Here is a 144,179-nt window from a genome sequence, read left to right as displayed (position 1 = left end):
CTCTCCCAAATAAAACATCTATTTTGTATTTCCTGCATGCGGCACCCTTAATATTAGGTCTGAAAACAATTTGCAATCAGTTGTACTAATTAATCTAATTGAATTTAATTTCCCTTTCTTGGTGTTAGGGGTGAGCGAACTCCATATGCTGACTTATGTAAAGCAATATGCAAATTTGTATCTTGAGCCCAGAGCCCTGCAAATGTTTTTGATTACAAAAAAGGCTGTGCCGAGGCCCCAGGGAAATGAACCACTGCAGTTTCTGGCCCAACCCCCTTGCATTCCAGCTGCCTGAGCGCAGTATCCCCTCGCTATGCCACCTGTGGCTTGGTCACCCTTGTTCCTGCCCCAGACTACACTGTTGGGTCCCTCCGAGGGGTCCTTAGAAACCCAGATACCATATTTTCTACTTTAACTCTTCACAGTCTGGGTTCCTTCCCTTTATTGTGCTGCTACTTCTTCTCCCTCGGCCTCCCATTAAGCTCAAGGATGGATTCTAACTTTGGCTGGAAAGTCTGATGAGCACCCTGTTGATGAGACCTTGGTTTGGGGAGGTGGTGGGTAGTGCTTTGCCAGCTGCCCCAGATGCCTCCAGCAGAGGGCAGGTGTGGGGCTTGGGTGGGGAACCTGGCCACAGTGCGGAGACACCAGCCATGTGGCCCCCACTACCCTTCAGCTCCCACGGGGAGGGAGTGGTATCACCCATAGATGACAGTAGAGAGAGGGTCATGAGCTATGATTAGCCACAGCCCAGCCCCAGAGTCCCTTGCAGAGCCCTCCCCGCAAGAGCCAGCCCACAGATAGGTGCTGAGGACAAACGGGCACTGAGGCTGTCAATCACCAAAGGGTCTGCGTCCCTGATGTTTTGCTCTGTGAAAACCCAATGTCTTCAGTTTTGTTTGCTTCAAAATAACCCAGAGTGGGGAGAGGGGGATTGCACAGGGTAGAGAAGAAACAAGAGAAGCTATGAGTTAAAAATCGTTGAAGCTACGTGATGGCTCGTTGGGGTTTATTATACTTTTCTATTTCCATACGTGTCTGAAATTTTCAGATCTAGTTCTCACGCTGGTTCTAAGAGCTGGCTTTCTGCTTCCACTCAAGTGGGAGCTTACAGTGGGAATTAGCAAAATAAAGGAAGCTTTACTGTCAGCTCCTGCCATGCCATTAGCAGTGCGGACTGAGGCTACATCCTCCTTGCACCTCCCCAGGAAGGGTAAAGGAGCTTCAGTCTGAGTTGCACAAGGGTGCGGGGGCAGCACTGTCCCAGCCACCTGCTGGTTCCATGGCCGCACGGGTCCATTCATTTGGCCAGGGAAGGACAGCGATCCTAGCAGCAGGTTTTAAATGGTAAAACAGCAATGAAATGGCCCAGGCTGTGGAGGACAGATTGGAAATGTAGGAGGCTTAGGGGAGGAAGACTCATTTGGGGGATTTGCAAAGTTTTTGCAAGAGAAAAAAGAGAGCAGAGCTGATGGATATGGAAAGGAGGAAGACGGATTAGAAATATTCTCAAGAACAAGCCATAGCCCATCTGGAAGAGAAGAGCAGGCAAGAAGCATCAGAGACTGCTCCCGGATGCCTAAATTGGTGGCAAAATCATCAACTGAGACAAAAAAATCTAGGTTGGGAGAAGGTTAGAAGGTGGAGAGGAAAAACAATTTTTTTTCTCAGTCAAATTTAATTTTAGGCACAATATGAATCCGCATGGAGTTGTCCAAGGAGGTTGGGAATATGAACCTGGAGCCCCAGGATGAAGCGAGAGCAGAAGGGAAAGGTGTGGAAGTCAGGAGCAGATCAGTGACAGACCAGGGCAGGAAGAAGGTGAGGCCTACCTGGGGGAGGATCCCAGGGAATGCCAGTGTTCCTGGGGCAGGAGGAGGGAACAGAGACAGCAGACCAAGAGAGAAAATCAAAGAACCACTTCAAGTGGAAGAAAGAGAATCAGAGTTCTAATTGTGGAAGCCAGGAGAGGAGAGAATTGCAGAAAAAGAGTGTAAGGATGCCACATCCTGCAGAGAAGACTCCTAAAATGAGGAACGCGCAAGAGTTTGCACAAAATCTGTGTGCTGAATTTCCCACAAAGAGGTCCCCACTGACCATGGCAAGAGTAAGAGGAACACACATCCCTTGCACTCAAAAGTGACATAATACTTCAAAACTATAATAGCAATTTCCAAGTCTAGGTCTGTTGTGCATGAAATCCATATTCTTTTCTAAATCCAACCTTCCCTCCAGTATATTAAATATATGTGAGACATTATTCAAAGTTATTCAAGAACAAAGAAGAATTTCCCAATTTAGCCTCTGATGGGATGAAGGAGTTTATTAGTAAGAAATCCAGTTGAGAAGGTAGAAAGTAGTAGACAAGGATTGATGAGTTAGGGACAATTTAAAGGGGCCCCAGGGTGCATTCAGCCCATCCATCCTTGGTATAGGACTTCACTGCACCATTGCTGGGTTTGTTTTTTCCTATACATCATTCCACATTTCATTTAATCAAAATTGATTAAGGGTATACTATGTACAGGCATATACTGCATGCTGAAAATTTTTTTAAGAGTATTAAGACAAATCCTAGCCATTAAGGAGCCAGTGTCTGGTAGGGAATTAGGAAGCATCTATAGGGATTTTATCACAGAGACGCAGAGGTGTGCAATGGTGTGGCCGAGTAGGTGAGACAGAACTGAGCCCCAGTCCCCTGACCTAGCCGGAGCTCCCCTTCAAGAGGCTCCTCCCTCGCACAGCCTCTCATGCAGAACTTGTATTCACCTGGGCATCTTACATACTTATTGGAAAGTGTGCCAAGGCTTCAGAGGAGGCCAGGCGTAGACATCAAAATCCATGCCTGCCTACCATGCTACCTTGCTGGGACTAGAGCTTACCAAAGGCCCTTTATTAAAATGTCTCACTCTTCTCTGCCCTTCTCCAGACTCTGTTGGTTCCCTTATCTCTTCCAGGCAGAAAGCAAAACCTCCCTCTAAGACTGCTCTGCCCTGTGTGGGGCAAGGGGCTTTTCAGCCAGATCTTTGGGGCCACAGAGGGGGCCTCTGCTGCCAGGCATCTGAGAATCTGGATTCTCACTCTGTCTACTCTGAAGCTTTCCTTGGTTGCTGGTTTCCCCGGATGACTGTGGTCATCGGTCTCCTCTGTACCCAACAGAGATCAGATGATGGAGAAGAGCCATGTCTTTGTGTGCACATGGTGACATACTGAGAAAAGTGCCCAGGGTGGGAGAGGGGCGTTGAAATTCTTGGCAGGAAAAGAAAAGCTGAGGCATCTCCAACTCCCTCTACCCTTTGAGCCACATCTCAGTATTGAAGGAAGAGGGTAAGGGGTTTGGGGGGCAGTGCTGCAGCTGAGATGGGGAAGGTGAGGTGCGTACCTCAGGTGCAACATTTAAGGGGGGGTGCCAAGAACTCAGTAATTAAGATAAATCATATTTTAATTAATATTAGAGGAATATCACATGCAAAACTTCATGATGAGCAAAAAATGAACATTGTCAATAAAGATGGGATCAGTAGGATCAATCAGATAGTGAGAGTTGCCCCAAACTAGATGGGAAGAGGTAAGGGTGTTCACAGGACATGCACATCTTTCTAACCATAAAACCCAGTTGAGTTTCCTTCTCCCAATTAACCCCCCGCCCTGTTCCCCAAAGCAGCAAGACAGCCCTTTACCATGCAGCTCTGCCTCTGCCCTTGCCCAGCACGCTCTAGCCACAGCAACCTCTTTCTGTTCCCAGGACATGTGATCTCTTCCCCACACCAGGACCTTTGCACTTACCAATTCTTGTATCTAGAGCTTCTACCAGCTTTTTTTGAAAGAGACTTACTATCATCCCTCAACTGTCAGTCCAAATGCCCTCTCCTCAAGCGCTTCCCCACCCACTGGATTTAAAGTAAGCCTCCCCCACGTAGGAACCACCTGCCCTCTTCTTCTAATTCACATTTCACAATCTATAATTATCTTGTTTTTTGTTCACTATCTCTGTGGCTAGACTGGAGGCTCCATGAAAGCAGGAACCTTGCCTGTCATCTCTGTGGTACTGCAGACCCGAACACAATGCCTGACACATGGTAGGCGCTCACCAAATATTTGTGACTCGAATGGTCAAGTGGGGAAATTCCAGTTCGGGCACTGCCTCCACTGCTGAGGCTCCCAGGACATGTGTCCTCACCATCACCATCACAGAAGTCACTGCCTCATTCTCTGTGTCCTCAGAGCACTTGTGGACATTTTTATTATGGCGCTCCAGCTGGCCGCACACCCAGCAGCTTGACTAGTAAACGCTGGTCCCTTGGAGGCCAGGCAAGAGACTTACTCACCCCACATGCTTGAGCCTAGCACAGTGCCTGACAAAAATTGCTCGAATAAACGTGAGGAAATGAATCTATGTCAAACCAGGGCAGCTAGGTTCACAATTGACGTGTTCAGGAAAAAGTTAGATATAATTAACATTTTGTAAATTGAATAATATTTTAATGGCAGTAGGGGAGCTCACTGCTTAAGGGAACCCTATGGAGAGTCTGACTATAGAGAGAGAATCACCCCCTTAGTTATCCTTTCATTTTTAATTTTGGATTTCTGGAAGCTGGATCAGGTTTGTCCTATATGTCTGTGCACATTCTTCGAAGCTTTCAGATGTCAGGTGTCCTCAGCCCTGCTCAGTTGATTGTTAGACCCTGAAGAACTTGGTCATTAACCCATTTGTGTATTTTGGGGGATCCATAAGATGATCTCAGCTCCCTGTATTTTTTTTTCTTGCCTGTGAAAACACAGGCATGCTACCTTGCTGGGACTAGAGGTTACCAAAGGCCCTTTATTAAAATGTCTCACTCTTCTCTGCCCTTCTCCAGACTCTGTTGGTTCCCTTATCTCTTCCAAGCAGAAAGCAAAACCTCCCTCTAAGATTGCTATGCCCTGTGTGGGGCAGGGGGCTTTTCAGCCAGATCTGTGGGGCCACAGAGGGGGCCTCTCTGGTCCCTGGAGAGGCCTGGTTTGATCTTCAGTCAAGAGAAATAGCCAGCATCTTGGAACAAACCAAATGCCTATTTCTGAACTGACTGGCCCAGTGCCTGGAGAACTGCCTGTATCAGGCTGCCATGCTCACCGTGCCCGTGGTTTGCTGTGTTCTTTCTGTTGTTCTTGGCCACCTCTGACCCTCTCCTCTTCATTTCATGGCTCTGACTTTCCCATTGTGTCCCCACTAACTTATATGTTAAAACTCTAACCTCTAAATGACTGTATTTGGAGGTAGGGCCTATAGGAGGTAATGAAGATTAAATGAGATCATAAAGGTGGGGCCTTAATCTGATCAGAGTGTAGCCTTATAAGAAGAGAAAGAAACCCCAGAGTTCTCTCTTACTCTCTCGTTCTCTCTCTGTGCACACAGAGAAGAAAAGCCATGTGAGGACATAGTGAAAAGGTAGCCCTCTGTAAGTGAGGAAGACAAGACTTGCCAGAAACCAACACCGATGGCACCTTGATCTTGGACTTCCAGTCTCCAGAACTGTGAGAAACTAAGTTTCTATTGTTTAAGCCACTGTCTATAGTGTTCTTTTATGACAGCTCAAGCAGACGGAGACACCATCCCATACTGTCCCCAGTACCTTAGAGGTCAGACAGCTGGGAGAGGTAGAGATGAGAGCTGGCTCTAAATCTCCCACCTAAGTGGATTTCGTTTCCAGTACCCAGGTACCGCACACATCCAAGGCAGCACTCAGCTCAGCAGGTGCAGAGGAACATGGTAGCCTTGTGGCTGAGATTGTCCAGAGTCCCCAGGTTCAGTTCTGTGTGGCTCATTGGAAGATACTTGCAAAGCAGGTTGGATTCAGACTCAGATATTAGGATTTATGGAGTGCCTCTTATAAACCAGGTACACTGTCAGGAATATCCATGTGTGTGAAAACGCTTGGCATCGTGGATAAGATAGGCCAGAAATTGAACCCAAGGCTCACCGTACTAGCTGTGTTCAAGTCACCTATATTTGCTTGCTATTCCCACAATAATTCTTCGTGGTAGACCATCTGAAATGTAATGGGTTAGGACAGTAATTATTTGACACCGTTCCAGTGAGCAAGTGCAAACCCCAGTGGTTAGAGATTTCTGGTCCCAATTTCCCCATCCCCTTTGCTCTCTCCTGTACCCGTGCCCGGCTGCTACCTCCGCCCACATGCACATCTTTCCCATGGTATAATCTGCAGCACCCATAGCCAAGAAGCTTCACCTCTGTTGTCCATTTTTGGACAGGTCAGAACTCGAGAAAGAACTCAGTTTCCATTGAGCTCTTCCTGTGCACCACACCTTGAGCTTGCTGGTATTTGCACCTGCCTCCTTCTATCTACAACACAATACTCTTTCATTATGATTGTTTGCAAGGTGGAGAAATTGATTCTTGGAAAGTGACTGTGATGTGATGTGACACAGATGTGACTGTGAGGACCATGACTAACATCCAGGTCTCTTGACTCCATGTTCAGTGATGTTTGTTCTACAGACATTGTAGTGAGTAAAGTCTGTTTGCCTTAAAATCATGTGTAGAACATTACAGTGGGAAAAAATAGCCTAAATGAAATTGTCTGGGGACAGGAAAAGTTGTGTCATGTGTAGCCAGCAGTGAGGGCACTATTAATTCTAAATGCAGAGGATTATATAGCAGTGTGTTGGTAGATACCACCATGAAGTGATTTCTAATTTCGTATTTGTATTTGTTCTTGATCCATTTGTAAATGTTCTCTTAGGCTATCCTTTATGATCTCTTTGAGAAATGTGAAATAGGAGCCATTTTACCAGCCGGTTCAACTAGGTCATGAACAGAGCAGATGCAGAAATGAGCTCAGGAGGAAGAGTTTATAAATTAATAAGAAAAGCTAAACATCTCAATAGCAAAAGGGTGGAAGATGTAAAACAGGCAATTTGTGCCACTGGTATTTGGTTTTGGTAATGGTAGAGTATCTCATCTTAGACTAACCACTCTCCAGGTAGATTTATAAACTCCAGACAAACAAAAAGCCACTGCCCCTCCCCCACTCATGTTCTGTCTCTGTCTCTCTCTCTCTCTCTCTCTCTCTCTGTCACTTTCCCTATCTCTCAAATACATAAACTTAAAAAAAGAAAATATTTCATACTAAATAGTAATGAAAATGCAACATATCAAAACTTGTAATGCATCTAAAGTGGCACTAGAGGGAAATTACCACTGTAGTGTCTTTATTAGAGAAGAAAAAAGGTTTAGGGGCGCCTGGGTGGCTCAGTTTGGTTAAGAATCCTACTTTTGATTTCAGCTCAGGTCATGATCTCACAGTTTATGAGATCAAGCCCTGCATCAGGCTCTGTGCCTGCTTGGAATTCTCTCTCTCCCTCTCTCTCTCTGCCCTTCCCCCACTCTCTCTCAAATAAGTAAACATTAAAGAAAAGAAGAAAGGTTTAAAATTAATGATCTAAGTTTCTACCATAAGAAAAATGAGCAAATTAAACCCTAGGCACATAAAAGAAAGAAACTAATAAATATTTGAGCAGAAAGAAATGAAGTATAAAACAATGAAGAAAACTAACAAAACCAAAAGTTGGCTCTTTGTAAAGATGAATAAAATCGATAAAACCCCTAGCAATACTGATCAAGAAAAAAAGAGAGAAAACACAAGTTACTATATCAGGAAAACACAAATAATCTGTACTGGGGATCTGTTATCACTTCAGATCACACAAACTTTAAAATAGTGATAAGCACATATTATAAACAAGTTTATGCTGATAAATTTGATAATTTAGATGAAATGGAAAAATTCCTTGAAAAACAAAATTTACCAAAATTGACACAACAAAATGGAAAATCTAAATAGCCCTATCAGTTAAAGACCTTGGATTTATCTCCAGTTTTCCCACAAAAAGCCTCTAAGTCCAGATGTTTCCATTGTTGAAGTTTATCAAGATTAAGGAATATGAAATGTCAATCTTTTGCAATTGCTTTCAGAAAGTAAAGGATGAGGAAACATGCCCCACTACATTGTATGAGGTCACCATAAGCCTCCTACAAAAATCTGACAAAGCCTTTACAGAAAAGAGAATTACAGATGAATATCCCTCATGAACATGGATATTAAAATCATAAGCAAACCATAGCAAGTCAAATCCAGAAAAAAGATGATCCATCATGACTGAGTACATTTTGTCCCAAGAATGTAAGGTTGTTTCAACCTTTGAAAAGCAATGTATTTATTTCACCACTTAAACAGAATAAAAGAGAAAAATAATCTGATCATCTCAATAGATACAGAAAAAGAATTTAACAAGCTTCAACACCCATTCTTGATTAAAATACTCAGCAAGTGAGGAAAAGGAAATTCTTCCACTGAATAAAATACATACACAATTTTTTTATGGTTTACCTTATACTTAATGGCAGACATTGGATACTCACTAAGCAAAGAGTCTACTGTTTCTGCAGGGAGATTTCCAGTAGAACCCTAGTGGGCCATGGGGCAGTCATCGATTGATTATTTAGGATTTCAGGAGGAAATGTTCTAAAATCATGTTCTCAAGCTGAAGTGTTTGCCTCTTCTTCAAACTGAAGAGAGAGATACAGTATAGAAATGAGTTTGGACAGAAACATTTTTTTGAGAAACTACTATGGACAATGAGATCACTTAACCAAAACTTAAAATGCTCATGCCCTCAATCTAGAACATCCACTTCTAGGTTTCTAGCCCACAGAAACAGTAATATGTACAAGGATGATTACTGCAGCAGTATCTGCAATGGGGGGAAAACTGGAGAAAAATCATATTCTAGCAATAGAATTTTCCATCATGCTATATACAATACTATATAGCCATTCAAAAGAATGAATTTGATCTGAATGCAATGACATGAAAAAATGTCCATAATATAGTTCTTTAAAAAAATTGATATATGATACTTATAGTACAAGTCCGCTTTTATTAAATAAAGCTCTTTATAATTTATATTTAAAATAAAAGCCTGAAAGGATACATACCAAAATTCTGATTGTACTTAGCTTTGGGTGGTGGTATTGTAGGTGATTTTAATTTTCTTTAGGCTCTTATTTTCAAATTTTTCTGCAAGAAACATTTTTTAAAATGTGAGCCACCAGTTGTGCAAAATGAGTGCAATTATTCCTCTTACTGGGAGCGGGGAGTGGTTCCATTAGAAGCCCAGCTGTGTGACTTTGAGCAAGATATTTAATTTTTCTGAGGCTTTCACCTCATCTCCGATGAAAATTATGATAATAATACATTCTGCAAAGAGTAATTGTTAGCATGTGTAAGTCCCTCTGGGCTGATATACATATTCCTGTGTGGGTCCCAGAAAGTCTTGTGTGTCCATCAGTGGAGCTAGCAGAACTTGGAACCTCGCACACACCACATCCCTTGCAGGCACATCTACTAATGATGCTTGAACACCTGCCAGGAACAGAGTCTTGTGCTGGGTGTTTTCTATGTATCATTTCTAATCCTCCACAAAGCCCTAACAGACAGACATAACTCAACTTGTATTTTATTTAGTACATATTTATTGATCCTCTGTTATGTGCCAGCCACTTTTCTAGGTTCTAGGGATATACCACTGAATAAAAATGACAAAAATCCCTGCCCTTCAGGAGTCAAACATTCTCATGAGGAGAGACAGGCAACAAAAATAACAAATACCTATAGGATAAGTAAGTAGTTAATGTAAGAATCTAGTATGGTCGAAGGTGGTATATGTTAGAGGGGAAAAAAAACAGCGAGATAAAGCAAATTGGGAAGATCAGAGGGAGTTGAGCTTACAATTTTCAAAAGGATGATTTGGGTAGGTTTCCTTAAGAAGGGTTATTGCAGCATTATTTATAATAGCCCAGATAAGGAAGCAACCCAAGTGTCCACTGATAGATCAGTGGATAAAGAAGATACAGTATATATACACAAGGGAATATTACTCAGCCACAAAAAAGAATGAAACCTTGCCATTCACAACAACATAGATGGATCTAGAGGATATAATGCTAAGTGAAATGAGTCAGTCAGAGAAAGACAAATACCATGTGATTTCACTCATATGTGGAACATAAGAAACAAAATAAATGAACAAAGGAAGAGAAAAAGAGACAAACTAAAAACAAACTTAAATACAGAGAACAAAAGAGTGATTGTTGGAGGGGAGGTAGGTGGGGGTGGGTAAATAGATAAAGGGGATTGAGCCTAGACTTACCTTGAACACTGAGAAATGCACAGAATTGTTGAATCATTATATTGTCCATGTGAAACAATTTAACACTGTGTTAATAATACTTGAATAAAAATAAATTAAAAAAAAACACTTGAGGGAGATGAGGGAGTAAATTAGGCAAATATCTGGGCAAAGAGTGTTTCAAGCAGAGGGAGCAGTCAGTGCAAAGGGACTGAGCTGCAGTCCTGAGGGGCCAGGAAGGCTGAGGAAAACAAGCAGAGTAGAGATGAGATCAGAGAAGGAACAAGGATCTGGTCTTGGGGGGCCATTTAGGCCATCATGAAGACAGACTTTCTCTGAGAAATGGAAGCCATTATGTGAAATAAATAAATGAAAGAAAGAAAGAAAGAAAGAAAGAAAGAAAGAAAGAAAGAAAGAAATGGAAATCATTGAAGGGGGTGAAGTATAGGAGTGTCATAATTTTAAGCTTTGATAAAAGGTAACGGGAAAAGCAGGAGGTCAGAAGGATATTACAATAATTCAGGTTTGGACAGAGTCATATTCCCATTTTAAAATCAGGAAATTAAAACTCAGCAGGCTCACATCTGGCTCACAATCATGTCTAATAAATGGCTGCACTGGGATTTGAGTCCAGAACCATCTGATTCCAAATCCAGTGCTCTTTTGACCAGAAGGGAAAACTGGGCTCAGTGTTATAGTGAGAGTTCCTTTACTTCCAGTGTCCTCACAGCTGCGGAGCTTTCAAACTTCCCCCTGCCACCCGGCCCCATTTCATGGCCCCCTCCCACCCCATACTCTCTCCTTCTAACTCTCCTGTTGCCATGCCTCCTTTCCCCTTTCCATGAAAATGGAGCTAATGTGGGCACTTCAACAGTGCTGAAAATGCCATTTGACATCCTAATGTTGGTTTCAAGTGTTTCCCAAGCACTTAAAACAGCCCAGGGTAGCAAGTAACAACCATAGTTTAGGCTAGAGAAACTGAGGCATTGATAAATCAAGTACCCCAAAGTCACACAGCAGGTTGGAGATGGAGACTCCTATCTCCCTCTTCCTTGTCCATTTAGCATCTCCTGCCTCCTGGTCTAGACACTGGGTGTTAAACTGAGGTTGTGCTTTGTCCCCAGTGGCTCAGTTCCCAAAAGGGTGCCCGTGCCCCTTGGCAAGGGTGAACACCACAGCAATCCAACAAAACTATGGTGAATAATTGTTATTTCTTTGCAAAACATCCATCAGGAGATAAGCCCTGGCATTTATCTAGCAGCAAGTGATCGTTATCTGGTGGCAGTGTTCTTCCCACTGACAGTATCTTCTAAATAAGGGTCAGCCATCCAGCGGTCTGTCTGCTGTTGATTTCTTCCTGTGAACTAAACCACATTCCAACCACGGCAGCGGGGGCACAAGGGCAGGGGAGCGGGAAGAGAAAAGGTGCTCAGGGAAGGTGGTCCTTCCACAGTTGAGCCAAAGAAACTGGCCTGAGCTTTGGTTCAGAGAAATATTTGTTGAACACATGTTTGGGAGAAGATGGAAATCAATACTAAGGAGAATTTCTATTTCCATTTTGGCAAACCATCATAGATAACATGTAACAGAGCATCCAGTAAGTCACCTGGATGATGAAGTTCTGGGTGTGAAGAAGGTGAAAAGAAAAGCCTCTTGTGGCTTTTGATCTCTGTTTCTTTTCTTCCTGTCATCAAACCGGATCTAGAATGGGTTTGATTCACAGAGCTTTGATGGACTTGGTATCAGAAGATTTAGGTTCAAGTCCAGACACCACCAGGACCTTGAATTAGGTCCTGGATCCTGGACATAAACTTCTGAGCCTTGATTTGCTCATCCATCTAATGAGAATGGGAATGACCCCTTGCTCACAGGGCTGTTGTGAGAATTGGAAAAGAGAATAATACATCAGAAATGCTGTGTTGACTATAGGATGTTCCACATGTAAGGTACCTTTGTCTTGTCTATGTCTATGGAATTTGTTGATGTTGTTGAAGTGGTTTGCCCTTGTAATGTCACCCTGAGTCCTCCTGATTTAGAGACTAGCCTTCTTTCTCTTGTTCTACCTCTTATGATCTTGACTGAAAACTACAGTCCAAACAATGTGTTCATCAGCTACTATAGAGCCCTATCTAGCCAGGGTGTACTAAGCTACAAGGAGTTGGGAGAAATATATGATTTAGTCTGTGTGCCTTCATGGGATTTATAAGGTTCTATTGGACAAATTGAGCCCAATAAGAAGCCAAGGTACAATTATGAATATCTCTGTAGTTGGATCATATTTATTGAGGGCCTGACATGTGCTAAACTTTGCCAGGTGCTTCCACATCATCATATTATTTAACACTCCATTCTGAGTACAGAGTGCTCTCATTTTACAGATAAGAAAATGGAAATTTGGAGGAGCCAAGTGATCCACCCAAGAACAACGCAATGGCAAGATAGTGATGAAGGCCATATCTGCTTATTCCCAAGCTCAGAATTCTCTCCCCCACCTCAACTAGAGTAAAATCTGGTGCTCTGACTCATTTCTAAGGAGAAATGAAAATCTCTGGCTCACATTCCAGGCAGTTGAGGCTCTGGGAAACTCCTGCTTATGGATTCTGCCCCATCTCTGGAGGCCTTGCTACCATATTGTGGTAGGACAAGTATTTTCCTCTTGAAGGATTTGGATATTAAAACCCCAAAGATAAGTACAAATCAAAATCGCAATGAGATACCACTTCACACCCATTAGCACAGTTATTTTTTTTTAAGTGTAAAATAACAAGTGCAGGTGAGAATGTGAAAAGAAATTAGAACTCTTGTTCATTGCTGGTTAGAATATGAAATGGTGCAGCCACTGTGGAAAACAGTCTAGCAGTTTCTCAAAAAGTTAAACATAGAATTACAACATGATTCAGCAACTCCACTTCTGGATATAACCCAAAACATTAAAAGGGGACTGAGACATACATTTATATACCCATGTTTACAGTAGTATTATTCATAATAGCCAAAAGAAGCAACCCAAGTATCCATCAGTGGATGAATGGATAAACAAAATGTGTATATACTTACAATGGGATATTATTCAGCCTCAAAAAGGAAGGAAATTTGGACACGTGCCATATGTAGATGAACCTTGAGAACATTATGCTAAGTGAAAGCAGCCAGACACAAAAGAATAAATACTGTATGATTCCACTGACTTGAAGTACCTAGAGTCAGTCATCAAATTCATAGAGACAGAAAGTAGAATGGAGGTTCCCCAGAATGAGGGGAGGGGGACATGGGGGTTATTGAACAAGAAGCGAGTTTCTATTTGGGATGGTGAGAAAGTTCTGGAACTGGATGGTGGTGATGGTTACAGAACATTGTGAATATACTTGCCGTTGAACTATACACTTAAATTAGTTAAAATGGTAAATATTATGTTATGTATATTTACTACAATAAAAAAAGCCCTCAGGCAGAAATTCTTCAGTTGAAGAAGAGGTATGTTGTTCACTAGCGAGTCCAGGATGATTATAATGTTTGTTTGGAAATCATTAACTGTTCATCAAGGAAGGGGCAGCCAAAGATACTCAAGTGGTGACAAGAGAAACAGCTCTGCAATGTCACCAGAAGTCAACAGGAAACAAGAATCTGTGAGACTTTCTTCAGAGCCCACCTAGTGTCCAACACAAACAACCTGCATAAGTATTTAAAGGACCTACGAAATAGCCCAGTGGAATTTGACCACAGGTCCCTTTAAGTCATTCAAAGATGAACATTTATGCCACATGTTTCTTGGGCTTTTAAAAGGCAATGTTCTGTGCTGATGGTCCCCCCGGCTATATAGATAATTGTAAAACAAACTCCATATTCCACTGACACCCTTTCTAATTACATCTCACCTTCATTAGGCTATTAAAGTGATAGATGGTGGCAATTACATTGAATCCCACTGAAAACTCTCTATCTGTGACACGCAGTGACGAGAACATGAGTTATTTACCCAGAAGCCAGGAAGAACTCGGCTGCCTTGGCCATTCTGGGGAAAGAGAAACCCCATGCGACCATCAACAGCATATGGATTCCAGGAACAATGTCAGGAGGCTGGGTGGCAGAATACACAGTTGGTATTCACTTTTCTACAGACCTCACCAGATGCTTAGATGGAAAATAGAAACTATTATCAGGTGTTATAGAGTGACTTAAAATAATTTGAGTATACTCAGAAGCGAGCCTGCAAAATACTAAATTATTCCCAGCCAATCTGTATAAGGAATAGTTGAAGCAACCAAAAAAGTGAAACCTGGAGTAAGAAGACACAAGAACAGAGGGTGGCTATCTCTAGACATTCCAACATGAACTAGACTTGTTACATCCACATGGCCCAATTAGTGCAGATAACAGAACATCCTACCCTAATAGGTTTAAATAACTAGAACATATACTAGTTGGCATAACTTGGAGGACGAGAGGTAGATGCGCTTTGGGTCTGATTGATTCAGGGGCTCGGTGATATAATCTAGGTCTCAGATTCTTTTCATTTCTCCACTCTGCTATCCACTGTGTCAGCCTTATCCTTCATTGGTAGCATGCCTGTGATGGCCATTAGTAGCAATAAGGGCTACCTGCTCTCTTGTTCACTTCCAGTAAGAAAGCAAGAACTGGCCTCCTATAACCCTAAGAAAAATGAGGAAAGCTCATAGAAGCTCGCAGCTAACATCCCTGATCACATCTCACTGGCTGGAATTGGGTCACACATTCATTTCTAAATTAATCGTTGTAGTATGGAAAGACGGGATTATTTTGAGTGGTTAGATGATTGTGTCCTAACATGGAGCTGCTGAAGGGAAAAACAAGGACCAATGGTTTTAAGCAGTTGTCTCAGAAGAAAAGTTTCTAGTACTGGGGAGGGGGAGGGGGCAGATACAGCTGCCCATTTCGGTACCAATGACGAACATAGTTCATTAGTCTATCATCTACCACTGAGCCTGGACAGCCCCAGCCTCTGCCTTAACTTGGTCGTCCAGGCAGTCACTCACAGTAAATTAGGGACAGATCTCAAAAACTGTTCTATTGGCTAGGCCAGCCCAAAGATGGCATTGGCAGGCATAGGAGATAGTGAGCTCTTCATCCCTGGTGGTGTTTAAGCACAGGCTATGTGACCTGTGTGCAAAGATGTTGTCATAGGGATTTGATCACAGGTAAAGTTTGGGGCCCGACTGTCCCTGAGATTCGGTGGCTACAGATGGTCAGGGAAGGAAGCTGGGACATTAAAGCAGGCTTCAGATTAGCAACAGAGGAAGGATTTGAGTGCCTTGTCCTAGCTTTTGTATTTTTCTCCATGGTCCTGAAGCTTCGGATTCCTTACATGGGATATTACCCCAGGCATTGGCAGTTTTTCTCTAGAGCATCCTTCCTGGTCATAAAATATGAATATCTTTGCCTGGGGCTTAATCAGTGTGTGCAACTGATTCACACACCTGAGAGGTTGGTTGCCTTGTTCCCAGATCACACAGCTAAGTTGTTGGTAGGGCTGAGATGGGACCTTGGGTCTCCCCTCCTCTAGCCCAGAACACTCCTCTGGAGGCACCAACTGTGGGGCTGAGGGGTCCTCATTTGGTCATACACATGACAAAAGCAGACCCACCCAGATGTGGGCAGGAAGGACCACATGGGGCTCAGCACTTGGAGTGTGGTCTTCATGGCCCATGCTGGCTCCTGCAGGAGGCTGAGTACCAGCAGCCATGAGTGTGGTTGGTCTTCTATTTTGTCTGGGCTTCACGTCCTCCATTCACCTCCTCACCTGTATGTCTTGTAAATAGCAGGTGCTGGTATGGCTAAGAGGCTGTACGGCCAAGATGTGTTGTGGAGGCAATCCCTCCAGCTTCTCCTTCCAGAGCGGATATGCAAGGGGCATCTGAGTAGGGTGGGAGCCCCTTCGGCTGCTTCTTTCCACTGGTTCCTCCAGCCTGTAACCTCACTGCAAGATTAAAATGGCTTAGAGAAGAGACAGAGCAGGGTGTAGAAGTTCTGTGTCTGGACAAAATGTACCTTAATCTCTCTTTTTCCAGACACAGAGCTTCTATATCCCTGCTCTGTCTCTTCTCTAAGCCATTTTCATCTTGCAAAAAATGTGCCAAAGACCAGCATAATGTGAAAGGAAAACCTGAAAGGAGTTCTCTGGAAGGAGCTCTTTGTCCCCAGTGGCTTCTCTCAGCACAGTTAGCATACTGAGCCCCTCCTGAATTTGGTAAAGCCCAGTGGAAGGCACTCAGTGCACATTATCTGGGAGTTTCTTGCCGCCAGGGCTGTGACACGCTGGTGTGTTTCAATCAGCTCTGAGGGATGCTGCCAGAAATTTAGTAGAGCCTGTCTTTAGGTTCATAGTCTGTAGCACAGTACCCAACCTTAGTAGGCATTAGAAAATAATGAGCTGACAGACTGAATGAATGATTAGACCCATTTTATAGATGAGAAAACCAAGACATGTGAGTTGATAGGCCAAGGCAAGGAGTTTGGGCAGAGCTGGGACTGGAACTAGGCCTTCTGCCTCCTGGTCTGGTTGGGGGCAAGACTAGACAATCTCTAACATCCCTCTGTGCTCTCTAATATTTGGGGACTCCACAAATCCTTCTCTAGACCAGTGCTGTGCAGTAGAACTCTTTCTGCAGTGATAGGAACGCTGTAGAGCTGAGCAGATACGGTAGCCACCTGCCACATGTGGCTATGGACACTTGGAATGTGGCTGGTGTCACTGAGGAGCTGTCTAGTGACTACCACGTGGGAGGGCACAGCTCTAACGTTTTCCCTTCCCCAAGGCCCAGCACCACAATCTCTGCCAGACATTGATGCTGTTGGCAGTGGCTCTCAGAGAAACTTCCCCACATCCCTTGGCAAAACACAGCAGCCCCTCCCCGCCAGATGCACCAAGTCATTCTTCAGTAGCTAGGCTTCTATCTACAGAAGGGAGATGAAAACAAAATTGGGAGAGTTGAAGCAGAAAGGCTATTGATTTTTAATCCTTTTTACCATCCAAGAATTTCAAGGTGTATTCTTCATGTCATTCCATTCTTCACCCGGGAGCGGGGAGAAGCTGACCCGGAAGGCCTGGACACCAGTCATGTGAATTAAACACACTTTAAAGGTAACCTCTCTGGGCAACATCGCTCTTCCTCAGGGAAATGTTCGGATCTTTAGTACTATTTTCTGTTGGGTTCTTTCCAGGAGAGGATTTTTTTTTTTCAAGATGGATTAAACCATGAATCCATTAGCCACTGATTTAATTTCTGGACCCTCATTCTTCTAAATTGTTATCTTGTCACATAATAGAACCATGGCACATGTGAGCTGGAGGATAGTTTAGACAATCTCCAGTCTGTAAAATTAATGAGGATGAAACAGTTACTGCTTATCCAAGCTTATGCAACTGTTGGACCATGTTCTCTATACCATAATCGTAGTCGTCCCCATGACTCTCTGGGGTATGTAAAACTCTCCCCCATTTTACAGGTAGGTAAATAGCTGACTTAGAATTTAGATCAAGGTCTGGCTGGCTCTGAAACTGGGACTCTTCCTCTGTGCTCTGAGCTTTCCAATCATTCTATGGATAAGGATACAGAAACCCAGAGAGCTGTAATCACACAGCAGTCAGGGCCTGACCTCATATCTTTTTGCTCTATTCAGTTCTAGCCTTCGACTTCAGATGTATATCCCCACACTCAACTTGCACATGTCACATTTCTCTTTAGCAAACCCCTTTTACCAAAAAAAAAAAAAATGTTGAAATACATTCATTTGCCATTCAAGCCCCTCCACAGTTTGGTACCAACCTCCCCTGCCCCAGCCCCCAGCCCCACTCAGTCAAGGGAGGTGCCTCAGCAAGACTGGTGTTTACATTCCTTCAACACTTTCAGAATTGAGCTTTTTTTCTTGCCACAATAAAATGTGTGTGTGTGTGTGTGTATATATATATATATGAATTACATACCTGTATACTGACAAAGATGTTTTGGCATTAAACCCAAAACCCAAAGATGTTTATTACAGAAATATGCATTACAGTAAAAAGTGCAAAATAAAAACAATGTACATGGTCAACTACAACAGAAATGTTAAGAATAGAGTAATTCTATTCTGTAGATTAATATGAAGCCACTAAAATGGAAGTAGGAGCCCATGACGAGGGAGCATTTGCCTCCCCACAATGGAAACCGCTGAAGGAGAATAGATCATATCTCCCTGAGGCCTCCTGGGCATATATGACATTGAGCAAAACCAGAAATGGCTGAATAACAACAAGAGAGATAATGTGGGTTAATCAAGCTTCGCATTAATTTAGAAGTTCAAGTTTCCAGCCCTTGCCAGCTCCTCCTTGAAGCAGTCCCTGGGGTTAGCTGGGAGAATAAAACTCACAATGGACTTGGAGTCAGAAACCATTAGCTGAAGGCCCAGCAGGGTCACTGAGACTTTAGTGTGACCATCTGTAAAACGGGGAGGATTCTATCCACTGCAGGCAACTGTGTTGAGCACAAACTGGCAGCAGGTGGCACTCCCACTAGTATTTCCCCCTGCTGGTCTTTGGTGAAGAAGAAACAGCATTCCGTGCTTCCTCCAAGCACAGGGAGAGTGAGGGCAGCTTCACCGTGGCACCCCAGCAGAAGATGGAGCCAACCACCACTCCCTTTGGACTTGCTGGCCCATCAGGCTCTTCTAGAACTTGAATCAAATTGATTTGCAGCAGTCTGTACACAGGGTGGTAGAAGTGGAGAGGCAGGAAAACTGTCATGGCTCCCCCTAGATCCCTGCAGCATTTGTGGATTCTGTTGGACCAGAATATTAGAACAGAGCCTAAGAGCAATGATGGCAATAGCCACACATAACCCGGGGGGCTTTGGCAACCATTCATAGGACTGTTCCCAGACCCTGGTCAATGCACAAGGCAATTACTAACTCCATGGAAGATTACTATCACCAAATGCTCTCACAAGTTGTTGGGTTCAACAGGATGTGTTAGTAGAAAATGTTGGGGAATGATTTCATCTCTGTACTGTTGTGCTTAAACACTTAGCCTGGAACCTTCTCCCCCCGGGCCAAGTAGGTTTGGTGCTGGACCCTTATCTGATTTGCCTTTTCAGCCCCTAATTCAGAATCATGTGAGATAGCTAAGAACTGTGGCTTTTAAATTTTTTAAGCAGAACATTTTTTTCCTCAAATGACATCTCATCTGAAACTTATGTGTTTATTGTATAATTTCTAATTAATAATATTTATTTTGACAGTCAACCAGTGACAATAATGAGGTTGTTTTGATTAACAAATAAGATTAGATCATGAACCAGGTTATGACAGTTGCATTTTTTATATTAGTTTCAGCATCTGATTTATATCTATAGTTTTTTTTGCTTGTATCATATTAATATGCATAATAACTAACACTTCAGCACTGCTGAGTGCTTCAAACATTTTAACTCACTTAAGCCTCAGAACTCTAATAGATAATATTCTCATGCTCGTATGAGGAAGTGGAAGCCCAAAGACCTGGAGAAAGTGGCCCCAAATCACACAGCTGGGGTGTGGCCAGAGCTGGGCCAGGTGTGGCCAGGTTGACTTGCTCCATTGTCCATGATTGGATTAACTATTTTCTTGTGGCTCCCAATTAAAAGCCTAATAGAGTTGACCCTTGAACAATGGGGAGGGGGTTTAGGGCACGGCACACTCAAAAATCCACATATAACTTTTGACTCTCCAAGAAGTTAATTGTTATTAGCCTACTGTTGACTGGAAGACTTACCAATGTCAGCTATCGATTAACACATATTTTGTATGTTATATGTATTATATTCTGGATTCTTACAATAAACTAAGCTAGAGAAAAAATATTAAGAAAGTCTGAAGGGGGGCGCCTGGGTGGCTCGGTCGGTTGGGCGTCCGACTTCAGCTCAGGTCGCGATCTCACAGCTCGTGAGTTCGAGCCCCGCGTCGGGCTCTGTGCTGACAGCTTGGAGCCTGGAGCCTGCTTCGGATTCTGTGTCTCCGTCTCTCTCTCTCCCCTCCTCTGCTCATGCTCTGTCTCTCTCTGTCTCAAAACTAAATAAACATTAAAAAAAATTTAAAGAAAGTCTGAAGGAAAATACTTTTATAGTACTGTCTTATATTGAAAAAAAAATCCAGTTATAAGTGGACTCGTGCAGTCCAAACCCATGTTGTTCAAGGGTCAGCTGTACATCTAAATATGTAGTTGCAAATGATAACTTTTAACTGCCTGCCCTTCAAACTCAGGCTATTCTTTCATTAAACTGGGAGGGCAGAAGGGGTTCTATTTGTGCCCTAAACAAATAATAAATCAATAACCTAACCCCAGAAGCACCCCCATTAGGATGCAGGGAACAATTTGAAAATTCCTGACCTAGAGCACCAGGGACATATTGAAGGGACAGTCTGTCAAAACACACATGCAGGGAACCCTCAGGGGGTAGTAGAGACAAAAGGCGTTTGCTGGCATTTCACCAAATGGAAATCTCTAGTCTCTGGCACTACCAGTATTCTCCATTACAAATCTTCCAGCTGGTAAACAGAATGATGCCACTGACATTTAATTGAAATGTCAGCACATTTAGAAAGAGCCCTGATGAAAACTGCCAAGTTAAAGTTATCGCTGATGACTTAAGCTAGATGGAAACAGAAAATCACCACCAATAGCGCACCCCCCCCCCCACACACACACTCTCATATCAGATGGAGAGAAAGAAGAAAGCTTCAGCTGTCCGAGGAAAATTTATAGATCATTTTTAAATGGAGTTTTATTTTAGCTATGAACAACCATGGGGCAATTGGAAAAACTTGTGAAAGTAATCAGGTCTGAGACAGACCAATGCCCATGTAAATCAATTCAACAAGCATACAAGGATTAAATTGCCTTTGGATAGTAATATCACCTTACATTTATTTGCATAGCTTACAGTTTATAGAGGCCATGGTAGATGGCAAAAATAGCCCTAACTCTGCACTTCAGTTCCCTCCACCCTCACTTTATGCCATTGTACCTTTGCAGCTCCCTCCCACCCGGATGCAAGATTTAACCATGTGATCTGCTTTAGCTAATGGGATGTTAGAAGACATGACATAAGCAGAGGTTTGAAAAGCACCTGTGGGTTTCTACTCATCCTTCCCTGTGCTGTCACCACAAGAAGAACATGCCTGTGGAACAGAGCCAAGGATCCCAACTGTCCCAAGGCCATCCTAGATCAGCAATACCTGACTGACTCTCAGTCATATGAAAGAGAGTCCCTCTCAGCAGAGCCAGTTAGGTGACCTGTAGCTAACCACAGTCACATGAGGACACACAGACAGGAGCAGCTAAGCTCAGATCAGCTGGACCCCCCAGACTTGGAGCTAAGTCAGTGCTTGCCATTGTATGCGACTGTGGTTTTGAGGGTTTGGTTAAGCATCACTCTATCTGATGAAGAGACCTGCCTTGTGTGACCTCCTGTGTCCCCTCCTTGGAATGGCACGTGGAACAGGGTTACCTCACCCACTTTATAAATGAGCACCTGTGATTCATACAGGTTAAGTGGATTGACTTTATTTCCACAGCTTCTTCTGATCCCTGGTTCTCTGCTCAGGCTCCAGTCCTGCTTCTCTGAAATCCTTAACCAACAGCATTAACCCAGAGGCTGAATCCATTTTTTCTTTGGATCAAAGCGGCAGTTTTTATAGTTTGAAAGCACAGAGGGAGAGCAGATGTTTCAGAAGTCCTTGGGCCCAAAAGGCAGAAGCTGCAGAAACATTTGGCTCTACAGCCATCCCTGCCCCCAACGCTGGGACATCCCCGTCCTTCCCAGGATTCCACTCGGCTTTGAAGAGATACACGATGCAGGACATTGCCATCTCTCTGTGGCTGATTCCATTCAGAGGCAGAGGCATTCTTCAGATGCTTCACAGAGGTCCCTGCCAGGTAGGGAAGCCACTGGAGAGTTGTGGAGAAATGAGCAAGAATAATCTTTTTGACCTTGCAACACTCACCTTAAAAATCTACCCTTGCTCCCAATCTCCCCAACTAACATCCAAATTGATATAAGATCCTTTATAATCTAGACCAAGCTATAATTTGAGCATCACCACTGCCTCCCACTTCCCTCCCCAAACTTCTGTTTCAGAATCAGAAATGCCCTGCTCTTTTTGGACAAGTGACCCAAGACCACACATGTAGGGAGTGGCAGCACTGGGCTTCGAACCCAGGCAGGCTAGCTCCACAGTCCATGATCTACGACTCAGGCAGCATTTTGAACTTTTGCCTCTGCTTATACTTCCCGATCTGTTCTGAATGAGCTTTTCTTTTTTTTTTTTTTTTCATTTGCTGAACCTCTATTCTTTCCTATAAGATCACACTCACTTCTTTAAATACTTTAAAGACCTACTCACTTTGTGTGTTCATTCATGCATGTGTTTTATCTGCCTGAGGTTAGGAAGTATCTGAAGGCCCTGCTGCTAAAGCTTTATGGCAGCCAGGTTCATGCAGAGCCTCAGAAATCACAGGGAAATAGTAGACTTTGTTCTATTTTTAGTTGCTCCCAGGTTAAGGGTGAAATATGATGGCCCCTAAGACTGTAGGCTTCATATGTTCAGAGGGAGGGATAGGATTCCTCCCTTTTAGGAACAGGTAATTCTATTTTTTTTAATGTTTATTTACTTATTTTTGAGAGGGAGAGAGAGAACCCCAAGCAGGCACCATGCTGAGCTCTGAGCCCAGCGCTGTGCTCCCTCTCACAAACTGTGATATTACGCTGAAATGAAGAGTTGGACCCTTAACTGACTGAGCCACCCAGGCGCCCCTAGAAACAGCTAATCCCAAATAGACCCATTTATATTACGTGTGTCTTAAACACCTGCTCACCCAGGAGACTTCACAGGAAAGATAAATCCCCGATTCCTCTAGCTTGTAAAGGTACCCGTCACACTGATTGGAACTGCCTCTTTTCGCTGGTCTACTCTTACTTGCTGTGTGCTCATCAAAAAGTAGATGGCCAGTTTTGTTTATCTTTATGTTTCCCTTTCTATCATTCAGCTTCCTCACCCCCATTATTCCTGGCATATATTACAAGCTCAATGCTTACTTGCAGAAAAGTAAAAACTAAACCATGATATTAGGCAGTAGACCCCAGGGGTTCTTCTAAGGAGTAAAACAGGAGCACCTGGGTGGCTCAATCAGTTAAGCATCCAACTTCACAGGTACACGAGTTTGAGCCCCACATCAGGCTCTGTGCTGACAGCTCAGAGCCTGGAGCCTGCTTCAGATGTCTCTGAAATCTGCCCCTACCTTTCTCTGTCCCTCCCCTGCTCGTACTCTGTCTCTTTCTCTCTTTCTCAAAAATAACTTAAAAATAAAACATAAAAAGAATTAAGTAAAGCACCTCCCCAGAGCCTTTGGTAAGTTCTCCTAAAAAGCTGGGTATGCAGGAGAAATAGCATGTGCTCTAGAGTCAGAAGCTCCTAGCAATATCACTTAATTTCAATGATCCTTAATTTCGTAGTCTGCAAAATGAAGATAGTACATGGTACCATCTTAATGCTATCATTGGAAAAGAAAAGAAAAGCTCATTTTTCCAGAACCCATGGCACACTGGGGATGAGAGCAGGGTGGAGAGTGGCAGGCATATGTATTTTGAAAATCTCTCCCCAAAGGATTCTGATATACTAACCCACCTACAATGTGAGAATCGCTAGTCTAGGTCTAAAAAGAGAGTTGGGTTGAGATGGAGTTCTAGGAGAACTTGGAAGTTCATATGGTGGTAAAAGGAGTGGAGTTGACTCCCAGAAGAAGGATGAAGACAGAAAACATGCGGAGGTAAAGGAAGGCCACAGCTGGATGTCCTTGTTATCCATATAGAGGAGGAATAAATATAGCAAAAGGCCATGACGATATCATTGCAGATGTCTCATTGAGCCGGTCTGTTTTGGGGGATTCCATGATCCGAATTCATGGAGAATGTCAAAGGATATAAGAGGACAGTCAGGACAATGATTGGGGCAAGCCTGCGGGTATAGTAAAACTGTGAAGATGGTTTCATTTGGTCCTGGCCTTGTGGGAAGGAGAGAATCCAAGATGGAGGGATAGGTGTTGACAGTGGAACAGTAAACCAGCAGGCCTGTCACCCCGTCTGCAGGAGTAGAGGCAAGCAGGGACTCTGGCATCTAAAAGAAAGCCCCAGAAAGGATGTCCCGGTGGAACTTCTGAGAGGTGCTCGATTCTCTGGGCTGTGACGTTGATTTAGTCAGGGTCTTAATCATGCCTTTCCTGGAGGAGCCTGCCAACTGGTCTCTGTACCACCCATTTTTGCTTCCTGTTAAGTATCTTCCCAACCACTGTCACCAGAGTGATCTTTTTCCCTTGCTCTGTTTTTACAGGTATATTAAAAGTACAATCAGGGCACCTGGGTGGCTCAGGCAGTTAAGTGTCCTACTCTTGATTTCGGCTCAGGTCATGATCTTGCAGTTCGTGAGTTTGAGGCCCGCATCCGGCTCTGAGCTGACAGCACAGAACCTGCTTGGGATTCTCTCTCTTTCCCTTTCTCTCTGCCCCCTCCCCTGCTCGTGCGTGCATGCGCTCTCCCTCAAAATAAATAAACTTAAAGTATAATCATATATAGATTTATGTATTCAATGTATGAATATATACATATACTATTCTTTGTAATTATTTTATTGAAAGGGGATTGATTATATTATACACACCCTTCTGTATCTTTTCTCATCCAATAAAATCCAGGGAATTCCCTCTAAGTCTGCTGGTGGTTCTCCAATTTATACTTTTTTGTGATTACATAATATTCCACAATATAATGTGCCACAACCTATTCAATTTGGGGCCACTATAAACATCAATAGCCAATTCAGCAAATATATATATATTTTTATATATATTTATATTTATATTCTTATATATATTTAATATATTAATTTATTAATATATTCATATTTATTTCTATTTATATATTATTTTAATTTATTTATTATATATTATATATATTATGTATGTATTTTTTATATTCTATACATATTTATATCTATATCTCTATGTCTATGCCCTTAGAAAATATTATTTTTATTTACTAGGATAGATTAACAAAAGTACGATTGCTAGGTCAATATATGTACTTTGAATTTTAATAATTGTTGCTTGCTAGCTTCCAAAATAGCTCTATCACTATCCCAACCAGCAATATATGAGAACCCTCTGTTCCCCACATCCCTGCCAGCAATAGATATGATAGTTCTTTTTAATTTTTGCCAGTCTGATGGGTGCAAAAAGATACCTCATTGTTATTATAATTTAGACTTCTGTGACTATCAGTGAATTGAGTATATTTGGTGCCATTTGCATATGCCCTTCTATGAATTGTAATTTTGCTACAATTTCTTCTCTTTATTGTGACTTAGTTTTTTTTTGTCAACTTAGAATTTCTCTCTGCAGAGTAGAGGAATTCACCCCATACCTACCATCTGAATTGCAAACATTTCTGAACATTGCATGTCTTATTACTTTGTTTTTGTCAAAACGCATAACCTAGATTTTTTGTTGAGTTATCATTTGTATACCATATACATTTTAAGGGCATAATTCACTGGTTTTAACGTATTCACAAGGTTGTGCGCCCCTCACCACTACCTAATCCTAATTAATACCTAATTCATCACCCTGAAGAAACCCTGCATCCATTAGCAGCCACTCCTCATTTCCGTTTCCCCCCAGACCCTGACAGTCCTAAATCTGCTTGCTCTCTCTGTGGATTTGTGTATTCTTCATATTTTATATAAATGGGATCCTATAATATGTGGCCTTTTGCGTCTGCTTCATTTACTTAGCATAATGTTTCCAGGGTCCATTCACACAGCACGTGTCAAAAGTTCATTTCTTTTCTACGTCTCAACATTCCATTGTATTTTACTTACTCATTCATCAATTGATGGACATTTAGGTTACTTCCACCTGTGAGCTATTGTGAATAGCGCTGCCGTGAACATCAGATATGAGTTTTTGCACAAACGTGTGTTTTTCACTTCTCCTAGGTCTATACTTAGGAGTGTAACTGCTGGGTCATATGCTAGCTCTATATTTAACTTCTGAGAAACTGCCACGCTAGTTGTTTTCTAAAGAAGCTGCATCATTTTGCATTCCCACCAGTAATGTATGAGGGTTCTAATTCCCACACTATCCTAATTTTTTGAAAGTTTGTAAAGGGATTAGTGCTAATCCTTCTCTACAACTTCGATAGAACTCACCAGTGAAGCTACTTGGTCCTGGGTTTGCCTTTGTAGGAAGGGTTTTTTGTTGTTGTTACTAATTCACTGTTTGCTTGTTATAGGTATCTTCAGATTTTTAATTTCTTCTTGAGTCAGCATGAATTTTTCTAGAAATATGTCCATTTTATTTGGATCATTCAGTTTTTCAGCCTATAATTGTTCACAGAATTACCTTATTTTAATTCCATTAAAATTTTTTTTTAATGCTTATTTATTTTTGAGAGAGAGAGAGAGAGAGAAAGAGCACAAGTTGGAGAGGGGCAGAGAGAGAGACACAGAATCTGAAGCAGACTCCAGGCTCTGAACTGTCAGCACAGAGCCCGATGCAGGGCTCAAACTCGTGAACCATGAGATCATGAGGTGAGCCAAAGTTGGACTCTTAACCAACTGAGCCACCCAGGCGCCCCCACAGAATTACGTCATAACCCTGTTGATTATAAGGTCGATAGTAATGCTCCCTTTTGTATTCCTAATTTTAATAATTTGAGTCTTCTTTTTTTTTAATTAATCTGGTTAAAGATTAATCAATTTTGTTGATTTTTTTTCAAAGAACCAACTTTAACTTTACTTATTTATTTATTATTTATTTATTTATTGTTTTCCTATTTTCTATTTCATTTATTTCCATTCTAGTCTTTATTATTTCCTTCCTTTCTTCACCTTGCATTTCATTTACTCTTATTTTTCTAGTTTCTTAATTAAAAAGTTGAAGGTTAGGTTTTTGTTTTGAAATCTTTCTTCTTTTTTAATATAGTGCTTTACAGTTACAAATTTTCCTTTAAACACTGTGTTTACGGTAGCCCATAAGTTTTAGAAAATAATTTCTTCATTTTCATTTTTCTCAAACTGCTTCTAATTTCTAATTTTCCTTATGACCTCTCCCTTGACTTATTAGTTATTTAGGGATATTGTGTAATTCCCACTATTTGTGAATTTCTCAAATCGGCTCCTGTTTTTGATTTCTAATCCTATTCCATTGTGGATGGAGAACATGCTTTGTTGATTTCAATCCTTCTAAACTTATTGAGGCTTGTCTTACAGTATAACATATGGCCTGTCCTGGAGGATATTTCAAGTGCATTCAAGAATGTCTATTCTGCTTTTGTTGGGTGGAATGTTCTATAGATGCCTGTTAGATCTAATTGGCTCATGGTGTTGCTCTCTATATAGAAGTCTTCTGTTTCCTTACTCCTCTTCTGTCTAGTTGTTCTATCCATTTTTAAAAGTGATATGGGGGGGCCTGGGAACCCAACTTGGGCTCAGGTCATGATCTCATGGTTTGTGAGTTCAAGGCCCATGTCAGGCTCTGTGCTGACAGCTCAGAGCCTGGAGCCTGCTTCGGATTCTGTGTCTCCCTCTCTCTCTGCCCCTCCCCCACTCATGCTCTGTCTCTCCCTGTCTCTCAAAACTGAATAAACGTTAAAAAAAAATTTTAAGTGAGATATTGAGGGCTCAACTACTATTGTTATCTACTTTCCCTTCAATTTGTCATGGATTTTGCTTCATGTATTTGGGTCTGTTGTTAGGTGTATATGTGTTTATATTTGTCCTAATAACAATTTTTGTCTTGAAGTCTAATTTTTGGTATGACTATAGCCATTACAGCCCTTTTGGTTACTGTTTGCATGCTATACTTTTCCATCCTTATACTGTCAACCCATGTATATCTCTGAATCTAAATTATGTCTCTTAGAGGCAGCATATAGTGGTGTTTTTTTTGTTTATTCTGCCAATCTCTGCCTTTTGATTGGAGTTTAATAATTTACATTTAATATTTAATTCATTTACATTAATTACTAATAAAGTATTATTTATTTTTGCCACTCTGCTATTTTTTTTTGTACATGTCTTTTTTGTTACTCTGTTCCTTCGTTTCTATGTCCTTTTGTACTAAATAAATATCTCCTTGCATACCTTCATTTCTTTGTCACTTCTTTCACTATATATTTTGTAGTTATTTTCAGAGTAGTTACCCTGGTGGCTGCCAGGCTATTGGGTTCCACTGTGACAGTGGGCTGCTGGTTTTCATGAGAGCTGCATGGGGTGAGGGAGATGAGAATATGACAAGTTAAATGTTTGCTGTTCTTACTAAATTTTAGCCATTTTTCTTATATAGATGCCCACTGAATTTCTGTATGCCTCTGGTTAATTTTCAGAGTTCTGAAAAAGTTGATTCTGAACATTTACTAGTGTTATTATTGCCTTGATCGAGGAGAGAATTTTAGAGGGTCTTACTCTATACCATTTTCACTGATATTTCTATTGTAGCCTTTTTTTCATGTAAAGTTACTTTTAATTTGTATTTTCATATAATGACTTTAATTTATATATAATCAAATATGTCTATGCTGTACTTTCTTAATTCAGGGTGTTCACTTGCATTAGTAGAGTCTCTTCAACCTTACATTGTAGTCTCCTACGTTAATATTTATAGATATAGATAAATACCATATATATTATATATGTGTGTATATATATATATATATATATTTGTGCATATACACACATGCACATACACATATATTGAATTTGTTGATATAATAATATATATTGATATAGTGGGTTGTTTTGATAGATTTTTTTTTAATGTTCATTTTTTTTTGAGAAAGCACAAGCAGAGGAAGGGTGGGGGGGGGGGAGGGGCAGAGGCGGGACAAAGGATCTGAAGCAGGCTCTGCACTGACAGCAGTGAGCCTGATGCAGGGCTCGAAATCATGAACCGTGAGATCATAACCTGAGTTGAAGTTGGATGCTCAACCGACTAAGCCATCCAGGCACCCTGATAGATTCTTTAATATTAAGCCACCTTACTATAAAATATGCTTAATCATAATAAATTATTCTTTAGATCACTGACAAATTGTATTTGCTATTTCATTTAGAATCTGCACCTAATTAAGGTATTAGGAATTTTGCACCTAATTAAGGTATTACGAATTAAGTGATATTGGGATATGGTTTTCCTTCTTTGTTGTCTTTGTCAAGCTTCTTTCTAGCATCTGGAGTAGTTAAGTAAGAATTTACCTATTCTTATGTTATATAAAATCCAAGCTTATAGGCCAGGTGACTTTTTTCAATGAAAACTCACTAATCAGGGGCACCTGGGCGACTCAGTTGGTTACATGTTTGGCTCTTGGTTTCAGCTCAGGTCATGGTTCCAGGGTTGGAGGATTGAGCCCTGTGTCAGGCTCTGCATTGAGTGTGGAGCCTGCTTGAAATTCTCTCTCTCTCTCCTTTTGCCTCTCTTCCTAGCTCTCTCTTCCTCTCTCTCTGTCTAAAAAGCAAAACAAACAACAAAACCCTCACTAATCAGTTTATCTATTTCTTCTCTAATAGTTGATTAAGTCAAGGTTTCCATTTCCTTTTAAATCAATTTTAATATGATATGTTTCCATGGAATTAATACATTTACTCTAAGTTTTAAATTTTGTGGTGCCTGGGTGGCTCAGTAGGTTGAGCATCTGACTCTTGTTTAGCTCAGGTCATGATCCTAGGGTCGTCAGATCAAGCCCTACATTGGTCTTTATACTGAATGTGGAGCCTGCTTAAGATTCTCTCTCTCTCTCTCTCTCTCTCTCTCTCTCTCTCTCTGCCCCTCTCCCTGGCTTGTGCTGTCTCTAAAATTAAATTTTTAAAAATTTTTAAAAATTAAGCTTTAAATTTTGTTAGTATACAATCCAAGCATGTAATGGGTAATGGCAGCACATGTCTCCTTTTTTTACTTTTAATCTTGTCTATTTTTATACTCTCTTCTTTTCTCCCTTAGCAAGCTTGCAAGAAGTATATCTGTTTTATTGGTTTTCTCAAAAAATCAGATTTTGGATTTCTTTATTCTTTCTATTTTTAAAACTTCCAGTTTGGTGATTTCAAAGAGGAAATTAAACAAGAAATTACTTACTACCTTCATACCGATGAAAAATGGAACACTCTATACAAAAACAATGCAATACAAGACACTATACAAGCAGAACTTAATTATCGAAGGACACTGAAAAAGAAAATGAAACCAAGTACTCATCTTAAACTAGAAGAACCATGAAATAAACCAATCAGAAGAAAAAAAAGAATAAAAATAAAAGTTAAAATCAAAGAGATCTTTCAAAATACCAAGTCTTCCTTGCTTATATCTTCTATCTCTACCTACAGGTGAAGACCAATTTCTTAGACTAGAGCATGGCACCTAAAGTCATTTATGATTTGTTCCCTATTTGCCATTTAGCCCCATCAGTTGGCACTCCCCAACACACTTCATGCTCCAACAATACCAAATTGCTTGTAGTTCCCAAAATACATTACATTCTCTTTCTTGCCTTCATTTTATTGCATGTACGATTCTGTGTCTGGAATGAATGTTCCATCTTCTTCCACCTGAAAAAATCTTTAGTCTTTCAAACCCAGTTTTATGGCACCCCTGTGGAAAGTTTTTTTGACTTCTCCACCAGATGGAACAAATTTTTCTTCTTCCAAGCTACATCACCTTTATACCCCATATCCCTATTTCTTCCCTCAATTCTAGGACATCATTCTCCCCGAGCATTCATTCTGAATTTCTTAACTTGTCTCCTTCTGCATGATTTTCATCAGTGTGACTTAGTCTTCTTCATTCTTTTTATGATTGGACTCATGCATTCTCATGGCTTCAATTTATATACCTGGGGTGACAATTCTCCAACCACTGGCCCCAGCCTGGACTCATCTTAGAGATCGAAGCTGACACTGCTAACTGAACTTACTAGCTGTCCCATAGGCATCTCATATCCAACTGCATGATTTTCCTTCTGTATTCTCTGTCTTTGAGAATGATTTAAATAGTTCTCAAGTCACTCAGTCTGTAAATGGTACATCTTTGCCTCTTTCTCGTTCACTGCTCATGTCATCAGATCTTGTTTGTGCCTCTGAAATGCCTTTCAAATCTGTCTCCTTGTCTTCATTACCGCAGCTATGGCCCTGCGTCCATTCTCATCATCTTTTTCTTAGACTACAGTAATAACATTCTAATTGCTTTCTCAGCAGCCAGCCTCTTTCACGCTAATGTATTCTTTACTTGGTTTTAGTTCTTGTTTTAGTTCTAAAACATAAATCTGGTAATGTTTCTCCACTAAAAAAAGTCTTTGTTCGTTCCCTACTACCCCAAAGGACAAAGTGCAATCTCTTAAGGACCACAATTAAGACCCTGTACAATCTTTTAAGTTTGTATCTTATCAAGTTTATGCCCAGTTTTTCCTCACTATGCACCCCACACTTCAGGCACACAGGATTGTCCATTTCTTAAGACTATATTATTCACTGATATTTTTGGCTGTTTAATACCTGTCCACTTGTCTGCAAGCTCCATGAAATCAGAGAGTCTGTCTTATTTACTGTTTTATCCTCAGTGCCCCCAAACCATTTCAGGCAGGTTGCAAGTGAATGAATGCACTTCCACACTTCTTCACCTTTGTTGTTCCCTTTACCTGCCCTTTCCCACATCTTCTCAGTGGTGAGTGTCTGTCTCTTCCCTATCTTCAAGGCCTAGCTCAAATACCAACTTCTCCATCAAGGCTGACCTAAACACATCCTTCCCCAATTCAAAATGAGTGACTTTCTTTGTCTGGGCTCCTAAAACATTTTCTCCGAAATGCCAGTTTAGCATTTACCTCTTGTACTATAATTATTTAAGTATGTTTCATAGTTCTGTTTCACTAGACCTGAACTCTTAGCAGGGAGGGCAATGAGTCTCATTCATGGGCAGTTTCAAGCACCGAACTTCATACTGAATAAAGTACTCAATCAGAATAAATGTTTGAGCTGAAAGAAGGTGGACTGAGACTTCTGCCTTTGGATGACATAAAGTCTCATTCCCAATTCGGACAGGAATCCTCCTCTGCAGAGTACCTCTTCGGACTGTCTCTCTTGTTCACCTACAATTCTCTTTCGCTGAAACATCAAACCACAGTGTCAGAACTGGAAGGGGAAACTGAGGCCCCATCATTGAAGTGACCTGTCCAAGGCCACACAGTAAGGGTAAGAGCCAAGGCCAGGACCAGATCTGCTTTCTTTCAGGCTAGTATCTTTCTTTGCATCGCTTCCACTTTGCATCACTTCCAACCAGTTGCTTTCCTAATGGGGGACAAGGCAAAAATGTCAGGGAATGAGAGGAAATTCACAGGCCAAGTGTAAGTAATGACATGAAGTATGTCTGTGTGTGTATGTAGTTTCTTGTCTCCTTTCTTTTTTATTTATTTTTTTAATGTGTATTTATTTTTGAGAGACAGAGAGAGAGAGAGAGCACATGAGTGGGTGAGGGGCAGTGAGATAGAGAGGGAGACACAGAACTTGAAGCAGGCTCCAGGCTCTGACCTCTCAGCACAGAGCCCAACGCAGGGCTCAAACCCACAAACCGTGAGATCATGACCTGAGCCAAAGTCGAGCACTTAACCGACTAAGCCACCCAGGCACCCCATTTCTTGTCTACTTTCTAATCTACCCACAGCCCTCTGTATATTTTCATTAGACTTCTAGAAGGGAGCAGAGAAGTCCCTGATTTTGACAGGAGCCGTGACGAAAGAAGTCATCACTCCTGACCCTTCCCAAATCACTCACCTTCTAGAAGATGCCCAAAGCTCATTGGCTGAGACATGCTGCATCACACCAAGGTCAGAGGTGAGCCCTGGACAAGAAATCCAACAGCCTTGTAATGTCACTGTTGCCAGGAACCTAGATCCTTATTCAGCATGGAAGATGACAAGCCTATGTCCAATCTCACTCCATCACCCCGGCAATCTCACTCCTTCACCCTGCTGTCACCCTGGCAGACAGCAAAATGGCAGCCTCTGACTTCTGTCCTGCTCTGGCCCCCTATGGCCCAGAGAGAGAGCAAAGAATAGCTCAAAGGGGTGTCAAGTACCAGCATCCTCCAATATCAAATTAAAAAAAAAAAAAAACCTACATTACCCTCAATATACATGGTTTTATTGTAATTGCTTGGAATTTGAATAGCACGCCATAACCATCCCCATAAATTGGACTTCTTTAGATTTATTAAGCTATTTATTGAATGGTGGGTAATAAACACTCAGGATTAACAGCTCTGCAACTGCTCTGAGCCAGTTACATACAGAGTTGCTAAACTCCCATAAAATAATTATGAATCAGTTACCATGCTGACAAACCATAATTGTCAAAAGTTCAATGCAGACTCAGGGCCTTATTTAAAAGTTTGTTCTTGTTTGCAGCTTTGAATCTCATCTTCCGGTCTCCTGACATTCTCTTTCATTTCTCTTTCCCTACATTCTTCCAGTTTCCTCTGTCTTCTTCTCCTCTCCCACAGACCTTCCTTTATTTCATTTGTAATATATGAAGATAGTGTGGTTTCAAGGAAGGAGCAGAGATGTGGGGTCCGAGACATCTGAACTCAGGACAAGGGTCTGCCACCTGCTAGCTCTGGGACCCTGGGCAAGTCACTTCTCTTGGCTTTATCTCTTTAGACGTAAATAGGGAGGCATAAGTAGAGCATCCAGGATATAGGTGGCTTTTTGGCTTCCTTCCCTTCTCTTTCTACTCCAGCTCGGTCCATGCCAGGCATGACTGCTATGCTGGCTCTCCCACAGTTCACTCTTCTCTCCCCCATGCCTCCTCCAACCTAACAGCTCAGAAGGACTGTCAGGACCTTCCACAGTTTGGCCCACTGCCTTCCAACTTGTTAACTTCATCACTTTAGCTGAGACCCTAGTATTACCTGGATTTTAATTCAAATCCTGTAAAAGTAATTTTTTAAATTGTGGTAAAACATATATAACATAAAATATGCCATTTTAATCATTTTGTAAGTGTACAGTTCAGTGACATTAAGTACATTCACATGGTTCTGCAACTGCCAACACTATCCTTTCCAGAACTCTTCATCTTGCAAAACTGAAACTCTGTACCCATCAAACATTGATTGCTCCCTCCTCCCAGCCCCTGGTCACATCCATTCTACTTTCTGTCTCTATGAATTTGACTACTCCAAGTACGTCCTATCAGTAGAATCGTACAGTATCTGCCCTTTTGTGTCTGGCATATTTCACTTACCATAATGTCCTCAAGGCTTATTCACATAACTGTGTGTCAGAATTCCCTTCCTTTGTAAGGATGAAGAGTATTTCATTGTATGTATATACCACATTTTTACTCATTCATGCATTGATAGACACTTGGGTTGCTTCCATTTGTTGACTATTGTGAATAAGGCTGCTATAAACATGGGTGTAGAAATATCTGTTTGAGTCCCTGCTTTTAATTCTTTTGGGAATAAACCCAGAATGGAATTACTGGATCATATGGATTATATTTAATTTTCTGAGAAACTGCCATACCGTTTTCCATAGTGGCCAAAAAAATTTTCTAAAAATATCCTTTCATTAATTTTAAGGGTAATATACATATTTTGTGAACACTTTGGAAAGTATAGAAATGACTGTAGAAGAAAATAAAAGTTACCCATAATATCACTGGTCAGAGATAAGCAGTATTTACATTTTGAAATAATTCTGTCTAATCCTTGTTCTCTATAACTTTCCCCTTATGGGCTTAGCCTGATTTTATTTGTGTTTCTCAAACAGAATTATTTAGATAGTGCTATCTATGTGATTATGATTTTTTTCTTTTCTTTTGCTTCACATTATACTGTGAGCATTTCCCCGTGTTGTTAAATGGTGTGTGTGTGTGTGTGTGTGTGTGTGTGTGTAAATGGCTATATGGTATTCCATTGCATAAATGTTCCATTATTTATAGAGCATAGCTAAATTAGATCAATAAAAGCATCTATTAAAATTTATTCTTATATAAAATTTTTAGCTTTATTAAGTTATAATTGACATATAAGGTTGTGAAAGGTTAAGATTTACAATGTTTTGATATGATACACTTATATATTGTGAAACGATTACCACTAAAGTAGCATTAGTTAACACTTCCATCAACTCCCATAATTATAATTTCATTTTGTGGTGAGACTATTTAAGATCTTCTCTCTTAGTAACCATTCAAGTATATGATACAGTATTGTTAACTATGATCACCATTTTGTATATTAGATCCCCAAAACTTATTGGACTTTATAATTGACAGTTTGTTACTCTTTTTTTTTTTAACAAGAAAATAGCATTTTATTGAAAAATACAGTGTATACTATAATTGTGTGTTTATACTCAGGTCACTCATTTGTAGGATATTAAAATTTTATGGCTGAGCTGCTCTCTGAAAGATCTGGTACCCTGAAAGCACTCATTTAGTCAAGGTTTTTCATACCCTGACATATTTTACATTCTTTATTTTCTTTTTTTTTAGTTTTATTTTCTATTTTTTTAATTTACATCCAAATTAGTTACCATATAGTGGAACAAAGATTTCAGGAGTAGATTCCTTAAGGCCCCTTACCCATTTAGCCCATCCCCCCTCCCACAACCCCTTTTGTTGTCCATATTTATGAGTCTCTTCTGTTTTGTCCCCCTCCCTGTTTTTATATTATTTTTCCCTTCCCTTATGTTCATCTGTTTCGTGTCTTAAAGTCCTCATATGAGTGAAGTCATATGATTTTTGTCTTTCTCTGACTAATTTCACTTAGCATAATACCCTCCAGTTTCATCTACATAGTTCCAAATGGCAAGATTTCCTTCTTTTTGATTGCCGAGTAATACTCCATTGTATATATATACCACATCTTCTTTATCCATTCATCCATCGATGGACATTTTGGCTCTTTCCATACTTTGGCTATTGTAGATAGTGCTGCTATAAACATGGGGGTCCATGTGTCCCTTCAAAACAGCACTCCTGTATCCCGTGGATAACTGCCTAATTATGCAGTCGCTGGGTCGTAGGGTAGTTCTATTTTTAGTTTTTTGAGGAACCTCCATACTGTTTTCCAGAGTGGCTGCACCAGTTTGCATTCCCACCAGCAGTGCAAAAGAGATCCTCTTTCTCTGAATCCTCGCCAACATCTCTTGTTGCCTAAGTTGTTAATGTTAGCCATTCTGACAGGTGTAAGGTGGTATCTCCTTTGGGTTTTGATTTGTATTTCCCTGATGATGAGTGATGGTGAGCATTTTTTCCTGTGTTGGTTGGCCAACTGGATGTCTTCCTTGGAGAAGTGTCTATTCATGTCTTTTGCCCATATCTTCACTGGATTCTTTGTTTTTTGGGTGTTAAGTTTGATAAGTTCTTTATAAATTTTGGATACTAACCATTTATCTGATATGTCATTTGCAAATATCTTCTCCCATTCTGTCGGTTGCCTTTTAGTTTTGCTGATTGTTTCCTTCACTGTGCAGAAGCTTTGTATTTTGATGAGGTCCCAGTAGTTCATTTTTGCTTTTGTGTCCCTTGCCTCTGGAGACGTGTTGAGTAAGAAGTTGCTGCAGCCAAGATCAAAGAGGTTTTTGCCTGCTTTCTCCTCAAGGATTTGATGGCTTCCTGTCTTATTTTGAGGTCTTTCATCCATTTTGAGTTTATCTTAGTGTATGGTGTAAGAAAGTGGTCCAAGTTCATTGTTCTGTATGTCGCTGTCCAGTTTTCCCGGCACCACTTGCTAAAGAGACTGTCTTTATTCCATTGGATATTCTTTCCTGCTTTGTCAAAGATTAGTTGCCCATATGTTTGTGGGTCCATTTCTGGGTTCTCTATTCTGTTCCATTGATCTGAGTGTCTGTTCTTGTGCCAGTACCATACTGTCTTGATGATTACAGCTTTGTAGTATAGCTTGAAGTCTGGGATTGTGATGCCTCCTGCTTTGGTTTTCTTTTTCAAGATTGCTTTGGCTATTCAGGGTCTTTTCTGGTTCCATACAAATTTTAGGATTGTTTGTTCTAGTTCTGTGAAGAATGCTGGTGTTACTTTGATAGAGATTGCATTGAATATGTAGATTGCTTCGGGTAGTATTGACATTTTAACAATATTTGTTCTTCGTAACCAGGAACATGGAATCCTTTTCCATTTTTTGTGTCTTCTTCAATTTCTTTCATAAGCTTTCTATAGTTTTCAGTCTATAGATTTTTCACCTCTTTGGTTAGATTTATTCCTAGGTATTTTATGGTTTTTGGTGCAATTGTAAATGGGATTGATTCCTTGATTTTTCTTTCTGTAGCTTCATTGTTGGTGTACAGGAATACAACTGATTTCTGTGCATTGATTTTATATCTGGCAACTTCGCTGAATTCATGAATCAATTCTAGCAGTTTTTTTGGTGGAATCTTTTGGGTTTTCCATATAGAGTATCATGTCATCTGTGAAGAGTGAAAATTTGACCTCCTCCTGGCCGATTTGGATGCCTTTTATTTCTTTGTGTTGTCTGATTGCAGAGGCTAAGACTTCCAAAACTATGTTGAATAACAGTGGCGAGACTGACATCCCTGTCTTGTTCCTGACCTTAGGGGGAAAGCTCTCAGTTTTTCCCCATCAAGGATGATATTAGCGTTGGGTTGTTCATATATGGCTTTTATGATCTCGAGGTATGCTCCTTCTATCCCTACTTTCTTGAGGGTTTTTATCAAGAAAGGATGCTGTATTTTGTCAAATGCTTTCTCTGCATCTATTCAGAGGATCATATAGTTCTTGTCCTTTCTTTTATTGATGTGATGAATCACATTAATTGTTTTGCGGATATTGAACCAGCCCTGTATCTCAGGTATAAATCCTGCTTGGTCGTGGTGAATAATTTTTTTAATGTATTGTTGGATCCGGTTGGCTAATATCTTGTTGAGGGTTTTTGCATCCATGTTCATTAGGGAAATTGGTCTATAGTTCTTTTCAGTGGGGTCTTTGTCTGGTTTTGGAATCAAGGGAATGCTGGCTTCATAGAAAGAGTTTGGAAGTTTTCCTTCCATTTCTCTTTTTTGGAACATCTTCAAAAGAATAAGTGTTAACTCTTCCTTAAATGTTTGGTAGAATTCCCCTGGAAAGCCATCTGGCCCTGGACTCTTGTTTTTTGGCAAATTTTTGATTACTAATTCGATTTCCTTACTAGTTATGGGTCTGTTCAAATTTTCTATTCCTTCCTGTTTTAGTTTTGGTTGTGTATATGTTTCTAGGAATTTGTCCATTTCTTCCAGATTACCCATTTTATTGGCATAAAATTTCTCATAATATTCTCTTATTATCATTTTTATTTCTGCTGTGTTGGTTGTGATCTCTCTTCTTTCATTCCTGATTTTATTTATTTGGGTACTTTCCTTTTTCTTTTTGATAAAACTGGCTAGTGGTTTATCAATTTTGTTAATTCTTTCAAAGAACCAGCTTCTGGTTTCATTGATCTGTTCTACTGTTTTTTTGTTGTTGTTGTTTCGATAGCATTAATTTCTGCTCTAAGACAGTTTGTATTCTTTGACCAACATTTCCCCATTTCTTCCAGCCTCCAACCCTTGGGAACCACCATTATACTCTATGTTTCTATGAGTTCAGCTTTTTTAGATTCCACATATAAGTGAATCCATATATTTGTCTTTCTTTGACTTATTTCATTTACTTCAATGGCCTCAAGTTCCATCCATTTTTGTCACAAATGGCAAGATTGCCTTCTTTCCCTTGATGTAATAATATTCCATTTTATATATATACCACATCATCTTTATCCATTTATCCATTAATAAGAATTTGGGATGTTTCCATATCTTGGGTGTTGTGAATAATGCTACAATGAACACAGGAATGCAAATAACTCTTCAATATCCTGATTTCATTTCCTTTGGATCTATACCCAGAAGTGGGACCTCTGAATCTTAGGGTAGTTCTGTTTTTAATTTTTTGAGGAATCTCCACAGTTTTCCTTAGTGGATGAACTAATTTTCGTTCCCACCAATGGGGTACATTTCTCCACAACCTCACCAACACCTATCTCTTGTGTTTTTGATGATAGTCATTATAACAGGTATGAGAGGATATCTCATTGTGGTTTGAGTTTTCTTTCCCTGTTGATAGTGATGTTGAGCATCTTTTTATGTACCTGTTAGATGTCTTCTTTGAAAAAATATCTATTCAGTTCTTCCGCCCCCTTTTAAATTGGATTGTTTTTTTTTTTCCTTTTTTTGCTTTTGTGTTGTAGGAGTTCTTTATGTATTTTGGATTTTAACCCTTATCAGACATATGAGTTGCAAATATTTTTTCCTGTTCAGTAGTATGCCTTTTTATTTCATTGCTTCTTTTGCTTCATAGAAGCTTTTAGTTTGATATAGTTCCATTTATTAATTTTTGCTTTTGTTCTCTGCAATTTTGGTGTCATAGTCACATCCAAAAAATCATTGCTAAGTCCATTGTCAAGGATCTTTCCCCCTATGTTTTCTGCTAGGAGCTTTTAGTATCAGGTCTCATGTTTAAGTCTTTAATTCCATTTCAAGTTAGTTTTCGTGAATGGTGTTACCAATTTCATTCTGTATGTAGTCATTCAATTCTCCTAATACCATTTATTAAAGAGACTAGCCTTTCCCCCATTAAACATTCTTGGCTCCCTTGTCAAATGTCAGTTAATGATATTTGCATGGGTTTATTTCTGGGCTCTGGGATCTATTGGTCAATGTGTCTAATTTTATAGCAGTATTGTACTGATTTTATTTCTATAGCTTTGTAGTATGGTTTGAAACCAGGAAGTGTGGTGTCTCCTGCTTTGTTATTCTTTCTTAGGATTTCTTTGGGTATTAGGTGTCTTTGTGATGCCCTACAAATTTTAGGATTATTTTTTCTATTTGTATGGAAAATGCCACTGGAATTTTGGCAGGGATTGCATTGAATCTATAGTTTTGGATAGTATGAACAACCTTAACAATATTAACTCTTCCAAACCATAAATATAGGATATCTTTCCATTTATTTGTTTCTTCCTCAATTTCTTTCATCATTCTTAATAGTTTTCAGTATACATATCTCACCTGCATTTTGCACCTTATTGCATTTTGATGCTATTGTATGTGAATGACATTGGAGTTTTTATTTATTTTGGGGGGCAATTTGTTGTTAGTGTATAAAAATTCAACTGATTTCTATATATTGATTTTGTGCCCTGTACCTTTACTAAATTAATTTATTCTAGCAGTTTTCAGGGGCAGTCTTTATGATTTTCTATTTAAGATCATATTATCTGTGAACAAAGATAATTTTATATCCTTTCTAATTGGATTTATTTTATTATATATATATATATATATATATATATATATATATATATATGTATGTATTTTTTTGCCTGACTGCTTTGCCTAGGATTTTAGTGCTATTTTGAATAGGGATAGTGAGAATGGGCACCCTTGTCTTATTCGTGATCTTGGATGAAAAGCTTTCAACATTTCATCATAGAGTATGGTGTTAGCTGCAGGGTTATCATGTATAACCTTTATTGTTTTGAGATATGTTCCTTTTATACTCAATTTGTGGGGAGTTTTTAACATTAAATAATGTAGTTGTCAAATGCTTTTTCTGCATCTATGGAGATTTCCATATGATTTTTATCATTTATTCTATTAATGTGGTGTATCACATTTATTGATTTTATATATGTTGAACCATCATTGTATCTCGGAGATAAATTCTACTTTATCATAATATCTGACCCTTTTAATGTGCTGTGGAATTCAGTTTGCTAATATTTTGTTGAGAATTGTTGCATTATATTCATCAGGGATATTTGTAGTGTTTGTTTGTTTGTTTGTGTTTGTTTTTGTTTTTGTCGTTTGTGTAGTGTCCTTACCTGGCTTTGGTACCAGGGTGATGCTGGCCTTGTGAAATTAGTTTGAAGTATTTGTTCCCCTTCAATTTTTTTGAAGAATTAGAGGATTGGCATTAATTCTTCTGTAAATGTTTGGTAGAAATCACCAGTGAAATAATCTGGTCCTTGGCTTTTCTTTGTTGAGAAGTTTTTTATTACTGCTTAGCTGTCCTTGACTATTATTGGTCTGTACAGATTTTCTATTTCTTCCTGATTCACTCTTTGTAGGTTGTATGCTTCTAGGAATGTATCAATTTCTTCTAGGTTATCCAATTTATGGGTATATCGTTGCTCATAGTAATCTTTCATGATCCTTTGTATTTTTGTGTTGTCAGTTATAATGTCTCTTCTTTCATTTTTTATTTTATTTGAGCTTCTAAGAATGAATCCATTTCTTCTAGGTTATCCAATATATGGATATATAATTGTTCATATTAATCTCTTATGATCCTTTGGATTTTTTGTGGTATCAGTTACAATATCTGTTCTTTCATTTTTTATTTTCTTTATTTGAGCCTTCTCTTTCATTCATAGTCTAGTTAAAGTTGGGTCAATTTTGTTTATATTTAAAAAAAAAAACAACTCTTGGTTTGGTTGATCTTTTCTATTTTTTTTCTGGCTCTTTCTTTCTTTCTTCCCCACTCTGGTCTTTATGATTTTCTTCCTCCTGCTAACTTTGAGCTTAGTTTGTTCTTGTTATAGTTCTTTGAGGTGTAAAGTCAGGTTGTTTATTTTATGTTATATCATGTTGATGAATTGGCCCCTTTATCATTATAGAATGACTTTATCTCCTGTTACCATTTTCGGCTTAATGTCTATTTTGTCTGATAAAAGTATAGCTAGCTACCCTCACTCTTTTGATTTCCATATGAATGGAATATCTCTTTCCATCCCCTCACTTTGAACCTATGTGTGTCCTTAAAGCTAAAGTGAATCTCTTGTAGGCAGCATATAATTTGATCTTTTTGTTTTTTAATTTATTCAGCCTTTTCATTGGGTAATTTAATCCATTTACATTTAAAGTAATTATTGATTGGTCAGGATTTATTTTGCCATCTTATTAATTATTTTCTAGCTTTTTGTAGTTCTTTTGTTCCTTTCTTTCTCTTTTGCTACCTTCCTTTATGAGTTGATTTTCCATAGTGTAATGCTTTGATTCTCTTCTCTTAACCTTTTGTGAATATTGTATGGGTTTTCTTTTCATAGTTACCATGAGGCTTGTATAAAATATCTTATAGATACAGCAGTCTATTTTACACTGATAACAATGTGATAACAATCACATATAAAAACACTACATTTTTGGTGTCACAACTTATCTCTTTTTATGCTGTGTATCCACTAACAAATTATTATAGCTATAGATATTTTTTATTATGCTCATCCTTTAACTTTTATGCTAGAGTTAAGTGATTGATACAGCACTGTATTATAGTATTAGGGTATTTTGAATTTGACCATTTACTTACCTTTATCAGTGTATTGTATATTTTCATAAGTTTTCATGTTACTGAGTAGTATTCTTTCATTTCAGCTTGAAGAACTCCTTTTAGCATTTCTTATGGCAGATTTAGTGGTGATGAATGAATTCCATCTTTTTTTTTTTTTTTTTTGTCTTGGAAAGTCTTTACCTGTCCTTCATTTCTAAGGATAACTTTGATGGAATTTTTTGGTTGGCAGGATTTTTTCCTTCAGCACTTTGAATATATTATCCCACACTTTCCTACCCTGTATGGTTCCTACTGAGACATCCACTAATAACCCTATGGGGGTTACCTCGTAAGTTACAAGCTTTTTTATTTTTTTTTTCTCTTGCTATTTTTAAGATTCTCTGCTTTTGATTTTTGACAGTTTTATTATAGAGTGGCTTGGAGAGAATCCCTTTAATTTTATTTTGTTTGGTGACCTATGAGCTTTGTAAACTTGGATATCCAAGTCTTGCCCCGGATTTGGGAAGTTCTCAGCCATCGTTTCTTTAAATAAGCTTTCTGCCTCCTCTTCTCTCTATTCTTTTTTTGGAACTCCAATAATTTGCAAATTGGTTCATCTGAAGTTGTCCTACTGATCATGTAGGCTTACTTTACTCTTTTTCATTCTTTTTCCTTTGTCCCTCTTGGACTGGATAATTTCAAAGTTCTGTCTTCTATCTCACAGATTCCTTTTTATGCTTGACCCATTCTTCTGTTGGTGCTCTCTATTGCACTTTCACATCATTCATTGTATTCTTTAGCTCCAGAATTTCTGTTTGGTCCTCTTCTGTGATTTCTATCTCTTTGTTAACTTCTCATTCTCATTTGTTTATTGTTTTCCCAACATTATTGAATTGTCTTTCTATGTTTTCTTGTAGATCATTGAGTTTCCTTAAAATAGCTCTTTTGGATTCTTTACCAGATAAATCACAGATCTCCATGTCTTTGGGCTTGATTACTGGAATATTATTTTGATCCTTTGGTGGTATCATGTATCCTTGAGTTTTCGTGTTCCTTAAAATTTTGCATTGCTGCCTTCATATTTGAAGTAGACGTCATTTCCTCCAGTCTTTACTAACAGCATTCTCCAATGTGTCCAAACTCTTTTGCTTGCTTTCTTTCTTTCTTTCTTTCTTTCTCTCTTTGCTTCTCCTTCCTTCCTTCCTTCCTTTCTTTTTTTCTCCAATAGTGTCTCAGAGCTTCTACTCTGGAAACCTGGACTTCCACAAAGACTGTCTTGTCAGTGGGTGATTGTCTACAACAGTTTTCCAAATTTTCACGGATTTTCAGACTACAGCTAAGAGGGACTGGAGCCAATTCTTGGGCCACTGCAGGTACCACAACCAGTACCAAGATCTGTATGCATATTACCTAGTGTACAGGTAGGCAAGGCTTCTCCCAATTTTCTTGGTGTATGGTACTGGATCCCATATCTTCCACAAGGGCACCTTTCTCCCTGGATAGATGCTGAATTATTTTTTTTGGCAGGGGGAACAAAAATGAGGGACATCTTATTCTACCATGATGCCTTATAACCCCTTTCAATTAGTGTTCTCCAAAACAAAATTCTCTTTAGCAGACTCTCCATTTAAAGGATTATACACATATGGACAAACCCGAATACCTGGAATCATCACAAAGAAGATAATCTAACAGTGAAAAAGAGATTGCCTGCATGTTAACCAGTGCTGTTTCTTACTATCTGCATATTTGTTTCCCAAGGACCCAACTAGCTTAAAAAAATACATTTTAATGTTTACTGACTTTTGACAGAGAGAGAGAAAGACAGAGAGTGAGCAAGAGAAGAGCAGAGAAAGAGGGAGACACAGAATCTGAGGCAGGATCCAGGCTCTGAGCTATCAACACAGACCCTGATTCAGGGCTTGAACTCATGAACCTGAGATCATGACCTGAGCTGAAGTCAGTCGCTTAACCAACTGACCACCCAGGTGCCCCTAAATAATACATTTTTAAAATAAGTTGCAAAAATGGACCAGTGCACATTGGGAAATCTGCAAGTTTCCAAACTGTGCCCAAATTAAGTCTAGCAAAATCTTACCAAATCTTATTGAAAAAATAAAATGAGATAAAACCAAATACGATAAAATAAAAAATAAATGATTAAAAACTAAAAATCATAGTTTGTCTCAAAAAATTATATAAGTAGATCACAGCTCTCTGAGTTGTCATGCTTAGGTTCACTTCCTCACTCCTTTTGTTTTAACAGAAAAATCCTTGCTATGAAAACTTCTAGAAGCTTCATTCTCACATAAAATTCTGAAAACAAGAGAAATTCCTTTCATCCCACAGTCCACAGCCAATTTTATCCCAGGATCAACCAGGAAAAAGCATACCTTTAAATTACACAAATCCCTGAAGGGTCAAGATCAAACTGTTTGAAGGTCCTGCTGTGATCAATCTGGTTAATTGAGGTGGGATCTTTTACCTAAATGGTTAACCAGACTCAAAAACAAATACATATTTCCTGTTGACATAAGTATTTCTTAGAAATAAGATGCATCTGTTTTTATGATCTTGTTTGCATAGGAAGAATAGTTTTGTGAAGGATTTTCACTTTTGATAGTGAATTTCTTAAGAAAGGGCGTTTTCTTTCTTTATAATTCTTTGAATGGACTTGTAGCTTGGAAAATGAAACCCTGTATTTATTAACTAGAGAAGAAGGAAGGGGAGGACAGGGTGGAGAAAGGAAGTTCCAGTTTACAGTATTTGATGACATATCGCAGAGGTAAAATGCCCCTAGAAGGGAAAGGTCAGCAGAGGTCATGAACTCCTGTGAGATGAGAGGTGGAACAAGCTTCTGGATCTAGGAGTCCAGGGTTTCTTAGATCTATTTCCTTCAGATCTCTCTGTGGTACTTCAGGGACTTCACCTCTAGGGTGGGGTACAAGGAGTGAAACTTATTTGGAAGCCCAAACACATAAAAATAAATTCAACAATTCCATGAGAGCAGCTTGTGTGTGTGTATGTGTGTGTGTGTGTGTGTGTGTGTCTGTGTGTGTGTGTGTATGTTAACATATACATGTCATAAAATTGACCACTCTGTGTACTCATACAAGTGAAAACATATAGTATTTGTTATTTCATGACCGGTTTATTTCATTTAGCATAAAGTCTAAAGGTTTACCTGTGTTGTAGCAAGTGTCAGAATTGTCTTTCTTTTTAAGACCAAATACTAAAAAAAAAAAAAAAAAAAAAATGAAATTCTCTGTTGAGCAATAGGCTTTTACAAAATTCAACATCTCTTCATGATAAACATTCTCAGAAAAAAGACTAAATACTATTTTGTTGTGTATATGTACCACATTTTAAAAATCTAGGGGTGCCTGGGTGGCTCAGTCGGTTAAGCGTCTGACTTCTGACTTCGGCTCAGGTCATGATCTAATGGTTCGTGGGTTCAAGCCCCATGACGGCCTCTGTGCTGACGACTCAGAGACTGGAGCCTGCCTTATATTCTGTGTCTCCCTCTCTCTCTGCCCCTCCCCTGCTTGCATGCTCTCGCTCTCTCTCACTCTCAAAAATAAACATTAAAATTAAAAAAATAAAATCCATTTATTTCTCACCGGACATTTGGGTTACTTCCTTCTTTGGCTATTGTGAATAATGTTGCCGTGAACAAATATCTGTTTGTGTCCCTGGTTTCAATTCTTTTGGATATATACCCAGAAGCAGAATTCCTGGGTCATATGATAATTCTGTATCTAATTTTTTGAGCAGCTGCTTTCTTTAGTGTTTTCTGGACTGTTTTCTATAGTGGCCACACCATTTTACGTTCCCACCAGCAGTGTACAAGGCTTCTGTTTTTCCAAGTCCTTGTCAATATGTGGTATTTTCTTTTTTTTTATGTATAATAGCTACTCGTGTGAGTATGAAGCAGTATCTCATTTTGGTTTTGATTTGCATTTCCCTGATGACTAATAATGTTGATTATCTTTTCTTGTGCTTATTAGCCATTAATATATCGTCTTTGGAGAAATATCTGTTCAAGTCTTTTGCTTATTTTTAAACAGAGCAATGCATTTTTTTAAATTATTAATTTTTATTTATTTGGCCTTCCAATTAAAATTTGAAGAAACAGTTCCACTGATTTTTTTTAAGAAAAATTATATTCAGAATGACTAATCTATTCCATCTTCCCATTTCCAGGCCAGGGCTCTTCAGGTAGGTTCAGAGTTGTGCTTTGCCTTACACACAGAAGTGTGTCTTACACACTTCTATGACGTCCATCTCTCCAAATAAAGGTCACATTCTGAGGTACTGGGGGGTAGGATTCCAACATACCCTATTCCGGGTCAGATAATTCAACTCACAACACATTCCAACAGCCTACCCTTGCAGAATGTTGGTCTTGATTCAGATAGGGGTCACTCCAGGTTCATTATTAACATCTCTTGGGCTCAACTTCTCCCCTGTAAAACAAAGGGGCAAGACAAGGTGATCTTAAGACTGTCTTCCAGCTCTAAAATCTCTCTTCCCCTTCATCAACACCTACCCATTTGATGTCCGTTCCCCACGTGCCTGGCTCTCTGCTAAGGATTCTCTCAATGGGTTAAATATTTGAAAAACACTTGAAGCCAGTGAAAATATCTGTCCCCAAAGGTCCCAAGGCTCACTGTTGCCAGCTGAGCTGGGGAGACCCTGGGCCCTGAAGCCTCAACCCAGCCTGTCCCAAATGTGTCAGGCTCTTGGTCTCGTTATGGGAAAGAATTAAAAAATAGATATAGCACAGCAGGTGAGAAATATAAGCAGGAAAGTTTATTAAAGCAGAAGTACACTCTGAGATGTGAGTGGGAGAGAGAGAAAGAGAGAGAGAGAGCTTCATGCACTGGAGGGGTTCGAGTTCCTATCAGATTTCTCTACAAGTATTGTCGGTTGTTGGGGCACCTGGATGGCTCATCTGGTTAAGCCTGTGACTCTTGGTTTCAGTTCAGGTCATGATCTCACCATTTGTGAGTTCGAGCCCCACATTGGGGCTCCATACTGACAGTGTGGACCCTGCTTGGGATTCTCTCTTCCTCTCTCTCTCTGCCCCTCCCCTGCTCTCTCTCTCTGTCTCTCTCTCTAAAAAAAAAAAAAATACTGCCAGTTGTTAACAAGAGGATCAAATATTCATGACTTGGGGTGGGATGTCTTGGAAGTAGAGTTTCATGCTTTTTCTTCCTTATTTGTTTAGGGGTTACCTGCTATGTCACCCACCATCTTGGGCGTGTCTGGTTTGATCTGGCTTCTAGTGGTTTTGTTTTCGAGTACTTCCAGGACCAGCCTCTTCCCCGACAGCTGGCCCTGTCTTCCTCTTTGCTGGCCTCCAGGTATCCTGTTAGAACCTAACGAACTGCCTTCTCTAACACCAGGAACTGGACTATGTTTTGAGGACAGATGGGACTTACCAGGGCCCATCCAAGCCCCATCCTCACTACCTTGGGACTCTGCATGCCCCTTAGTGCTACTTACAGCTTCCCATCTCCTCACACATCTGGTATACCAGCCTTCTTACCCTTCTGCCTCAGCCCTGGTACCTGACCAACAGTGGCCCTCCCTCTGTCTCTCCGGGAGAGCTGCTCATGTAGAACAACAAATGTTGTCCTTGGTGACAAAATTATCCAGTGAGGGCCAGGAAACACACCCACACAGGCAGCCAGCAGCTGACAACAAGTCTCCCCCCAAACATGCAGCAGCCAAGCTCCCAAGTGCTTATTAGCACAAGTGTCTGCTTTGCTAATATCTCCTCACACAGACATTTTGAGCCCCGGGGAAGTGAGACAGACACCCAGGTTTGCACACCCCTCCCTCCACCCCACAGGCCCATCATCATCTGTGAGAGAAGCTGGTGGGAAACACTGGCATGTGCCTTTCCACTGGTGGGAGCACATTTTCCATTTTCTTTTTCCTTTTCTTTCTCCACCCCCTGCTCCTCATGGAAAAAAATTAAACTATAGAAACATGTAAAGAAGGCATGAATATAATCAGCCACAGTCTTACCATGCAGAGGCAGTTATCGTGACATCTTGACATTTTTGCTTCCAGAATTTTCCTGAACCATTGTAAAACGTAGTGGAAATCATATTGAATATATTATTTTGAGTCTCATTTATTTTTATAGTCTCACAGCCTTTTGCTAAGGTTGGTTATTAGTCAACTTCATAATGAATATCATTTAGGAGACTGGCAACCCCACTGATGAAGCAGAAATCCAATTTGAGTCAGTTCTTTGTCCTCACTGGTGGTTGTCTTTCACCTTGACTTTGAAATTTCTTCAGACCCAGGGGGGAGTCTTGTTTACTATTACAACACTCCACTCAGATTGCAAGCCCTCCTGCCAGGCCACCAATTAAAGACAAACTGGACAAGGCATTTGTTGAGTGAGAAGAGTGAGGATCTGAGAAGTGAGCAAGTCTGGGACCAAACATGGAGCAACTGTCTCCCCAGGGATAGCACCAGGGTTCTGTCAGCATCTCAGCTACCAAGACAAGCAGCATGAATTGGAGACAAGTCTTTTCCTAAGTGTCCTGTAGAGAAAGACAGCTCAGGTGGGCAAAACCCAGCTCACACAAACTCCACTGCCCCAGATACTGCACACCCACTGTATTTAATGCTCAGCAACTCTGCAAGGTACTTATGGATCAACCCCATTGCAAAGACAAATTAATGGAGGCCTAGAGATTTTAATGTCTTGCCTAAAATAAGTAAGGGTCCAAGCTGGGATTCTGATCCAAATCCAGAGATTTTTATATCACACTCAAGTGGCCTCTCAAGGCCATGGAGAAGCCTCTCTTCCTCAAGCAAAGTAGTAAGATATTCATTTCTACTGAAAATTTCTCTCAAAAATAAAGACCCTGAGTATGGTTGGTACAGTGGGTGAAGTGGTATGACAGGTAGATCCTGGTTCGGGGCTGGGACATTCAGTCCCACATGTTACTCCCTTACCTGCTGCATGTTGACAGCTGGTGGCTCTCAGTCAAGTAGGGAGACTCCGGGTATTGCCCTGAATTGTCCTTGACTGAAGAGTTACCCATTCCAAGGTCACATTGCCTCCCCAAAGGCAGCCTACATCCAGTTACTGGTCCATATAGGGGATATAAAAGGCTTGCCTTCATGCTTCAAAGTGCAACAATTCTTTTTTTTTTTCTTTTCAGATTTCTATTTAAATTCCGGTTAAGTAACATACAGTGCAATATCGGTTTCAGGAGTATAATTCAGTGATTCATCACTTACATACAACACCCAGAGCTCATCACAACAAATGCCCTCCTTAATACCCATCACCCATCTAGCCCATCTCCCCACCTCCCTCCATCAATCCTCAGTTTGTTCTCTATCTTTAAGAGTTTCTTATTGTTGGTTTCCCTCTCCCCCCATATGTTCATCTGTTTTGTTTCTTAATTCCACATATGAGTGAAATTATATGGTATTTGTCTTTCTCTGACTTATTTCACTTAGCATGATACATTCTAGCTCCATCCACGTCGTTGCAAATGGCAAGATTTCATTATTTTTGGTGACTAATATTCGTGTGTGTGTGTGTGTGTGTGTACCCCACATCTTCTTTATCCATTCATCAGTCAGTGGACATTTGGGCTCTTTCCATAATTTGGCTATTGTTGATAGTGCTGCTATAATCATCACGGTTCATATATCCTTTCGAATCTGTATTTTTGTGTCCTTTGGGTAAATACCTAGTAATGCAATTGGTGGATCATGGGCAGTTCTTTTTTTTTTTTTTTTTTTTTTTTTTTTTAATGTTCATTTATTTTAGAGAGAGGGCATGAGAGGGGTAGGAGCAGAGAGAGGGAGAGAGAGAGAATTCCATGCAGGGCCCTCACAACCTATGAGAGCATGACCTGAGCCAAAATCAAGGGTCAGATGCTTAACTGACTGAGCCATCCAGGTGACCCTCCATTTTTTTTTTAATGTTTATTTATTTTTTTGAGGGAGAGAGTGGGGCGGGGAGAGGGGAGAGGCAGAGAGAGGATCTAAAGAAGGCTCTGTGCTGACAGCAGAAAGCCCGATGCAGGGCTCAAACCCACAATCCTTGAGATCATGACCTGAGCAAAAGTCAGATGCTTAAATGACTGAGCCACTCAGGCGCATCAAAGATAGTTCTATTTTTCACTTTTTGAGGAACCTTCATCCTATTCTCCAGAGTGGCTGCATCAGTTTGCATTTCCACCCACAGTGCAAGAGGGTTCCCCTTTCTCCACATTCTTGCCAAAACCTGTTGTTCCTGTGTTGTTATTCTTAGCCATTCTGACCAGTGTGAGGTGGTATCTCATTGTGGTTTTGATTTCTATTTCCCTGGTGATGAGTGATGTTGAGCATCTTTTCATGTGTCTTTTAGCCATCTGGATGTCTTCTTTGGAAAAATGTCTATTCATGTAAAGTGGAATCCTTCTTAAGGTCCATCCAGAGTCTAGACCACCATGGGGTCTTCTGCGACCTTTGTTGCAACAGCCTCTATCCAAGCCCTTCTGCCCAGTGCCTCCCTCTTCCCAGTATTTCTTTCTTCATTGCCTCACAGGCACTGACCCTAATAGCATTCCCCAGTAAACGTTCTGTACATAAATCTCCTTCTCAGAGTCTGTTTCTCAGGGAACTTGCCTTAAGACCTGAGACCATTAATCATTTGCCTGCTATGAATGAAGGAGATACAGAAATATACATTTTCCTTCCAGGACTCCTGAAAACTAGCATACTCCCCTAGTACCACACTGAGAGAAGAGGGTCTTCTCTGCAGAGAGGCCTGGGGTTGGGGGGATAGAGCGCTCTGAGAAATAGCAGGCTGGATGGGGTGGCAGAGTTGGGGCCTTTCAGTAGTCAGAGGGGGTAGTTCATGCACTGAGCAATTGGAAATGCCCTTACCCATGAGGGAGAAGGAGAGAAGGACCCAAGGAGGTAAGAGCAAGACTAAACCCATGGTTCTCAATCCAGGCTGCACTTTAGAATCATTCAAGGATCTTTTAAAATATATGACTGCCAGGAGCACCCTCACTCAACCCCAGGTGTCTGACTTGACTGATTTGGGGGAGAATAATTAAAAAAAAATCTTTCCAGGTGATGCTAACGCACAGTCAGGATTGAGAATCATTTGGCTAACAGCGGTGGGCAGGCAGGGCAGTCTAACAACTGCCCCTAAAATCTGCTCTACAAGTTTACTGTGACCAGAAGGCCCTGACTTACCACTGAAGATCCCTTCCAGGGCCCCTGGCATGCTCACAGGAGGCAGCCCTACCTCCTGACCCTGTGAAGGCCCAGTGACCCTTTGACAGCATTAGTGTCCTGGCAGGGTCCATGTGTGCATGTGAGGAGGGGGTGGCCTTTTCTAAGCAGTGGACCAGCGGCCACCAGGGTCACTACAGGGATTGATCCTCAGTGCAGTCTCCTGGGATGCCTGTTACCTGCAGATTCTCGGGCCCCACCCTAAACCGAAACAGAAAACTCTACATTTTGTAACAACACTCTCCCCCAGTGAATCTTGTGTGTCTAAGTTTGAGAACCACCATTGAGAGCTCACTGCCCGAGAGAGCTTTCTCTCATGCATGAGTTCACTGGCGTGACAATTTTGCCTCCTCTAAAGGAAAGGAACACTTTCCAGCACACACTAGAGTAGGAGTCAGTTCAGGGTCCCCGATGAGCAGATCAGCTTGCCAACAAGGATCCGAGGATGAGCAGGAGAATCCTCTTCAGCAGATTCTTTCTAGAATCTGCTAGAAACTTTTTTCCTTTCATCAGCTACGGTAAACATCGCTTGTGAGTTGTCCCCAATATTCTTTTTTTTTTTTTGCATTGTGCAGTTGAACTGACAGCTTTGCATAATAAAAGGTTAATATGATGAGCAAACAAGAAATGAATAAAGCTTGATTGTTCAGACTTAGGATTTGCAACGGAGCACTCTGTATTCATCTTTAGCTGAGCCCATTGTCCAACGATTGTCCTCTCAAGATACAAATATGGCTCTAGGATGGATAAAAATAGATATTAATAGGTTTGTAGGCAACCTCCCAGTAGCATCTTCTTATCAAGGAAGCACAACTATTTCTTTGACCTCCCTTGTTGGCTTTCTGTAATCATCACTGGCATATCTGAGCTTGGCTACAGTCTGATCTTTATGAGGCATCTCTGAATTCCTCATACACAGTAACACTTGGCAGTTTTAACTTCCTCATTTCATTACCTTGTGATGGTGCCAGGATCCATATTAATGAAATTATTTTGATTATCTTTCATAGATAGTGTGTCAGTGGATAGTTAACAGCCCTGTAAAGGATCTCACGAGGATCCTTGGCTACTTCAGGCCCCAGGGTTTCCCCTTTCTTTCTTCTCTAAGGTTCCTGCCTATTTTCCTTTTTCCTTCTGGGGATTCATTTATCTGCCCTGTTACAGTATTTTTGTCACATTCAAGACTGGCTTAGATGGAGACAAGTCTCTTCAGGACATCCTCTTCTATTGGTACCCCCCAAATGACCTTAGACATCCTTTTTAATTAGTTTTCTTGTTATTATGTTGGAGGACAGATGGAGAAGCCCAGAAATCCATAGGAGGAAGCTGCACTTGTTTAACCTGACTCTGCGGGATCATTTTCTTAGAGGGTCCCAAGGGTCTCTCCCATTGGGTGGGTCTGAGGTCCTCTTTTCAAGGCAACTGACTAAAAATTAAGTGGTCCCACTACAGCCCAATGTGAATTTGGTGATTCAGATCTGATGGATTCCTAGTCTCTGCAAGAACCTGCTTGTTGGTCCTTTATTCTGGGCATGCCCCCTGCTCCTCCCCAACATTTGCTCACCCCAGAGACTGGTCACCAACTTCCTTGGCAAGTGTGACATTTCCCCACCTGTGTACCAAATGCCCTTCCTCTGTCTTTAGGCCATTCTGCACTAACTTTGTGCACTTATTATTTTACTTGTCCCTACTCCACCCCATTTTCTTCCCTTCAGGAGAAAGGATAGGTTTTCCACAAGGCCCCGGCTTAGCTAAAGAATGAAAGTAGGCAATACAACTTACTCCAACCCTCCCTAACCCACCCCCATGTGTTGGCTCACCTAAGCCTTCTTGCCTCAAATTCCTGAGAACTTGTTTACTGGAGATGCAGTCAAAGAAGGAAGTAACAAAGGCAGTCCTATCTCCCGTCTCCTCACCCATGTATAGTCCCAGAACAGTCCTGGTCTGTGCATCCTCCTCAAGCTGCAACGACAGTGCCCACCTTGGACTTTCATGGACCTGGGTGCTCACCAAAGGAGCTCACCCTGAGGGATGCTGGAACACTGAAGGAGGCATAGCAATCACCCAATAACCCTGCCCTGATGTGCACACACGTCTCCCAGAGTGTTGTCTTCCTGCTCCTTCAGCACAATGGGACCTGGGCCTCTCCAGGCCCTCTCCAGGACAGCCACCACATCAGAAGGCAGGGAAGAGGTTCATTTTTTTTTTCAGCGCACCCATTACTAAGGTTTCCACATCAGTAGCAGAGCTCATTTCTCCTTGGCCAAATGCTTCTGTCTTTCTCAATTCAGCAACATGTGGCAACACCAGAAACAAATGTGTCATGCCAGTCTCTGTTGGTTTCTCCAGGCAATACTTAACCATGTGTTGACTGACTTGTTATTGAAACAGAGCTTTAAGAAACAAGTGAAAATGAGTTCCTTTTCCCTCGCTGGTCTCTGGATGTTCCCTTTGTCAGCATCAGGCTGTCCTTTTCTGATCTGGGCTATCATCTGGTCCTTCCTCTACATGCCTCTGGTTTCCACCTGAGAAGTACCCCCTCTCTTCCAAACTAGCTCTCCTAAACTTCCACCAGCAGAGAACTATGTCTGCTTTTACTAAATCATGGCCCCCATTTATTGAACAGTTACTGTGTACCAGACTTAGCATGAAGCAATTTACCTGTCTTTGTTTTTTTCATCCTCAATGATGTCTGCTGAGTTAGATTCTATTATCTAGGCCATTTTGGAGTTGAGGAAGCAGGCTTAGAGTTAAGTAGCTTCTCTAAAATTCCACAATCAGTAAGTGGTAGGGCAAGGACACTATGATTTGAAAACTTGTGGGCTTATAATGCTTCTCTTGAAGATAATGCTGGATTTTTCACCTATTTCTCTGAGCCTAAGAATATGACTGGGGCAGTTCATAATCCATCCAGAACACAGTCCGTTGCACAGCAAACTCAAGCTAGGTGAGCCTCTGGCCACTTCATACTTTTTGGCACTAACACATATCAACTCACTTTGTTGACTTGATTTTTTTCTACCCACAGAGGAATGTAAAGATAATGAAATCTGTCAGATGATCTTTTAACTATGTGGCAAACACTCTGAATACCTGTTTGGCTTGCCACAACAGTCCCCTGTCATATTTTTCAGGGGCATTTGATTTAATCCCCTAAATCAATGCTGTATTTGTTTTCTTATTTAAAAAAAAAAACAGGATGGAACTTATCAAAATGAACAGGACTACAGACAGTTTATCTTGGGGATATCCTGGAGGATTGTGATGGGTAAAGGTACAAAGGGGGCTTTGGGGTCCTGGTAATGCCCTTTCTCTTCACCTGGGTGCTAATAACATGGGTTTCATGTCATGAAACATTCATCAAGCTGTCCTCTGGGATTTGTACTCTCTCACCACGCTTACGCCTGCCTGGACCACCTCTACCACTCTCTTCTCTTGGTGAGGTCCTCTTCCATCTGTCCCTCCATAGGGGGCCTCCCGTGACTCCTCGGTGGAGATGAGGTTTACCTGATTTAGGTTCTCGTAGATGTGCACACCCCCCTACCCCTCTGATCACAAGTAAAATCCTCCAATTCATTTTGTGGCTACTGGTTTCATGTGTCTCTCTCACTAGACTCTGAGCAGCCAGGGCTTGCCATGTGCACTGGGTTTGCTGCTGTGTCTCCTGGACCTTGCATGGTGCCTGGAATGATGGTGGGGAGGGAAGTAGCCAGAGACCTAGAATAGAGAGGTGGAGGGAAGAAAGAGAGAAGGGGAAGCAGCAGGAGAGGAGGGAGCCAGGAAGAACCGTGTGTCCCAGGAGCTGGTATCTTGAGGTGTCTCTAGACATTGGCCAGAGGGAGCACTCCGAAGTGTCTACATGAATGAATGAGGATTCTCCAGAGAAACAAGTCATTCCAAGGGAGAGTAGACTTTCCATGGGCAAGACTAGTTCAAGGACTATGTAGCCTGGGTTCACAAAGCATGGAAGGAGACCCTGAGCCCAGTTTGTCTCAGATTTTCTCCTGGCTCAGAGGAGGTTGAAAAAAAGAGCAATTTCTCTGCCAGTTCTGTAGGACACTGAGAGCGGGAGGTGTCAGCCACAGGGGTGTGGGCAGCAGCCTCAGGGATGGTCAGGACACCATGACACTGGCAGAGGAAGGGCGGGTGACTACAGCCCTGGGCTGATGGCTGCATTTCTTACATCCAGTGGGCACTGGAGGCATAGCCCCGGTGGCCCAGGCGTGAGCAGCTACAGCAGGGTCTGTGCACTCAGCAGTGATGGTGGAGGCATGGTTGGGCCTTGTGACACAGTGAACATCTCATGTCCTATAGGCCATCCTGACTCCGTGCAAGAGGAGTTGGGTCCTACTTGGGGACCAAAGAACTGCATCTCAGAGCTGATGCCAACTGCCTTTCGTGGGAAGGATTTGAGGGGCATGATACACTTCCTTCTGCCCTGGAGGAAGACCAGCTAGAAAATTACGACTCAGGGTCACCCAGTTTAAATCCCCTGGATTTCTCTGAAACACACAAATCCCTGAGGGTTGGCTTCTAAAGAGCACATGTGAATGAGGAGAGAGAACACCAAAGAGCCAACAAAGCCCCAAAAGAAAACGGTCCCTTGGATTTGATACAAGTGTTTTCCAGAGCCCCACTCACCTGTTCTTACAGCACAGCTATCACCCAGAGCTCTTGTCTCCTGGTACCGAGAACTCTCCTTTGGGAAACAGTTCCCCTTGTAATTCAATACTCCCAAAGAATGCCTCTGGGGCAACAGTGCCTGCTCTGAGGGGGTGGGGGACAACTATTTGATGAAATAGGAGAAGACGAAATCATCATCAGTAAGCAGGAAAACTCCCAGTTATTTTTCTTTAGTCTCTGTCTCAAGATATGCTTATGTGAGAAGGGCCTTCTAAAGCATTTTCACACCATATTTTTGGAAACTATGGCTTTCAAATGTTTTTGATTGCATACCCTATTAGTAAAATCATGTTGCTCACACACACACAGATTGAGGTCTATTTATTCATTAATTATATTCATAAAATAGTGTGTTTATTACAGACTGTATTTATAGTGAAAGTTCTAGCAGAGTGTGTTCCCTGGGGTGCAGGTGTCCCTGTAAATAAATACGAGGGAAGTGAAGCAAGGGTCATAACCCTCACTTCACAGATTAGTCAACCAAGCCTCAGAAGGGAAAGGACTTGCCCAAGTCAGATAGCTAAGAATTGTGGAGTTTCCAGTCACCGGAGGGACCCCTCCACATCTACCTGGCTACTTCCCAGGGGCCATGGACTCAGCCACACTTCCCAGTGCTCTAATCTTCCTTCCGGGTTCTAAATCCCTCTGTTGCCTGCCATGACAGTTTGGGGATGCATCCAGTCACATCGGTTCCTGGTGATTTCCACATTTTTTCTTGCTTTCCCTACTTTACCATTCTCACCTACAACACAAGGTGAGCTGGGCTCTCGGGGTTCTGGAGTCAGGAAGCACCTTGACCCTTTCTCCCCAATCCATTAAGCAGTGATGATACAGAGACCTTGCCCACACCCAAGGGTTATTGTGTGCTGAGACCTATCTGGGGAAAGAAGATGGTCTCGCCAACAGAAAGCCCAGGTGATGTGATTTACTCTGAGTGGGCCCTCTGGATGTACAACACCTGGCAACCACACATCCTGTGTGAGAATGAGGTGCAAGGAGGGCTGCTTCCTGGAGCTTCTTCTCAGCACTTCCTCTGTGCTTCAAGGGGGTTTCTGTAGAAACACCCATTTGATTCCCGTAGTGAAACAAGGAAACTGAAATATCTGGAAACAATGAGAGAAACACAGTCCAGCAGCCAAGAAATTGTACCTTCAGCTGGGGGCTCCAGGAAGTGAGCCAGGATTGGGAGGAGACAGTCAGCTTGGGCCAAGTAGTATCTGGAAGACTTTGCAGTTAAACTCACTGTCCTCCCTCCAGGAGGCCCTGAGGCTTGGTTCAGGAGACATTGTTTAACTAAGGTGGGGCACTACCTGGTGAGCGCATATAAGGAAGAGCCTGAGGGAAGAACCCGGAACTCTGGGACTCTGCCACAGGGCTGACTCACCTGCCACCCTCCTCTGCCACTCTCCATCCCACAAAGCTGCTGCTGCTGAGCCAGTCCTGACCTGGAATACTGCTGACATCAGATGCGCTCATCTAGGAAACAGGTAGGTAGGGTGTGATTGGTGACCTCCCGGGGCTTTGGACCAAGGTGGTGGTCCAAACCTGAGTGAGCATATGAATTTCCCCAGAGAGCGTCTTAATTTGCAGATGCTGAGCCTCCCACTAGAGCAAATGGTCCAAGGTTAAGCTTTAAGGAAAACTAGGGCAAGGGATGAGTTGACTCCCTAAGAGAAGATCATCTCAGCTTTGCATATTTCCTACAATGACAGGATCTTTGCTTTTGTGCGCAAGGGCAATGTTGACATTAAGGGATACTCTGATGGGAGGAATCCCATCACCTTTTCCACCCATGTTCAACTTCTGACACATAGCACATGTTTAATATTTGCAGAAGGAAGGAATGGGGCCCAGACCTTGCCTTTTGTTTTCAAATGCTCTAGCTTAATAATTACAAGAACAAAGTTGAAAAATCTGGGTTAACCGCAAGACTGATCACTTCAGAGATTCAGGTGGTTCCTTCTACCCCAACAGCTGCTTCACAGTCCCTGCCTGTGCCTCTGTGGCTGCTAAGGTTGGATCATCTTTGAGATGTGATTCTCTTCTTAGGGAGACTGAGTTCTAGCTGTTATGCTTGAACCCAAGCTAACCAGAGTAAACGCAGACATTCTCCCTCTGGAGTTCTAGTTGGGTTATAACCTGCCAACTGCCCTGTTTGTCCTGGGAAAGAAACAGAACTTGGCTGACCCCCAGGTGGCATTATCTGGATAGCCATTGAGCACATTCTCTCGCATTGCCCCACCTGTATCCAGCTGGACCTAAACTGTGTTTTTGTGCGTGACACCTGTGGGAGGACTCAATACTTAGCACATTGGGTGATGGGAACATAATCTACAAATATAATCTGTTTGTGTCTCTGATCCCTCCTTCCCAGGAGAGTCCTGATTCAGATTTGCATATAAAAGGCTCTGACTGGGGACAAAACAGGGAAACTGGTTAAGCTGAGTAAGCCTGCACTTTCCAAACCCAGAGCCTGGTTGGAAGCACTGCTTGGGGCCCAGGCCACCCTGGGTTGAGTCTTGCTTCTGTCTTCATCCCCGAATTCTCAGGGGACTACTTCACTACCATGCACTGCTGTTTGCTTTGCAGGAACCATTTGGAATAAAAAATTCTGTAATATCACGGGAGGCCACATCTGCTGGCCAGTCTGCAAAGCTAGTTCTCCCAATAAACAACCAGGAAAGCTTGGCCGAACCCTATTTCCTTATTTTAATAACTAAGATAGTTAACAAGGTGATCCCTAAGGGGCCTGGCAGGCCCTCCTGAACTGTGATGCTCCCCGCCGAAAGGCAGCTGAAGATCCTCTCCTCCTGCTCAGAGACCATCTATTTAGCTAATAAACAAATGGCGGTTTTTAAGAGCTGGTGGAGGGGTGAGGAAGTGAAGGCTGATCCCACTGCCTCCCCCCTGCTGGGTATGGCAGATGCAAAAAGTGTCTTGTCCTGAGGTAGTGACCCAAGATGGGCTCCCTCGGAGTCCCTGGACTCTGGGGTTAACATCCTTGCGCTGCCAAAACAGCCACAAGGGACCTTTAAAACTGAGACTGGCCAGGACCTTTGGTTAATTTTATGCTGAAATGATGGTCCCTCGGGCAGTACTCTGCCTCTGATCACTGGCTGGATCAGCTCTGCTGTGCCCGCCTCCCATACCTGTAGATCAGGCCTGACCAGGACCTCATGAAGCTCAGAGAAGGAGCCAGACTCCATCACGGCCTGTGGACCACAGCCCCTAGGGTTGTGTCTCCATCGGAAGTGACCACACATCGGCCTCTAGGAGATGCAGCCAGTGACCCACATCTGGATCAGTGCTGGAGGTAGGAGGGGTCCTAGGAATGTTTGCTTGGTTCTCCTCGCCAAACATCAAGTCTTGTCCCCCAGTCCAGTCCTCACCCAGAAGTGACTGCCAGCCGGCTGAGCTATGTCATTATGCCCCATCTCCAAGATCCCCAGCCTCCTTTCAGGTACTAAAGTTGCCTGGGGGAGAAATTCAGAGGCATTCAGGGTGGGCTGGCTTCTAGGACGCTGGACTGCCAGCCACAGCCCACCACTGCCCACCGAGGGCGCATTCCTTTAATTCCCAGCCTGTTCTGATCCAGCGCCCTGTCTCCCTCTGACACTGTCCGCAAACCCTCCTTTCTTCCTGTGACCATGTCACTTTCTCCAGATGAGCACAGGCCTCCCCATGGCTCCCTTGGGGCCTTGCCTGTTCTGGCACACGGCCGCCAGGCTGCCTAGGCAGGGGGAGGGAGGCTGAGGCTTCCTGAGGCAGTATCTGCTACCCGCCCACCCCCCACCTCCTCCCTGCTCAGGCATCGACCGCCCAACCCAAGCTGAGGCTCTGCAGGCACAGTCCCTCTCCCACCTGCCTTTCCTCTCCCTTCAGGGCCTCGAAGGCCTGCCTCGACCCTCTGCTCCTCTTCCTCCTTGTCTCCCCTTCCTACCCCAACCCCCCTCTAATGCTCTGGCCACCTTCTTGCAATTTTTAAGGGCAGGGTGAGAAAGAATAAAGGAAGGTGTATGGGAACTCCCTGCGACCTGCTTTTCTCAGCTTCACTCACCTTTGCACACACATTTATACACATGCAAGTTCTAAGTTCATTTTCTTTTGTGGTGCTCTTTGACATACTTAATTCAGGAGCTCTTTTTGAAAAACTTTTTTTTAATGTTTATTTATTGAGAGAGAGACAGAAAGAGAATCCCAAACAGGCTCTGGGCTGTCAGTGCTGAGTCCCGCATCAGGCTAGATTTCATGAACAGTGAGATCATGACCTGAGCCAAAATCGGGTTGGGTGCTTAACGACTAAACCACTCAGGTGCCCTTCAAAAGACTTTTCCTCTCCCACTGGTCCATGCCCTGTCCCCAACCCCACAAGTGTGACCCCATCCACCTGGGCGGAACCCTGGTTTCAGAAAAGTCTCAGAGCAAGCAGCTTGGGACACACCATTGTCATACGTCCTGGAGCTGATTGGAAAAGGGAGTCTCTCCCTTAGGGTGCTTGGCTGCTGGTGCTACTGACCCTATCTCCCCACCCCTGCCACCACCCCCCCCCCACCACAGTGGGGAGCGGCCACTGGTGGAGCCAGCAGTAGGCTCCCAGTCCAGAGCTCTGGCCCATCACTGCTGTGGCCTCCTCCATGGGCCTGAGATGCCCAGGAATGCCAGACGTGCACTGGGTCACCTGAGGTCCAGCTGCTGGCATCCCTGTGCGGTGGCCAGAGGCAGTGCCCCGGAACTTGCTCTATGGGCCTGTTGTTGCAGGAGGGGACTTCAGAGCACTCCCTTGGGAGTGTCCACTACTGCATCTGTTTTATTTGCATCTGAGGGGGAAAAAACGGTCAGGATGCGTGGGCTCCATTTCAGGAACCCGGGATGCTGGGCTGGCATGAGAAGGACTTTAAGTAGTAGGTTCTGTCCTTCCTTGCACTCCCCTTCTCCCTTAGGATCTCCACCCCCACCCACCTGCTGTCTCTGTCTTTCTATATCCCTGCCCCCCTCTCCTCTCACTTTGTCTCCTTCCCATCCATTTCCTTCTCTTTGTCCTCCTCTGCTTCAAGATAGGCCAAGAGGAAATCATTTAAGAATACATTGATTATCTAAATGTAGAACCAATTTCCAAAAAACCTTAAAAAAAAAGAGAAAAGTCCCTAACCCCAGTGTGCGCAGTCTTTGGCACACCCTTTCTGGTTCAAGCCTCTGGGAGGTAAGCCCTGTGGGGGTTGGGCTTCCTGGGTAGGGGGATGGGTCAGAAATAGCTCCTCATGGTTTCTGAGAGCCAGCAAGGAAACAGGGACTTCAGTCCTACAACCATCAGCACATGAATTCTGCCGGTAACTGTGGTCAGCTTGGAAGAGGAGCCTGAACATTAGATGAGAACACAGCAGGCTGACGCCTGGATTTCAGGCTTGTGAGATTCTGAGCACAGAACCCACACACATAATTCCAGGCTTCTGAACCTACAGGATTGTGAGATAACAAATGCATGTGATTTCAAACCACTGTGTTTGTAATCTGCTGAAGAACGAATTCAGATGCTTTAAAAAAAAAAAAAACTGGGGGGGTGGGGCCTGGGTGGCTCAGTCAGTTAAGCAGCCGACTTCAGCTCAGGTCATGATATCACGGTCTGTGAGTTCGAGCCCCGCGTCGGGCTTTGTGCTGACAGCTCAGAGCCTGGAGCCTGTTTCAGATTCTGTGTCTCCCTCTCTCCGACCCTCCCCTGTTCATGCTCTGTCTCTCCCTGTCTCAAAAATAAATAAAATGTTAAAAAAAAAAAGAAGAAATTGCACCTCTTAAAGACCCAGATTATAATTTGATACATGACAGTCCCCAGTGTCCTAAAACCCCCTAATTTGCTTAAGAAGGAGCTGGAATTAGCTAAGTAGAAAGTATCTTCTCTTTATGGGTGGAAAAAAAAATCCACACCCAGAAATCCCAAGATCATACCAAATATGACACCGTGTTTCTGGGGCACATATAGAACCCAGAAGGAATGCTCTGCCTTGTCCTCAGAATATATGGCCAGTCCGCTAGGGAATTTTCTAGGCTTGTTTTGTGATTAAATGACACGTATCAGAGAACTTGGGGGATGGGAAGGAGTATCTTTTTATGCAAAGGCAAGTTTCTTTTTTTATGTTCACACATGACAAACCCAATTTAACAGAAAGGGATAATATATTCAGTGGGTTCCGATTTCATTGTCTGCCCACCAATATCATTTAGGGAACCCACGTTTTCTGTTCCAGAAACACAAAACATAACAGTTGAAAAGCACCTAAAAGGAAGTCCAGCCTTTTGAGTGTTCCAAAGGCAAGAGGAGGGGACAGCTTGCCCACAGCTCACAGCCTCAGCAGAGCGGCACAAACCCCCTTCTGCCTGGCCAGCAGTCGTTTTGTTACCCCACAGAAGCTCCTGGTGGTGGTGGGGGGGGGGGGTGGGAGAGGGACCCAGCAGCTGAGGTTTCTGAGCCTGTGAGACCCTGGGTGTCAGAAGAGGCTGGGTCTACATGTTGAGGGCACCAGGGAGCAAAGAAGATGGGGCTACACCTCTATGGACCACAGAGTTGTTTTGGTGCTGTCTCTCTCCCCCTCTTCCTCGCCAGACTGTGCTCTCCTTGGTGGTCGGTCAGCCGTGATGCTGAACCCAGGGTTCCTGGAAGGCAATGGAGAGTTCGAGCACTTTCTTCTCTGGTAACTGTTCCAGGTCTGGGAGCTTTCTAAATCTACAGCCATGCTATAACCTTCTTGCGTTTCTCTGGCTCCTGTGGCCCTTGGTGGGTAATGACCTCAGACACCTCTCAGCCCTAATGAAACAGAAAAGATGCCCCTTGGTGGGGACAGTGACATACTCTGCTTGCGGGCCCGGTTGCCAGCCTTGAAGCTGGCAGCTGGATAGGAATCTCCTCCCAATGCGGGTCAAACTTCTCTTCCTTGGTCTTAAGCCTCAGTTTCTCCTGCATAGGGAGCCCACATAGTCTTCTTCTGAGGCCTGCCTTTCCAGGAACCACACACCCCACTCCCGGCTTTCAGGCCACAAAGGCAAGGAAACTCAGATGATTCTGAAGTAAGGGAGTGACCCAGCAGAAGCACTGGTGTGGGTGTTAAGTATCTTTTTAAAACCTATAATTTATGTTCACTTTCACCTTCACACTACCTCCTACTAGGTCTCCTTGAGAAATAGTCCTGGGCCTTCCCTACTCCCAGCTGATTTGTATATGCACAAAATTTTCCTTTTCTCTCTACCCCTCCCCTCCCGCTCCTTCTCTTCCCCTCGGTTTCTCCCTGCCTCTTCTCTCCCTCTCCTTCTCCCCCTTCTCTCTCCCCCTTCATCTGGCATAGTCTATCTACCTCTCCCTCCTTTCACCCTGCTCTCTCTCCAAAGCCCTGAAGTGTGCCTAGGTGTCATAGAGCTGAAAGTGGTTTGCACGGGGCTTTTTTCCCGCCAGAGAGCAGTTAAGTGCCTTATTTTCTCCACTCGGGTGGCTAAATTATTCTCAATGTGTTAAACAGTGTAATTAAACACATACACACGCGAGTGCACAGGGCCCCTTCCCCCACCCTTCTTCTTGCTCCTTGTCAGCAGAGAGAGTGTCAGCCCCAGCCTTCAAGCTCTGTTAGTTTTAATTTGAGTTGTGGAATTAGTAATGGGTTTTGCTGGAACACTGTTGTGGGAAATAGATCGCTCCTCGTGCAGGGTTTGGGCACCATTTCAAACGAGTATTTGTTAAGGGGAAAACCATCCCTTGTCGTGTTCCGCTACATTACATCAGATTTATTTCCATTGTTCTGAAAAACACCAGCCAGGAGAGAGCTGTGTGCATCACTCCCGGGCAGGGAACAATTGAACTCGGGGCTTCCCGTTTCTTAGCTTATTGAAAACAAAACGCACACAGAATCACCCAATCACCCTTTGTTGCTGGGACATGCTAAGCTCCTCCTGGAGGCAAGCCCTGCACCTGTCACTGTAAAGCCTGCAGAGGTGCTGGCAGAAAGTGACTGGATGATTTGGTGGCAAAACTTGGATGTTGAGGAAAAGCAGTTGAGAGAACCCCTGCAGGTCAAAGTTCTTGAAAGGATCTGTTCAATGCAAGGATTCTTCTGCACCACCCCGCCCCCCTGCTTTTAAGTTTATCCGATCTCAGCTTGACTATCGCCACTGGAGAGCGCACATGGTCATCCATGCCATTCACAGATCTTTTCTTCGGCACTGTTCACCAAGGCAGCCACTAGCCAGTGTAGATCTTTAAATTTAGATGTAAGTTAATTAAAATAAAATAAAATTTAAAATTCAGTTCCTTAGTTGCACTTGCTGTATTTCAAGTGCTCATTAGCCACATGTGCTAGGCTATTGGGCACCACTCTGGGGACCCGGAGAAAACTACTGTTGGGTGTCCAGGAGGCAACTGGCTAATGCCTGGGCTGCCCATCACCTGTTACAGGGCTCAGGTTCGTGGATAGGGTAGTGAGCACCTGAGGAGATCCTGACAAGGGTGATCATCAGGAGACCTACCACACAGCTCTTACTTCCCACACAGAGCCCTTAATAAGAATGATGGTATTTGGGGCATCTGGGTGGCTCAGTCAGTTGAGTGTCCAACTTCGGCTCAGGGCATGATCTCACAGTTCGTGAGTTCCAGCCCTACATCAGGCTCTGTGCTGACAGCTCAGAGCCTGGGGTCTGCTTCAGATTCTGTGTCTTCTTCTCTTTCTGCCCCTCCCCTGCTCGCACTCTGTCTGTCTCTCTCAAAAATAAACATTAAAAAAAATTTTTTTTTAAAGAATGTTGGTATTTAATACCTACCTCATGCTCTGAGGCTGGTTTTATTACCACCACCTCCAGCCCATTTTATTTGTAAGTAAAGGAGGCTCAGATAGTAAGAACATTGATCAAGATCACTTAGTCACTAAGCGATATCTGAAGTCAAACTAAAGTTTCAAGTTTTAAGCTGATTCCACATGCTCTTGACCACCATCTCATGGGTCTTTTTTTTTTTTTTTTTTTTTTTAATTTTTAAAAGGTCAAGGCAAAACCCAGTTTTCTGAATAGGAACATAACCCTGGTGACATCGAACAAACAGCAACAGGGAGCTTGATTTTTGTGGGACCAGGGGTGGCTGAATCTGTGCTCTCTCAGACCAGGATTATTCTGGAGGGCTGGGAACAGAACTTCTGGGCTGGGTCTGACAGTCCCTGTAAGTCCCTCGGTCTGTCTTTCTCCCAGTGAACACATCTAGATCTCCCACTTCCCAGGAAGTGATCTCTAGGTTCCTTGTGTGTTTAGGTGATGGCATTCTTGTGCCATTAGAAAAAAATCCCTGTCTTTTCCAGGCAGGTATAACTGCACTGGGAAACCCTGACTGCAAGCAAAGGGCTCTCTTCTGGCCAGGTGCCCTGTGCTAGCTACCCTAACACCCTGCTTTGGCTACGATTAAGGGTACACCATTGCTGTGCTGCTTGAAATGTAACCCCCACCCCCGGAACTGAACACAGTGGACTGGATGTCCACCACAGGTCAAGAGCAACTTTGTACAGGACCAGAAGCTCCCATGGTGTCTACAGCAGTGCCTTCCTGCTGTGGCAGCAGCTCAGGGCGGGCACGTCTTTCACCACATTGCCTCATTCACAATAGGAAGCCAAGTAAGCCGTACAAAATCTTTTCAAAATGAAACTGAGCCAAGGCAAATCCCACTCACTATTTATTTGCACAGTTAACTTTTAAATGAGAAGACAGATTTGCAGTTTCCCTGGGTAACTTCCATGTTCTCAGCTTGGAGGTCCTTTAGAATTTTAAATCTGCCATCTGCTTGGATAATTGTTCTTCCTTTATATCATTAAAATGATGGAAAGTTGAAAAGTATCTTCATTTTCATGCCAACATCTTCATCCAGGATTAAGATACAAATGTTAAACAGGACAGGACAAGGGACAGAGTTCTGTGATTATCACAGTACAATGATTTTGAGATAATCCAGAATTATTCATCCATAATTTCTGCCTCAAATTGTGACTTCTGCATACTCTCCTGTGCTATACTACACTGTATTTCTGGACCGTACAATACTACAGGATACAACCAACCCAGTCTTTCAGTCGAGTTTGTTTTTGCCACCTTATATAAATACAGGGAAGAAAGAAATTTTATCAAATACTTTTCAAAAAATATCAAGGTATGTTCTCTCTATATCTCAACTCACATGACCACACGTATGTGGCATTCTTCTGTTCCTCTAAAGAAGGAACTTTATTTTTGGAAGGGAAAAAAGAAAAAGAGGGAAAGTTATGTAATTGGTTTTGATAAGGTGATCTTTGCTTCTAGAAACCTGAGCATCATTTCCTAAGTAGTCAAAGTGTTTCTTTGCAAGTCCATTTCAGAATGTTGCTGTGAATATTGTATTTTTTAAACATATTATTATAGAATTATACAAAAAAATTTAGGGGCGCCTGGGTGGCTCAGTCGGCTGAGCATCCGACTTTAGCTCAGGTCGTGATCTCCCAGTTCGTGCATTCGGGCCCCACTTCGGGCTCTGTGCTGACAGCTCAGAGCCTGGAGCCTGCTTCGGATTCTGTGTCTCCCTCTCTCTGCCTCTCCCTTGCTCGTGCTCTGTCTCTGTCTCTGTTTCTCTCTCAAGAATAAATAAAATATTTAAAAAATTTTTTTTAATTTAAATCCATGCTTTAGGGGAATGAATGTGTTAATTGCAAATAAACTTCCTGTTTTATTTTTTTTAACATTTATTATTGAGAGAGAAACAGTGTATGAGCATGGGAGGGGCAGAGAGAGGGGGAGACACGGAGTATGAAGCAGGCTCCAGGCTCTGAGCTGTCAGCACAGAGCCCAACGCAGGACTCTAATTCACAAACCCTGAGATCATGACCTGAACCGAAGTCAGTTGCTCAACCAACTGAGCCACCCAAGCACCCCTAAACTTCCTGTTTTAAAAGAGAGACTCTCTCCCAAAGTTTCTTATATTAAGTTCCCATAAGTATTAACATTTGGCTCAATTTATAAAAATTAAATTTCTAAGCAAATAGTCGTAACACATTTACATTTGTATAAAGTGAAGAGTATCTGTGTTCATCAAAAGACAGTAAAAGGGGGCGCCTGGGTGGCGCAGTCAGTTAAGCGTCTGACTTCAGCCAGGTCACGATCTCGCTGTCCGTGAGTTCGAGCCCCGCGTCAGGCTCTGGGCTGATGGCTCGGAGCCTGGAGCCTGTTTCCGATTCTGTGTCTCCCTCTCTCTCTGCCCCTCCCCCGTTCATGCTCTGTCTCTCTCTGTCCCAAAAAAAAAAAAAAAAAAAAAAAAAAACGTTGAAAAAAAAAAAAAAAGACACAGTAAAGGAAGTAAAAAGATAAGCCACCAACTGGGAGAAGATATTTGCAACACATGTGACCAAGAAAAGATGACTATCCAAAGTAAATAAAGAATTCCTACAAATCACGAAGAAAAAGACAACGCAGTCGACAAATGGGCATAAGATATGAATATTCATTTCACATAAGAGGGAATGTGAATGAAGAATAAACATATTGAAAGATGCTCAGTCTCACCAGTAAGCAGGGAAACAGAAATTAAGACTGCAAGGAGTTGGCATTTTACTCCCATCAGATGGGTACAAATAAGATGTTTGCCAAAAACGAGTGCTAGTGAGGAGACTGAGTGATGGGAACTCTTTTACATTACTGGTGACATTATAAATTGGTACAACCTTGGAAAATAATGTGGTATATTCAGTGAGGTTGAATATATGCACAGACAAACCCATAAATTCCACTCAGTGGTCCTACCGTGTCACATACGAACCAATAGCGTGCGAACGTTTCCGTTGTTTGCTCTCCCTACGGACACATAGGATGGTCAGCGTTTGAAATTTTAGCCTTTCTAATGAGTGTGTGGTGTCTATCTCATTGTAGTAATAATTTGCATATCCTTGATGACTTAAGATATAAAGCATTTTTTCATGTTGGTAATTGCCTATTTTTGTTTTTTGGGAAAATGTTTGGATTTTTGACCATTTTTAAAGGGTTCTTTTCCTCTTACTGATTTAAAAGAGTTCTTTGTATATTCTGGGTTATGAGTCATTTGCCTGATACGTATGTCACACATATTTTTTCTTAGCCTGTGGTTTGCATTTTTGTTTTCTTAATGGTGTCTTTCACGCTTTGGATAAAGTCTAACTGATGCATTTTTTTTTTTTTTTCTTGTAAGGCTCATCTTTTCGTGGTCTGTCACTGACATATTTTCCAACCCTTAAGTTTGCAAACATTTTTCCTGTGTCTTCCTCTATGCAAGTATTCTGTTTTCTTCTAATGCAATTTGAAAATTTTTTTTGTTTATTCGTTTTGAGAGAGAGAGCATGAGCGTGCGTGCACACACACACACACACACACACACACACACACGCTGGGAAGGGGCACAGAGAATGATACAGAATCCCAAGCAGGCTCCGCACCTGCAGAGCAGAGCCCAAGGCCCGGTTCGAAATCATGAATAGTGAGATCACGACCTGAGCAGAGATCAAGAGTCAAGCACTTAACTGACTGCGCCACCCAGGCACCCCAAAAGTGTTATAATTTTAAGTTTTATCTTTATGTTTGTGATTACTTTGATTCCCATATGGATATCCAATTGATCCAGCATCATTTTTTTTTAAAGGTGTTTCTATGTCCATTTAATCTTTGGAAACTTTGGAAAATTGGAAACTTTGTCAAAAAAATAATTGACGATTTATGTTGTGGTCTGTTTCTGGATTCTCCACTCTGCACCATTGGTCTATCTAATTATCTTTTTGCCAGCTGAAGGTGGGTTGGCTAACTTTCTTTAAAAAAAATATTTATTTAAAAAAAAATTCTTTGGTTATTCTAGGTCCTTTGAATTTAAGTGTAAATTTTAGAGTAAGCTTATCCATTTCTTTAATAAAAAAGCATTCTACAATTTCAGTTGGGATTGTATTGAATCTGTAGATACATTTGGAGAGAATTGCCATCTTGGCAATACTGAGGCTTCCAATTAATGAACCTAATACATCTCCCCATTTATTTAGGTCTTCTTTAATTTTTCTCAGCAATGATTTATAGTTTTTGATGCAGACAGCTTGGATGTCTTTAGTTAGATATTTTTCCAAGTATTTTTAATAGAATGCTATTGTTTTCCTATTGCCTACTGCTAGAATATAATAACTAATTTTTTTATATTAACCTTGTATCTTGCTAAATTCAATAATTAATTCTGTTAGTTATTTTGTAGATTTCCTAGAATTTTCTACAATCAAAATATCAAATAAGGACCATTTTTCCTCCTGATTTTTTTTTTTTTTTCCTTTTCTTAACGAGCTGGCTAGGACCTCCAATACAGTGTTAAGTAAAAATGGTTATTATGAATGCTAAAAAAAAAAAAAAAAAAAAAAAAAAGTGGTGGTAGGGGCACCTGGGTGGCTCAGTTGGTTGGGCTTCTGGCTTTGGCTCAGGTCATGATCTCATGGTTAGGGGATTCGAGCCTCGCTTCGGGATCTGTGCTAGCAGTGAGGAGCCTGCTCAGGATTTTCTCTTTCTCTCCTTCTCTTTCTCGTTGCCCCTCCCCTGCTTGCACTTTCTCTCTCAAAATAAACAAATAAACTTTAAAATTTTTAAAAGAAAGAAAGAAAAAACGTGACAATGGCATTCTTGCCTTAACTATGATCATAATTGGGAAAAATACTCTTCTGTCACTATGATTTTAGCTGTAGATTTTTATAGATGCCCTTCATTAGTCTGAGAATGTTTTTACTTTTTCTAGGTAACTCTCCTTTGAGAGTTTTTTATCATAAATATATGTTGAATTTTGTCAAATAATTTTAATTATTGGTTTTCTTTTTAGCTTTTTAATATGGTTAATTACAATGATTTTTTTTTAGCATGAAACCAACCTTACATTCCTGAAATAAATCTCGCTCAGCCTTGATGTACTATTCTTTTTCTTTTCTTTTTTACATTGTTGGATTTGATTTGATGAAATTTTGTGAAGGATCTTTGCCGTCTCTGTTTATGAGGGATAGTGATCCATAATTTTTTTGGGGGGTGTGGATTCTTTGGCGAGGCTTTGTTATTAGTCTCCTGTTGACCTGATAAAGTAAGTTCAGCGGTGTTTCACCGTCTCTAATTTCTGAAGAACTTTGTGCAAGATGGGTGCTATTTTGACCTGGAAAGTGTAAGAGAATTCACCAGTGAAACCATCTGGGTCTGGGAATTTCTCTGGGGGAAGCTTTTGTTAACAAATTCAATTTCTTGGTTAGATATAGGGTTATTCAAATTTTGTTTCTTCTTGGGTCAACTTTGATACCTTGTAATTTTCAAGAAATTCATCCATTTCACATCACAGCAAATTTTTTCACATTAGTTTCTTCGTAGTAGTAGCCTCTTATGAACTCTTTAATATTTATTGGATTTATGATGATAAACCCTTTATCAATGATGATATTGGTGACTTGTCTTCCCACTCTTTTGTCCTCAACTTGATTCTGGATTTATTTAGTTGGTCTTCTCAAAGGAAAAGTTTCACTTTGCTAATTTTCTCTACCGTTTTTCTCTTTTATGAATTTGTGCTCTTGTCTGTATTACTTACTTCCTTCTACGTCTGTGGGTTTTCTTATTGCCATCATGATATCATCTTGGACTCATAAATTATTTAGAAGTGTGTTTAATTCCAGGTATTTGGGGTTTCCTAACTATCTTATTAGTACTAACTTAAAATTTTAATTGTGTCATGGTTAGAGAATATTCTGTGTAATTCACTCCTTGGAAATACATGGTTTTATGGCCCCGTGTATCTTCTGTTTTGGTGAATACATTTCATATATTTGAAAAGAATGTATACTCTGCATTTTTAGATGTAGTACAGTGGTATGTGCCAATAAAATCAAAGCGATTAACAGTGTCATCCAGATCTTTTATGTTTTCACTGATTTTTAAAATTTTTGTTTAGTTGCCCTATTAGTTGCTAAACTATGAGTGCTAAATTCTACTATCATTGTGGAATTATTTATTTCTCACTTTAATTCTGTTAAGTTTTGGTTCATGTATTTTCTGGTTGTATTATTAGGTGCCTACACATTAATGATTTTATTTCTTCCTGATCAATTTTTGCCAATATTAAATGCCCCACTTCATCCCTGGCAATACTGTTTACTATGAAGTCTGTTTGGTAAATCTATTAATATGCACCTCAGCCTTCTTATGCTTACTGGGTTTTTTTTTGTTTTTTTTTTTTTGTTTGTTTTGTTTTTTTTGAGATGGATCTGTTATTTAATTAGGTTCTTTGTAAGAAATTTAGAACACCAATTTGTGAGGGTAAACTCCATTCGTGAGAGCAAACACAGAGCGGAGGTAGCCCTGAAGCTGAGGAACGGCTTTGATTTTTGGCAGAATTTGCAAGTCCACAGCTTTCTGATCAACCTTGCGCTGCTCTGTAATCTCATATTTCTCTTTCTCCGTGTCAAAGATCTCACCTTCCTGGTGTCTGGGCTTACGCAGCTTCTTCTTCTTAAAGTAAGCATCAGTGAGGTGTTTGGGGATTTTCACATTGCTGATATCAATTTTGGTGGAGGTGGCAATGACAAATTTCTGGTGTGTTCTACACAGAGGAACTCGATTAAGGGACAGAGGTCCAGTCACAAGTAGCAAGCCACTGCTCAGTTGCTTCAGGAAAACCACTCTCTTGCCTCTGTGGCGCCCAGTGAGGATGATCAAAATGGTCCCAGGAGTGATGCTAGCTCGCAGTTTCCTCACATGCTGACTAAAAGGTTTTTTGCCGTGGCTCAACAGCTTCCGAGGCACATCTTCAGTAGGATAATACCTAGGCCTTTTGCGAAGTTTAACCACTCGGGTACCACCATTCTTGTCACCACCAACTGGTTTTGTGACAGTAGCAAGAACCTTCTCCTTCTTTTTCTTTTCAATCCTGGATTTAGCTGCTGAATACTTCCTCTTGTACATGGCCTTTCTCGAATACATAGCCGATCGGGAATATCTGCCAATTCCTCTGACTAGGACAGGGTTTTGGCTGCAGTGGGTCTTCCCCTTCTTTGGCGTTTTAGCCTTGAGGTTACCCTTCTTAACCTTGCCACCAGCATCAGCCTTCTTGGCTTCAGGTTTCTTCTCCTTAGCATCCGGCTTCTCAGCTTTTTCGCCCGCCATCTTGCAAGATGGGAAAGAGCTGCTTACTGTTTTTAGGGCATAATTCTTTTCATCCATTTACTGTCAAATTATCTGGTCTTTTTATTTAAAGTGTGTCTCACAGGCAGCATATAGCTGAGTTTTGCTTTTTTATCTCCTTTGTGAATCTCTGCCTTTTAACTAAAGTTAACATGTAATTATTGATATACTTGGATTTATGTCTATTTTTTGTATGTTATCCACTGTTCCCTCTTTATTGATTTTTTTTTGATTACTTGAATATGCATGTTTTAGTATCACATCTTATCTATTGTCTTTTGGGGGGGGTGCTATATCTCTTTTTATTATTTTCTTAGTGGTTATATAGGGATTATAATACACTTACTCAATCTTCCTGATTCTATTGCACCACTTCATGTAAAATAGAACACTTGCAGCCATGTGGCTAGCTTTACTTCCCTTCTACTGTTCCTTATGTTACAGTCATATGAATGATATCCAAATACTTTGAAGCATCTCCAGACAATGTTTTAATTTTTGCTTTAAACACATATATGTATTTTAAAGAATAAGAGGAAAAAAACAGTCTTGCATATTTACTCATATATTTACCATATACCATTCTTGAAAATTCAGTTTTCCCTGTTATTATTGCCTATTAAATTGAAGAACTTCCTTCATCATTCCTTCTGGAGCATTGTCTTTGGATGATTAATTCCCTTAGTTTTTGTTCATCTGAAATCTCTTTATTTCACTATGATTCCTGATATGTATTTTCACTGGACACAGAATTCTGTGTTAACATCTCTTTCTTTCAGCAACTTTAAAGTTATTCCACTGTTTTCCATCCTCCATGGCTTCTTGTGACAAATCTGGAGTCCTTTGCATCATTATTCCCTTCAATTTCATGTGTCATTTTTCTCTAGCTCTTTCAAACATTTTTTATCTTTGGTTTCCAACAGCTTGATTATGATGTGTCTAGTCCTGGTTTTCTTGACTTTTCAAGCTTCTTGGATTCAAAAGTTTGTCTCCAAACTTGGGAAGAGTTTGACCATTTCTACAAAAAACTTTTTCTACTCTACTATCTTGATTCTCTCCTCCCGGGCCTCCAATTACACATAAGTCACAGCTTTTGGTATTGGATCACATGTCCATCTGAGGCTCTGTTCTTATTCTTTTGTGTCCTATTATAATTTTCTGGAGAACATGGATTTAAAAAAGGAAGCAGGAATCAACCCAACTAAATTCAGACTATGCATCCAAGACCACCTTCTATGAGGTGCTAAGTGCTTAGAAAACTTTCTCAGCATCTTGTGGCTAATAAGGGGCAGAATGAGGACTTGAGTTGGAATCTTCTGAAGTCATTTAACTTTGGGGCTTATTTCTTTTTTCTGAAGTCATTTAACTTTTTGCATCTTTCCCATATATTAATAGGAATTTTCCAACAAAAGGACTTGCAGGGTGCCTGATGGCTCAGTTGGTTAAGTGTCCAACTTCGGTTTAGGTCATGATCTCGCAGTTTGTGAGTTCAAGTCCTGCGTCGGGCTCTGTGCTGACAGCTCAAAGCCTGGAGCCTGCTTTGGATTCTGTGTCTCCCTCTCTCTCTGCCCCTCCCCCGCTTGTGCTCTGTCTCTCAAAAATGAATAAATGTAAAAACTTTTTTTAAAAAAAGACTTGCTGGTTATGTATGTATAAAATCCTGAAGGCAAGCTTAAATAAGTGTTTTTGTCATTGTTGTTTTTTATTGAACAGTTCTTTGAAGAAGCTTTTGTGAATCTCCATGAGGACTACTGGACTTGAAATATTTTCCAAACCATTTGACCTCCGAATCTGTTCTCTGTGGAGGCTTCTGCTCCACCAAACACACTTAAAAATAGCTAATATGTGGCATTCATTCTGCCAACACTTACAAGAATTTTATAGAATACCCACTATGTGCCAGACCTGGCACTAGGTGCTGGCAGACCGAAGATACTATCATCTAAGACATTTCTGCCATTCAGGAGCCCTTATTGTCTTTCCACGAAATTGAATAATGTTTATACACTTGGTGCTGTTGGGTCATTTTCACTTGTGTTTACCGGCATCCTTCACCTATTCTCTGATATGCCCCCTTTCCTCTTTGCTTGCACACTGCCTAAAGTGTGCTCCCAGGGGCAGAGAGTTGTTGGGACAGCCTGGGGTTAGTCACAGCTATGGACTGAATTGTGTTCCCCCCAAATTCATATATTGAAGCCCTAACCCCCACTGTGACTATTTCTAGAGATAGAACCTTTAAGGAGATGATTAAGGTTAAATGAAGTCATAAGCAGAAGGCCCTATTCCAATGGGACTGTGGCCTTATCAGACAAGGAAGAGGGAGAGCGCACACTCTCTCTCTGTCATGTGAGGACACATCAAAAAGGTGGTTGTCTATAAGGCAGAAAGAGAGTTCTCACCAGAACCTGACTGTGTTGGCATCGTGGTCTTAGACTTTCAGCCTCCACAATTGTGAGGAAATAAATGTCTATTGCTTAAGCTCCCACTCTGCAGGATTTTGTTGCACGCTCAACAGACTAACACAGTCACCCAATTCAGCAGAAGACACAACAGGGACTGAGTGAAACTTACTTCATAGACACTGAGGGGAGCAGACCAGGTTTTATAGCCACCAACTGCATCTCTTGCCTGCTTCTCACTCTAGTTCTGAACTTAATCCATTAATTCACAGTCTCTCTCATTAAGAACCTTATATAAACTCTTTTTGCCATTTTTCCAGCTCCTGTGCCATTTTTCTTGCTAGACTCAAGAGATAAACCAGAGGTAAGACAAAGTTTTATCCTGACTAGCAGGTAGAACTTCTATCCCTCCCTCTCTCTTTTTTTTTAATTAAGCCAGCTGAGTCTTCTGCCTTTATTTACCTTTCACAGTGAAGCAAGATGGAAAAATAAAAGAAATAAGCCAAAAAATCCCTCCCTAAAATGACAGGTAGGAGAGAGAGTTGGTTGGCTTTTTCTGCTGCACACAAAAGTGAAATGTCAAGTTCTGTAGACCCTTCCTGCTTGAGAAAATGAGAGCAGGTTGTCCCCTGGAAAAGCCATAAGCAACCCAGGGGGTAACACAGTGAACCTGATAGGTCTGAGGTCTGTGCATGGAGGAGGGAGCCTCTCTCTCCTGCCTGCCTGCTTTCTCTTTTTTCCCATCAAAGTTCTCTTCTCTCCCAGAGCAGTGGACCACCTCCTCCACCAGCAGACAGCCAGGCCTGCCGCCTGTCCCCCAGAGTCTTTCTTTTCCTTCTTGGGCTCTCAGTGGGTGCAGAGAAGTAGCAAAGCTAAGCACTTGCGTGTGATGCCTCACCCCTGCAAGCTCGTCTGAGACTAGATGTCATTAATAAGAGCAAGTTCTCATCTCTGAAGGTGTGGGGCTCTCTGCACAGTACTTTCATAATCAAAATTATCATCATAATCATGCTAATAACCACTATTTATTGACCACTTTCTGTTTACCAGCCACAGTGCTAAGTACTTGACAAGCCCAGATTCATCTGAGTCTTAAAACAATTCTGTAACAGGCACATTATTGTCATCATTTCACAAATGAGGAAAGCAAGGCTTACACAGGGATCCCTAAAGTTAACCAGTCCACCATGCAATAGTGAGCGGTGGGGGCCCTACTGATGGCCTGGGAACTGATCCCTAAACATAAGGCCTTGGCAAGACTCTGATGGAGAGGTCAAGCCAAATTCTTCCTACTCACTTTTACATGCAATTAAAGGCTGCCCCATAATTATGTTATTAAGAGCAACTATTTGGGTTTCCTAAACTAAAATCAGCTCAATACTGGAGTTTATCATACACTCTCATTGAATATTTTACTGAGAGGTACGTGGCTTGGCAATGGTGTCTTGGTTCCACTGTCACTGAGCATGTGCAGAACTGAAAGACCCATAATTTTCACAACTCTCCATTATCAGGTGTCATTGCCTTTGTCCTGAATTGGCAATCAATCTCTATTACTGTTTTCTTGTTCTTGAATGATACCTTACTGTTATTTCAGCTTTTTATATAATCTGTGGTGGCTCTCCTCTTAACCCTATAGTGAGTGGTGAGGTATATAGATGTATTTTCACCTGTTATTTTCTTTTTTTTTTTCTTTTTTTTTTTTTTTTTTTTAATATATGAAATTTACTGTCAAATTGGTTTCCATACAACACCCAGTGCTCATCCCAAAAGTCACCTGTTATTTTCCAAGAACTTGATTGGAGAAATGTATGTAACATATTGGGCTAAACCAAATAAAACATTTTTACCTTAGGTGAAACATATGAAATGGACTATATTTAACAACTTTTTAAAAGTTTATTTATTTTGAGTGAGAGAGAGTATGTGTGCGTGCATGAGAGCAGGGGGAAGGTCAGAGAGGGAGAGACAGAATCCCAAGCAAGCACCACACTGTCAGCACACAGCCCGATGTGGGGCTGGGGCTTGAATTCGTGAACTCACAAACCTTGAGATCATGACCTGAGCTGAGATCAAGTGTTGGACACTTAACCGACTGAAACATCCAGGGCCCCTGAACAATTTTGACCTAAAAAAATGGAAGTTTCCTATTGTCCAACCTAATAGTTCAAATATAAATTATTTTTACCTCATTTGCTAGACATTTGTATGCATAATTCCCTCTGCATATGCATGTACAGTGACACATTATAGATGATATTCTGCCTCTGAATTTGTATTATCTAAATAATTTACAACATATTATTATTATATGTTAACTATAAGAACATTGCTAAGTTATTTTGAGTTTGTGTGGGTTTTTTTTTGTATGATCCAAGATCTTGAATGTAAGCTCATATTCTTCATGAATTGTTCATTTATTTCCCTCTTTAGTTCTTTATCATCACTTGATTCCTTTTCTGCTGTTAAGGAGGAATGGATAGGTCCATAGGTTTTGTGGTCTTGGGTCTTCCGTGTCCTGCTCAAAGAAGTTTGAAAAGCACTACGTCAGTGGCTAAGGAGACTTTTCAAGTCCCATAGCCAGTAAGTGTGCATTCAGAATTCAGATGCAACTCAGCTTCCCTCACAGATGGAGGATGTGATACACATTTTGGTCATTGGCATCAGTCACACCCCTATGGCTTCCTGAATAAGAAATGCTAGATTTCCTTGACATATCATTAAGGAAATTGGGAGGTCAACATTTATTGTGTGCCTATGTATGCCAGCCACTCTGCTTGGTATGTTAGTTTGAACCTCATTTGATACCACAGCAAACCCTATGAGGTTGGTATCATTTATCTGTACAGATGGAGAAAGAGGTTTGCAGGCTTGAATACTAACTCCAAATTCTGGAACTGGTAGGTAGGTGATGAAAGCAGAAAGCAAACTTTAAAGCCCATTTGATTGTTCACCACTTTGCCTTTTCTTTTTCTCACTACACATCCCCTTCCCCTAACCCCATATTTGATTCATCATGAAATCCTATTGGTTCTACCTATAAAATGACTCTGGGGTCTGTTTCTCCATCATTTTCACTACTAATGCTCTAACATTGTCCCTCCCACGAACACATGCACAGCCTCCTAACCTCTTCCTTGCCACAGTCCTTATCCATCCCCTCCATGTGGCCTTTAACTCACTCCACAATCCTTTACACAGATCTGATTGTGACCTACCTTTTCAGTGTCCCTGCAGTGCTTGCAGAGGGCATAAAACATGTCACAATCCAGCTTTCCAACCTACTTTCCTGGCCCTCTCTGCCAACATTCCCTATCCCCAGCTCCTACCCCCACTGACCCTTCCAGACTGCCCACCCCTCCATTCTCTCTAACACCCATGACTTTTCCAATTCAACTCCTGGGCCTCTGTGCACTTGATACTCTAAATTATATAGATAATAATTTGTGTGTGTGTGTATATATATATATATATATGTGTGTGTGTGTGTGTATGTATATATGTGTGTGTATATATGTGCGTGTGTGTGTGTGTATATATATATGTATGTGTGTGTGTATGTGTGTGTGTGTACATATATATATATATATATATATATATATATATATATATATATATATAAAACCAGTTCTCCATCTGGCACATTCTGCTTCCTTCAAGGCCCTGCTCAAATGTCACTGCCTGTGGGAGAGTCATCCTAGACTTTTCCTGGGAGCTCATGGCCCCTCCTCTTTATAACCACAGGATTTTGTACACATTTTTAATTAGACACTTTCTGTTGAATGATAGCTAGCTGTTTAAATGTCTTATCTGTCTTTCCTACTTGATAATGAGCCCCTAAGGGATAAAGATCATGTAGTATTTATCTTTGGATTGCCAGCATGCAGAAAAGTGCCTGGCACCAGGTCAGCACTCAATAAATGTTCATTAATGTACAAACACCCCCCATAGTCTCTCATGCACATAAGAGCATACTGAGTAGTTCTTCGGTAGAGCGGATTGAAAATTGGACTGGGAAGAGGATGCTTTGATTCTAGTCTGGGATCACCCACCAACTAGATGTGTCACTGGGGACAGAACATTTCGGGGTCTCAGTCCCCTCACTTGTAAAGTAGTGGGAGGACATCTGAGTGCCTTTCCAAGGCTTACATCTAATGATGCAAAGGACTTGACAGCTTATTCCTAAAAATATCTCTCTTTCTTACCAGAAGGAAAAGGCCTTAGGCATCTTCTAAGGAGAGTCATGGCACACAACCAGGAGACTCTAGCCAAGACCCCTGTCATCAAATTCAAGGGCCAAGACTTCAACTTCTTGCGGGATCATTGCCTAAGCAGAGGTCTGCTGTTTGAGGATGAGACCTTCCCTGCGGAAACTTCCTCCATAGGTCTGCAGCTGCTCCAGGGAAAAAACCTCTCCAGCCTGATGTGGAGACGGCCAAAGGTGAGTGAGCCCCCCAGAAACACACCCAGCTCCTGGACCCTCTCAACTGCCTGTCATGGTACCTCCTACTGAAAGAAGGATGGGCACGTGACTTGGTTTTCAAGGGTGGCCCAAACCAAATAGGAAGGAGAATGAAATTTATCTGGTCCCTTAGCTATAGTGTTGTATCATCAGTAGGATGGAAGGACCCTGTACCAGCAACCAGGACCCCTGGGTTCTAACCCAGTTCTCACACTGAGCACATCACTAGATTGCATGCTTCAGTGTTCTCATCTGAGAAATGGGAAACCATGGGTATGAAGATTGTGGTAGTTGGTCTCTAGGGTCTCTTCCATCTCCACAATTGAGCCCATCTGTCAGTCTTCATCACTCTATTCTCTTCAGGTACCACTGTCTTTACTTTTTCTTTTCCCCTGTTAGAATTTAGTCAAAGGGAAGATATCATGTCAGTCACTGATAAAATAGGATGAATTTAAATAATTGCCTCACCCCTCTCATTTATATATGTATTGTCAGTCTTGTAAAGGCTTGATCATTTATAAAAGAATTTTAGACATCAAATTAGGAAGATCTTTCAGGGAAACATTCAAATCCCTATGCCAGTAGTTGGTCACTAACTCAACCTTGTGGCGAGATGAGCCCTGTTGGTTTTTCTAAACTATATTCGTTCCCAAGAAATATTTCTCAGCCCACTGACCATTCTTATAATCTCATTAGGGAAAAAGATCCAGGTAAGGACCACTCTAAGGATCCTGAGGCCAATCCTCCTGTTCTTGCTTCCAAAAGCAACCAGCAGAACCTAGAACAAGAGAAAATAAGATAATGTCTAGTAAGCTAATGATTATGATATCAGCAAGTGTTACCAAGCACTGATTAAGTGCCAAACACTCTCCTGAGTACTTTCAATAAAGCCAGTTTAGGCTATACAAAAAGGATATTTTCTGATAACATAAAATAAGACATTAAACTCTGGAGGTACCGACTCTTGCTCTGATGTCAAGGGGGCAGATTTGTAGTTTTGGAGAGGGAAGGGTGAGCAGGGCGCAGGTGGGGCTCAGGATCAGATGGTGGTGCTTCAGGCTTCTAGGATCCATCTCACCAGCCAGAGGCAGTAAGTCCCCAGAAATTATCCTCTTCTGGCCTTCCCCTCCGAAGGGGAGCAGAACAGAGAACTCTATTTAAAGTTTGGAAGGGTTATATATTTTTTCCCCTTGTTATTTTTAGAAGCTGAGATTCTTTTAGAAATGTTCTTTTTTTTCTTTTTTACAAGGTGCTGAGCAATAGATACAAGACCATATTTATAGTGTTGGAGAATTTATAACATTTCTATTTAGGAAGGGTTCAGAGTTTCTTACTATCTGATTTCAGCAACATCTCAAATTTTATCTTTTGGGGGCAAGGAGAGACTGAGGCAAACAGAAGTGAGATGACTTCCACAGAATACTTCCAGGAACCTGAAATAGAGGAAGATACGTCCTACTCCCACTCTTCTCCTCAGCCAAAAGCTGAGACAAATGTCTTTGTGTCCCTCGTCACAGTGTCCACATTTGTATAGTGTTTTCCTGAGTTTTCCATGTGTCCTGTTCTACTTTGTCTCCTTTGTTCTTTCCCAGTTGTATAGAGAAGAAAACAGATTCAGACAGGGGATGTGACTTGCACGAGGTGACAGTTCAGCCTCCATATGCTGCACTTTCCTTCACATGGGATTGTGTGCCCGACAGGACTCTGTTAGGATTTGAATGAACGAGTAAGTGAGTAAATGGATGAAGGAATGACTTTATCTACAGGCCCCTGACATGGGTTTCAAACTCCATATGTGCAGCTGAGATTCCGTAGGTTGACTGGCTTAACAGGTAGAATGGTAGACAAGAAAGCCACTGAATTCACCCCTTCCACATGGTGACATCCTCAAGTGCCACAGCTTATAGTTGTGCCTGAGAAAAGCCTTGGACGAGGAGCCATGGCCAGTGTAGTTCAATCCTAGTTGGAATGGCCAACACTTACATAGTGCTGACCATATGGTAGGTCCAACTTTAGGTCCTTTGACTCATTGAATCCTCACAGTAATGTTATAAGGAGGTACTATTATTAATCCCACTTTACAGATGAGAAATAGAAACAGAGTTAAGTAACATGCCCAAAATGATAAAGCTGGAATTTGAACCCTAGAGTCTATCTCCAAACCTGTACTCCTATCACACTATATTGTCTCCATAAGGCCTCATTGTAAGCTCATGTTGTGTTCTGAGTTCCTATTTGCTACAAATAATATTTTGTACACCAGTAGACTCCTAGTTCATCTAGGTAACCAGGAATCAATCTCTGTGTTGTGTCCTGCTTTCCATTTTTTAGGAGAAAAAGAATGAGGTAAGAATGAAATGTTGTACCTGTACGTCACATGATTATTTTAAGGAATAAATGAAGGTAATATTTAGAGTCTAGCACATTGCAAACACTAAACACTAGCTATTGTTGCTATAATTAATTTGGGAGGGATGGCATAGGGTAGCAGCCTCAGGGGCTGTCCTTTTGGATCCATGGGTTTTCACAGTCCAGCCAGCATCAGCCCTCAGCTAATTTCAGCAAACACATTTAGAGAGAAATGTAGGTCAGATGAAACCATTTGAGGTCCTAGGGGGAGGCTGACAGGGAGTGTGGAGAGAATTTCTTCTCACGTTCTGCTGCCTGTCACCACTTTCAGAAGGTTGCCTCCCACTCTAGAGCTTGCCCAGTCACTGTCCAGAGGTATGGATGGCACTCCTTAAATTAAGTTCACCTGTATAATGGCTGAGGTGGCACCAAGTCTCCTGAGGCCATCTCCATATTCAAGGCTTGGAAGGACAATGGGGAAGCTCCATATTCTAAGCAAGTGCTAAACCATCATGGATATCATTCTACCTTGAATACTCACCTGGGCTTGGTAGATTCACTAAGAGTGACTAAGAGTTGGCATACAACTAAACTCAGCTTTCTATGCCTGGCACAGAAAGGTTGTTTAATGTCCCATAATGTCTTCTCTCTCCCTCTCTCCCTCCCTCCTCCCCCTCTCTCCCCCTCTCCCCCCCTCCCCCATTCCTCTCTCTCCTTCCCTCCTTCCTTCTTGCTCTCCCTCTAACAATCAACCTAATCCATTTTGCTGCTGGAACTTTGAAGTAGAAGCTCCTTCATATCTTGCTTCGTTCAGTTTCTCTTTGTTTAAGAAATTTCCACCCCACCTCTCACATCCCCCCCCACCCTAGTGGCAGTCAGTCAGGTTCTGCAACAGCCTGTGACCTTGCACTGACCAAATGGCACTGAGGAGACCCAACTCCTCAAGAGCCTCTGCACTGCCTACAACCCCCACCCCATGTCAGCAAGAGACAATGCTAAGAATTAGACTTGTACGTGGTGTATCTATTTGATATTTCCTGAATGAAAGTTGGTGCTAGAGTGACTTCCTTTTAGAATTTTAATTCCATAAATAATGCTAAATCCCATTTATCAAGTATGTACATGCAATAAGTATGAATCTAAGCACTTTACATATGACATTTCATTTAATTACCATAATATCCCTGTGAGTAGATCATATTATTATCTTTGTTCAGTAGATGAGCATTGTCCAGGAGAACTTTCTGTGATGATAGAAAGGTTCTTTTGGTACCGTTCAGTACAACAGCCATTAGTCATAAGTGGCTATTGGTACTTCCAATGTGGCCAATGCAACTGAGGGATCAAAATTTTAATCTTATTTATTTTTTTTTAAGTTTTTGAAAGCTTACTTATTTATTTTGAGAGAGAGAGAGAGAGAGAGAGAGAGAGAGAGAGAGAGCGCACCAGCAAGCAGGGGAAGGGAAGAGAGAGAGGGAGAGAGAGAATCCCAAGCAGGCTCCATGCTGTGAGCACAGAGCACGACGCGGGGCTCGAACCCACGAACCACAAGATCATGACCCAAGCTGAAACCAAGAGTTGGACACTTAACCAACTGAGCCACCCAGGCACCCCTTAATCTCATTTAAAGTAGCCACATATGATTTGTGGCTACCATATTGGACAGCACAGAAATATAGATACAATTCTTCACAGCAGGGTCACCAATGTGTATCAGATTGAGAGATGGCAATTTCATCTTGGACCCCATACTTTGGGAGAATCATTTTGCTTCTCAACTGAAGAATGGCTGTGGGCCTGAAACATGCTGTCTTATGGGTGCTCAGAGCTCATAACCCAGCCCCGTTGTGGATCCTGGCCTGTGGCCATCCCAAAATGAAGTATCACCTACCCAGGTAACAACTTTGACCTTTTAAGTAGAGTGGAGTTTCTGAAAGGATTGTTCACTAGAAATGATTTACCTTAGGTCCCAAATGAGTTCTTCAGAAAAGGAAAGTGTTGACAAAGTAGACACAGGAGTGTAGGTTATGAAGGCAACAGGTAACAGAAGGTGACAAGGTAAACCTGCCAGCAAACAAATGCCATCGAGCCAAAGAACTTTGATGCCAATAAAACAAAGCTCTCTAGCAAAAATAGTAAAGGGAGTGACTCTGTCACCTGGCCCAGCCTGAACTCTGCCCACCCTCTGAATGATATATTTAGCCTGTGTCTGAATGCCAAGATGCTGACCCTGATGTTCCCTCATCTAACAGCAGCCTTCAAAATGATTGCAGGAATCACTCCAAAACATAGCAAGTGATGTTGCATTGGAAGACACCCCTCCAGAAGCGATTGCAGGAGAATGCCTGGTTTGGTACCACTTCACAGAGGGTATTTGTTAAGATTCCAGGGGTTCTTGCATTATATGTGCTTCTGGCATCCATAAGATAACATAGATTGTCCCAAAATTTGCCTCGAGAAAGGACTTCACAGTGCAGAAGTTGGGAAGATTACTTAGTATGACTATTGCTGATGGCTTCTGTATTAGGGTTCTCCAAAAAAACAGAAACAATAGTGTGTGTGTGTGTATCTATTATATATCTATATATCCTATAGGATATTACCCATATCAATCAGGCAGAGAAAGAGCAAATTCTCCCTCTACCTTTTGTTTTATTCAGGTCCTCAGTGGATTGGATGGTGCTTATTCACACAGGGATCAGAAATCTGCTTTATTGAACTCAATTCAAATAAATGTTAATCTCATCTGGAAACACAGACATACTTAGAACTAATGTTTAGCTAAATATCTGGGGACTTCTTGACACAGTCAAGTTATAAAATTAACCATCACACCTTTCTCGTGTACAAATTACGTTTCAGACCCTCCAGAGGGCCCCTCTCGCAGAATCAGAGGACATGGACACCAAGAATCCCCTATCTGCATGCGTGGTCTGGGGGCAGGGGAGAGATCTGAGCACGATGGAGCCACACTGCCTGGTTCACAGCCCTCTCCCTGCAGATCTGTAATCAAATTGCTCAGCTTCCCTGAACCTGCCCCCTTTCCCTGGCAGGGCTTCAGAATCTTCTGTGTTACTGTGTAAATGCTGAACACTACCTCCAGTTAACCTACTAAATCCAGGCTGTGAGAGGCAGCAGCCAGCAGCCTCCAGGGCAGCGAAGGTCTCGGGTGATTCTGAGTCACACTCAGGGTGGAGACTACTACTTGCCAGTCTTGTCACACTTCACTGTCCTGGTGTGCCCATCCCACCTGGTGACGCCTGTGGACATTGCCATCTTCCCAGTCATCTTTTTTCTTTTTAAGTTTTAATTTAAATTCCAGCTAGTTGGCACAGCATAATATTAGCTTCAGGTGTACAATTTAGTGATTGAACACTTCCCTACAACACCCGGCACTCATCACAAGTGCACGCCTTAATCCTCTGTTTCTTGGTTTGCCTCTCTTTTTTTCCCTATGATCATTTGTTTTGCTTTTTAAATTCCACATATGAGTGAAATCATACGGTATTTTCTTTCTCTGACTTATTTTGCTTAGCATAATATACTCTAGCTACGTTGATGTCATTTCAAATGGCAAGGTTTCATTCTTTTTTATTGCCGAGTAATATTCCATTGTGTGTGTGTGTGTGTGTGTGTGTGTGTGTGTGTGTGTGTGTATCACATCTTCTTTATCCATTCATCTTTACCTATTCTCTCAGCAAATCAGCCCAGCAGGCTAAAATGCTTCTGGGTGTAATTTCCATCTCTTCCTACCTCTGCACTTTTTAGATCATCGAGCACCTCTCTAAAACCCAGGGTGGGGAAGGAATGGGCAGCTCAGAGGATAGGAGATATAGATGCTGGTCTTGTGCCCAACACTGATGAAGACAATTCCAGTGTTTACCAGTAAACTTTATGTTGAATATTGATTTGCAATAATTGCCATTTAATTTTCATAGCATGAAAATAGTTTTCTGTTCCTAATTAGCTACAATTTTTTAATTTTAATTTTTAACATTTTGGTAAATCATAGAAAGTTGTGAATTTATTAAATGCCTGTGTGGCATTCATTAGAAGGATATAAATTGTTTTTCCTTTGGTGCATGTAAATGCTATTTTATATTATTATATATCCTGATACAAAAGCAGCGTCCTTCATTTCTAGGGCAAACCCTGCTTGATTATAGTGGGTTAGTCTTAATAATTTCTTGTTCATTCATTTGCCATGTGTTTTATTTTGGTATATTTCCATAAGTGAAATCAGTCTATAATGTGTGTATGTTCTTGTGCTTTCACTGTCCCAGGCTATGCTGGCTTCTTAAAATAAATGGTGGCAGGATTTTTCTTCCTTCCCTTCCTTCCCTTTCTTTCTTTTCGCTGAAACTGTAAGTGATACAAGAATGGTCTATTCCCTGAAAGTGTGAGAGAACTCCACAGGAAATCCTGTGTACTTGAAAGCCTTCACAGAGCTGTCAGGGAGATATTCTTTGATCATTTGAAAATACTATTGCAAAGTTATCTTTTAAAGCTTACTGACTAACTTGAATCATTTTTGGCCATGCTAATTTTAGTCGGATAATCATCACTATTTTTAAATTGATTAGTATAGAATTTTACGTCATGTTTTTATATTGCTAAAATCTCATTTTTATTTCTAATTTTAGTTGGGTTTCCCTACCATATTTGTTAAAGGTTGGGTCTATGTAAACCTTCTTCCCCAAATGGAGTGAGTTACTTGCTTTATTGGTCTTGCTGTTTTTCTATTTTAGAATTCACTAATTGTCTTTAATCATTTTTTTCTGCCTCTATTTGAGGCTCTTTTTGTCTTTCTAACATCTATGAGTTGATTGTTTAATTCATGGTTTTTTTTTCTATCATGTTTAATAATGAATTCATTTGAGGCTCTGGGTTTGTCTGTGAGTATGGCCTTTTGAATTTTGCAAATATTACAGGAGGGAATCAATATTTATTGAACATGTACCTTGTCCGATGTCCCAAGGATCCACATCCTTCCTCATCTGTTAGGTGGAAAAACTCCTGCTTAGCAAGGCTAGTGGGAGACGATGGGTGAATAAAGCCCCTGGACCTCAGCAAGGTAGTCAGTGCCTCAATGGCTTTGCCACCGGAGTCTCCCTTTCACATATGAGGAAACTGAGGCTCAGCTAAGTCAAGGAAGTGGTTCAAGGTCACCCAGGGAGAAGGCAGGGCAGGGTTCCACCCTGGGTCTGTCTCCATGACTCTCAGCACGCCCACCCCCCTTCTGCAGTCACACTGCAGGGAAAACCAGAGCAAACAGCAGAGGAGAGCTGGGGCTTCAGGCAGGTCAGGAAAGTTGAGCAAAGCTATCTTTGTTCCCCATCCAAGCCCACTGGCCTCCTGTCTCTTTAATTCCTGTGAGTGGAAGATCTTAAGCATCTGCTCAGTGACAGCAAATGCTAGTGAGATCTTTACCTCCTTTCCACAGTAGAAGGGCTGGGGACAGCTGGGTGAAGTGCCTGGAGTTGTCCTGGAACGGGGACACTCACTCCCTCCATGGCCCTGCAAAGAGTTCTGTGCTGCTGGCTTGTGTTGGGGGAGGTCCCTGCGTCCTCCCAGATACGGGTACTTAGCTGCCCAGCTTGGAGCCCAGATGTGGGGAAAGGGCAGGCCAGCTTGGTGCCTCTACCTGGGAAGGGTCTGAGCCTGGGTGCACCTCTCCTGGTGAATGTGAGACGGCCAGTTATTTGTAGAGAAGGTAGTGGGAACAGGTTTAGTGAGGCAATTACCCCTCCCACACAAGCCGGGCTGAGGTGTTTGCAAACCTGCACGCCTTTGTTTGCCTCTTGGCATCTCCACCAGGAAACTGGCAGTTTCTGAAGGGCCGACAGGTCTCTCAAAGCACAGGACTCTGTACATTTATGGCTGTTGAGCAAATAAATCCACTTCCACTTTGTGGGCCTGTTCTCTGGGGGGACTTATTCGTCAATGTGAAAAGCAATGATACAGGAACAATGACCAAAGTATGCAAATGCAGTAGAAATCTGGGGACAGTTGCACAGAGAGGGTGCTGAGGGTAATCCTGCAGACTTCCAGTAGGGAAAACCTGGGGGCTCCCTGGGGCTCCTTGACCCATGGGAGCCCCTTCAGGAACTCTCACAATCCTTGTGTCTGCTGGGAGTTCCCCAAATTCTCCCTAGATATTGCAGCACTACAGAATCCTCTCGCAAACCCCTTTCTGTGGCTGCCACGCGCTCTGTGTGTTAGAGGTTGGGGCACGACTGGGCTCCAAGTAACAGTACCCAAGACAAGGGACCTGGGGTCTTCTAGAATCAGTTTGTGAGTTAGCCCAGGAGTGGACAAAGGTCGGAGTAACACATCTTGCATCCGGTAGAGCGCGTGGCTGGACTCGAACCTGGAGCCCAGAATGCCCTACTGCTGAGAGAGGACATGTCACAATGAATGCTTTATTATGTTTCTAAAAGGGTCCTCTAACAAATGTATCTTTTTGTTTGTTTGTTTATAACCTGTTACTACAACACTGCTAGTTGGGACTAGGATGGCTGACTATTTGATGTAAGGATCCTGAGCCTTTATTTATGTTTATCTTTTCCTGCATTTTGCTTGTACATTTATTGCCTGTCTTGTCAGTTACATATATGCCCCTTTGACATCTGCCTTCCTGATAGCAATCAAACCTGAAGAATGAGGGGAACTTTTCTAACTCGGATTTTAAGCACCTGTTTAAGAATTAACCTCTAGCCCTCAAAGACGAAATGAGTGATGTCTTGGGTACCACTTGGGGACACAGAGGAATGAAAGATGCTCATGGCTTTTCTCCCTCTTGCCTAAGGATATATTAGAGGGTAAATCAGAACCTCACTTCATCCTGGAAGGTGCAAGCAGATTTGACATCCAACAAGGAGAGGCCGGTAAGGACTCAACGTCTTTCCTCCTGGCCCTGGATCAGGGCAGACAGCCTGAAGTCAGCCTCCAGGTAGGGACAGACAGAAGGAGGTGCCCACCCAGACCCACAGATTTCTACCCCAGCTTCTGAGGATGCAAGGTCGGCACCCTTGGTGCTGTGTGGATGGACTGTTCACACTGGCAACAAGATTTCCTGTAACTTCAGCTCTGGGCAGCTCTAGAAAGATGCGAATCAGAGGCAGGTTGTCCCAACAACCCTGCTGAGGCCGGGCTAGGGCTCACTTTTAGTTTTTTTTTTAAGTTTATTTATTTATTTTGAGAGAGTGCACATGTAAGCAGGAGAGGGGCAGACAGCGGGAGACAGAGAATCCCAAGCAGGCTCCTGCACTATCTATGCAGAGCTTGAGGTGGGGCTCGAACCCATGAACCCTGAGATCATGACTTGAGCTGAAATCAAGAGTCAGTCACTTAACTGAGTAAGCTACCCAGGCACTCCTGGATGGGGCTCTCTTGACTTCCCTCACCATCACCATCCCCCCCCCCATCCCTTTTTACCTTCCTCATAGCCACCCCAACTCCCATCACCCCTACCCCCACATCATCACCACCTCCTTCTCTGTCTTGCTTGGAACTGGCCCCAGTGAACCCTTCCCCAGTTCTCCTCTCTCAGGCAGAAAAGGAATGTATTATTCAGAAGAAGGTGTATGGATTCTGGTGACAAAGACCCACGAAATGTGTGGAGTGGGGCTTCCAGATGTGTTCAGTAGACCTCTCATGGCTTCCGTCCCCTCACAGGAGATTGCTGGTTCCTGGCAGCACTGGGCTCCTTGACACAAAACCCACAGCACTTGCAGAAGATCCTGATGGACCAAAGCTTTTCATGCCACTACGCAGGGATCTTCCGTTTCCGGGTATGTGCACCACTGGGACACTTCTCACCTAGGTTCTCTGTGAGCACAGGCAGGCGAGTATCTTGAATATTCTCATGGTCTGCTAGCCTACAATGGAAGACTCACCTGTGTGTTAGTTACTTTGCGTACCTCTAAGAAAGGATTTGAGCTCAAGGTCTGGCAGCACGTGGGAGAGCTGGGAGTTAAAACGTTTTCATGTAAACAAATAAAAAGAAATAGCAGAAACACTTAGCCCAAAAAAAAAAAAAAAGTCATTAATCAAGAACCCTGCACATCATAGAGCTTTTGTCTGTGTTGATTCCTGTGCTGTATCTTGCTATTTTGATTACAGTAGCTGTAGAGTAAGTTGCAACATCTTGCAGAGTAAGTTTTCCTTCCTTATTCATTGTTCTTTCCTCAAAAATATCTTGGTAATTCCTGCGCTTTTATTCTTTGATGAGAATTTTAAAATCATTGTGTCTAATTAAAAAGAAAAGGCACTCTGTGATGCAGAGTGGAGTAGCATTAAATGTATGTATTTATTTGGAAACATTACACTTTTATTATTTTAATTATTCCTTTCCAGAAACATGGTATATCTTTCTATTCATTCAGAACTAGTTTTATGCCCTTCAATAAAATGTTATAGCTATGCTTCCACATTGGTGTCACACCCTTCTTGTTAAACGTATTCTCAAATATTTTACAATTTTGCAGCCAATGTGAATGAGATTTCCCCCTCATTTCATTTTTTTTAATGTTTATTCATTTTTGAGAGAGAGACAGAGTGTGAACAGGGGAGGGACAGAGAGAGAGAGAGAGACAGAATCTGAAGCAGGCTCCAGGCTCTGAGCTGTCAGCACAGAGCCCAATGCGGGGCTCGAACTCCTGAACTGTGAGATCATGACCTAAGCCAGTCAGCCCACTCAATAGACTAAGCCACCCAGGCACCCCCCTCATTTCTACCTAGATGTTGCTGGTAAGAGGAAAGCCACTCCTTACTAAATACTAAATTGTATCTAGCCACCTTACCAAATTCCTTAATTAGTTCCAATTTTTTTTTTCTTTAGTAGAGTCTGGATTTTTTAGTTAATGAATATTCTCTGCAAATAAAGATAATTTTGTCACTACTTTTATTAGTTATAGAACTTACTTTGCCCTTTGTCCTTGTCCCATTAGTTAGAAGTTTGCAATTTTGAATAAGAGTGACAAGAATAAAGTCCTGCCTTTTCCTGATTTTAGTGATGTTTTCTCCTGGTGTGCCATTGTTTTAATGCACTGTGGGATTCAATTTGCTAAAAATGTTATTAGAATTTTTGCATCTATATCACATGTAGAATTGGTTTTTAGTTGTTGTTTTTACCATGTTTGAGTTATGTTGGCTTTTTAAAATGAACCCACTGAGTTTTGCATATCTTGATCTGAAATAATTTGAACAATGGTTGTTAATCATGGATTATCTGATATTTGAAAGTAAAATAGACAATAGTTAAAAGATCTGGAACTACTTCCTTTTTCAACATGATTTCTTTTACTCTTCCAATGTGTTCAACAGCTATTAAAATGCTTGTGTCTCTTATTTCTTCTGGGGTTAATCTTGAAATTTTTTTTTTTTTTTTTTTTTTTTTTTTTTTTTTTGCCAGGAAAACCAACTATTACTTCTCTCAGACCAAATTTATTGCCCAAAATTTGCTTATGTGATTGTCTGAAAATTCACTTAATTTCTTCTAATCTATGGTTAAATCCACTTTATCAATCCCTGTGCTATGTTTTTGTTTTTCCTTTTCTTCATAATACAGGTTTTCTTAGCCAAAGCAATCTGTTTATTGGTTTTTGAACAAATCAACCTTTGATTTTCATTATTCTGTTTTTCTTTTGGAGTTTTGTTTTCTATATAACTAATTTCAATTTATTTTTATTAAGTACTGTTTACTTTCTGTTAATTTTATTTTTTTTTTTGTTTTCTGAAACTGTACACTTTTCTGTCTTTTTGTTTAATAATGAAAACTTTTAAAACCATAAATTTTTATATGAGATATCTACTTATAGGTTTTGATATAAAATGTCTTTTATTAATTTTAAGGCAATGTACTTTTAGTTTTGATTAAGCTTTGGTTATAGTTTATATTCTATTTATTAAACTATGATCAGAGAATATTCATAAAATCTCTACATTTGGAGAAATTATTAAAATTTTATTCATGGCCAAATCTACAACAATTTTTGCAAATGCTTCATGGACATATGAGAAGAATATCCAGTGATCAGAGGTTTTACATATGAAGTCAGATTTCTGATTTGCAGATTGTTGTGTCTGCAGTTAACTTTTTTTATCTTGACTTCATTTTTGTCTGCTTGATTTGTCAAATTCTAAAAGAGGTGAATTGAATTTCTTCCCCAAAGTTATACCTTGGAACGTCCTTCTTATGTTTTCAGATGTTTTAGCTTTAACCTTTTCCTGTTTTATTCTGTGGTGCCCAAAGGTTTATGTTCTTGCTATCTGCTTGTTGGAATAAAGCTCACACAATATCACTCTTTATTGTGTTTAATGTGTTGGGCTTTGGATTCTTCTCTATCTGATGCTCATATTGCTAATTCAGCTTCCTGTTATTTACATTTTTCTGTTCTATCTTTGTTCATCTGTTCCTTATCAATTTCACTTCCATATTTCTATAAATATACTTTTATAAAAGTATATTTTAAACTCCTTGCTCACCATTGTTTCTTTCACCCTTCATTTCCCCTTATCTTATTTCCCCTTGTTCTAATTTCATCCTCATTAGGTAGTAGTTCCTTGAATAATTTCCTCTGATCACATGAGTATTTTTCACTTGCCCTTGCCTAAGAATGATATGTCAGTTGGGTTTGAGATTCTTGGATCACATTTCCTTTCCTCAAGAGTCTGTAAAAATTATTTCTTTGTCTTATAGCTTCCAATGTTGCAGAAGAAAAATCCAATGTCAATCTATGCTTTTGGCTTTGTATGCAACATGTTCTTTCAAGTTTATAAGAGGTACTTTCTCTCTCTCCTTGGTGTTCAGAAATTTCTCTGAAGTATGCCCAGATGTGTGCCTTTTTGAAACTAATCTTGGCTGGAATTCATTGAGCCCTTTCATTCTGAAGACTTTACTCCTTTTTCTGCTCAGCTAAATTTCCCTTCATTTTTTTCTGGGTGTCCTCCTTTACTTTGTATTCTCTTCCTAAAGTCCAACTAATTGCATACTAGGTCTTCTAACAAGTTTCCAGGTGATGCTCATCCTGGTGGTCCAAGGATCTGACTAAGGAGTGAGCTAGAAGATGCAAGTTTTACTGTCTGAGCTCACCTTAGACTGCCAGTGTTGGTAGTAACAGGTAGTTAGGAGAAACTGAGGCACAAGCAGGACACTCTTTGCCCTTCTGAATGGTGAGAAAGTTCCACAATTCTCCAGAAACAGCTGAGGTATTGAACTTGGCACTGCTTTCTGGAAAGAGCCCAGTGCCCAGGCAACATGGCTACTTTGCTCAAAATATTTCTGGCTTCCGTCTGACACCTGGGTGTTGACAAAATGACACCAGCATGCTTCTCAGACGGTCCAGACACTATTCAGATGCCAGCCCTACTCAAGTAGAGGTGAACCAGGAAATGCAGATTGGTGACCTCATTCTTGACCATTTGCATCCTTTCTGGGAACAATGATCTTATCTGGTGTTCCCTTTGTATAAGGAGAGCAAGTTTGGTCAGCATTACTCATGTGGGAATATTGGGGTGAAGGTGAATTCTAAGGGAGAACCAACCAGAGGAGCTCATTCAAGCCAGGACTACTCATTCCAGTCTATGCTGCACCAGGCACTATCCAAGGTCCTGAAAGAAGCTATTGAAAAATAGTTACTACTTTCAAAACTGATCTCACTTTCACAATATCATCAGATCCCAATCACAGCCCTATGAGGAAGTTCATACTTTACCACCACTTGACAGATAAGGAAACTGATACCCAGAGAATTCAGTGTCTTACCCAACGTCTATTGCTCAGGTAACTAAAGGTAAAACCAGTATTCAAGCACAGTTCCAGTAACTGGCCACTCTCTACTACATTTGCTATCCAGTTAAACCCCAAATTCAGATCAGGCTCTTTTTCCAGTACCCCACTTCTAGCTTTCCTTGGTGTGCCAAACATATTTCATGACCTTCCTCCTAGTAACACCCCTGTTGGCTTTTAACCTCACCTGTCTACACATTTTACTGCAGTAGGGACACAAATCCACAGCTGTGCTGGAACCAGCTGCAGTGCACTGAGTTCACTAATGACCATGAAAACATCTTCTTTGCTTTGTCTCCACTGACATCTCTGTCTCAGTCTCCTCTACTGTGAAGTGCATCCTCAGCTGGATGAAACAGCCCAACATCTGGGACACCCAGATGTGGAAAAAGCCATGTGGATGGCTTCCCATCACTGCCAAGCAGATGATAGATCACATCCACCCAGCTTTACTCTGAGCCCACCTGTCATAGGCTTGCCTTCATCAAGACTCAAGCCTGAAGCTGGAAGCCCTGCTGCTTATCCAGCACAGGGCAGACCAGCCAAGAAACTCCCAAAGGCTGGCTTTGTTATGAATTTTCCTCATTTGGTCATGTCCCCAGGTGAACCATTAAGAGTTGAACACTGAAGATTAAAGCAGTCTGTTTTGGAGAGAACCATCTGGTTCATTTGTGCTCTTAGCAGTAGCAGTGCTAGCCAGTTTGATTTCTGCTACTCTGATGGCAGGACTATCTTCACATGAGCTGAGGAAGGCCAGAGCGAGGCTCTCACTGCTCAGTCCTCCAGAGCAATCTTCATCATTTGGCCTCTGGGCCTTTGCCCACACTGTCCTTGCCATCTGGGATGCCTTTCCTACCTCCTTGCCACCTGCTTAAATCCTGCTGGCTCCCTCAAGCCTTTAGCCCCTGGTAGGCTTTCCTGTCCCCCATTACAATACTCGGTATCTACCATTCTCCTTGTTATTCAGCAACTGTTCCCTGTGTTGCCCTTTTGTGCCCAAGATATACTTGGAGAGTCTCCTGTGTGTCTGAAGCTCATAAAGGACCCGCCAAAGTGAGGCCAGAGTTAGTAGCAAAGTCAAACAAAAACCCAAGTCTCTTTCCTCTCAGCATGTATTTTCTTTGACTCACTTGGCCTGTGACTCATCTGTCAAGTGAAGTCGACATGCCAGGCCCCTGTCCACTGACCTCAGCTGGGATTTTGTTCTGGATAGAGTTTGTTGTTATACTGGGGAGGTTATGTGGTGACAGTGGTTATTGTTTGGCATGGGTCAGGGGTCCTGGAGCTCCCTTCTGCCGCAGCTCTACTAAGGCATATATTCATCTCTCTTCTAGTTTTGGCAGTGTGGCCAGTGGGTTGAAGTGGTGGTTGATGATCGCCTGCCTATCCTCAACAGGGAATATCTCTTTGTGCATCCTCGCAACAACAACCAAGAGTTTTGGCCCTGCCTGCTGGAGAAAGCTTATGCCAAGTAAGGATGGCCCACCCCTCAGCACAGGGCCTCAATGCTGGCCTTACCTGCCCAGCTGCTTGTCCTGATGGATGCTCCACAGCAGCTGGCCCCAGGACTTTTGGCAGCTCTGCTGAATGACATGATTCCCTGGGAGCATCAGAGCCTTTACCACCTAGCTGGGCATCCTTCATAAACAATCACTGTATGCAAGGCTCTGTTGGAGCCACGGGAGGAACCCAGAGGCACTCAACAAGGAGTGGGCAGGGCAAGGCTGGACAGAGATATGTACTAACAACACTATTATTTCAAGGGCTGGGATAAGAGCCCAAATAAAATATAATATCAGGTCAAAGTCTGATCAGAGGACAGAGAAAGAAAACAATCGACTTTCTGACTCATAGAGTCAGGCTTAGACTTTATAGAGGACATGGCATTGAGTGAGGCCTTGAAGGATGGGTAGAATTTCAGCAAGGAGAAAGGGGACATGTTGGAAGTTATTCCCAACTATTGGAAGGATTTAAGCAGAGACCTAGGGGCAGGACAGTTCAAAATGAGGTGGGGCAGTTGGGGGCCTGGAATGACCACTATGAGATTGTATCTGTGTGGGGGGGACAGGGCAGGAATTGCTGTTTATTATATGGTTCAAGAACCATGATTCAAAGACTACCTTCTAGTGTTAACAAGCTCAATGACTTATAAACACCCCAATTCATACGTTTTATTTAGCCTCTTTGAGTTGCATCTATTCAGACAATGTTTATTAGGCATTTAACCATAGGCCAGGCACTGTGCTTGGAACTAGGATAAAGACTCTGAGACTGGCTTCAATAGGTGTGAGCAAAACTGTATGTTGTATAGAAGATGTCACTGTCATAGAGACCTACACAAGTGAGGGACACATCAGAGCTAGAAATCAATGCTAGGGGACAAAAGGACCATCACTTTCAGGAGCAAATGAATTACTGGAGTGTCATAGAATCGGGTTCCCCAAAGATCACCATGACCCACCACGTTTTACAGATTGGGAAGCCAAAATTCCAAATAGTGATGTAATGGTAGTCACTAGCTGGAATCTGCTGGGGTTTTCAGTTATTTGACCCAGGCACGTCAGTTAGGAAGACTGAAGACCCTGCTGAGTTCAGTCCTACGCCATGAGGATGCCAACAACCCCACAGACCACCCCAGTCCCTACCCTTCTGGAGGTTACAATCTGAACAGCCATGCATATCAAGAGGTTTTTTTTTTTTTTTTTTTTTTTTGCATTCTTTTTGTCAAGCCTACTTGTGAAAAACTAAAGCTGTTGCTCATTTCCAGTGTCAAGAAGAGCTGTTCATTAGCATTTGAGAATGAATCCGAGATAACAGCCAAGGTTGTTGAACCAATCCATATGTTTGGGGAGGTTAATTTGTTTCTAAGTGACTTACGCAAACACTGCCATTTCTTTCCACTGTGGATTCAGCCCTCCCCACTTCAGGGCTTTGCTTTTCCCTTATGTGAAAAGGGGAGCATGCCAGTTCACTTGGAGAATTAGAAACCTTGTGGAATGAAATGATGACTTTGACCCCATTTTGTTAACAGTCAACCTAGAGCAATCATTCAGCTTGAAAAGAAAATGGGAAAGTGGACCCAGAATCCACATTCTACTGCCTAAAGAAATCTAGTGAGGATAAAATGTTTCAAACTAGTAAGCTGTTTAAAAGCTTTCCCCTCCAACCAAAGAAGGAAATCATAGAATGCAGGAGTGAGCACAATAGAATTTGAGCTATCCGAGCTGGAGGGGACCTCTGTCAGTCTCGAGCCCTACCTCCTTCTTTGAAAGATGAGGAAACTGAGGCTCAGAACACTGAAATGAGCAGCCCAAGGTCAAGTGTTCCACTTGTTGTGTGCTTTTCCATCATCCCTTGAGGCTGTCAGTTCTATAGGAAAAAGATTTGTCTCTTTGCTTCTTTGGGACTCAGTGTCTGGCACACAATTACCACAGCACAAACATGGAGAACGCATTCGTCCAGATGGAGATGACCCTCCTTCCCTCCCCCGCCAAGAATGTAGGCCAGTGAACACATGCATTCTAAACTTTCAACTCTCCTTGCAACTGAGGAGTCTGGAAACGAATCGGTTGAGTCAGATCTATGTTGGCAAGGTTTTGTCCCCAGAAGTCATAAAATAGGAGATTGTGGGACAAGATCTGATAGGCTGCATATCATCCTGTATGGAATCTTGGCAATTAAGAGCCACAGCATCTCAGCATCCTTTCTGGTTCTGATTTAGATGTCTAAATTCATCCCTCTTTCCTAGCATTGCTGGGCAGATAGACATTTCCCCCAAATGAAGCTGAAGCACAGAGACGAGAACAAGACGCTCTCAGAATTCCTGGGCTCAGGTGACAAGGTGTAATGACAGGTGTGGTGAACACAGTTCTATCTTTCTTCCCTTTCTGTTTCCTGTCAGCAAAGGGGGCTAAGAATAGTTGCCATGTTTCTGAAGCATCAGCAGTCTTCGTGAGCTCATGTTTGTGAAGCAGAGAGATAACTCCTTGTCAAAATACCCAGCTTCTGCTGAGACAGGCTTTGTGGACATGGTGGAGAGACAGTGAGAGAGGGGCAGCTGGCCTCCCCATGCATTGAGTATCTCTGTGGCAACTGTAGGTTGGTGTAAGTATAAGGTATCAGAGGAGGCCCATAGACACCAAAGCAGTGGGCCAATGTATCAGGACAGGGCCTGGGCTGCTTTTCTGGAATGGCTCTGATGCAGCCCTGTTTAAAGCCAGAGAGGGCTCTTGAGGGCATCTAGATGGGGCTGTTGCAGTGTGGGAGGTGACACTGGTGGGTTCTAGAATGGGCTCCAGAACCCCAGTCTTTGTGAACTTCCAGTACCTTCAGCAAAGCCCCTCCTAATCTAGGACCCAGAGCCAGAATACATGTGGGGAATCAAGAGTCAGGCATTCAGCCCCAACTAGACATGACCCTTTGATAATGGTCATTGAATTTGACTTTGAATTGAATAAGGTCATTGAATAAGACTTTGAATTTGACTAAGTAAATACCCCAAAGAGTCTAGGGAGATAGGAAGATAAGATTAAGAACCAGTTTTAACGAGTTGAGATCAATCTGTTGCATGGCAGTTTCTGTAGAAGGGCCCTTCTGTGTATCCAGAGCTTTCTTTTATAAAAAGACTCTTTTAAGCTCTCCGTGGCATTTGTGCCTGGGACGTTGTCCTGCTTTGACTGGCTACTTGACATGTATTTGCTGAAGCGAACTTATGTGAATTCTGAGTGACGCCCAATGGCAGAGGCGGAGATATAGTGAGATAAGAGGGTCTGGAGGACCCCACAAGCCTACCCAGTCAACCTTACTGTTTCCAAGTGAAGGACCAGGAAGGGAAGGCTGAAGGCCCCCTGGAGGAGCAGCAGGGAAGATCTCAGACCCAGACCCCCTCCCTGATTCACAGGACGAGAAAGAAAGCCATGGTCAGAGATTCCCCACATTGCCACCAGCTTGTGAGGGGCTTGGCCTTGGCTTATCCCTCCAGGGACAGAAGAGAAGGTCTCTGGTGAGAAGACTGAGTGACAGGGGCAGTGGTGAGGAAGTCTCCCACTGGGCAGCTCTGAGACCAGAAGGCAGGGTCTTCTCCCCACTCCCTGCCTGGCCTCAGCTCCATGTCCTTTGTGGGTTTGCATTGCCTGTATTTTAGGGTTCCCTGGGAGCCTTTTCGGTTGACCCCATTGACAGGAACTTGAGTTCTCAAAACAATTCTGCCCTTGTCTGGAGTGCTTCAGTGGTCCATCTAGCCTCTCTTCCAGGAGCACCATCACTGGCTCCCTTCCACCATGCTTTTTTGGCTCGGGGATTCTTCCTCCTTGGAATGCCCATCCCACTGTCCTTACCTGGATAAACTCAGAGGTGTGTTCCTCCCCAAGCTCTCCCTGGGCCCTCAGGCATTTCTTCTCTGTTCCAAGATGATCCACTCACTCTCATAGCAAACAGAACCCCAAGGGCAGAAAGTAGACATTCTAAGGGAAATGTCCCCATGGCAGAGGGCTGTTGCAAAGAAGTAACAGTTGTGGAGGTAGAAGCAGAGCGAGGGTGGCCTTGCTGTGCCTGATAGTGATGTAACAAGCATGCATTCTGCAAGCCAGATACTTTCTGCATGTCATCCATGCAAGAACTGGCAGAAGGGGCACAGCAGCCCATCGAGGCATGGACTGTTACATGCCCACTCCCCAATGAGCAAGGGGAGCTTTAGAAAGTCTCAGCTTCCTGCCCAGGATTGAGAGCTCATGAGAGGGGAAGACAGGAGTTGAACCCGAGTGGTTTGGCTCTTGAATTTGGAATCTGTCAGCCTCTCTAGTGAGTGACTGGGGCTACTCAGGTTTGGGGGATAATGGGGAGGAAGTGAAATGAGGTGATAACCCTGGTCAGGGGCAGAAACCCCACACAAGAGTGGGAAGAAGTGCTTTACAGAACATGTACGAGGGTTCCAGGTGGCTTGCTTTGAAGTCATGTTATGTAGGACTTGTCCTCACCTGTGTTACCTTCAGTCAAGTTGACTAACATCCCTGATGATCCTGGGATGAGTGGGTTAGTCCTGAGAGTAGGAATTCTGGACCATGCTTCACACTACGTGAGAACAGAGGCTGCATGTGGCCACAGCAGGCATCAGGGTCATTGGCTGAGCTCTTGGAGGGCAGGGACAGGGGGTTGCCCATCTTTGAACAGCCTGTGCCTAGCACAGTATCCCTCACATGAGTACTTACCACTATCATTAAACTGAACAGGAAACAGTGGACATTCATCACCAGAATATCCAGTGTTTATTGAGGGCTTGCCACATGCCAGGTTAAATAACTTGTCCAAGGTTAAGCGGTTAAATATAAGGAGAGGTTGGGATTCAGCCCCTGCCCTGTGGCTCCAGCACCTGCACTTCTGACCTCTGCACAATACTGCTGCTTGTGAGGCTGCCCAGCCTCAGCTGAGCAGGGGAAGGACAGTGGCACTTTGCTGGAAACGCCATCTTAGTGAATGGAAGGCAGATGGCCCTAGTGCAGGTGCAGATCAGGCATTCCTTCTCTGGGTAATATGCGGATGTCAGGTGGGCAACCTCCCTGCCTGGCGCATCTCACCAAAGTTGCCACAGGGGCGGTTGTGACTTTCCCCCTCCCAGGTTTCGTGGGTCCTATCTCAACCTGCACTACGGCTTCCTTCCTGATGCCCTGGTGGACCTCACAGGAGGGGTGGTCACTGGCATCGACCTGCACTCCTTTCCTTCTGACCTGGTGATGATGCTGAAGACAGCAGCCAAGGCAGGCTCCCTGGTGACCTGCGGCACCCCGGCCTCGGTGAGTAGACTCCCGACACTAGGTGGAGCCCTTCCTCGCCCAGGAATGTCCAGCCACCAACCCATTCAGGTAGTCAGGGGCATGGCCAAGCAGACATCACAGAGCATGGAGACCATCCTTCACTGAGGCCGCCTGATTGAATCCTCACAGCAGCCTTCCCTCTGAGAGAGGGGTTGCAGAATTCACTTATAGAAGAGGAAAATGGGCTCAGAGAAGCCAAGTAAAATACTCACCATCACACAGCCAGCAAGTGGCTGATCAGGGTTCAGATGCTGCTGCCTGACTCCAAAGCCTTTACCTAGTGCTTTCATGTGAGCAGTGGGGTCTGGAGTGACTGGGCCGCTCTTTGATTCTCACCGGCTCCAAAGACAGCATCCCAAGGTCAGTGTGTCCCATTTTGAAAAGCTTGGGTGATCCTCCAAATTATTTCGGAGTCTATTCAGAGGCAGCCAGCCCCCTATCCGTGAGGATGTTTCCTTTACCCTGTAAACACATGAGCTTTGAGTCGCACACCCCCAATCTGAAATGCCACCTGAAAACTAATATGCATTTTGCATCCCAGTTAGTTACTCATGGCACAGGGGTGGTGGGTATTCCCAACTCCCCCAGAATGCCCCACTGACGTGTTTTGTGCTGTGTGTCATTGGTGACCAGTGACTGGAGGAGCACACAGTCCAGGTCAGCCTTGGGACTCAGTGGGGTTCTGTCAGTAATGGGGCAGTTTCCTGAGGTACGAAATGCTTGGGGCCTCAACCACCCAGCAGCCTTCAAACTCTGCCTCTCTAGAAAAGAGTTCCAAGAACATATGCCGTTCCAGTGTGAGTCAGTGGGATGCTTTTCATCCCGCCACAGCTTAGCTGCTGATTGAATTGTGCTTTTCTATTTTTCTGAAGAGCCTGTGAATGCTTAATGCTTGGTCTGCTTTCGTCCTTTGAAGCCGACAGGTGAGGCCAGGAGAATGGAAGATGGCCTGGTGAGTCAGCATGCCTACACAGTGACCGGAGCCGAGTGGGTAAGGCTTCCAGGGTTTGAGCCCTGTTTTCTTGCTCCTCTAAGCAGGGGTCAGCATCACATGCCTTCAGCAAGCTCAATGTGGACAGCCTCAAATATTCCTTCTATTCATCCAGAAACTCTGGTGCCCGGCATCTTTATCCCCAGATGCCTACTAGCGATCTTGCCATTCTTGACCTGATCTCAGGCAGGCTGAGTGTCTAGCTAGACTGTGGGATTAGCCCCAAAAGAAAACAGAATGAGCCACCCAATTGACTGGGGCAAGTTTTGCTCTGAAAGGGTTTTATTTGTTATGTGCCAACTAAACTGCTACCATAAAGACACTCCAAAATACAGGGGCTCAAACGAGGTTCATTTCTCTCTGAGGTAAGCGGGCAAACCCAGAGCTGACAGGTGGCTCTGTCATCTGCAACATGGGGCCTTTACCCGTGAGCCCAGGGCAGCTGCTCCAAGTCCCTCCTCTCCCAGCCAGGGAAGAGACCAGGGGACAGTTATACATCCATAGAGAAGCACGCATCACAGAACACACACACACACACACACACACACACACACACACACACACCCCATTTCCTCTCAGATCCCATTAGTCCGAAATCAACCAAGTGCCACGCTGAGGCCCAAGGGAGTCTGGGAAACATACTCTCTAGCTAGGCCGCCATATGCCCAGCTAGACTTTATTCCCATGGAAAAGGGGGGGGGGGGCAGAGGAGGAGCACAGTTCTTCCCATTGATGCAGAAACTGACTTTAGGTGGAAGAAAGTATATGTGATTACTGCGTGCAGTATCATTTGGTCTGGAAAACACTGCTAAAGTCCAGCCTCCTCCATCCATAATTGAGAAGCTGAGGCCTGTGAGGGGAAGGTCAGGGTTAACACAGCTACTTGAAATGGCTGGGCCTAGACACCATGTCTCCTCAGTTCCTCTGTGCTTATCACACAGCTGTGTGGTTTCCCACACACAGTGATTTCCCACACACGTTCCCCGGTCTTCTCTATTTCCCGCAACTCATGGGGTCTGATGATGTCCTTTGGCCCTGAGAGACAGTGGTCCAAGCTCCAGGGTACATTTTTCACAGGTATTTATGAGCCATAAAATGTATGGTGTCGGGTTCTATTTCTGGCATGCTTTCTTACATTTGCCTTCCTTCTCCCTGTATCCGTCCACCTCCTGTCCAGGGACCTAAGGTCAGTTGCTTCATCGTTTTGTGTTTTGGCAAGTGTTCCACAAAACAGAGATAGTATCTTCTGCCTTATACTCTTCTCCTTAAGGAGATCCATCACAAAATGCTTCTTCTGCACAGCACCTGGGAGACAGTAGGTACCTAATAAATGCTCATTGGATTAATGGATGAGTACACTTGCATGAGTGAATGAATGCATCTGTCTTTGGCCTGTGAAGATGATGTCACTGAACCTCCGCCTCCATCATAGAATGTATACGAGGAGCTCAAAATCCATTTCTTCCCACAAGCAAAGAGGAGGTTGTCCTGATTAACCCTGGCCAGAAGAGATCCTAGACGCAGCAGCCCCAGACTCTCCTCCCCTGAATTCTCCCAAGGCCGTCTCAGAATTCTCAGTGGGGACGGCCAGTACCATCGTCACTCCAGGCCATATACAGACACTCCGCTTCCCACGACTCCCTGTCCCAGGTGTGGAAAGTCTAGGCTACGGGTAGCAAATCGGTTTTCTCGTGTGCCAACCTGGATCCATTGGCAGTGCTGCTTGGATTATGTGTGAACAAGACTGTGGCACTGCTTCCAGATTTAGTGGAAAAGCTGTGATCGAAGAATGATAACAGTGCTGGGCATGGAATGAAGGAGCCATGGTACCTGCATGCTGTCTCTGCCACTCCTGGAAAAGGCCATTTATACATGGAGACAGTCTATGTTTCTCCTCTGAACACGGGGGAGAAGGGACTTGTGAATTAAGAGGTCCAGATGGCCGTGGAATGTGTGTCCCCGCAGAGCTGGGCATGGGATAAAAGTGACTGCCAGGTTATAGAGTGACCATGTGAACACGTAGGGCTAAGCCCATACAGGTGAATACGGGAATCAGGGTTTGGGCTCCTGATGGTTCTGTTCATAGCCTGAATGTTGGCTCCCCCACAGCACACACTAGGAGTTGTTCTTATAGCACAGTGAGTGGTCTAAACAGGACACCTCCCCTTTAGTGTTGACCATCAAACTGTTTGTCCTGGATGGTCCATCCCCCCTGCCCCTCCCTCCCCTCCTGCCACTCAGGGTCTGCTAACACCTCCTAGCATGTGCTGTAAGGAGTCCAGCCTGGTGAGATCCTCTGTGAAAGCAGTTTTCCAAATACCCTTGGGAAATGCTGCTCACTATATCCCCTTGGAGATTCACAGTGGATATTAGCATGTTAAAGGCTCTAAGGAGGCCAGTACTGACAATACAGGGACAGCTTGGTCTTAATCTACCATTAATCATGAAACCATTTCTCAGAAGAATTATTAACAGCTTGCAGAACTAGCATTTAATAGAATACACATGAGGCAATATTATCCTACACTAGATAATGCGGGTCACCTCTCACCCAGGGATACCCTTTCTGAGGGAACTGACCAGGGCCAGGGGTATAGTAAGTAGCCAGGAGAGTGAAACAAGTGCTCATTCTCAGAGGTAGTTGTGACCTTGGCCTTGAGTGTGACTCCTGAACCTCCCTGCCAAGGCCCAGGAATTTGACTTGGTTAAAGATTTCTCCTCCAGAAAGAGGAGGTGACAACTGACCACAAGTGCTAAGATTAAACCAGCCCATAAATGCAGTGTGTTTTTTAATCTGCTCATCCTCCTCCGGGCGGGACACAGGAAGATAAATGAGATTGGCATATTTTATTATGCACCTAGCTCCGCGCTGCCTCCCCTGGGCAAGGGGGTGAGTGTTTATCGGCATGCCTCATTTAGCCCTGCTTACGGCTCCTTCCACTCACTGGCCGTTCGTCTCCCCTGTGCCCAACTGAGCCCCGACTATGTTAGGCACTGAGGGTGGCTCATTAAGCTTTCTGGGCCACCGGGCAACCATTTTTCATGCCCTTGCTCCATCAGGCACTGCCAGTTAATAAATCGACTGTGTGTGCAAAGCCTAGAGTGCCTAGGGGTGGGACAGAGAGGGGTGGGAAACCCGAGCATGTGCCAGGAGCCTCTCCTCTCCCATGTGGCATTAAAAGCCAAAGCACCTTCCCCTACGGCGCCAGCCAGATAGAAGTGGATGGAAAAGAACCTTCTCCAAGCCAAGTTCTTTGGCCCTTGTCTCACTGCGTTGCTCCTTCATGGCACTGCCCTGTTGGTGATGACATGGGCCATGGCCAGGTGACCCAGGGGTGAGATGTGAGGTCAGGGTTGTGGCCCCACCAGAGAGTGGGCTGGCCCTGGATTGCTGAAGCCGTTATCTGCTCCCATCTCCAAATCAGGAGCCTGGGCTTAGGAGACTGACAGTGGCTGGAGTGAGAATTCTTCTGCCACTTACTCTGTGGCCTGGGGAAAGTTGCTTAACCTCTCTGGTGTTCCGTTTCTTCCTGTGCAAGACGAGGGTTCTATAAACATCCACTGCGGGGGGTGGGGGTGAGGGGTGAAGGATGTAATGCTCTCAGCCGGCACCTGGCTCCCAGCCCGGCTTCACATGCGGATTTCTTTTGCATATGGTGACCCTGCACTCTGGCTTTGTCCGCTGCCTCTGACCTGGAACCACTGAGCAAGTGAGGCCCTTCTCTCACCCCTGCAGGCCTTGGCCTCCACAGACGACCTTAGCACAGATCAGTGTCATGCCTACAACAGAACCATGCTTTAATTCCCCCCACCAGGCCGAGGGCTTCTGTATCTGGGAATGTAGGTTCAAAGGGTTGGAACTATTCCGTTGTAACTTGTCAACGGTCCTGCCCTCTGGCCTCTGTGGCCCGAAGAAGCACGTGTGCTGGCCTCCGTATCTGGGAGCTGGTGACCAGGAGGTGCCTGGGGAAGGAAGAGAAGTTCAGCCCATCGTGGTGCTGGCAGAGGCCGGGTAATGGGGGCCTGGGGCAGTGCCAGGGTGCAGGTTGAGAAGAGCTATGAGGGGCTCTCCTGCCCCCCAGGCCATCCCGCTCCTGCTTGGTCTGCCGCCTCCACATTGTCGCTCAGGACCACACTGTGGAGACCCCGGCACAGCTGCCTGTGGGCCGCAGGCAGGGAAATAGCCTTGTCTGTCAAATGGAGAGACCGGTGGGGACGGGACTTGCAGGAGGCTGGGGACCCATCAGGTTGTCCCCTCTGTAGCACCACATGCTGTTGACCTGCTCTGACGTCTCAGCCCACATTCCAGGAGGCACCGATACGGGATGATGAAGCTGTGCCCACCCTTTGAGGTGCTGAGCAGAGAGAGGGGCCATTTCCTCCTCCCTCATTCCCACCCCACGTAGGCAGCAGAGACACATTGATTTTTTTTTCCTTTCAATTTTTTTTTTTTTCTGGCTGCAGCCAAATGAGGTCAGAAGTTAAATTAGTCCTTGGAGGTAAAAAGCAGCTGCATTCATATCCCCTCTTTCTGCTGACTTTTGCTGGAGAGTCCTGAGAGTTTCTTTTTCTGTTCTTTGCAGATTCAATACCGGGGGAGCTGGGAGGATCTTATCCGCCTGTGGAACCCCTGGGGCAACACGGAATGGAGAGGGCGCTGGGCAGACGGGTATGGCTTCTGAAACCCTGTCTCTACCCTTCCTGAAGATCTGGTATGCAGAGAACATCCCGCCCCCAGAGGGTGGCCTCTGTCTCTCCTGTTGTGGATCTCACTGCAGGCCTGTCTGGTTCACACCGGTGTGCGGCTGTGGGCCCAAATCATATTCCCATGATGCCATTCACCAGGCATCTATTAGACACCGACTGTGTGCTCTCTGCACTAAGTGCACTGTGTACTGTGGGATATGTACAGACGACAAGACCCAGTATCTATCCCCCAGAAGGTTACAGTCCAGCGCCGTGAACCCACATACCCAGAATTAGGTTTGTTTTTTTTTTTTTTTTTTGAGGGTTGGGGAGGGAGTAGGAAAGAAGCCAGGTTCTATCGGCAGAGAGAGATGGAGAGGAGGAGCCTCATCCCATAAAGGGATCCCATGTGATTCTGATCCTGATGACACCATGAGGAAAAGACTTCATTTTGGGGGGCAGTTGGGGAGCTGAGCCAAAGATCTGGCCACCTGGGTTGTCCATCCTCCCTACTGATCTGGACTCCCACTTGATGTCTGGACTCAACCTTGTTCATAGAAGTGAATGGAGGTAAGTGTCAGATGCCCATTGGCTATGTCGCAGGCAGCTACTCTCTTGACCTGGCTGGCCAATGGGGACCAGCTCTGTGGCCAGTGGTTCCCTGGAACGAGGCTAGCATTTCTCAGCTGCCAAGAAGACTGATCCTTGGTCCCCACCCCCTTGCCGATTAAGAATGAGATGGCCAGTGATAGGTCACTCAGTGACAGGTTACCTGCTCCCAAGGCAGCCAGCAAGGGGCAAGGGGAGGGGAAGTGGTGGGAAAGAGAGGAAGACTTGAAAGGAAATGCAAAGCATTCAGACAAACAGGTGAACAGGACCCAATGAGCAGTAAAAACCAATACACTGAGAAGTGCATTCTGGAAGGCAAACACAGAGTTGGCCAGTGTCCCTGTCCTGCTTATTGGCTGCCCAGAACCTGGCATGATGCCACAGGCTGGTCTGTGGCAAGGGTCACTCTGATCCTCTTTGAGCCCCAACAGCTGGCGTGTGCTAGCTCACGTGGGCACTTGGCAAACATAAGATTAATGTCCATTGGGGTGGGGGGGGGGCAGGCGGAAGGGAGGGAATAAGCAACATGGATTCATAGAAGGAACCTGGTGGGTCTCAGATGCCCCCTGGAGAACAGGGCTGCTGAATCCCCTCAGCAGAAGGGGGATGAACTTGCAACAGCAGGAACCACTGGAGAGCGTTGTGTTTTTACTCTCTGTTCCCCTTTCTCCTTTTATCTTGCCTTTATTCATTCCTCTTTCCCTGGGGTAGCCTCCTTCCTCCCCCAGGGTAAATCTTAACCTCTGGCCTTTGCCAGTTCTTCTCAGTCATTACCCCAAGTTGCCAATATGGCCCAGGGGTGTTGTGACTGGCAGAATCCCTGATTCTGGGTTGGCTGTTGGGGTTGTAGTGAAGGAAGAGCACACGTCAATGACACATGTGCCTTGCATAGGAGAAGAGGCAACAGATTTAACTGAGTTGATAATTTGCCCACATCCCCTATGCTAAATATCTCATGAGCAGTGAAGGCAGCAAGGGGCACCAGAGATTAGGGAAGAGAAGCTTCCCACGGGTTGGCATGTTCAGGGCAACCTTCACAGAGTCGAACTTGAACTCAAACAGAAAAAAAAAAAAGCATGACTCACCTGGGAAGAGGTCACCAGGAAGGTGGGGAAGTATAGACCTTGTGCTGAGCTGGGATCACTTACAGTGTGTTCTTTGGGGCGAGCAAACTGGCCTGCGGCAGCAGAACCTGGAAAAGAAATGCTGGGGGCTGGGGCCAGAGAGCCCAATGCCACCTCATAAATTTGGATTTACACCCTATGGGCACAGGATTTGTGAAGGCCCTTTGACAGGGGAGTCGTGTACAGAGCAGGGAACGGGAGCACACCTGGCCACACTAACTCTGAAGGATCACACACCGGCTGCGTTTAGGCTCACCATCTCCCACCAGAAACAGGGCCAAGTCTCCATGCAGGTGGTCGATTTCCCCCCTACTTTTTAAGGAGTGAAAATGGACAGAAGGAGCCGAATGGTCCAATCTCTGCTATAATTGAAATTTCAGACGCACACACTTAAAGGCAAACTTGCGTGAATCGATAGCATATTGATTTACACTACATTTATTTTCCCTTACACACTGCAGAAAATGAAATTATCACTTAATTATAAAATTGCCATTTTACAATAACACATCTGACTGGCTCGGCCTGAAAGCCCGAAGTCTGAGTGGTGGTCCCTGCCTTGTTTTTCCAGCACAGAGCTGACCCAGGCCCTCGGTACAAGCCACTCCTAGAGATAAATTCATTGCATGTTTGTGCCTCTGGGGCCTGTTGCTTATGCACATGTCTCTGCCACTAGGAGGGGGCTGAGGGAGCGACAGCTGCTCCCTTCTGCCTGTGAGGGCCTCCTCCTTCACAGACCCTAGGACTAGCTTCTGGAAAACATGATCCCAATGAACTGGACAACTGTATAAATTAAGCAAGCAGAGAACTGCTGCATGCCTGTTTGCCAAGGCCTGTGCCAGCCCCTGTGATCAGGTAATGGTGAGAGACGCTCACTGAGCTCCTGCAACTCGGAGTCTAGTGAGGGACAGCGAGAAATCCACAAGCACTAGAACATAGGGCACTAAGTCCTGAGACAGGAATGGTACAGGGTGCCGTGTGTGTCCCAAGGAGGGACACTGACTCTGGAGGTGAAGTGGAGACACCACAGGGGAACAGTCAAGGTTTCCCAGCAGAGGTACCTTTTAGGAGGAAAGAGGAATAACATTGGGTTAAAGGACTGAAAGGAGGAAGAGTCTCCTGGGTAGAGGGAGCCTCATGGCAAAGGCCAGGGTGGGGGCAGGACAGGTATTACTAAGGAGATGAGGACAATTGTGATCTAAGGGTAGAATTCAAGTGTGGGGTGGGTGGGGAAGTAGGGAGCTGCTCAGGTAGGGCTGGAGAGGTAGGCAGAGGCCAAGGTTCTGATGTGGGAGGTTTAGCTTCATCCTGAGAAGAAAAGGTATTTTAAGCAGGGAGATGGCAGAATCTGATTTCTCTTCTAGAAAGATTCTTTTTGATGGCAGAATGGAGAGGGAGGTGGGAAGTCCAAGAAGGAGATGAGGCTTCCTGAACTAGGAGGGCAGCAGGAAGGAGGGAAGTAAGTGGATAGTTTTGAGAGGGGTTTCAGAGGTGGAATCCTACATCATTACTATCTGGTGATTGTTTGGATGTCAGGGAGCACGAGGAAGTGGCTTCTTGAGTTTCCACTTGAGCAATGGGAGGAAACAGAGGACTGGTACGGTTTGGGGTAGGTTGGTTTCCAGATCACTATGGGCTCTGGTGGAGATGTGGCATGGCCCCTAGCATGTATCCATCTAACGCTCAGGAAAGAGGATCGTGCTGGGGACAATTTGGGAGCCACCAGCCTACAGAGAATGACCGAATCCTCTCACTAGGTAGAATGACCCCCTCCACCTGCACCCCCAGAATGAATGAGGGACAGGACTTCTGCTGGGGCATGTTTTGCTGAGGTGAAACGCTTTGGGAGATCTCACCCTGTGGTCTGTCTCTGTGTGCCCAGGTCACCAGAATGGCAGGAAACCCACCACCAATGGAGAAGACTGCTGTATGAGAATAAGGACGATGGCGAGTTTTGGTATTTTTTTTTAAAGTTACATTTTAAAACTTTAACTATTGCCCACACCCTCAATCCCTCCCCCTTTCCCTACACTTTTGTGAGACTAGAGATTAGCTTTGTAGAGACCTATGTAGAAGGAGACTGTTTTTTCCACCAAGACATGAAAGCTTTGGATGGGAAATTATTTGTGTGCTTTCTCTTTGTGTGAAAGGTATTTCAGTCTGAAATATCAGAACTTCCAGGAAATGTTAATGGCAAAAGGGAATACTGACACCAAACCTTTGAAATCAACAGTTTCCTGAAAACCAGGATGCCTGGTTATCATGCCTGTATCTTCTACGCCATCCCATTAGGACCTACAGTCTCACCCTGGGGTTCCAGAGTCTTCCAAAAGAGCAATTCAGTATTAATCTCCCAGCCCTGACTCTAGAGTTCTGAGTGAGACATCCATATCCTCGCCCAGCAGCTATGCAGGACTAGATGTTTTAAAAACCCATTCTCTGCCATGTGTTCACATCTTAAAGGATAATATGGACATTTCCTGAGAGGTTTGTGGTTTACTTAATAACATATTTAACTAAATTTAGCATGTGTGAAGAGGAGACTGGGTCTAAGTTATTAAGAAGCCAAGAGACAAATGTCAATTAGAAAGGAAAAATATTTCCAATATCTCCACTGTAATCACAGTACAAGATGGGGTTTTAGGTATTGAACCCATTTTATTCTGATTCAGCAATGAATTTGGCAAAGGAACCAAGGGAAAGGCGTTTCTTAACAGTGTATAGGACCCAGAGCAGAGAGAGACAAGAGCCATCCTTCTGGCCATGAGAGAGACATGCAGAACCCAGAATTTTATTCTGTCCTATTCTCTCAACCCCTGGAGGGAACAGAAAGGTACTTGATAGTGAATGAGCCAGAATGAGGCCCTTGTCTTGGGGTAGGACAGTGGTAAGTCCATGGAGACTAGAATTGACAAAGGTACAGTGGGGAGATGGGAACCCCCACCCTAGGGATAAAACCAGTGAAATGATGTGTATTTGTTTATAACAGGATGTCATGTCAAGATTTCCAAGACAACTTTTCCTGCCTATACGTATGTAACCAATTTCCAGTCAGTCTAAACCATGGAAACATGCCTCCTGAAAGATGGTCCCAAATGATGTTTAAGAACCATGAAGTTCCAGGAAACACCACAGGTAGTGATGACATTGGTAATGATTCTGCCAGATGGAAGCTTCCAGCCCTAGCCCAGTCCTGGCTTCAAGTCTCAGTGGCTTTTGATTCTGGACCATTAGCCTGAACTTGAAAGGAGAGGAATCTGTCAGCCTAAAGGGACAGCTGTGTTTCTCCAAGGGAAACAGTTGCTGGGTGGGCTGGGTGGGAGAATCTCAAGTGTGCCTCCCCTGCCCTGTCCTGCTCTCCCACTGTCCTACTGACTTCCACATGCCTCCCAGAAAGACAGGCTGACCACTCTTCAGTCATTACCCAGAATGGTGGGGAGCTGTGGAAACAACACTGGACAAAAGTCGGGGCCTGGGTTAAACCATCACTTTGCCCCATCCAGACATAAGGGAGAATATTCCTGTCCCATGCTGGTTGGTACATCCTGTAACAGCATACTGAGATCTCAGAGTTGGGCACCTCTGAACCTGTCTTTGGGCTCCCCTGAGGTAAATGTTAAGTGTGACCTTGGGAGGGTCACATATTCTCGCTGCACCTCCTGCTCCCCATTTGTGACACAGATGAGTGAAATAGCTCCCTATGAACATGAACCTGAGCGTGCTCACACATCGTCTATAGGAGAAGCTACACAAACAAGTTTGCGTATGTGTGAGTGTGAATGTGGGTGTGTTTGCACCTAGACATGAGCATTCCCTTTCCCCAGCACCTGCCTGTTGAGAATGGTTTGCTTGAATGACCCCAGGGTGCCCCTGTTTTCAACCTAAAGGATCTTCACACTTCTGGTGGTCATGGATGGACTCTAAGAAACTCCTGAGTCATACTTGGGTAGCAAATGTACTGATTCACCTTCCAGAGCCCCATCTGTCTGACTGTGGGGCCAAAGTCCCCTTCCCTGGATATAGTGCATATCAATGAACTAACCAAAACGGTACCTTGGGGCTGTTCTTAGTGATTCTTTGCAAGAGAAAGAGAGAAGGGAGCCAGTGCGTGAGCACCTGCCCTGCACTGCTAAGTACACTTGAATGCATTATGTAGTCTAGCCCTCACAGGAAGCCTCTGTGTCTCCTCATTCCCCTCCCAGAGCTTCCCAGTTGTGACCCGAACCTGCGGATGTGTATTGATTTCAGCTCTATCTTGACTTATCTTCATTCTTTCATGTATCTGAATCTAACAGTCCTCACCTTCCTTCTGTCTCCTGCCCTGGCTCCGAGGAGCATGCTTGGGTAGTGGAGTGCTATGAATTACCATCTCTCTGCCTGTTTTCCTCTGTCTCCCCTGGTGCTTGGGGATTGACATCATTTCCAGGCTCTGATGGTTATCGCCAGTGTGTAAGCTCATACATACCTGAGGATTCTGAAATTCCACTTATGATTAAAAATAGCCCTCAACCTTAAGAAACATTTCACCCAGTGGGGAATATTCTTCCCCTTCTTGTTTTTAAGAGGAAGAGACAGAGGCTCACAAAACAAAGAAGCTTGTGCTATAAGTAGTAGTCGTGGGTCCTGGGGCCTGCCCCTTAGTCTCCAAATCCAGAGTGTCCAATACAACCCACCAGAGCTTTCTGAACCAACATGGCCCCATCTGGGAGTCATAGGAGCTGAACTGAGCTCCAGTGACTGCTCTTTCTCATGCAGAAGAACTTCTGAGGGACACGCAGTTCATCTTCTCTGTGCCAGAGAGTATGGAAGACAACAATGTCGTCATGTCCTTCAACATCATGCCGCAAAATTTAAAGGCAAAAGATGAGAAATTTCCACTAACCTTCAAGGTATTCAAGGTAAGGCAGCCTGCTTTGGGGCTTGCCCTTTTGGACATTTGTGTATTCCTTGTGCAGAGAGAGAAGCTGACTAGGCTGGGAGATTTCATGAACTACCTCAGACATAAAACCCAAAGGGCTATAGAGTTCACCTGGTTCAACTCTAAATTTACAGGAAAACCTGAGAGGAGATCAGGCTAGTCCAAGTTCACAGAGGGACACACCTCCGAACCGTGTCACTTGTCAGCATTTCCTGGTATGCTGCAAGCCCAAATGTTTGTTATCCAAAAAGTAGTCTGGTCCAAGACCAACTGTTTAACAATGCAGATTCCTGGGACCATCCAACACCTTCCGAATCTGAACTTCTATAGCTGGAGTCTGAACGTCTGCATTGTAACGAGCTCCCTGGGTGCTGCTTACGTGCATGAAAGTTTGAGAATCATTGGCTAAACTTTGGGAGGAGTTTAAAGGAAAAAATAAATCCTGGATGTAAAACCAGGAGGTATGTTTTTCTCTTGTATTTAGACCAAAATCCAGTCTTGGTGGTTGGCTTGCAAATATCTGCTTGGCCACTCATCCAAAGCCAGGTTTTTCTCTCTACCTGGCCTCCCCTCCTCACACCCATGGCCCTCCCAACCACCTTTGCAGCTCCTGAGGGGTCATCCTTCCACCCACCAGCCTGCACCCATCCCACTGGGAGGAGCTAATGGGAGAATTCTTTTTTTTGTTTTTTTGAGACTACTTAAAAGTGTTACTAAAGAAAGTCTGATACCTCTGCTCCCACCTTCTTTACCAAATAATTTTAATTTTTAATGTTTATTTATTTTTGATAAGGAGAGCACAAGCAGGGAGGGGCAGAGAGAGGGAGACACAGAATCCGAAGCAGGTTCCAGGTTCTGAGCTGTCAGCGCACACCCTGAGGTAGGGCCCAAATGCACAAACTGTGAGATCATGACCTGAGCCGAAGTCGGTCGCTTAACGGACTGAGCCACCTGGGTGCCCCACCAAATTAACGCATCCCAAAGATAAAGTGTATGGTTCTTAAATCATATGCTCCACACCCTCTATGGACTGACTTGGATAACTATGATACCACACCCATCAAATGCTAGGATCCCTTGTCCTTATAGTGGAGCTGAAGGAACTGAGGCCCAGCAAGGTGAAGTGATATGGTCAGAGTTAATGGCAGAGCTGGGGATTGGGCACCAGATGTCCTCCAAGCCTCTGTGGCTGGGGCTCTGATTATAGCATCCCTAGGAATAATCTTCATTCCTGTTCACTGAGACTAAGGCAACAGTGAGAACCATGGGTCAACCCATGTATGACAGGCAGGGCTCCTGGGTACTCTGCTTATGCTGGAGCAGTCCTGAGTCCTGGCTGTAGTTCACTCCAATGAGAAGACTTCACGGTGGTAGTGTACTTCAGCGTGTTCACACTTATCGCTTCAAACACTACTTCTATAGATATGAAAGCCAAAGCTGAGAGAGCAAGAGTGACCTTCCCAAGGTCCAGCTAGAAGGGAAGGTACTTGATACCAGAGCTCCTGGTCCCCGGTCTGGGTCTCTCAGCAAGGCGGAGGCACTTGCTTTCCTGGTGATGCTCCCAGCTTGAAGGAAAACAATGATTCTGGCTCTAGAAGGAGGAGAGCCCTTTGGGTTCTGTTCTGAGCCCATTTCTGCTTCCCAGTTGCATGAAATCAATGGAAAATAAATTGTTGGGGTTTGGCACAGTACTTCTGAGGTGCCTGAAACCTGTTGAGGCTGGAAAAGAACATCTAAGGATGCAATAGTGGACAATTGTCATCTTTCTCACCACCAGACACCTGAACGCTCTCTTCCACTTGGTAGAAGGCAGGGCCTAATTCCCCACTGCGGCAACCAAAGAGACCAAATACTCTCTCTCCCCAGCCCCTGGCTGCAAATGGGGTAGGTGTGTGAGCCAGACTTGTCCAATTAGATGCTCCTCTCATGCCTGCCCACCCCCCCTTTTGGTCACTCTGGGTTTGGACTCTTGAGGAAGTCATTAAAAGTGGTAGAACCAGCTGAGGGATTATGTACAGCAAATCCTGGGGCCCGGCAGCAGCAGTGTAGGCAGATCCTGGGCTGGTGTCCAGCTGCATAGCCGTCTTCCCTCCTTCCCACCCACTTTCTCAGCTGCATCCTCTAGACTTCCCATAAATGGCTTTCTGCTCACCCCACGCTGATTGGTATCTCTTGCTTCCAGCCAAGAATCCCAAATGATTCAGGTGCCTTCTGAGAGGATTCTCATCCTCAGAGTACCCCCAACTCTTATTTCTGGGAAGAACAAAGGAAAGGGGCTGGGAAGGAATGGAGGCATCTGGTCTACTCAGCCAGGATTTAATAGTTTAATAGTTCAGGGCACCAAGCAGGACTGCACCCCTCTTCTGATGAGAGACAGGAGCCCACAGAGGGAAAGAGGGCTGCCCCACTGCACAACTGGGGATGCTGTTCACATTGCCACCTGTGAGTCTGGTGCCCCAGAGCTGGACATCATAGCAGCCTTGTGTTAACCAGTTTGCCCAAAGTCTTTACAGTTCAGGAGCCCTGGAAAGATCATAATCCTATCTGTTTTTAAACACTGCTGAGCCCATTTATCTACTTTTCAGCCAGAGATGCATTTCTCAGCTGTACACTTTGCTAAGAAGGAACTCAAACCTGAGGTCTCTTCAGGCTCCCAGGAGGTCCCAATGGATCTTACAGGATCCTGATTGAGCTGAACACCAGAGAACCATCTAGTCTTTGGCAGCTCAAGAGACACTTGGGTTCCTTTCACAGTTTGGCTGAGAAACAGGCTGTGTGCATGCCAGCAAGTAGACCTCCAGAAGTCTGCAGGGCTCTGATGGTGTTTGCGGGCAGTGCTGCTTGCACGACTAATGTATATGGCCTTCCTACCCCGGCATGGTCCCATGACTCCCAACGCCTACGGAAGCACTGCTCTGCCTTGCATCAGAACAAACATGGGTGGTATGCAAACAGAAGACAGGACAGAGAAAAAGGACAAGGGTGGACAAGTCATTTCATCTTCACCCCAAAGCTGCTCTCCCAAGCTGGGAGCTTCCAGCTCATTCTTGGGCTCCAGAAAAGTCTTCCTGGGAAAATCTGGTGGTCTGTACACATGGTTGTGTGTGTTGGGGTGGGTGGTGTTAGGCAGGATCAGCAGAGGAAAAGAACCGAAACCCACACCAACTGCAGAAGACACTGCTGGGTGGTGGGTCTTAATCACCAAGGAAGCAAAGCAGCTTGCTTTATTCCCTTCTCTGCCACTTAGACTGCTGGAACTATTTCTACATCCATAAAACAGGGTCTCAGTATCTGCTTTCAGGGTCACCGTGACAATCCAACACATTACACGGAAGCATCTTGCAGATGGCAGAGTGGCTTGAAAATAGGGCTGTGTCCTCAGTGCAATATTCAGTTCAAGATTAAAAGTAGGCATTTCCCAATTCAGATGCACACAGACATTCCTTACGAACACTGGGGGCCTAGAACAAATTCCCACCATATCTTTCAGTGGTATGATGAAATAAAAGAAGTTTCTTCACATTGGAACTCCTGATGTTGAGAAACTGACATCTGATCTAGGCTCTGTCTTACCTCCAACCCTGTCAACATCTCTCTCTTCCCTTCTCTTTTATCATCATTGCTGTGAAGAGTAACCACACCTGGCTGAGCTGAGTTTCCTTCCCCCTTGAGCCCCCTACAACCTACAGTGGGTCAGGTTTTCTTTCACATCTCTGCACAGGGGATGAGTAATGGTCCCGTCCCCTGGGGGGTGCAGGGAATAGGCTGGCTGCCCAGGAAGAAGGAATGCAGGGTCCGGAGCTGGGCTGTTGGGATCTGCTTGCCCCTGAGTTTGGTTTAGAAAGTTTGCCTTTCTTTCTCTTCCCCACAGGTCGACCCTCAGGTACGGTTCAGCCCCTTCTCCTACCTCTGTTGCTGTGCATCGGTAAAGCATTATGCCTCTTCTAACACCATAACTTTGGCACATCTCTTGCTATTTCGTGGCTGCAAATTTATTCTTGTTATGTCCTGTGACGGATGCAAGCTTAGAATCTCTGAACAGGTCAACAGTGCAGGACGTGTGTTTGCTGTCCTGTTCTGCGGGTTGGACCCCTTGAGTTGCTCTCTGGTTTGACATCTAAGAGGGTCTGGAACCACAAAACTATCCTCAAGCATTTGGCCTCCAATAGATAACACTGATGGAGCCCTTTCTTTCCCACTTAAGAAAAGAAGCAGAGCTAATGGCATCTTAGAGGGACTTTAGCCTCATGTTCTTCGTCACCCCCAGATCTACCACAAACAGGATACACACTCTGCAAATGCACCTTCAGGGCATATCTAGCTTCTCTTACAACCAAATTTGCTCCCTCTCCTAAGCAGGCCCCGCATTGGTGCAGGATGAGTGAAGAGTAAGGATGGAGAAGGACAGATGGAGTTACAGGCACTCAGACTCCTTAAATGGATGTGGGCTCTGTGGGGCTGTTGCTGCCAGGGCAGGTGTGGGACCAAGGATGGCAGGGAGGGAGCAAGATGAAGTCACAGCCAACAGGTAGTCCCTGTAGCATTCTGGTGGGTCCAGGGAAGCTCCTCTGGGCCTTCCAGGGGTGCCCCAATAGGTAGAGAGAGGTCAGGGACAGGGCATCTTCAAGCAGGGGGTACTCAGAAGCCCAAGCAGAAAGCAGGCAGCAAGGAGGCCCCTGATACCAGTGGCCTAGCCACAGAGTTGAATTTAGGATCTGATTTTGGTTTTGGGCACCCTGGTCATGGAAGCGGAGCTTCTTAAAGGGTTTCAAAGGGAGGCACTCGGGCACAAGGAACAGATCAGTGTTTTAATTCCCAGAGCTGGAGAAAGGAGTGGGGACTCGGCCCAGGAAAAGGTACAAGACCCATCCCTGGAACTACAGGGTCAGGTCTTTGTGCAACTAGGCCTGTGTTAATTCGATGCTGGTCCTCTGAGCACTAGACCACCATGCCACCTACTCATGCTTCTTGCTGCCACTGAGTGAGTCTGCTCTGAAAGATAGGGAGCCTGGAAAAGGCTGCAAGAGTCCAGTGGAGGGAGGCGAGCAGGGAAGCAGAGAAATTCTGGACTGCAAGAGGTACACACACTTCTGTGCACACTCATGGATGTGCACGCACACACACATATGCACACACACACCCAGAGCGACAGGGCAGTGCTGACTTTTTGGGGTAGAATGGTTCCCATCATTGCTTTTGCCACAAGGGCTCAAGCAAATGAGGCTCCAAACCTACTGGGATCACTGTTAGTGTCAGCAAAGTCACGGTGGAGGTTCCACCCAGCCCTTTCTGCCCACCCAGGACAGTGACCTATCTCCCGTCTCATCTCCTAGCTCAGCCCTGTCTCCACCCCCTGAAAAGAAACTCTCCCTTTCTCCCTGTTTTTCCCCAAGGCAGAGCTCACAAATAATCATTTCACGCTGCATAACCATTCTAGATGGAACCCCCATGCTCGACTGTATTGGGGAAAATTTATTTAGTAAGGGGTTTTTATTATGTAATATGTATGTGACATCTGGTAATGGGAACTGCATTATATTTATTGTCTTATCTCTAAGAAAATATTGAAATAAAAGGAAAATGATCAGGACCTATTATTCTCCAATGAGAAGAAATTCCAGGGCTCTGCTGGGAAGATGAAATGGAGGGAATAAAGGAGTCCAACTCTGCTGTGCTATATACAGTCCAAAGCATCCTGCGGAAGGTTCAGGAGGGAAGGGGCTTCTGGGGCTCCAAAAGTCATTCAGTGTTGGAACAACTTCACTAGTTTCCATGGAAGTCTTTATATATGAGCAGAGACATAAACCCCAAAACCCAGGCTACTGTGGGATTTAATGAGGTGAAACCATGTGCCGTACTTTTTTTTTTTACACTCGTTGTGATGTCAGTGTTTCTATTAAATGACGGTCTGAACTCTGTGGCATTTTGAAAGTCCAGGTAAGCAGTGTCACCCTTTTTGGAGCCTGTAATGCTGTTTTGGTGAATGATGTGGTGTCTGGAAGGTGGCGGGCTCTCCTGGGGGCTGGGCGTATGCACACAAGGGGCTTTCTGACCATCTTCATGTTTCCTCCAGTTCCAGCCCTTCTGGAAGAGGTTGCCACCCACCTTCTTTTCTCAATTCAGAAATGCTGTCAAAGGCATAGTTTCTAAAACCAAGTGCAACCTCACAACATACTTCAGTCTGAGCCCTGGGACCTACGTGGTGGTCATCGCCACATACAGAGAAGTTGAGTTTTTGCTCCGGATCTTCCTGAAAATGCCAGATGATGACAGGTACAGAAACTCTGGGTTTCAAACTGTTTTATTTCACTTAAATTTATAAGAACACATTGTGTCATCCTGTGCAGCATGTACTGCATCAGGGGACATGAGGGGCTCATTTGCAAGAAGCCCACCACAAAGGGTGGCAAGAGAATCCCTACCAATAAGTAGACTATTGAGCAGGATGTGGCCATTGCTCAGTGGGAGTGCAGAGTCACATGGGAAGACAGAGTAAGGGGACCCACATCTGGCAAGAGGGATTGAGGAAGGCTTCTTAGAGAAAATGACATTTGAGCTATCCCTTGATGGAAAACATAATCTAATGTTTAAAGAAAAAGGTAGTGCAGGTTGAAGAAAACAGCATGACCAGAATCAGGGAAGTGGGTGAGCATAGAGCCTATTGAAATAGAAGTGATGTCAGCCATATGCACAGGAAGGTGGTACATGGCATGGCTGGCAGTTGTCTGAAATGTGACCAGAAGGTGGGGTACATCAGGGAGACAGTGAAATATGGGCCTGAAAGACAGAGCCCAATCATGGAGAGTCTTCATTGCTAAGTCAGTGGTCAAGACTGGGATCAGCAAATACATATCCCTGCTGGGCATCTTACCCCCTGTTGGACCTGAGGCAGACATTGATCTCATCATGGCCATCTTTACAATTGAGCTTGGATGAGGCCTCGGTCCAGTATGCCAGATAGCCACTCTGCCACCAGAGTTGGAACATAAGACAAAGCTTATCTGCCATCTTGGCAATGGGGGTCATTGTGCATGTGTACTTTGTTGTGAAAAGGAACCATTTGCTAAATAATTTGAAGACCAGACAATGTCCAATCAAAAGACTAGATATGTGGTTATGATGTTTATCTGTCTGCTGACTATCATGGCTGCCCACTTCAGGACCTGCTGTGCTGAAGTCTCTCCACTCAGATCCTTGGTATAAATGTCCAGTGCTACCTAAGGTGTCCTCCATATTCAAGCCTCCTTTAAATAGTGAGTTTTTCATCCTTTGTCACACTGTTTCCCTGGTTTTCTAGGAACCCAAGCAGCAATTTCAGCCTTACAACACTAAAGGTAGGTATGTGGAAAGGTTTGATTGGCAAGCTTCCTTGACCACATCCCATGCCCAAGAACTTCTGTCTCCTTTCTTATCTTAAAGCACTGACCAGTGAGAAGAGACACCATCATCATGGGCCAATGATGGCTCAAAGGGGCAGAGCAGAGGGGAAAGACCAAGCCTCCAGTGTCAGGCTGGAACCAATCCTCTTCCACAAACTCCAGTGTTCCATTCCCCTACAAATTTTATTCGATTGCTAGATGAAGCCTCTGTCTCAGATCTAGGTGTGGGGAGTGGTTCTTGTGCCTTCACTGTCCAAGACAGGTAGCCTCCTTCCACAGAAATTTGATGTTGACTATTTTCCCTTTGATCCAGGCAAGTCTTCTGGAAAATGGCTCCCAAGGAAGCATCTTCCACAAATACGCTCACCAGGTACAGTCTTTAGCATGGGATGAGTGATGGTGGGACTAGAGGAAAGGAAACTTATCCCAGGCCCTTATCAGGATACAGAGAAGAAAAGTGATGTAGTTGGTCATTTTATCAGTCTCTCTCCCTGGATGTCTCCAGAACTAATAGGGCTACCAAACCAAAACTAGGAGACATCTGGGAGGGGTGTACAGCTTGGTAAGGATGGGGCTAATTATGGGGTGAGGTTAAATCTTTAAACAAGTAATTGGCAATACCCCCTGAAATCTTTCCTTCTCCTGATCTTCACCCCCTCCAGCTTGACATTATTCCTCACAGGAGCTAGCCAGCTTCATTGAAGGCACCAATGATATTTTTCCTGCCAAGCCACCTAGGTGCACAGAGGTTTTTCTTAATGGTTTAATAAACCGTTATAAAGAACTCCTTGACTTGCCAGGATAAAAACATCTGCCAAGGGCTCTGCACAATGGGCCTTTTGCCATTAATAGTCATGTTGGTTTGGGAAGTGCAAAGTGATGGATAGGAATGATCATGTGTCCCATGTCGGCCTTGGGCCAGGCAGAGGCCAAGGACAGGAAGGATGCCAGGCATTCAGAGGGCTAATGGGGTAACTAGGAGGCTGCTGAGAGGGAAATTATTCAGGCAGCCTGGGCTCAGAGGGAAAAACAAGGAGAAATGAAGAATGTGGCTGTCATGAGGGGAAAGTGTTACGAGGAGCCGCTCAATATGGAACTCCTTAAAATCAATATGGGCCCAGGATTCAGGTCCACATCTGGCTGATTTAGAAGGCACTTCACTTGATGCAAGACAAAGTCTTCCCAGATGATAATCCCCAGTCTGTGAGCTCCCAGAGGAAGGGATGGCACCATATGCATTCTTTGTCCCCAATACCTATCACTGTCCCTGGCACAGAGAAGGTGCTCTGTCAATCTACATTGAATTAAGACAGATTAGCTTCTCCAGAGCAGATGTCCAAACTAAGGTTATTGCCCCAAGGCAACAAACAGGACCTAATTAGGAGATCTGAGACCAAGCTTCTTTCAGGGGCAGATGGCAAAATCCTCAACATGGTTCATGCACCTGCACATCTGAAATAAAAAATATAATTTGTCATATGACAAATGGTACAGGTTCCCTAATCAGGGTTTTTCCAAATAACAACCAAATGTCTCCTCATAGAGGATAACTGGTAGCCCATATGGGGCCTTTGTAGGAATTAAAGTAAAAGACACACACAGCTTTGTGCCAAGGTGTATATCTCAGAAGTGAAACAGACTGGACTGCAGCCCCTTTTCATCTCTTGGCTGGGCACCCTTGAACAGGGCCAGCCTGGCATCATTCTGCACAGCCTGTAAGCAATCCTCAGAGGCTGTAGCCTCAAATGAAAGTTGAAAGCAAAATGTTTGTCCATGCACTCCCTGAGTCCTCTCTCCTGATCTCTTTCTATCTGTTTAGTTTCAAGCGAACACAGTGACTTCCTACCACTGCTACCACTACCATGATCTACCTTCATCAGCCATGATAGTGGTGATGGTACTGTAACCCAAGTCTGCCTGCCAGAAAGTAAGGACCTCTCAGCCTCTGAGTTAGGTGATGTCCATCTATCCACCATTTATTCAATTGGCAAACATAGACAAAATACCTAGGACATTCTAAGCACCACACAAAGATTTGGCATCAGCTCCTCAGGAATCCTACATCGAAGTGGTGGAGGAAAATGTGCAATTGTTTTGGAATTTGCTTAAGGCAGCCTTCATCTCTATTCCTCATCTCCTCAAACATTTTGGTGGTTCTTGGGTGCAGAGTCCAAATCACAAGCTGTCCTAGGATAGAGGGACGTGCAGTAGGAAGGAGACATCATCCATGTCACAAAGCTACTTACATTCTAGTTGGTAACTTACATTCCATGTAATGGTAAGTTTCCTTACCAACTGGTCTGCAAGTGCATGCCATGATTCTTTTGAGGAAAGAACTCTGTTGCTAGTGGGCACACAATGCTGACTTTGCTGACATAACCCAGTCAATGAGATGTTGGAGGGATGACTGAGAGCCAGTTTCAAACACTGTTAGGGTGTTTTTCTTGGGGGCATTATGAGGGATTCTCCCATGAGGACAGGCCGTGGGACTGCTTTTGCTTTCAGTTGAGTGGTGAGGCCATCCCTGGAGACAGCATGCCTGTCATCTACAGGGTGCTGGTTCTCGGAAGAACCCAATGAGACACTTTCCTCCACCTGACCCAGTACCACTCTGCAAAGCCAGCAGCTGAGGGACCTCACTCCGGCTCCCTCCCCCATGTAAAGCTTTCCCAGGGTGCTGATGTGATGTGACATCACCCCCTCAGCTTTTACCAGCCTACGCGTAAGAAATGGCCATGCACAGCACGGCTCTGCTTCTCTATAGAATCATCATGGAAGACACCGCCCATAAAGCTGCTCAATGTCCCTAGGAGAAAATCGAATGCAGTTAACAACTTCAGAAGTTCCGGCTGGGAAAAGTTTCTCTCCCCTCAGCCTCCACTGCTTCCCGTTTTTAATCCAAGGAAAACCATGTCTTCCTTTTTGCTTCAGTAGCTAGGAAAACTAATGCTAAGTAATGTGCTCAATTAGAGCGGCTTGTCTTAGCCTAGATTTCTGGCACTTTCATCTCTTCTTACCACACACACACACACTCACGTTCACACTTATGCTCACACACTCGCTAGTCATATTTTCTCTCTATCCCTTCCTGGAGGCAGATGGGGAAACACACCTTCAGGGCTGAGTTGATTCATTCAACAATACTCCTCCTGAGGGGCTCCTAAGTGCCAGGTAAGGCAGAAAGGAAAGAACCACTGCTGTCCGGCCCCATAATAAATGAAGAGATAAATGCAAGGTGACCCACACATGGTACCCAACGTTAGGAGTGATGAGCACTACAGATGTTCAGGGGAGGGGTATCACCATGGCCTGTAGCGATCGAGAAAGGCTTCATGGCAGAGGTAGGTGGGCACTGGGTGGGAAGCAAGGGCTTAGAAATCTGAGTGCTTTTCCAGAATAAGGCAGGTATGCCCCTCAGCTCCTGAGCATGGATGGGACTCCTGTATTCCTCTCTTGTTTGGATCAGGGGCTGGACATTGATGCAACCCAGCTTCAGAGCCTTCTCAACCAAGAGCTCCTGAGAGGTAAGGTCAGACCCACAGGATTGCTGGCCCCAACCTCATGCCCACTGCTGAGCCAGTCTGGTGTCACTCCCCACCCCTGACATTTCCATACTTCCTGTTCTCTGCCCCCCAGGAACTCCAGGGGACACCTTCTCTTTGGATGAGTGCCGGAGCATCGTGGCCCTGATGGATGTATCCTTTGCAGCCCCCCACACCCCGGCTCCTCTTGCAACTTTAAGAGCCCATCTGCTCTGCGGGCTTCCCCAGGGGTCTAATTCAGATGTTAGGAACCTTTTTACTTTCAGTGTTTTCTCTTCTTTGGTTCTAAGGGCTCACCAGAGAGTCTGGGCTTCTGTGGATTCTATACCAATGCACTGACTCTCCAGAACAAGCATAGCAACCATGACAGTAGTTACCATCTATCAAGTCTCTATGGCACACCAAGAACAGTACTGGTATATGGACTTTCCTTGTGGTTCTTGCAAAAAGCCCCCATGATATAAGAAGTAAAGAGAAGGAATTCAAAGAGGTTAAGTAATTTGTTAAGTAATCACACAGCCAGTCAGAATTTGTGCCTGTGTTTGAAGAGTTTTCAGCCTCCGGAATCCATGTCCTAACACCATTCTACACTGCCTCCCTGTAACACCAAGGGGGCTATTTTCCTTCTGCCCTTCCCCTTGCCACTGGTCAAGTCTTCATTAAGTTCCTTATTCACCAAGTCCCCATTAAGTGAAGATAGCAACCCCTGAAACTTGGAGAAAATGCCTTGATCTACACAGCAGCCATACCCCTTGATTGCTACCAGACTGCAGCTGAAGCTGTGGAAGCTGGGGCTAGAGCACTCCAGAGACGTGCTCGGGTTCCAGGGACACCAGTGGCCGGACTGGGAATTAAACCCAGGTCTCCTGACTACTGTCCTGACTTCTCCCTCCGATGAGCTATTTCTCCCCTGCTGCCCCATCCAGTCAGGAGAGACTAGCCCCCCATGGGCATGCCCCCCAGCTGCTGCTCTGAGGCTCATCCCTCTGTGTACACGGCCCCCTGGAGTGTAGCCGACCCCCACTTCTTCACTGTTAACAAGGCCGGATTGGGAATGGGAGGCCGGCCATTGTCGAACAAGAGGGCCTCTTGATGAAGTCATAAATCAGGCCCTGTCTCTGCTGGCTATGGTTTGGAATCACTGGGAGACACTGCCTAAACCCCACTGATTAATGAAAGTGGCCCACGGCACCCCACAGCCTGGGGCCAGTGGCCCTGGGGGAGGTTGGGTCTGCCAAACCCCTGCAAAACAGACAGGTCTGTTCTGCCCTTCCTCCCACCACCCCCCCCGCTCCCCTGCAGCAACTCAGAGTCGGATTCTTTTCCTCGCATTAGCTCTCATTAAACCCATCTTACGGGGTGACCGGGTCTGGCTCTAATGCCATTTGTGTCTATGCGCACTTGCCTTTCGTGCTGCTGCAGGCGTTGCAATGACCCCTCATGCTCCTTCCCACTCCCCCCTGCCAGGGGCCCCACCCCTCCCGGTACAGGCTGTGTTCAGGGCTTTCTCTTCCCCTGGATGCAAGTGATATTGACCTCCTTTCCTCAGGGCTTCTTTCTCCCTCTGATTGTCCATTTTCCTTTGTAAATTAAAGCTAAGCCAGGTCCCTTTCAGACACAGTGGGAGCCGGCTGCTGTGGGGCCATGTCCAGATGACACTGGACTGGTTGATGGATAGAACGGCTCCCGGCTCTGTCGGCTCTGTCGGCAGGGCCTCTGCTCCCTGCATGCTGCATGGTTAACTCTTAACTCCCCACCAGCTCAAAGTGAATGGGAGGCTTGAGCAAGAGGAGTTTTCAAGGCTGTGGAGCCGTCTCGTCCAGTGCCAGGTACCGGCAATGTTCTCTTTTTGTCCAGTTTAGCAAATATCTGCTGGGTGCCTGACCCCCACAGGGTTTAGGAGCATGAAAGAGGAGGAACTCACCAGGCCTGCCCTCAAGAAGGGTCACATTTCAGGGAGACATACATGCACTACTAGAAGGCAATGCTTGAGCAAGTGGCAGGGTGAGGAATGTTCTAGGAGGTTGGAGAAGAGAAGGGTCACCATGGACTCTAGTAAAGCCACCAGCCCACTTTGCCCTCCTCGTCCTCCCCAGGCCCCTGAGACACTCCCCCGGTGCACTAATTCATCTCATTCCCCTCCCATCCACGTGCCAGATATGACAACATCACAGATGTGGCCTGTGGCCTCAGCGTTGTTCTCAGGATGAGGTCTGAACTCATCAGAGCTGTATGCAAGCCCCTTTAGCTGAGACCCTACTTTGGGGTCCAGGAGAAGCCCTTGTACTCATCCCACTCGCTCTTTTCAGACCCCAGGTGTGTGACGTAGAGCCTGGCCGATATCTACCACACTGATTGTCCAGCCGCAAGAGTCGTTTCCCCTGAGGCCTTGCCTGCCTCCTCCAGGCCTGGGTGCTTCCCCCTCAGCTCCTAACACCCGAATCTACAATAATACGATGAAGCATTCTCATGTGGCTATACCAGGATGTGTCGCCTAATCCCTGGCTTGGAGTCATTTGGCTTTTCTGAGGACACTGGAATGGCTGATGTGTCCCCCCATTAGATCATAGGGCAGGGGCCCCTTCATAGTCATCGGCTTCCTCCAATGCCTTTCTTAGTGTCTAGTACACAGCAGGCGCTCAAAACTGCTGAACCAGTGACCGAACTCATGACCAAATGAGCAAGCGAATCCCATTTGAGAGTTGCTCCATACTCACCAAAAGTCAAAGAAGGCCCGAAAATGTTCTCAGGCTGCTATTTCACAGTGATTGTTGCCCCAGTCGGCCTCAGTCACTCGCACACGGGCTGGGGGTATTTTGCCTCAGAACAGCTCCTGTGGGCAGCTGAGCACAGGTCCCAGACCAGGAGCCCAAGTTCAGTCGCGTGGCGCTTGCATGTTTACTCCCTGGAAGTCACCTGCCCAGGCGCCTGTTTCCTCATCTGGGAAGTGCGATGCTGATCGGGGCTCCGGGGAGAGTTAGGGAGAGGCAGCAAAGTCCCGGGTGCATGGAGAGCTGCCCTGCACAGAGATGAAGGCTTAGAGTCACTACCTCCTGCAGCTGCGCTAGGACCCAAGTTACAGTCCTCGCCTACCCACCACACAGTGCTCACTGCTGTGCAAGGCGCTCTCCTAAGTGCTCCATACAGATTTGTTCACTGACCCTGAGCTACAGTCCCCATGAGGCAGGTAATGTAATTTGCACGGTGCTGCAGGGGGGAGGGGGGTGGGAAACTGAGGCCTGGAAAGATTAACTTTCCCAAGGTTACACAGCTGGTAAATAGTCAAGCCAGGATTTAAACCCAGTGGTTCAGTTGCCAAATCTTCACCACCACCCTATGCAAAGTCTTTAGCGAACTCTGAGCCTCTGGAGTGCAGCAAGCTGCCACGTGTCAGGAGCCCAGTCTAGGAGGTGAGGAAGGAAAGACAGGAGGTCGGAAGAGAGGAAGGCACAGGCCTGGGAGAGGAACCCATGGCCCTGCAGCTGGCGGCCAGTGTGATCGACTTCACCGGATGGAGCCTATTCCTGCCTCTCCCCCCATCCTCAGCTGAGCTGCCTCTGAGCTGGATCCACTCAAGGTTTATGCCTCCAGGGATGCAAAAGGGATTTCTGAGAACTCTCTCTGCCCAGGACATCCTCTTTAAGGTGGGCAAGGGCACTGACATGGACTTCTTGCTTCTTTTCCCAAATCAGAGTGTTTTCCAGAACATCCAGAAACGTTCCGGAGTTTTCCTGAGTGTGGATTTGTGGAAGGCTATAAAGGATGCGGGTAAAGCAGGGGCCCCTTGGGGGTGTCATGATTGGGGTAGCAGTGATGGTGGGGTGTGTGTGCATGTGTGTGTGGGTGGAGGGAAGGAGAGAGAGAGAGAGAGAGAGAGAGAGAGAGAGAGAGAGAGAGAGAGAGAGGCGTGCACACCCTTAGCCTGCTTGTAGGCAAGACCAGTGCCGACAGTCAGGAGAAAACAGAGCAACAGGTTCTCTGTCCTGGTTTACACCGGCATCTGTGGGCCTCCAGGCTCAGGACTCAGTCTCCGTCTTCCCCAACTTGAGTTCCCATGTGCCAGTCAACTTTCCCAACTGCCTTGTATCCCAGAACAACTCTTACTGTAGGGAAATAACCCTGCGTGATTGATACCCTACCAAAACTCAAGGTTGCCTTAGAGACACTTCCATGTCAACATCTGGCTGTCAGGGTTAAACACCCATGAGCATGTGGATGTACTGTCCTCACAGAAGGTTTGGAGCAAAATGAAATCAAATGACACCTGTCTGCTTCAAGAGTGCAAGCACTCTGAGCCCTCGGATGATGATAAGCATACCGTAGATGCCTAAGAGCTTCAGAGTTCAGGGAGAACCTGCACTCACGTCATCACATTTGATTGTCCCAACTACTCTGTGATCAGGAGTCATTATCTGCCTTGTACCAGTGGAGGAAATGGATCACAAAAAGGTTAAGTCCAGAAACTGCCACCTTCCTTGGGAAAACGTAAGATCAGATTCCCCCAGGTAAATGCCAGGGAAAGAGGGACTCTGTGGTTCTTCCTCCGGTGACTCCCAGCCTGGAGAGCAGGAAGAAGCATATTTATGTCTTAGCATCTGTCCTTCTCTTAATTCTTCATAGTAGACAGCAGCGGTTCTCAAACGTGGAACTCTTTGGAAGCTTGTTAAAGCACAGATTGATGAGCCTTATCCCTCACCCAAAGTTTCTGATTCAGGAGAGCTTGGGTGGGGCTGAAGAATTTGTCTTTCTGGAAGGCTCCTAGGTGAGGCTGATGCTCTTGATCTGGGGGCTACGCTTCGAGAACCCTTGAATAGCTACGGAAAAATGAAATCCCATAGGAGACCACACTAATGACTCCAGAATAATAAAAGGGAGAAAGATAGAGAATAGTTGGAATCCAATTAAAAAGTCTTCAAGGACCAAGCAGATAACTGAAAAGGGCACTGGAGCTAACCATAAGAAAAGAGGGTGATTTTGAATGTGGCAAGTTGGAGAGTACATATCCTATCTAAAGGCATTCAAATTCACATTTTATTAATTCTGCTAGAGAAACCAAATGTCTCTGGTGCATGGGACCCACAGGCCACCAGGCTCATCCCCTTGATGGATGGTTTGGCTTGCGAGGTTCTGCTGGCCCACCAAAGCTTGCAGCCATGGCCATTTGCTAGTCTGCTCTTGTCTGCTAGGTGGTTGGTGCCTCCTAGAACTCATAACCAGACATGCAGGACAGCAAGGCACCTCTACCTTGCCTGCCCGTGGCCACCTTCTGACTGTGGTCTCCCCTCTGAGGACCAGCCTCTTTCCTGGTCATCCAACTTAGGACTGAACCTCTCACTTCCAGGAACCACATTTGCTCACACTAGCAGCACCCACCTGTAAGACCCACACACAGTCATGGGGTTAGGGAACAAGGCTGTTTTATAAAGTCACCCAGAGAGAGGCCTGACAGAGGCAGGGCTGGGAGCAAACTCTGGGTGTCCTGGAAGCTCCCATTTCACATGGGAATTAGCAGATGATTGTCCCCAGCGCAGTCAGTGTCTTGAGTATCTTGAGTTGGTAACTGGCCAAACTCCAGAACAATGTCATTGGGACCCAGCAACCAACAAGAAGGAAGCAACCATAGAACCATAAAAATACAAAGTGGAATGGGGCCCCTGGGTGGCTCAGTCGGTTGAGTGTCTGACTTTGGCTCAGGTCATGATCTCATGGTTCATGAGTTCAAGCCCCATGTTGGGCTCTGTGCTGACAACTCGGAGCCTAGAACCTGCTTCAAATACTGTGTCTCCCTCTCTCTCTCTCTGCTTCTCCCCACTCATGCTTTGTCTCTCACTCTCAAAAATAAATAAACATTAAAAAAAAAAAAAGTACAAAGTGGAGTGAACTGACCCCTGAGCCAGGCTGAGTAGGAAACAGTGGTAGAAGGCCACCATTCTGAGCAGGTTTTTCAGACTTTACACGTCAGAAGACCAGACCTGCTCCAGCCTCCTCCCGCTCACTAGCCCACCCCATGGCCCAGAGTTCCTTGCAGGGACCTCCGTCAGCAATGAGCTTCTGGATCTCATGACCCTCCGGTACAGTGATCACAGTGGCAGGGTCAGCTTCCCCAGCCTGGTCTGCTTCCTGTTGCGACTTGAAGCCATGGCAAGTAAGTGTCACCTGGGGGACATCCTGGAGACCTTCACAATGACCAAAAAAAAAACCACAGGAGAGGACCAGGAATGCCCTCCTGCTCCAGGCCCAGGGAAGGCCTCCGTAGTGGGGTGGTTGGCATCTTGCGTGAAGAGCCCTTGCTCCGAGAGGCAGAAACAGCATTAGCCTGTGGAACGGTGTAATCAATTTGGGTACCCTGCATCCTTACCCGTTCTGTCCAGTACATTCCTCTGTCGTAGGTCTCTCATTTCTTCATCACCCTATTTAGTGTCTCTTTCGGGAAGTTCATTTAATCACTGTGTCTCTTCTCTGTGGTGTTTACAGTTTAAACCTACTATGTAGTTTTGTGATGAATGACTGGGGTCTCTGATGAAGGAATTAATAAGTAGATAAGTGGGGGCAGGAAAGCATTCCCAAGGCTCTAGAAATTCGACTATGTGGGTCAAACATTTGGACACTTTTTTATAATGAAATCCTATGTGAAATCCCAAGCCATACTATAGCTCGAGACTTGTGGTTGGGGTAGAAGTGGGGTCTGGCCTCATCCTAATCCTCACTATCCCTGGCATGAGCACCTCTGTAAACCCCCATCTCTGAGCTGGGTGGTTAATAAAGACTGAGGGAACAGAGCTCTGGGAGTACGGAAGAGAAGGCTGAGGCATAAGCCTCCAGAGAATTCTCAGTTGGACAAGGGAGATTCCCCAAACTTTGCATGTGGAGTACTTTATAAGACGGGCCCACACATCCCCTTGGCCGTGTGTAGAAGAGTGCAAAGTGCAAGGGCACTAGAAGAGGGAGAGGTGCATGTGGGCCAAAGCAGTGACAGAGAGCTTTTCTGAAGAGATGGGCCCTGGGCTGTCCCACAGAGTGAGGTTTGCTGGGAAGAGACCAGGAGGGAGGCCAGGCATACTGTGGAGAGTGAAAGAGTATGCGGAATCACCATATTTGCTTTTATCTCCCTTGGCCTGTCTTGATTCCTCTCCTCCTCTTTAGAGACTTTCCAGAACCTCTCCAATGACGGAAAAGGACTCTACCTGACAAAAATGGAGGTGAGGTACATTCCCCTCCCAGACACAGGGCACAGCCCCAGGCCACCCCTCCTTTCCTGATTCCAGGGGGCATTTTTCTCCCTGCGGATACTGGATAGTCTGTCCAAGGCCAGCCAAGCTGCCACCCACCCCCCCCCCCCACCTCCAATTACTGCCTTTATATATTACTGGCTGCCAAGGCTGCTTTAGGATCTTGGCAGACAGATTTTATTTTTTTCCCAATAGCTTAATAAAGCAGAGGATTATGTGGGAGTCATAAATCCAAGAGGGAACTTAAGAACACCTGCTGAGCTCACTGTACATTAAACTCACTCCCATTGAGCTTTAGAAAGAGCCTCCTGGCCCAGCCAGCTGGCCAACCTCCGCTATCCCTCTCACTGCTTAGCTACTCAGAGAGTAGCAAAATATATGCTGTTATGGGCAGGTTGAGGTCTCTTAAGGGGTTCAAATTAGCTGGAAAAGTTTTATGAGACTACACTGAGATCTTTCAAGAGGGAAGGGTACCATTTGCTGACAAATGTAAAGTTATGTCATAACAATGATGCTTATTTCTCAGTGGATGAACCTGGTCATGTACAATTGAAGCAAGGAGTAAAGCAGACCCCAGAGTCCAGGTAAGACGTGGCAGCTTTAGAATCATTTCCTTCTAGGAGCACAGTTCCTCTTTTCCTGCAGGAACTGTACCCAAGACTCTCTTCCTGGGAACAACCTCCCCAGAGATTACAGAGCCCTTATTTGTGTGGGTCAGGGCTCAACTGCACAGCGCCCCTGAATTTCAAGGCTAATGCTGCAGGTTTCCCTCAAGCCATGCATGGAACGAGCAGTGGACATTCATGAAAGCATGTGGCCTGAAAGTCATGAGTGAGGGATTTAGAATTGTTATTTGTTAATTTATTTTTTATTGAGATATAATTGACATTTAACAATGTATTAGTTTTAGGTGTGCAATATAATGATTTCATATATGTATATATTATGAAGTGATTACCACAATAAGTTTAATTAACATCCATCGCTACACATAGTTACAACTCTTTCCTTGTGAGGAAAACTTTTACAGTTTACGCTGTTAGCAACTTTCAAATACACACGCAATACAGTGTTGTTAACTGTAGTCACATGCTGTATATTACATCCCCAGGACTTCTTTGTCTTATAACTGGAACTTTGTACCTTTGGATCACCTTCATCCATTTTGCCCCCCACCCCCACCCTCACTTCTGGCAACCATCAATCTCCGTACCTATGAGTTTTGTTTCTAGATTCCACATATAAGTAAGATCATACAATATTTGTCTTTCTCTGACTTATTTCACTTAGCATAATGCCCTCAAGGTCCATCCATGTTGTCACAGATGGCAGGATTTCCTTCTTTTCCATGACTAATATTCCTTTGTATATAAAACACCTTTTCTTTATCCATCCATCTATTGTTGGACACTTAGGTGGTTTCCATGTCTTGGCTGTTACAAATAATGCTGCAGTGAACATGAGGTGCAAATATCTTTTTCAGTTAGTGTTTTTGTTTCCTTCAGATAAATACCCCAAAGCAGTTGCTGGATGATATGATAGTTCTGTTGTAAATTTTGGGGGGAAACTCCATACTGTTTTCCACAGTGGCTGCACCAATTTACATTCCCACCAACAGGGCACAAGGGTTTCATTTTCTCCACATCCTCACAAACACATGTAAGCTCTTGTCTTTTCTGTAATAGCCATTCTAACAGGTGTGAGGTGATCTCTCATTGTGGTTTGGATTTGCACTTCCCTGATGACTAATGATGTTCCACACCTGTTCAAGTACCTGTTAGCCATTTTTATGTCTTCTTTGGAATAATGTCTATTCAGATCCTCTCTGCTCACTTTTAATTGGATTATTGTTTATTTGTCTGTTGAGTTGTATGAGTTTTTTGTATATTTTGGACATTAACCCCTTATTGGATATATGATTTGCAAATATTGTCTCCCATTTGGCAGGTTTCCTTTTCATTTTGTTGATGGTTTTCTTTGCCTGTGCAGAAGCTTTCTGGTATGCTGTAGTGCTACCTGATTATTTTTGCTTTTGTTGATTTTGCTTTTGGTGTCAAATCCAAAAAGCCATTGCCAAGATCCATGTCAAGGAGTTCACCCCTGATGTTTTCTTCCAGGAGTTTTGTGGTTTCGGGTCTTATATTCAAGTCTTTAATCCATTTTTAGTTGACTTTTGTATGTGGTGTATAATAGTGGTCCAGTTTCATTCTGGAATTTGTCGTTTGAAATTCCAAAGAGAAATGGCAATCACTCATCACAGGAAAGGCTAATGTGTGAAGCAATAGAAATGATCAGACTTGGGGAGTCGAGAGTTGGGTTCAGCCTGAGATCTACCACTGCCTTGCTTTGCAGCTATTCAGATATCTGTAGGCATCAGCATCTATATTTCTAGCATGAGTGTGCTAAAAAATTAATGCCCATGTCACGTTTCTTCTACATGTTTATTTTCAAGGAACAGGCCCTAGAGTCACATAGTCCACACCCCACCCTACTGTAGCCCCAACAGTCTGCTAGAATCTTCCAGGACTGGGGTGCTCAACATTTTGTGCTCCCCATCATTGGACAGCTCCAGGTTTTAAGTATTCTTTATTGAGGGGCAACAGTCTACTTCTCTGGAACTTTCCACCCATGCTTCAAGTTCTATTCTGGACCACCATAGAAAAAAGACTGAACACGCAAGACCTTCTCATACTTGAAGATAGCTCTGCTGCCTCACTGAGGTCTCTCCTTACTCATCCCTGTTGATTCTTATCTGATACCTATTGGTGACCATTTTCTAAATGCCAGTGTCCCTTTGAAATACACAATTCTGCTATGTAGAGGTCTTGTGATCAGGTCTTGTGATCAGCACCTTTGGGGTCCCTATTATTTTTGTAAACAGCTTTTGTTTAATCTCCCAATTGTGCACCTTAAAGTCAAGAGGCAGATCCTGTCTCCATAAAAAAATAATATTTAATATTTTAGCATAAATATTTCCTGATGAACTCTTGGTGCTGCTTAATGAGTACAAGTTAACAAACATTGCAGAGATCAAAGTTAATTAGATTCACCTGCATTTTCTTGACTTCCCCTTTCATTCCTTTTTAAAAATAGGACATTTGAATATTTCCCGTTTCCAATCTGCTTGATTCCTATTCCAATCTGCATGATTTCTAATGTCAGGAATGATTCTTCAATTGTCTTTAAGCTAATTCAGCATGCAGGACCTAACACTTGAACTTTTGAAATAACTGGACAGTTCTCATTATCCTTTCTCCTGTACAGGATCCCAATTCCCTCTTAACTTTTTTCTACACTTCCTGTTCTGAACATTATGTAAGAAGGAAGTATAAGATACATGGTTATGTGTGTTTCAGTCTCTTTCATTAACACTTATCATCATCCCTGAGAGTGTTCCCATTTTCCTCATTAAGCGCTGCCCTCTGATGTCATATTCTTAAAGTATATCTACTCACTCTTGGCTCCTGGGTTGCTGTGCAGGATTGGAGGTAAGAGGATGAAGAAGTTCTGCCTCCAAATCCACAAACTCACTTTCATCTGTCACCATCTCCCACTTTCCTCCTGTTATGCTAGAGGGCATATGCCTCTGAGGATGTTCTGGATCTCATTAACTTCCCCCTTCACAAGGGCCTGATTGAATGAATTCTCTCCTCCATATTCTGAATCTCTCTCCTGGAGTCTTCCAATTCCCACTGAAACATGCTTATCTTTTAAACTTTCTCCATCTCATATTCCCTTCCAGCTACAACTCCATTTCTCTCCTCCCTTTACAACCAAACTTCATACAAGATGTCTCCACATCCTCACCTCCCACTTTCCCCTCAAACTATTCCATTTGGATTTTTCAGACATCATCTCTCGCCCTGACTTTTGCCTCGGCTCCCTCTGATTTTCCTATACCCACCTACTCCCCTCAAGTCAATTTCCTGCAGTCTAGGCCCACTTTTTAAAATGCACATCCACAGGCATTTGGGTGGCTTAGTCAGTTAAGTGTCTGACTCTTGATTTTGGCTCAGGTCATGATCCCAGGGTTGTGGGATTGAGTCCCACACTGGACTTCATGCTGCGCATGGACGCTGCTTAGGGTTTTCTCTCTCTCTGGTTCTCCTGCTGGTTCTCCTTCTCTCTTTAAAACTAAAAATATGATAATACTAAATAAAAATAAAATGTGCATCCGATCATTGCACTTTCCAGGTTGAAACACTTCAATGTCTTCCGATTGCTATTGCTATTTAGGAAAAGTCTAAAGTCATGAACATGGCCTGCATCATCTGACCCCTGCCCGCCTATCTAACCATACCTTGTGTCTCTCCTCCTTCCTTCATTCTCCTCCCATCAGACCAGCATTACCTTATTTCCTCCGATATTTCTTTTTTTTGTCAACCTCACACCCTTTGCCCCTACTGTCTACTCGGCCCTGGGGTTACATAACTCCTGATCCTTTTGTGTCTTAACCCCATTGGATTCTCATATTACTCACTATCACACTTCCTTAATCGTAACAAACCCTTTATTGTTGTTGTTGCCCACTCCATACTTTTTTTAGGGCTTACTGAAATATAACTTACACACCATATAGTTTATCTATTTAAGATACAGAGTCCAGTGATTTTCAATATAGTCACAGAGCTATGTAACCATCGCCACAATATAATTTTAGAACATATTTTTGTCACCCCAAAAGGAAACCTCATGCCCATTAGCAGTCACTTGCTATTTTTGCCCCACTCCTCCAGTCCTGGGAAACCACTAATCTGCTTTCTGAATCTATAGGTTTGCCTATTCTGGACAGTTCACATAATTGGAGTCATGCAACCGTGGTCATGTAATGATTTCTTTCATTCATGTGACAGTATGTATCAAGCCTTCATTCCTTTTTGGTGCCAAATAAGATTTCATTTTGTAAATACACCATATTTTATTCATCCATTCATTAGTTGATGGACATTTAGGTTGTTTCTACTTCCTGGCTGTTGTGGATAATTCTGCTATGAATGTTTGTATGCAGGTCTTTGCACGGATGTATGTTTTCATTTCGCTTGTGTGCATACCTAGGAGTGGAATTGCTGGGTCACATGGTCACTCTATATGTTACATTTTCAGGGACTGTTTTCCAAAGCCACTGCACCATTTACATTCCCACCAGCAGGGAATGAGAGATCCGACTTCTCCACCTCCTTGTGAACACTGTTACTATTGTCTGTCATATTTATTAGAGCCATCCTAAAGAGTGTGAAGTGATAACCTCATTGTGGTTTTGGTTTGCAGTTCCTTGACTGCTCGTGATGAGAATCTTTTCAGTGCTCACTGCCCATTTGTATACCCTCTTTGGAGAAATGTCTGTTTAGATCCTTTGTTCATTTTTAAATTGGTTTATTTAACTTTTTGTTGCCCCCTTGTAAGAATTTATAATCTTAGCTACAAATTCCTTATCACATATGTGATTTGCAAACATTTCTTTCCATTCTACAGGTTGTCTATTAAGTTTCTTGGCTATATCATTTATAGAACACAAGTTTTTAATTTCAGTGAAGCCCAGCATACCTACTTTTTGTGTGTGTCCCTTAAACTTTTGGTGTTGTACACAAGAAATCATTGCCTCATCTAAGATCATGAATATTTACTCCTATAGTTTTCTCCTACAAGTTGTATAGTTTAGCTTTTACATTTAGGTCTTCGATCCATTCTGAGATAATTTTGGTGATGTAGGAGTCCAAGCTCATTCTTTTGTAAGTGTATATCCAATTGCCCCAGGACCACTTGTTGAAGAGACTATTCTTTGCCTCATTTTATTATCTTGACACTCTTTTCAAAAGTCAATTTATCATAATGTAAGGATCTATTTCTGAACTTTCAATTCTGTCCCAGTGATCTATATGTCCTTATGCCAGTACCACACTGTGTTGATTACTATAGTTTTATAGTAACTTTTGAAATCAGAAAGCTTACATCTTCTAACTTTGTTTTCTTTTTCAACATCGCTTCGGTAATTCTGGGGTCCTTGTGTTTACATATGAATTGTGGCATCAGCCTGACAAATTCGTCAGAAAAAAAAAAGGCAGCTGGGATTTTGATAGCAATTGAATAAATCTGTAGATCAGTTTGGGAGTATTGCCAACTTCACAATATAAAGCTTTTTGATCCATGAACAGGAACATGATCCATGAACATTTTTTAAGATCTTCTTTAATTTCTTTCAGCAATGTTTTATTGTTTTCACTGTAAAAGTCCTGCACTTCTTTTGTTAAATTTATTCCTAAGTATTGTATTTTTTTTTTAATGTTTATTCATTTTTGAGAGAGACAGAGACAGAGTGCAAGTGGAGGAGGCGCAGAGAGAGAGAAGGAGACATAGAATCCAAAGCGGGCCCCAGGTTCTGAGCTGTCAGCACAGAGCCTGACGTAGGGCTCGAGCTCATGAATGGCAAGGTCATGACCTGAGCTGACATTGGACACTTAACTGACTGAGCCACCCAGGTGCCCCCTAAGTATTGTATTTTTTTTAACGTTTATTTATTTTTGAGACAGAGAGAGACAGAGCATGAACAGGGGAGGGTCAGAGAGAGAGGGAGACACAGAATCTGAAACAGGCTCCAGGCTCTGAGCAGTCAGCACAGAGCCCGACGCGGGGCTCAAACTCACAGACCGCGAGATCATGACCTGAGCCGAAGTCGGACGCTTAACTGACTGAGCCACCCAGGCGCCCCTAAGTATTGTATTTTTGATGCTATTATAAATTATTAAATTTTCAGATTTTTCATTGCTAGTGTATAGAAATAAAATTGATTTTTGTATATTGATCTTATATTCTGCCACCATGCTTAACTCATTTATTCTAATTGCTTTTAAGGGCTTCCTTAGGATTTTATATATACAAAATCATGTCATCTGCAATCCTGCAAGTTGTTTTATTTCTTCCATCCCAATCTGGATGCCATTTTTATTTTACTTATCTAATTGTCTTGGTTAGAATTTCTAGTACAACCCTGACTAAAGATGGAGAAAGCAGACACTCTTGTCTGCTTGGTGTTCCTGATTTTGGGAGAAAATACCTAGTCTTTTGTCAATAAGAATAATGTTAAATATTTGTCAAGCTGAGGAAGTTCCCCTCTATTTGTAGTTTGCTTATTCGACACACTTTAATTACCTGCTTGATATCTGTATTCCCTGCTGGACTATCAGCTTAGATATGTCTTTTTTCTGCTATCTCCTTAGCACATAGCAAAAGTCTGGCATACAGAAACTACTCAATAACAACTTCCCAAATGACTGAAAGAAATGCCCTTTCAGGTTCGTGTCTTCCTTTATTTGTTCTTGTCCCACCTTTTGTAAATGTTGTCTTCAACCCAGTTCTTCCTACTCCCAGCTATCTGTCTAGTTTCTTGCTCATCAGGACTACTAGAAAGTAGATAATTAACATTATCTTGTTATAATCTCCAGTACATCATGACCTATATATATATATTTTTATAAAAGGCTATTGTCTGACCTGTTGAGCCTCTCACCCATTTGAAATATGCTTTCCTGAGTCCAGGGCACACTTCGACTCTGCCCAACATTCCCTTCGTTTGTTACCATGAGGTCAAAGTTACTTTCCTCCAGGATTTCCATCACTCCCAGGTTAGCAAAGAGACTCTAACTGTTGGCCAACATCCAACACAAGGAAAATTCCCTCTCCTTGTGCATTTGGCCCTCTGAGCAATGAAGCTATCACTGGAACAAGTGAAGGCCTTGTCAGAGGAGCTAAGTGAGCTTCTCCCCAGGGATTAGGGTTACTAAAGCCCCCTCATCAGTCTCTTTGGACCCACCAGGCAAGCTGGCATGCACCCCCATTGGGACATTTCTGTTACCCTCCCCCTCTCTCTCTCTCATCTTCAACCCATCTGCTGTGCTCTGACTTAGTAAATTAGGATATAGAAATGTGCAATCAGACAACTCCTCTTCCTCCCCTCACGTCATATCTATTTCTTTTTCTTTTGAACAAAGCATGTACCCCCATTATCATCTTGCAGGCAATGTTTGTGTTAACATTGTTTTAAAATATCAAATTCATACTTAAAAAAAATACGAAAACTCAATGCATTGGTATATGGTGCTTGGAGAATTAAGGCTACGTTGATAGTAATTGATTTCAAGTCTAGAGTTTTAATGTACTGTAGTCACACTCTGCTGACAGTTTGTCTAGCTAATGTCATCCACATTCATGTTTATTTACCCTCAATATGGTAGTGAAGTGCTTTAATCTAAGGAGATTATTATTTGTAACAATTTACCACTACATGGAAGTAAACTGTCCTGTGCAAGGGGTCAGTTTCTCTTACTCTGCATGAAAGTGAAATGTGAGTGGCAATGGCCCCGATCCTGCTGATTTACCAACAACATTTTTCTCCTATTCTAGTAAATCCATCCCCTGTATCCTGCAGACCAAAGACATTCTTTTTGAGACATGGAAGTCTGGATTTGCCTGTAGCAAGGTGAAACTCCTTACCTGCTTTGGCCAACATACACCTGGAGATGACTATAGAACCTGGGGTATCCAACCTTCCAGATCTGGCCTTTTTTTTTTGAGTTTATTTATTTATTTTGAAAGAGACACCATGAGCGGGCAGAGAGAGAGAGAGAGAGAGAGAGAGAGAGAGAGAGAATCCCAAGCAGGCTCCACGCTGTCAGCACAAAGCCCAATGTAGGGCTTGAGCTCACGAACTGTGAGATCATGATCTGAGTCAAAATCAAGAATTGGATGCTTAACCAACCAAGCCACCCAGGTGCCTCCACACCTGGCTCTTAAAGAGAACTGTATCCAGCTGGAAAAAATGACTTGGGTACTCCAATGACATAAGGCAAGAAGGAGGAAGAGTTGGCATCCAGGAAGCAGATGAATCAGAACACAACCCTTCACTGACTGGGGAAGTCCCACAGAGAGGGAGAGGGAGTGACCAGCAAGGAGCCAGAAGAGTGATCTTTGGGAAATATGGAATCAGCAGTTTATCTGATTACTTATTCATGGATAAAATTGTGCTCAGAAGGATTTTTAAATTTTGCTGGAAAGTTTTGGAAGAATTGTTAGAATAATGACATAGATTAAGCAGATTTTTTTTAATGAGGTAATTATTAACTCCTGGAAGAACAAAGAATTATAGGAAAAAAAGGAAAAGTGATTCTAGAGTTTTTTTCAGTCAGCAGTGAACAGTACATCCATAATTAAAATAAAAATTGACTATTGATTTAACAAAAAGTGACATAAATATATTGGGAATCGAATGGAGAAAAGCAGGTATGGAATAGGTTAGAAGCATGCCAGCCCAATCTTCCAGCGTAAGCAGTCAGTGGCATTTAACATTGACAATTCCAGGGATAACTGTGCAGGCATATCACTTAGAAATATGGAGGTAGGCATCAGAAGAAAGAGTCTGCAGAGAGGAATTTAGGACACAAATGGGACAGGGGACTGCTGTTTTTCCTTCACACCTTGTTATACTATTTGGATTTTTAAACTGTGTACATTAGGCTAGACTTGTATGAAAAAATAAATAAGCAACCTAGTAACTAGACTGAGAGACAAGAATTTAAGACTCAAGAGAAAAGGAAGGAGATAGAAAAGAAGAATCAAGGCTTCTTCTTTACCACACGGCCAGGAAAGTTAGCTGATTATAGCTGTAGGAAAAAAAATGTCCATGCAAGAACTCTTTCATCCAAGAGATGGGCACTTAAGAAAAGTCACTTTTGTACCAGAATCCACAGCCATCAGACCAGCATCCTGCTGGAACAGAGGACAGAGCTGTTTTTATTCTAGCTGCTTCTTGTCTCAGCCCTTCCAACCCATCCAGGGAGTCAGAAGAGTATCTCCCCACCTTTCCCTCCACTCTGCCACAGGCACTCAGGTACCCAGTGGGCTGCAGTTCGGACTAAGGGCAGAGTAAGTGGGTAGGGGGCCTCCGAGGAATTTTGGAGAATGAGGTGGAGACATTCCCATCCACTGGGGAGCCATGGGTATAATGGAACTGGTCCAGCCTCACCAGCAGGTGGTACAGGTTCTCTGCTGTTGTTGGGTGGTCCCAAACAGTATCTGTGGGAACAGGCCCAGGCATCTGTGGTCACTCAAAGGAAGATAAAGCTTCTTTACTCTCCCCTAGCCTTCTGCATTTGAGCGTCTGTGTCTTTCTCTAGGACAAGCTTCCATTAGTCACTCAAGAACCTGGCTCTCATTGGAACAGGTGGTGCTGCCTCTGTGGTGGTGACACATTGAAACCTGCCCTTCCCTGAAACGTAGTCAAAGCTGCCTTCAAGGAGCCTGGGCCAGGGCCTCAGCTGGGTCAGGTTCTAGTAAGCCCAAGGTCACAGAGCAGGTCCTCTGGATACTTCGGGACTCCAGCCTGGGATGCTCTGGAAGATGAAGCAGGAGACATTCCACTGTAGGAAAGAAGGGAGGAAGAGGCATCTCACCCCCCTCCCTCCAGTCCAATACATTTCCAGGAAAAGCCAGAGTGAGCCAGTCTGCCCACCCATGGGTCCAGAGGGTGATAAGGGAGAAGTCTGCTGGATGTCGCAGAATGACCATACTTCCACTGTCTGAATCCCGATTGTTTCACAGCCAAATGGCAAAACAAAACACAGTTTCTACAAAGGTCTTGGACTCTGTGAGAAGTAGAATCATAATTGTGGATTAAAAAAAATGGGGAAAGAGAAATCCAGCCACCAAGGCAGGTACCTACCTCCCTCTTTATCCATGAAGGTGTCTCCCAAACATCATGGCCCATTACAACATAGAAGAGTTTCCAGAGAGTGACAGGGCCATACCCCACTCAGGAGAATTTGTAGTTTGAGAACGCACTCCTGGAAGCATGCCCCAGTGGGAGAGTCCTACAAATAGGACTCAAGAGGACAGGAGGGTGGAGATCTTCCTGAGTTGTAACCTTTCTGAACAGACACCATCCAAGGCAGATGGAATGAGGCAGGGATACGCCATTGCAAACGTCCATGTTCAGGAACAAAGTCAGCATTTGGAAGTGGATGCATCCTGGAATGAGGAACAAGCACAGCCACCTAAGCTGTACCCTACAGGGGCTGTTGCAAAGTGCTCATGATCATGTCAGTAGTACAGCAGAGACAGCCACACAGCTAACCTCGGACCAGGGCATTTCACCTCCAGGCCCTATGCTTAGTCAGGATAGTTGGCCACAGTTATCAGCATGGACTTAGGAGGTAGACAGAGCTAATGCCTAAAGACTCAGACTGCTGGGCTGTCAGACTGCTCTCTTACATAAGATTTTCTGCATGTGAAACACTGGTACCAACAGATCAACACAGACTTTGCTTTAAAAAGGGGGGGGGATGGGGAGCTGGAGACCAAAAGAATGAATGAGCCCACCTCCTGCAGGACTTCACCTGAATGTCCAGGTGGAAAACCAACACACCTGTGCACTTTGCTGCCCCAACTACATGTCGCCCCAGACTTCTTCTGGGTCTTCTGAGGCCCTGGGAGACAAGAAGGAAGGAATTTTGCAGACCTAGGGTTGCGGTGAGCAGCCCAGTATGGCCATGCTGCCTCTGCCCCACTGGATTGGTGTCCACAAAATGGTAGTTTTATCCCTCACAGGCTTTGCTCAAGAACCAGTCTCATTTTCTCTTTAAACTAACAGGATATACGGCAGAGTTTACTCAGCTGATTAGTTGAAAAGCTGACTCTCACAGCCACACAAGCACTGGAGGCCGAGGGCCTAGGGAGGCTCTGCATGGGCCTTGTGGGCACACCTGGCTTCTCTGCTTGGAAGGTGGGGGTAGGGGGAGACTTTGTCCTCATGTCCCCATAGGAGGGAAGGGCCTTGATCCTTAGCCCTGGCACAGGACAGACTAGGCATCTTAATCCCAGGCTGTACCTTCCCAGGGTTCCCCTCACCCTTCAGCCAAGGTCAAGAAAATCCCCCAAAGCAGGACTGGAGACACTCTGGCTCTGCCAGCCTTCACCTGTGGTTCTGGAACAGGCTCTGTTGTCCCTGGGAGTGAGGCAGAGGGCAAGGAACACAGCCAGTGCCAGGCAGAGGGTGGGGAAGGGTGAGGGACCTCAAGGAACAAATGACGAGGCCTCACCTGCCCCCTGACCCCCAGACTCTCAGAAGCTCTACAGCGGCAGCCACTCCATGAGGGAAGCAGGGAGGCCAGGCTCTCCTTGCTATTTTATAGATGAGATCCTTGAGGCGCAGAGAAGAAGTTGCCACCCCATTACAATTGGCGGGAGCTCTCCTGGCAAGGCTGTTCTCAGGCTTCCAGTCCCTTCCAGACAGGAGAGGATATAGAAGGGGATGTAAGGAGTGTCAGGTGCCAGCAGAAAAGAGAGAAACAGGGCGAGAGAAGGAAAGACACGCAGATGATATGGAGAGCCAGAAGAAGAGGGAAGATTCCAGTGGGGCAGACAAACGAGGCCTGGGAAGGGAACAATAGAGACAGATGAGTAAGATGGGAGGGACAGAGGACAAGACAGATCAGGAGATCACAGAAAGAAGAAGATGGACCATGGGTGTGGACGGGGGTGTGGGTGATGGCTCCCTGTCATCGGAGACCCACTACCAGCAAAAATGTTGACTTGCCCGACACCGATATTGGGCCTATAACTCTCAAACGTCATTGCTCATCAAAATCACTGGGGATAACATTACAAACAGCTTCCAAGATTCTGATCCAGAAAGTCTAGGGCTAGGCCTGGGAATGCCTGTGATGCCTGTAGTCTTTGGGTGGCATTTCAGATGTCACTGCTTTTGTGACTGGAATGCCAGTGATGCCTGTAGTCTTTGGGTGACATTTCAGATGTCACTGCTTTTGTGACTCCACTGAGCGATGCAGCCGGGGTGGCCCTGAGATGCCCCATGAATCCCAGCTTAACGCCTCCCACCTGCACTGCCCCAGCCACACTCCACTGCTGTCGGGTGGATCTCCAGGAGTCCTTCCTCCCCGCTCCCAGCTGCCTTCTCCCCCTTTTCCCAGCTCCCCAGACGACTGATGTCCTGCTTTATTTTTCCCTTCAAACAAGCTAATTAAGCAATAATCCTAGAAGAATCCATCACTCTGACAAGGTTGTTGATTAACCATCCCCCAAGCCAAGCCAAAAGTGCTTAATATCCCTGTGGAATGGTCAATGGCGAGTACAGCAGCCCTGGGCTGCC

At 43.7% G+C, this 144,179-nt stretch overlaps 1 protein-coding gene and 1 pseudogene across 1 annotated transcript; one reads left to right on the top strand and one right to left on the bottom strand.

The window, feature by feature from the left end:
* Positions 1–57,668: 57,668 nt before the first annotated feature.
* CAPN13 (calpain 13) lies at positions 57,669–141,146 on the top strand. Its single transcript, XM_060652057.3, has 23 exons — positions 57,669–58,043; positions 79,343–79,575; positions 88,754–88,832; positions 89,623–89,738; positions 95,071–95,207; positions 100,350–100,524; positions 101,462–101,536; positions 106,120–106,205; positions 109,838–109,912; positions 110,945–111,090; positions 112,711–112,853; positions 116,745–116,756; positions 118,947–119,146; positions 120,171–120,207; positions 120,566–120,622; positions 123,719–123,776; positions 123,889–123,947; positions 125,555–125,623; positions 127,487–127,562; positions 129,811–129,939; positions 130,938–130,993; positions 131,550–131,607; positions 139,421–141,146. The coding sequence occupies exons 2-22, from the start codon at positions 79,378–79,380 to the stop codon at positions 131,574–131,576; spliced, it is 2,010 nt and encodes a 669-aa protein (XP_060508040.3). The 5' UTR covers positions 57,669–58,043; positions 79,343–79,377; the 3' UTR covers positions 131,577–131,607; positions 139,421–141,146.
* LOC132671796 (large ribosomal subunit protein eL6 pseudogene) lies at positions 71,805–72,733 on the bottom strand (annotated as a pseudogene).
* Positions 141,147–144,179: the final 3,033 nt, after the last annotated feature.

This window comes from Panthera onca, chromosome A3 (assembly GCF_046562875.1).
Source record: "Panthera onca isolate mPanOnc1 chromosome A3, mPanOnc1 haplotype 2, whole genome shotgun sequence".
NCBI classification, from domain to species: Eukaryota; Metazoa; Chordata; class Mammalia; order Carnivora; family Felidae; genus Panthera; species Panthera onca.
This window is presented reverse-complemented; position numbering and strand designations above follow the sequence as displayed.

Coding starts and splice junctions, on each gene's coding strand:
- CAPN13 (XM_060652057.3), top strand. CDS start 79,378: ATGGCACACAACCAGGAGACTCTAGCCAAGACCCCTGTCATCAAATTC. Junction 119,147..120,170: donor AAAATGCCAGATGATGACAG/GTACAGAAACTC, acceptor CTGGTTTTCTAG/GAACCCAAGCAGCAATTTCA. Junction 130,994..131,549: donor TCTACCTGACAAAAATGGAG/GTGAGGTACATT, acceptor CTTATTTCTCAG/TGGATGAACCTGGTCATGTA.